The sequence below is a fragment of the Plectropomus leopardus genome, chromosome 12, assembly GCF_026936395.1.
Source record: "Plectropomus leopardus strain MGB_pleo_1.0 chromosome 12, ASM2693639v1, whole genome shotgun sequence".
NCBI lineage: Eukaryota > Metazoa > Chordata > Actinopteri > Perciformes > Serranidae > Plectropomus > Plectropomus leopardus.
In genome coordinates this window covers 32308102-32452280 of record NC_142187.1, presented here as the reverse complement: position 1 = coordinate 32452280, position 144179 = coordinate 32308102, and the positions used below count along the sequence as shown (strand labels likewise).

Genomic DNA, 144179 nt, shown 5'->3' with positions numbered 1-144179 from the left:
ATGATGTTTTTGGTCAAATTATCAAATTATGACTTTATTGGCATTTTTTGGCCTTTGTTTCCACTTTGTATAGTATGACACACCTCTATAAGCTTTTATATGTCATTTTCAGGCATTTTTGGGACGGGTCAAAATTTGACATTTTTCGCCATAGTATAGTATGCGATTTTTGGCCATTTTTTCAACGTGCTAAATTATAACATTTTTGGCCTTTTTTGGCCTTTGTTTCCACTTTGTATTCTATGACCCGTCTCTACAAGCTATAATAAGTCATATTCAGCCATTTTGGGTTATGTCAAAATTTGACATTTTCCACCATATTATAGTAGCTATGCGGTTTTGGCCAATTTTTCAACATTGTAAATTATCACGTTTTTGCACTTTTTTGGTCTTTGTTTCCACTTTGTATACCATGATGCGGCCCTTAAAGCTATAATATTTCATTTTAAGCCATTTTTGGGAGGGGTTAAAAATTTGACATTTTTCGCCATAGTATAGTATGCAATTTTTGTCCATTTTTTCAACATTTTTAATTATGACATTTTTGGTCTTTTTTGGCCTTTGTTTCCACTTTTTATACTATTTCAAATCTCTGCAAGCTATAATATGTCATTTTCGGCCATTTTTGGAAGGGGGCAAAATGTGACATTTTTCGCCATAGTATAGTATAGTATGCGATTGTTGGCCTTTTTTTTGACATGCCACAGTCAAAAGTCGAAGTCAAGTCAAAGTATGCTTTATTGTTATTTCTTCCATTTGTGCAGCACATACAGACAATTGAAATTGCATTTCTCAAAGACCAACAGAGCAGCCAGTGAAATACAAACATCAAACAAGTGTAAAAAAAAAAAAAAAAGGCAGAAAGGGCATGCGAAATAAAAAAAGAAAAAAATTCAAAGAAGGAAACAGTCAACAAGTGATCAAGTGTTCAGGTGTTCTTTAGTGAAAGGGGGAGTAGTCCAATGCTGCATAAAGTGACTGGTGCAGCCCCTGAGTTCAGTGGAACAGTTTCTTGGGATGACAGAGTTCATTTGTTGAAGGGGCAGCTGGGGGGTCAAGGTCCAGAGTTTATGTGTCCAGGGGGCAGAAGGAGGAGAGGGGGGCAGAGCAGGGAGAGAGTTCAGCTTCCTTACAGCCTGGTGGAAGAAGCTGTCGTTGAGTATGTTGGTCCTGGCCCAAAGACTCTGCAGTCTCCTCCCCGATGGCAGTAGACTGAAGAAGAGGCAGTACAGAGGGCTTTGTGGGTGAGGCGGGTGCTGTAAATGTCTTGAAGGGAGGGGAGAGAGGCACTGACAATCTTCTCAGCTGTTCTCACGATGCGCTGGAGGGTCTTGCAGCAGGACCCGGCACAGGCACCGTACCACACTGTGATGAAGCTGGCCAGGATGCTCTCAATGGTGGCTCTGTAGAAGGTGCACATGATGTGGGCCAGGGCTCTGGCTCTTCTCAGTTTCTGGAGGAAGTAAGATGCTGTTGGGCTTTCTTAGCCAGTGATGTGGTGTTGTTGGTCCAGGAGAGGTCAACAGATCAAATCAGGTGATGACAGATGACAGGTCAGAATTTGACATTTTTTGACCATAGCGATTGTTGGCCACATTTTTCAATATGCTATGTTATGACATTTTAGGCCTTTTTTGGCCTTTTTTCCCCACTTTGTATATTATAACAAGTCTCTAGAACATATAAAATGTCATTTGCAGCCATTTTAAGGACATGTTAAAATTTGACAGTTTTCCTTTTGGCTTGTTTTGTGTCTTTTTTTTCGACATGCCATATTATGGTGTTTGTGGATGTTTTTTCAAGATGTTTCCAACATTTTATGCCATGACATGTCTCTGCACACTATTTTGTGCAGTTTTTGGGGCATGCCATTTTTTTAACATTTTTACCATACTATAGCCTTGCTTTTTGCGTCATTTTTACAACATGTGAAATTGTTGTGTTTTATGCATTTTTTGCAACTTTCTATGCCATGGTGTGTCTCCGTACACTGTTTTATGCAGTTTTCAGCTGTTTCCAACTGTTTTTGAGACATGTCATTTTTGGACATTTTCGCCATACTATAGCCTTGCTTTTTTCGTCATTTTTTCAACATGACAAACTATGGTGTTTTTCGTTATTTTTGCAACAGTTTTTGCTATGGTGTGTCTCAACACACTATTTTATGCAGTTTTCAGCTGTTTCTAACTGTTTTTGAGACATGTCATTTTTGGACACTTTTGCCATACTATAGCCTTGCTTTTTGGGTCATTTTTCCAACATGTGTAATTGTTGTGTTTTATGCATTTTTTGCAACTTTCTATGCCATGGTGTGTCTCGGCACACTATTTTATGCAGTTTTCAGCTGTTTCCAACTGTTTTTGGGAAATGTCATTTTTGGACACTTTTGCCATACTATAGCCTTGCTTTTTGGGTCATTTTTTCAACATGTGAAATTGTTGTGTTTTATGCATTTATTGCAACTTTCTATGCTATTGCATGTCTCGGCACACTATTTTATGCAGTTTTCAGCTGTTTCTAACTGTTTTTGGGAAATGTCATTTTTGGACATTTTGCTCCATACTATAGCCTTGCTTTTTGGGTCATTTTTCCAACATGTGTAATTGTTGTGTTTTATGCATTTTTTGCAACTTTCTATGTTATGGTGTGTCTCCGCACACTATTTTATGCAGTTTTCAGCTGTTTCTAACTGTTTTTGGGAAATGTCATTTTTGGACACTTTTGCCATACTATAGCCTTGCTTTTTGGGTCATTTTTTCAACATGTGAAATTGTTGTGTTTTATGCATTTATTGCAACTTTCTATGCTATTGCATGTCTTGGCACACTATTTTATGCAGTTTTCAGCTGTTTCTAACTGTTTTTGGGAAATGTCATTTTTGGACACTTTTGCCATACTATAGCCTTGCTTTTTGGGTCATTTTTCCAACATGTGAAATTGTTGTGTTTTATGCATTGTTTGAAACTTTCTATGCCATGGTGTGTCTCAACACACTATTTTATGCAGTTTTCAGCTGTTTCTAACTGTTTTTGAGACATGTCATTTTTGGACATTTTCGCCATACTATAGCCTTGCTTTTTGGGTCATTTTTTCAACATGACAAATTATGGTCTTTTTCGTTATTTTTGCAACAGTTTTTGCCATGGTGTGTCTCGGCACACTATTTTATGCAGTTTTCAGCTGTTTCCAACTGTTTTTGAGACATGTCATTTTTGAACATTTTGCCATACTATAGCCTTGCTTTTTGGGTCATTTTTCCGACGTGTAATTGTTGTGTTTTATGCATTTATTGCAACTTTCTATGCTATGGTGTGTCTCAACACACTATTTTATGCAGTTTTCAGCTGTTTCTAACTGTTTTTGGGAAATGTCATTTTTGGACATTTTCGCCATACTATAGCCTTGCTTTTTGTGTCATTTTTCCAACATGCGAAATTGTTGTGTTTTATGCATTTATTGCAACTTTCTATGCTATTGCGTGTCTCAGCACACTATTTTATGCAGTTTTCAGCTATTTCCAACTGTTTTTGGGAAATGTCATTTTTGGACATTTTCGCCATACTATAGCCTTGCTTTTTGGGTCATTTTTCCAACATGTGTAATTGTTGTGTTTTATACATTTTTTGCAACTTTCTATGCTATTGCGTGTCTCGGCACACTATTTTATGCAGTTTTCAGCTGTTTCCAACTGTTTTTGAGACATGTCATTTTTGGACACTTTTGCCATACTATAGCCTTGCTTTTTGGGTCATTTTTCCGACATGTGTAATTGTTGTGTTTTATGCATTTATTGCAACTTTCTATGCTATGGTGTGTCTCCGCACACTATTTTATGCAGTTTTCAGCTGTTTCTAACTGTTTTTTTGGAAATGTCATTTTTGGACACTTTTGCCATACTATAGCCTTGCTTTTTGCGTCATTTTTCCAACATGTGTAATTGTTGTGTTTTATGCATTTTTTGCAACTTTCTATGCTATTGCGTGTCTCGGCACACTATTTTATGCAGTTTTCAGCTGTTTCCAACTGTTTTTGAGACATGTCATTTTTGGACATTTTCGCCATACTATAGCCTTGCTTTTTGTGTCATTTTTCCAACATGTGTAATTGTTGTGTTTTATGCATTTTTTGCAACTTTCTATGCTATGGTGTGTCTCAACACACTATTTTATGCAGTTTTCAGCTGTTTCTAACTGTTTTTGAGACATGTCATTTTTGGACATTTTCGCCATACTATAGCCTTGCTTTTTGGGTCATTTTTCCAACATGTGTAATTGTTGTGTTTTATGCATTTTTTGCAACTTTCTATGCTATGGTGTGTCTCAACACACTATTTTATGCAGTTTTCAGCTGTTTCCAACTGTTTTTGAGACATGTCATTTTTGGACATTTTCGCCATACTATAGCCTTGCTTTTTGGGTCATTTTTCCAACATGTGTAATTGTTGTGTTTTATGCATTTATTGCAACTTTCTATGCTGTTGCGTGTCTCGGCACACTATTTTATGCAGTTTTCAGTTGTTTCCAACTGTTTTTGAGACATGTCATTTTTGGACATTTCGCCATACTATAGCCTTGCTTTTTGGGTCATTTTTCCAACATGTGTAATTGTTGTGTTTTATGCATTTAGTGCAACTTTCTATGCTATGGTGTGTCTCAACACACTATTTTATGCAGTTTTCAGCTGTTTCCAACTGTTTTTGAGACATGTCATTTTTGGACACTTTTGCCATACTATAGCCTTGCTTTTTTCGTCATTTTTCCAACATGTGAAATTATTGTGTTTTATGCATTTATTGCAACTTTCTATGCTATGGTGTGTCTCCGCACACTATTTTATGCAGTTTTCAGCTGTTTCCAACTCTTTTTGAGACATGTCATTTTTGGACATTTTTGCCATACTATAGCCTTGCTTTTTGGGTCATTTTTCCGACATGTGTAATTGTTGTGTTTTATGCATTTATTGCAACTTTCTATGCTATTGTGTGTCTCAACACACTATTTTATGCAGTTTTCAGCTGTTTCTAACTGTTTTTGGGAAATGTCATTTTTGGACACTTTTGCCATACTATAGCCTTGCTTTTTGTGTCATTTTTCCAACATGTGTAATTGTTGTGTTTTATGCATTTTTTGCAACTTTCTATGCTATTGCGTGTCTCGGCACACTATTTTATGCAGTTTTCAGCTGTTTCCAACTGTTTTTGAGACACGTCATTTTTGGACATTTTCGCCATACTATAGCCTTGCTTTTTGGGTCATTTTTCCAACATGTGTAATTGTTGTGTTTTATGCATTTTTTGCAACTTTCTATGCTATTGGGTGTCTCGGCACACTATTTTATGCAGTTTTCAGCTGTTTCCAACTGTTTTTGAGACATGTCATTTTTGAACATTTTGCCATACTATAGCCTTGCTTTTTGTGTCATTTTTCCGACATGTGTAATTGTTGTGTTTTATGCATTTAGTGCAACTTTCTATGCTATGGTGTGTCTCAACACACTATTTTATGCAGTTTTCAGCTGTTTCTAACGGTTTTTGGGAAATGTCATTTTTGGACACTTTTGCCATACTATAGCCTTGCTTTTTGGGTCATTTTTCAACATGTTAAGTTGTTGTGTTTCATGCATTTTTTGCAACTTTCTATGCTATGGTGTGTCACAACACACTATTTTATGCAGTTTTAAGCTGTTTCTAACTGTTTTGGGGAAATGTCATTTTTGGACATTTTCGCCATACTATAGCCTTGCTTTTTGGGTCATTTTTCCAACATGTGTAATTGTTGTGTTTTATGCATTTAGTGCAACTTTCTATGCTATGGTGTGTCTCAACACACTATTTTATGCAGTTTTCAGCTGTTTCTAACGGTTTTTGGGAAATGTCATTTTTGGACACTTTTGCCATACTATAGCCTTGCTTTTTGGGTCATTTTTCAACATGTTAAGTTGTTGTGTTTCATGCATTTTTTGCAACTTTCTATGCTATGGTGTGTCACAACACACTATTTTATGCAGTTTTAAGCTGTTTCTAACTGTTTTGGGGAAATGTCATTTTTGGACATTTTCGCCATACTATAGCCTTGCTTTTTGGGTCATTTTTCCGACATGTGTAATTGTTGTGTTTTATGCATTTAGTGCAACTTTCTATGCTATGGTGTGTCTCAACACACTATTTTATGCAGTTTTCAGCTGTTTCTAACTGTTTTTGGGAAATGTCATTTTTGGACACTTTTGCCATACTATAGCCTTGCTTTTTGGGTCATTTTTCAACATGTTAAGTTGTTGTGTTTCATGCATTTTTTGCAACTTTCTATGCTATGGTGTGTCACAACACACTATTTTATGCAGTTTTCAGCTGTTTCTAACTGTTTTGGGGAAATGTCATTTTTGGACATTTTCGCCATACTATAGCCTTGCTTTTTGGGTCATTTTTCCAACATGTGTAATTGTTGTGTTTTATGCATTTTTTGCAACTTTCTATGCTATTGCGTGTCTTGGCACACTATTTCATGCAGTTTTCAGCTTTTTCTAACTGTTTTTGAGACATGTCATTTTTGGACATTTCGCCATACTATAGCCTTGCTTTTTGGGTCATTTTTCCAACATGTGTAATTGTTGTGTTTTATGCATTTTTTGCAACTTTCTATGCTATTGCGTGTCTTGGCACACTATTTTATGCAGTTTTCAGCTGTTTCCAACTCTTTTTGAGACATGTCATTTTTGGACATTTCGCCATACTATAGCCTTGCTTTTTGGGTCATTTTTCCGACATGTGAAATCGTTGTGTTTTATGCATTTATTGCAACTTTCTATGCTATGGTGTGTCTCGGCACACTATTTTATGCAGTTTTCAGCTGTTTCTAACTGTTTTTTTGGAAATGTCATTTTTGGACACTTTTGCCATACTATAGCCTTGCTTTTTGCGTCATTTTTCCAACATGTGTAATTGTTGTGTTTTATGCATTTTTTGCAACTTTCTATGCTATTGCGTGTCTCGGCACACTATTTTATGCAGTTTTCAGCTGTTTCCAACTGTTTTTGAGACATGTCATTTTTGGACATTTTCGCCATACTATAGCCTTGCTTTTTGTGTCATTTTTCCAACATGTGTAATTGTTGTGTTTTATGCATTTTTTGCAACTTTCTATGCTATGGTGTGTCTCAACACACTATTTTATGCAGTTTTCAGCTGTTTCTAACTGTTTTTGAGACATGTCATTTTTGGACATTTTCGCCATACTATAGCCTTGCTTTTTGGGTCATTTTTCCAACATGTGTAATTGTTGTGTTTTATGCATTTTTTGCAACTTTCTATGCTATGGTGTGTCTCAACACACTATTTTATGCAGTTTTCAGCTGTTTCCAACTGTTTTTGAGACATGTCATTTTTGGACATTTTCGCCATACTATAGCCTTGCTTTTTGGGTCATTTTTCCAACATGTGTAATTGTTGTGTTTTATGCATTTATTGCAACTTTCTATGCTGTTGCGTGTCTCGGCACACTATTTTATGCAGTTTTCAGTTGTTTCCAACTGTTTTTGAGACATGTCATTTTTGGACATTTCGCCATACTATAGCCTTGCTTTTTGTGTCATTTTTCCAACATGTGTAATTGTTGTGTTTTATGCATTTAGTGCAACTTTCTATGCTATGGTGTGTCTCAACACACTATTTTATGCAGTTCTCAGCTGTTTCTAACTGTTTTTGGGAAATGTCATTTTTGGACACTTTTGCCATACTATAGCCTTGCTTTTTGTGTCATTTTTCCAACATGTGTAATTGTTGTGTTTTATGCATTTTTTGCAACTTTCTATGCTATTGCGTGTCTCGGCACACTATTTTATGCAGTTTTCAGCTGTTTCCAACTGTTTTTGAGACATGTCATTTTTGGACATTTTCGCCATACTATAGCCTTGCTTTTTGGGTCATTTTTCCGACATGTGTAATTGTTGTGTTTTATGCATTTAGTGCAACTTTCTATGCTATGGTGTGTCTCAACACACTATTTTATGCAGTTTTCAGCTGTTTCTAACGGTTTTTGGGAAATGTCATTTTTGGACACTTTTGCCATACTATAGCCTTGCTTTTTGGGTCATTTTTCCGACATGTGTAATTGTTGTGTTTTATGCATTTAGTGCAACTTTCTATGCTATGGTGTGTCTCAACACACTATTTTATGCAGTTTTCAGCTGTTTCTAACGGTTTTTGGGAAATGTCATTTTTGGACACTTTTGCCATACTATAGCCTTGCTTTTTGGGTCATTTTTCAACATGTTAAGTTGTTGTGTTTCATGCATTTTTTGCAACTTTCTATGCTATGGTGTGTCACAACACACTATTTTATGCAGTTTTCAGCTGTTTCTAACTGTTTTGGGGAAATGTCATTTTTGGACATTTTCGCCATACTATAGCCTTGCTTTTTGGGTCATTTTTCCGACATGTGTAATTGTTGTGTTTTATGCATTTATTGCAACTTTCTATGCTATGGTGTGTCTCAACACACTATTTTATGCAGTTTTCAGCTGTTTCTAACTGTTTTTGGGAAATGTCATTTTTGGACACTTTTGCCATACTATAGCCTTGCTTTTTGGGTCATTTTTCAACATGTTAAGTTGTTGTGTTTCATGCATTTTTTGCAACTTTCTATGCTATGGTGTGTCTCAACACACTATTTTATGCAGTTTTCAGCTGTTTCTAACTGTTTTTGAGACATGTCATTTTTGGACATTTTCGCCATACTATAGCCTTGCTTTTTGGGTCATTTTTCCAACATGTGTAATTGTTGTGTTTTATGCATTTTTTGCAACTTTCTATGCTATGGTGTGTCTCAACACACTATTTTATGCAGTTTTCAGCTGTTTCCAACTGTTTTTGAGACATGTCATTTTTGGACATTTTCGCCATACTATAGCCTTGCTTTTTGGGTCATTTTTCCAACATGTGTAATTGTTGTGTTTTATGCATTTATTGCAACTTTCTATGCTGTTGCGTGTCTCGGCACACTATTTTATGCAGTTTTCAGTTGTTTCCAACTGTTTTTGGGAAATGTCATTTTTGGACATTTCGCCATACTATAGCCTTGCTTTTTGGGTCATTTTTCCAACATGTGTAATTGTTGTGTTTTATGCATTTAGTGCAACTTTCTATGCTATGGTGTGTCTCAACACACTATTTTATGCAGTTTTCAGCTGTTTCCAACTGTTTTTGAGACATGTCATTTTTGGACACTTTTGCCATACTATAGCCTTGCTTTTTGTGTCATTTTTCCAACATGTGTAATTGTTGTGTTTTATGCATTTTTTGCAACTTTCTATGCTATTATGTGTCTCGCACACTATTTTATGCAGCTTTCAGCTGCTTCCATCTGTTTTTGAGACATGTCATTTTTGGACATTTTCGCCATACTATAGCCTTGCTTTTTGGGTCATTTTTCCAACATGTGTAATTGTTGTGTTTTATGCATTTTTTGCAACTTTCTATGCTATTGTGTGTCTCGGCACACTATTTTATGCAGTTTTCAGCTGTTTCCAACTGTTTTTGAGACATGTCATTTTTGGACATTTTCGCCATACTATAGCCTTGCTTTTTGGGTCATTTTTCCGACATGTGTAATTGTTGTGTTTTATGCATTTAGTGCAACTTTCTATGCTATGGTGTGTCTCAACACACTATTTTATGCAGTTTTCAGCTGTTTCTAACGGTTTTTGGGAAATGTCATTTTTGGACACTTTTGCCATACTATAGCCTTGCTTTTTGGGTCATTTTTCAACATGTTAAGTTGTTGTGTTTCATGCATTTTTTGCAACTTTCTATGCTATGGTGTGTCACAACACACTATTTTATGCAGTTTTAAGCTGTTTCTAACTGTTTTGGGGAAATGTCATTTTTGGACATTTTCGCCATACTATAGCCTTGCTTTTTGGGTCATTTTTCCAACATGTGTAATTGTTGTGTTTTATGCATTTAGTGCAACTTTCTATGCTATGGTGTGTCTCAACACACTATTTTATGCAGTTTTCAGCTGTTTCTAACGGTTTTTGGGAAATGTCATTTTTGGACACTTTTGCCATACTATAGCCTTGCTTTTTGGGTCATTTTTCAACATGTTAAGTTGTTGTGTTTCATGCATTTTTTGCAACTTTCTATGCTATGGTGTGTCACAACACACTATTTTATGCAGTTTTAAGCTGTTTCTAACTGTTTTGGGGAAATGTCATTTTTGGACATTTTCGCCATACTATAGCCTTGCTTTTTGGGTCATTTTTCCGACATGTGTAATTGTTGTGTTTTATGCATTTAGTGCAACTTTCTATGCTATGGTGTGTCTCAACACACTATTTTATGCAGTTTTCAGCTGTTTCTAACTGTTTTTGGGAAATGTCATTTTTGGACACTTTTGCCATACTATAGCCTTGCTTTTTGGGTCATTTTTCCACAAGTTAAATTGTTGTGTTTTATGCATTTTTGCAACTTTCTATGCTATGGTGTGTCAACACACTATTTTATGCAGTTTTCAGCTGTTTCTAACTGTTTTGGGAAATGTCATTTTGGACATTTTCGCCATACTATAGCCTTTGCTTTTTGGGTCATTTTTCCAACATGTGTAATTGTTGTGTTTTATGCATTTTTGCAACTTTCTATGCTATTATGTCTTGGCACACTATTTCATGCAGTTTTCAGCTTTTTCTAACTGTTTTTGAGACATGTCATTTTTGGACATTTCGCCATACTATAGCCTTGCTTTTTGGGTCATTTTTCCAACATGTGTAATTGTTGTGTTTTATGCATTTTTTGCAACTTTCTATGCTATTGCGTGTCTTGGCACACTATTTTATGCAGTTTTCAGCTGTTTCCAACTGTTTTTGAGACATGTCATTTTTGGACATTTTCGCCATACTATAGCCTTGCTTTTTGGGTCATTTTTCCAACTTGTGAAATTGTTGTGTTTTATGCATTTATTGCAACTTTCTATGCTATTGCATGTCTCGGCACACTATTTCATTCAGTTTTCAGCTGTTTCCAACTGTTTTTGAGACATGTCATTTTTGGACACTTTTGCCATACTATAGCCTTGCTTTTTGGGTCATTTTTCCAACATGTGAAATTGTTGTGTTTTATGCATTTATTGCAACTTTCTATGCTATGGTGTGTCTCGGCACACTATTTCATTCAGTTTTCAGCTGTTTCCAACTGTTTTTGAGACATGTCATTTTTGGACATTTTCGCCATACTATAGCCTTGCTTTTTGCGTCATTTTTTCAACATGTGAAATTGTTGTGTTTTATGCATTTATTGCAACTTTCTATGCTATTGCATGTCTTGGCACACTATTTTATGCAGTTTTTAGCTGTTTCCAACTGTTTTTGAGACATGTCATTTTTTGACATTTTCGCCATACTATAGCCTTGCTTTTTGGGTCATTTTTTCAACATGACAAATTATGGTGTTTTTCGTTATTTTTGCAACAGTTTTTGCCATGGTGTGTCTCGGCACACTATTTTATGCAGTTTTCAGCTGTTTCTAACTGTTTTTGGGATATGTCACTTTTGGACACTTTTGCCATACTTTTGCCTTGCTTTTTGGGTCATTTTTCCGACGTGTAATCAGAATCAGAATCAGAATCAGAATCAGGAAAAGATTTATTGCCAGGTATAGTTAACACAATACGAGGAATTTGTTCTGGTGGGTTGGTGCAACATAAATATAGAAAAAAAGAGATAAAATAGAAGATACAAATATAAAATATAAAATATAAAAAGTACGAGTCTAGCAGTGCAAAACAAAACAAGTAACACAAGTAACAGTGTAACAGTGCAAAAAACAGAACCATGGAATTAAAGTTATATACAAGAATGTTTGGAGTGCAAGATGTATATTGATATTTACAGTGAAATTCACATTTATACAGGTTTGAGTGCAACTTTATGGTGTGGATGTGCCACATGACCAGCAGCAGTGCCGGTGATGTGCACTAATGAACACGTTAATGTAACGTACAGTCTATGAGGAGAGTGCGTCAGTGGGGGACCTGGGCCTTGTTTATGAGGCCGGTGGCAGATGGGAAGAAACTGTTCTTGTGGCGTGAGGTTCTGGTCTTGATGGACCGAAGCCTCCTGCCAGAGGGGAGTGATTGAAAGAGTTTGTGTCCAGGGTGGGAGGGATCGGCCACAATCTTACCTGCACGCCTCAGAGTCCTGGAGGCGTACAGGTCCTGGAGGGAAGGCAGACTGCAGCCGATGACCTTCTCAGCAGAGCGGATGATACGCTGCAGCCTGCGCTTGTCCTTGGCGGTACCTGCAGCGTACCAGATGGTGATGGAGGAGGTGAGGATGGACTCTTGGACACTCCAACATGTTAAATTGTTGTGTTTTATGCATTTATTGCAACTTTCTATGCTATGGTGTGTCTCAACACACTATTTTATGCAGTTTTCAGCTGTTTCCAACTGTTTTTGACACATGTAATTTTTGGACATTTTCGCCATACTATAGCCTTGCTTTTTGGGTCATTTTTTTTCAACATGACAAATTATGGTGTTTTTCGTTATTTTTGCAAGAGTTTTTGCCATGGTGTGTCTCGGCACACTATTTTATGCAGTTTTCAGCTGTTTCTAACTGTTTTTGGGAAATGTCATTTTTGGACACTTTCGCCATACTATAGCCTTGCTTTTTGGGTCATTTTTTCAACATGACAAATTATGGTGTTTTTATTTTGCAATAGTTTTTGCCATGGTGTGTCTCGCCACTATTTTATGCAGTTTTCTAGCTGTTTTAACTGTTTTGGGAAATGTCATTTTTGGACATTTTCGCCATACTATAGCCTTGTTTTTGGGTCATTTTTCCACATGTGTAATTGTTGTGTTTTATGCATTTATTGTAACTTTCTATGCTATTATGGTCTCACACACTATTTTATGCAGTTTTCAGCTGTTTCTAACTGTTTTGGAAATGTCATTTTGGACATTTTCGCCATACTATAGCCTTTGCTTTTTGTGTCATTTTTCCAACATGTGTAATTGTTGTGTTTTAATGCATTTTTGTAACTTTCTATGCTAGCGGTCTCAACACACTATTTTATGCAGTTTTCAGTTATTTCTAACTGTTTTTGGGAAATGTCATTTTTGGACATTTTCGCCATACTATAGCCTTGCTTTTTGCATCATTTTTCCAACATGTGTAATTGTTGTGTTTTATGCATTTTTTGCAACTTTCTATGCCATGGTGTGTCTCGGCACACTATTTTATGCAGTTTTCAGCTGTTTCTAACTGTTTTTGGGAAATGTCATTTTTGGACATTTTCGCCATACTATAGCCTTGCTTTTTGGGTCATTTTTTCAACATGTGAAATTGTTGTGTTTTATGCATTTATTGCAACTTTCTATGCTATGGTGTGTCTCACCACACTATTTTATGCAGTTTTCAGCTGTTTCTAACTGTTTTTTGGGAAATGTCATTTTGGACATTTTACCATACTATAGCCTTTGCTTTTTGGGTCATTTTTCCAACATGTGTAATTGTTGTGTTTTATGCATTTTTGCAACTTTCTATGCCATGGTGTGTCTCGCACACTATTTTATGCAGTTTTCAGTTGTTTCTAACTGTTTTTGGGAAATGTCATTTTGGACATTTTCGCCATACTATAGCCTTGCTTTTTGGGTCATTTTTTCCAACATGTGTAATTGTTGTGTTTTATGCATTTATTGCAACTTTCTATGCTAAGTGGTGTGTCTCGCACACTATTTTATGCAGTTTTCAGCTGTTTCTAACTGTTTTTGGGAAATGTCATTTTTGGACATTTTCGCCATACTATAGCCTTGCTTTTTGGGTCATTTTTTCAACATGTGAAATTGTTGTGTTTTATGCATTTATTGCAACTTTCTATGCTATGGTGTGTCTCACCACACTATTTTATGCAGTTTTCAGCTGTTTCTAACTGTTTTTGGGAAATGTCATTTTGGACACTTTTTGCCATACTATAGCCTTTGCTTTTTGGGTCATTTTTTCCAACATGACAAATGATGGTGTTTTGTGTTTTATGCATTTTGCAAATAGTTTTTGCTATGGTGTGTCTCGGCACACTATTTTATGCAGTTTTCAGCTGTTTCTAACTGTTTTTGGAAATGTAATTTTTGGACATTTTGCCATATATATATAGCCTTGCTTTTTGGGTCATTTTTCCAACATGTGAAATTGTTGTGTTTTATGCATTTTTGCAACTTTCTATGCTATGGTGTCTCAACACACTATTTTATGCAGTTTTCAGCTGTTTCTAACTGTTTTGGGAAATGTCATTTTGGACATTTTGCCATACTATAGCCTTTGCTTTTTGGGTCATTTTTTCAACATGTGAAATTGTTGTGTTTTATGCATTTATTGTAACTTTCTATGCTATGGTGTGTCTCAATTACACTATTTTATGCAGTTTTCAAGCTGTTTCTAACTGTTTTTGGGAAATGTCATTTTTGGACACTTTTGCCATACTATAGCCTTGCTTTTTTGCTTTTCATTTTTCCAACATGCAAAATTGTTGTGTTTTATGCATTTTTGCAACTTCTTTCTATGCTATGGTGTCTCAACACACTATTTTATGCAGTTTTCAGCTGTTTCTAACTGTTTTTGGGAAATGTCATTTTTGGACATTTTCACATATACTATAGCCTTGCTTTTTGGGTCATTTTTCCAACATGTGTAATTGTTGTGTTTTATGCATTTTTTTGCAACTTTCTATGCCATGGTGTGTCTCGGCACACTATTTTATGCAGTTTTCAGCTGTTTCTAACTGTTTTTGGGAAATGTCATTTTTGGACATTTTCGCCATACTATAGCCTTGCTTTTTGGGTCATTTTTTCAACATGACTAATTGTGGTGTTTTCGTGCATTTTTGCAATAGTTTTTGTCATGGTGTGTCTCAACACTATTTTATGCAGTTTTCAGTTGTTTCTAACTGTTTTTGGGAAATGTCATTTTTGGACACTTTTGCCATACTATAGCCTTTGCTTTTTTGGGTCATTTTTCCAACATGTGTAATTGTTGTGTTTTATGCATTTTTTGCAACTTTCTATGCCATGGTGTGTCTCAACACTATTTTATGCAGTTTTCAGCTGTTTCTAACTGTTTTGGAAATGTCATTTTTGGACATTTTCGCCATACTATAGCCTTGCTTTTTGGGTCATTTTTCCAACATGCAAAATTGTTGTGTTTTATGCATTTTTGCAACTTTCTATGCTATTAAGTGTGTCTCAACACACTATTTTATGCAGTTTTCAGCTGTTTCTAACTGTTTTTGGGAAATGTCATTTTGGACATTTTCGCCATACTATAGCCTTGCTTTTTGGGTCATTTTTTCGACATGTGTAATTGTTGTGTTTTATGCATTTATTGCAACTTTCTATGCTATGGTGTGTCTCACCACACTATTTTATGCAGTTTTCAGCTGTTTCTAACTGTTTTTGGGAAATGTCATTTTTGGACATTTTCGCCATACTATAGCCTTGCTTTTTGTGTCATTTTTCCAACATGTGTAATTGTTGTGTTTAATGCATTTTTTGCAACTTTCTATGCTATTGCGTGTCTCAACACACTATTTTATGCAGTTTTCAGTTATTTCTAACTGTTTTTGGGAAATGTCATTTTTGGACATTTTCGCCATACTATAGCCTTTGCTTTTTTGCATCATTTTTCCAACATGTGTAATTGTTGTGTTTTATGCATTTTTGCAACTTTCTATGCTATTATGTGTCTCACACTATTTTATGCAGTTTTCAGCTGTTTCTAACTGTTTTTGGAAAATGTCATTTTTGGACATTTTCGCCATACTATAGCCTTGCTTTTTGGGTCATTTTTCCAACATGCAAAATTGTTGTGTTTTATGCATTTTTGTAACTTTCTATGCTATTATGGTCTCAACACACTATGTTATGCAGTTTTCAGCTGTTTCAACTGTTTTGGAAATGTCATTTTGGACATTTTCGCCATACTATAGCCTTGCTTTTTGGGGTCATTTTTCCAACATATGTAAATTGTTGTGTTTTATGCATTTTATTGCAACTTTCTATGCCATGGTGTGTCTCACCACACTATTTTATGCAGTTTTCAGCTGTTTCTAACTGTTTTTGGAAATGTCATTTTTGGACATTTTCGCCATACTATAGCCTTGCTTTTGGGTCATTTTTCCAACATACAAATTGTTGTGTTTTATACATTTTTTGCAACTTTCTATGCTATTATGTCTCAACACACTATTTTATGCAGTTTTCAGCTGTTTCTAACTGTTTTGGAAATGTCATTTTTGGACATTTTTGCCATACTATAGCCTTTGCTTTTTGGGTCATTTTTTCCAACATGACAAATTATGGTGTTTTCGTTATTTATTGCAACTTTTATGCTATGGTGTGTCTCACCACACTATTTTATGCAGTTTTCAGCTGTTTCTAACTGTTTTGGAAATGTCATTTTTGGACACTTTTGCCATACTATAGCCTTGCTTTTTGGGCCATTTTTCCAACATGCAAAATTGTTGTGTTTTATGCATTTTTGCAACTTTCTATGCTATTATTGCGTGTCTCGCACACTATTTTATGCAGTTTTCAGCTGTTTCTAACTGTTTTTGGAAATGTCATTTTGGACATTTTCGCCATACTATAGCCTTTGCTTTTGGGTCATTTTTCCAACATGTGTAAAATTGTTGTGTTTTATGCATTTTTGCAACTTTGCTATGCCATGCGTGTGTCTCAACACACTATTTTATGCAGTTTTCAGCTGTTTCTAACTGTTTTTGGGAAATGTCATATTTGGACACTTTTGCCATACTATAGCCTTGCTTTTTGCGTCATTTTTCCAACATGCAAAATTGTTGTGTTTTATGCATTTTTTGCAACTTTCTATGCCATGGTGTGTCTCGGCACACTATTTTATGCAGTTTTCAGCTGTTTCTAACTGTTTTTGGAAAATGTCATTTTGGACATTTTCGCATACTATAGCCTTGCTTTTTGGGCCATTTTTCCAACATGCAAAATTGTTGTGTTTTATGCATTTTTTGCAACTTTCTATGCTATTGCGTGTCTCAACACACTATTTTATGCAGTTTTCAGCTGTTTCTAACTGTTTTTGGGAAATGTCATTTTTGGACATTTTCGCCATACTATAGCCTTGCTTTTTGGCGTCATTTTTCCAACATGCAAATTACAGTTTTTATGCATTTTTTTGCAACTTTCTATGCTATTATGGTGTCTCAACACACTATTTTATGCAGTTTTCAGCTGTTTTAACTGTTTTTGGAAATGTCATTTTTGGACATTTTCTGCCATACTATAGCCTTGCTTTTGGGTCATTTTTCCAACATGTGTAATTGTGTTTTATGCATTTTTTGCAACTTTCTATGCTATTGCGTGTCTCAACACACTAGTTTATGCAGTTTTCAGCTGTTTCTAACTGTTTTTGAGACACGTCATTTTTGGACACTTTTGCCATACTATAGCCTTGCTTTTTGCGTCATTTTTCCAACATGTGTAATTGTTGTGTTTTATGCATTTTTGCAACTTTCTATGCTATTGCGTGTCTCACACTATTTTATGCAGTTTTCAGCTGTTTCTAACTGTTTTTGGGAAATGTCATTTTGGACATTTTCGCCATACTATAGCCTTTGCTTTTTGGTCATTTTTCCAACATGCAAAATTGTTGTGTTTTATGCATTTTTTGCAACTTTCTATGCTATTGCGTGTCTCAACACACTATGTTATGCAGTTTTCAGCTGTTTCTAACTGTTTTTGGGAAATGTCATTTTTGGACATTTTCGCCATACTATAGCCTTGCTTTTTGGGTCATTTTTTCAACATGTGAAATTGTTGTGTTTTATGCATTTATTGCAACTTTCTATGCTATGGTGTGTCTCACCACACTATTTTATGCAGTTTTCAGCTGTTTCTAACTGTTTTTGAGACATGTCATTTTTGGACATTTTCGCCATACTATAGCCTTGCTTTTTGGCTAATTTTTTCAACATGCGATATTGTGGTGTTTTATGCAATTTTTGCAACTTTCTATGCTATTGCGTGTCTCAACACACTATTTTATGCAGTTTTCAGCTGTTTCTAACTGTTTTTGGGAAATGTCATTTTTGGACATTTTCGCCATACTATAGCCTTGCTTTTTGTGTAATTTTTCCAACATGTGTAATTGTTGTGTTTTATGCATTTTTTGCAACTTTCTATGCTATTGCGTGTCTCAACACACTATTTTATGCAGTTTTCAGTTGTTTCTAACTGTTTTTGGGAAATGTCATTTTTGGACACTTTTGCCATACTATAGCCTTGCTTTTTGGGTCATTTTTTCAACATGACAAATTATGGTGTTTTTCTTTATTTTTGCAACAGTTTTTGCCATGGTGTGTCTCGGCACACTATTTTATGCAGTTTTCAGCTGTTTCTAACTGTTTTTGGGAAATGTCATTTTTGGACACTTTTGCCATACTATAGCCTTGCTTTTTGCGTCATTTTTCCAACATGCAAAATTGTTGTGTTTTATGCATTTTTTGCAACTTTCTATGCTATTGCGTGTCTCAACACACTATTTTATGCAGTTTTCAGCTGTTTCTAACTGTTTTTGGGAAATGTCATTTTTGGACATTTTCGCCATACTATAGCCTTGCTTTTTGGGTCATTTTTCCAACATGTGTAATTGTTGTGTTTTATGCATTTTTTGCAACTTTCTATGCTATTGCGTGTCTCAACACACTATTTTATGCAGTTTTCAGCTGTTTCTAACTGTTTTTGGGAAATGTCATTTTTGGACACTTTTGCCATACTATAGCCTTGCTTTTTGGGTCATTTTTCCAACATGCTAAATTGTTGTGTTTTATGCATTTTTTGCAACTTTCTATGCTATTGCGTGTCTCAACACACTATTTTATGCAGTTTTCAGCTGTTTCTAACTGTTTTTGGGAAATGTCATTTTTGGACATTTTCGCCATACTATAGCCTTGCTTTTTGGGTCATTTTTCCAACATGTGTAATTGTTGTGTTTTATGCATTTTTTGCAACTTTCTATGCTATTGCGTGTCTCAACACACTATTTTATGCAGTTTTCAGCTGTTTCTAACTGTTTTTGGGAAATGTCATTTTTGGACATTTTTGCCATACTATAGCCTTGCTTTTTGGGTCATTTTTCAACATGTTAAATTGTTGTGTTTTATGCATTTATTGCAACTTTCTATGCTATGGTGTGTCTCAACACACTATTTTATGCAGTTTTCAGCTGTTTCTAACTGTTTTTGGGAAATGTCATTTTTGGACACTTTTGCCATACTATAGCCTTGCTTTTTGGGTCATTTTTTCAACATGACAAATTATGGTGTTTTTCGTTATTTTTGCAACAGTTTTTGTCATGGTGTGTCTTGGCACACTATTTTATGCAGTTTTCAGCTGTTTCTAACTGTTTTTGGGAAATGTCATTTTTGGACACTTTTGCCATACTATAGCCTTGCTCTTTGGGGCATTTTTCCAACATGTGTAATTGTTGTGTTTTATGCATTTTTTGAAACTTTCTATGCCATGGTGTGTCTCGGCACACTATTTTATGCAGTTTTCAGCTGTTTCTAACTGTTTTTGGGAAATGTCATTTTTGGACATTTTCGCCATACTATAGCCTTGCTCTTTGGGGCATTTTTCCAACATGTGTAATTGTTGTGTTTTATGCATTTTTTGAAACTTTCTATGCCATGGTGTGTCTCGGCACACTATTTTATGCAGTTTTCAGCTTTTTTTAACTGTTTTTGGGAAATGTCATTTTTGGACATTTTTGCCATACTATAGCCTTGCTGTTTGAGTCATTTTTCCAACATGTGTAATTGTTGTGTTTTATGCATTTATTGCAACTTTCTATGCTATGGTGTGTCTCACCACACTATTTTATGCAGTTTTCAGCTGTTTCTAACTGTTTTTGGGAAATGTCATTTTTGGACACTTTTGCCATACTATAGCCTTGCTTTTTGCGTCATTTTTCCAACATGCGAAATTGTTGTGTTTTATGCATTTTTTGCAACTTTCTATGCTATTGCGTGTCTCAACACACTATTTTATGCAGTTTTCAGCTGTTTCTAACTGTTTTTGGGAAATGTCATTTTTGGACATTTTCGCCATACTATAGCCTTGCTTTTTGGGTCATTTTTCCAACATGTGTAATTGTTGTGTTTTATGCATTTTTTGCAACTTTCTATGCTATTGCGTGTCTCAACACACTATTTTATGCAGTTTTCAGCTGTTTCTAACTGTTTTTGGGAAATGTCATTTTTGGACACTTTTGCCATACTATAGCCTTGCTTTTTGGGTCATTTTTCCAACATGCGAAATTGTTGTTTTATGCATTTTTTGCAAATTTCTATGCTATGGTGTGTCTCAACACACTATTTTATGAAGTTTTCAGCTGTTTCTAACTGTTTTTGGGAAATGTCATTTTTGGACATTTTCGCCATACTATAGCCTTGCTTTTTGGGTCATTTTTCCAACATGTGTAATTGTTGTGTTTTATGCATTTTTTGCAACTTTCTATGCTATTGCGTGTCTCACCACACTATTTTATGCAGTTTTCAGCTGTTTCTAACTGTTTTGGGAAATGTCATTTTGGACACTTTTGCCATACTATAGCCTTGCTTTTTGGGTCATTTTTCCAACATGCAAAATTGTTGTGTTTTATGCATTTTTTGCAACTTTCTATGCTATTGCGTGTCTCAACACACTATTTTATGCAGTTTTCAGTTATTTCTAACTGTTTTTGGGAAATGTCATTTTTGGACATTTTCGCCATACTATAGCCTTGCTTTTTGGGTCATTTTTCCAACATGTGTAATTGTTGTGTTTTATGCATTTTTTGCAACTTTCTATGCTATTGCGTGTCTCACCACACTATTTTATGCAGTTTTCAGCTGTTTCTAACTGTTTTTGGGAAATGTCATTTTTGGACACTTTTGCCATACTATAGCCTTGCTTTTTGGGTCATTTTTTCAACATGACAAATTATGGTGTTTTTCGTTATTTTTGCAACAGTTTTTGTCATGGTGTGTCTTGGCACACTATTTTATGCAGTTTTCAGCTGTTTCTAACTGTTTTTGGGAAATGTCATTTTTGGACACTTTTGCCATACTATAGCCTTGCTTTTTGGGTCATTTTTCCAACATGCGAAATTGTTGTGTTTTATGCATTTTTTGCAACTTTCTATGCTATTGCGTGTCTCAACACACTATTTTATGCAGTTTTCAGCTGTTTCTAACTGTTTTTGGGAAATGTCATTTTTGGACATTTTCGCCATACTATAGCCTTGCTCTTTGGGTCATTTTTCCAACATGTGTAATTGTTGTGTTTTATGCATTTTTTGCAACTTTCTATGCTATTGCGTGTCTCAACACACTATTTTATGCAGTTTTCAGCTGTTTCTAACTGTTTTTGGGAAATGTCATTTTTGGACATTTTCGCCATACTATAGCCTTGCTTTTTGGGTCATTTTTCCAACATGTGTAATTGTTGTGTTTTATGCATTTTTTGCAACTTTCTATGCCATGGTGTGTCTCGGCACACTATTTTATGCAGTTTTCAGCTGTTTCTAACTGTTTTTGGGAAATGTCATTTTTGGACATTTTCGCCATACTATAGCCTTGCTGTTTGAGTCATTTTTCCAACATGTGTAATTGTTGTGTTTTATGCATTTATTGCAACTTTCTATGCTATGGTGTGTCTCACCACACTATTTTATGCAGTTTTCAGCTGTTTCTAACTGTTTTTGGGAAATGTCATTTTTGGACACTTTTGCCATACTATAGCCTTGCTTTTTGCGTCATTTTTCCAACATGCGAAATTGTTGTGTTTTATGCATTTTTTGCAACTTTCTATGCTATTGCGTGTCTCAACACACTATTTTATGCAGTTTTCAGCTGTTTCTAACTGTTTTTGGGAAATGTCATTTTTGGACACTTTTGCCATACTATAGCCTTGCTTTTTGGGTCATTTTTTCAACATGACAAATTATGGTGTTTTTCTTTATTTTTGCAACAGTTTTTGCCATGGTGTGTCTCGGCACACTATTTTATGCAGTTTTAAGCTGTTTCTAACTGTTTTTGGGAAATGTCATTTTTGGACACTTTTGCCATACTATAGCCTTGCTTTTTGCGTCATTTTTCCAACATGCAAAATTGTTGTGTTTTATGCATTTTTTGCAACTTTCTATGCTATTGCGTGTCTCAACACACTATTTTATGCAGTTTTCAGTTATTTCTAACTGTTTTTGGGAAATGTCATTTTTGGACATTTTCGCCATACTATAGCCTTGCTTTTTGGGTCATTTTTCCAACATGTGTAATTGTTGTGTTTTATGCATTTTTTGCAACTTTCTATGCTATGGTGTGTCTCAACACACTATTTTATGCAGTTTTCAGCTGTTTCTAACTGTTTTTGGGAAATGTCATTTTTGGACATTTTCGCCATACTATAGCCTTGCTTTTTGGGTCATTTTTCCAACATGTGAAATTGTTGTGTTTTATGCATTTATTGCAACTTTCTATGCTATGGTGTGTCTCAACACACTATTTTATGCAGTTTTCAGCTGTTTCTAACTGTTTTTGGGAAATGTCATTTTTGGACACTTTTGCCATACTATAGCCTTGCTTTTTGGGTCATTTTTTCAACATGACAAATTATGGTGTTTTTCGTTATTTTTGCAACAGTTTTTGTCATGGTCTGTCTTGGCACACTATTTTATGCAGTTTTCAGCTGTTTCTAACTGTTTTTGGGAAATGTCATTTTTGGACACTTTTGCCATACTATAGCCTTGCTTTTTGGGTCATTTTTCCAACATGCTAAATTGTTGTGTTTTATGCATTTTTTGCAACTTTCTATGCTATTGCGTGTCTCAACACACTATTTTATGCAGTTTTCAGCTGTTTCTAACTGTTTTTGGCAAAAGTCATTTTTGGACATTTTCGCCATACTATAGCCTTGCTCTTTGGGGCATTTTTCCAACATGTGTAATTGTTGTGTTTTATGCATTTTTTGCAACTTTCTATGCTATTGCGTGTCTCAACACACTATTTTATGCAGTTTTCAGCTGTTTCTAACTGTTTTTGGGAAATGTCATTTTTGGACATTTTCGCCATACTATAGCCTTGCTTTTTGGGTCATTTTTCCAACATGTGTAATTGTTGTGTTTTATGCATTTTTTGCAACTTTCTATGCCATGGTGTGTCTCGGCACACTATTTTATGCAGTTTTCAGCTGTTTCTAACTGTTTTTGGGAAATGTCATTTTTGGACATTTTCGCCATACTATAGCCTTGCTGTTTGAGTCATTTTTCCAACATGTGTAATTGTTGTGTTTTATGCATTTATTGCAACTTTCTATGCTATGGTGTGTCTCACCACACTATTTTATGCAGTTTTCAGCTGTTTCTAACTGTTTTTCGGAAATGTCATTTTTGGACACTTTTGCCATACTATAGCCTTGCTTTTTGGGTCATTTTTCCAACATGCAAAATTGTTGTGTTTTATGCATTTTTTGCAACTTTCTATGCTATTGCGTGTCTCAACACACTATGTTATGCAGTTTTCAGCTGTTTCTAACTGTTTTTGGGAAATGTCATTTTTGGACACTTTTGCCATACTATAGCCTTGCTTTTTTCGTCATTTTGTCAACATGACAAACTATGGTCTTTTTCGTTATTTTTGCAACAGTTTTTGCCATGGTGTGTCTCGGCACACTATTTTATGCAGTTTTCAGCTGTTTCTAACTGTTTTTGGGAAATGTCATTTTTGGACATTTTCGCCATACTATAGCCTTGCTTTTTGGGTCATTTTTCCAACATGTGTAATTGTTGTGTTTTATGCATTTTTTGCAACTTTCTATGCTATTGCGTGTCTCAACACACCATTTTATGCAGTTTTCAGCTGTTTCTAACTGTTTTTGGGAAATGTCATTTTTGGACACTTTTGCCATACTATAGCCTTGCTTTTTGCGTCATTTTTCCAACATGCAAAATTGTTGTGTTTTATGCATTTTTTGCAACTTTCTATGCTATTGCGTGTCTCAACACACTATTTTATGCAGTTTTCAGTTATTTCTAACTGTTTTTGGGAAATGTCATTTTTGGACATTTTCGCCATACTATAGCCTTGCTTTTTGCGTCATTTTTCCAACATGCAAAATTGTTGTGTTTTATGCATTTTTTGCAACTTTCTATGCTATTGCGTGTCTCAACACACTATTTTATGCAGTTTTCAGTTATTTCTAACTGTTTTTGGGAAATGTCATTTTTGGACATTTTCGCCATACTATAGCCTTGCTTTTTGGGTCATTTTTCCAACATGTGTAATTGTTGTGTTTTATGCATTTATTGCAACTTTCTATGCTATGGTGTGTCTCAACACACTATTTTATGCAGTTTTCAGCTGTTTCTAACTGTTTTTGGGAAATGTCATTTTTGGACACTTTTGCCATACTATAGCCTTGCTTTTTGGGTCATTTTTTCAACATGACAAATTATGGTGTTTTTCGTTATTTTTGCAACAGTTTTTGTCATGGTCTGTCTTGGCACACTATTTTATGCAGTTTTCAGCTGTTTCTAACTGTTTTTGGGAAATGTCATTTTTGGACACTTTTGCCATACTATAGCCTTGCTTTTTGGGTCATTTTTCCAACATGCGAAATTGTTGTGTTTTATGCATTTTCTGCAACTTTCTATGCTATTGCGTGTCTCAACACACTATTTTATGCAGTTTTCAGCTGTTTCTAACTGTTTTTGGGAAATGTCATTTTTGGACATTTTCGCCATACTATAGCCTTGCTTTTTGGGTCATTTTTTCAACATGACAAATTATGGTGTTTTTCGTTATTTTTGCAACAGTTTTTGCCATGGTGTGTCTCGGCACACTATTTTAGGCAGTTTTCAGCTGTTTCTAACTGTTTTTGAGACATGTCATTTTTGAACATTTCGCCATACTATAGCCTTGCTTTTTGGGTCATTTTTCCAACATGTGTAATTGTTGTGTTTTATGCATTTATTGCAACTTTCTATGCTATGGTGTGTCTCCGCACACTATTTTATGCAGTTTTCAGCTGTTTCTAACTGTTTTTGGGAAATGTCATTTTTGGACACTTTCGCCATACTATAGCCTTGCTTTTTGGGTCATTTTTCCAACATGCGAAATTGTTGTGTTTTATGCATTTTTTGCAACTTTCTATGCTATGGTGTGTCTCCGCACACTATTTTATGCAGTTTTCAGCTGTTTCTAACTGTTTTTGGGAAATGTCATTTTTGGACACTTTTGCCATACTATAGCCTTGCTTTTTGGGTCATTTTTCCAACATGCGAAATTGTTGTGTTTTATGCATTTTTTGCAACTTTCTATGCCATGGTGTGTCTCGGCACACTATTTTATGCAGTTTTCAGCTGTTTCTAACTGTTTTTGGGAAATGTCATTTTTGGACACTTTTGCCATACTATAGCCTTGCTTTTTGGGTCATTTTTTCAACATGACAAATTATGGTGTTTTTCGTTATTTTTGCAACAGTTTTTGCCATGGTGTGTCTCGGCACACTATTTTAGGCAGTTTTCAGCTGTTTCTAACTGTTTTTGAGACATGTCATTTTTGAACATTTCGCCATACTATAGCCTTGCTTTTTGGGTCATTTTTCCAACATGTGTAATTGTTGTGTTTTATGCATTTATTGCAACTTTCTATGCTATGGTGTGTCTCCGCACACTATTTTATGCAGTTTTCAGCTGTTTCTAACTGTTTTTGGGAAATGTCATTTTTGGACATTTTCGCCATACTATAGCCTTGCTTTTTGGGTCATTTTTCCAACATGCAAAATTGTTGTGTTTTATGCATTTTTTGCAACTTTCTATGCTATTGCGTGTCTCAACACACTATTTTATGCAGTTTTCAGCTGTTTCTAACTGTTTTTGGGAAATGTCATTTTTGGACACTTTTGCCATACTATAGCCTTGCTTTTTGCGTCATTTTTCCAACATGCGAAATTGTTGTGTTTTATGCATTTTTTGCAACTTTCTATGCTATTGCGTGTCTCAACACACTATTTTATGCAGTTTTCAGCTGTTTCTAACTGTTTTTGGGAAATGTCATTTTTGGACACTTTTGCCATACTATAGCCTTGCTTTTTGGGTCATTTTTCCAACATGCGAAATTGTTGTGTTTTATGCATTTTTTGCAACTTTCTATGCTATGGTGTGTCTCCGCACACTATTTTATGCAGTTTTCAGCTGTTTCTAACTGTTTTTGGGAAATGTCATTTTTGGACATTTTCGCCATACTATAGCCTTGCTTTTTGGGTCATTTTTCCAACATGTGTAATTGTTGTGTTTTATGCATTTTTTGCAACTTTCTATGCTATTGCGTGTCTCAACACACTATTTTATGCAGTTTTCAGCTGTTTCCAACTGTTTTTGAGACATGTCATTTTTTGACATTTTCGCCATACTATAGCCTTGCTTTTTGCGTCATTTTTCCAACATGTTAAATTGTTGTGTTTTATGCATTTATTGTAACTTTCTATGCTATGGTGTGTCTCAACACACTATTTTATGCAGTTTTCAGCTGTTTCTAACTGTTTTTGGGAAATGTCATTTTTGGACATTTTCGCCATACTATAGCCTTGCTTTTTGGGTCATTTTTCCAACATGTGTAATTGTAGTGTTTTATGCATTGTTTGAAACTTGCTATGCCATGGTGTGTCTCAACACACTATTTTATGCAGTTTTCAGCTGTTTCTAACTGTTTTTGAGACATGTCATTTTTGGACATTTTCGCCATACTATAGCCTTGCTCTTTGGGTCATTTTTCCAACATGTGTAATTGTTGTGTTTTATGCATTTATTGCAACTTTCTATGCTATGGTGTGTCTCCGCACACTATTTTATGCAGTTTTCAGCTGTTTCTAACTGTTTTTGGGAAATGTCATTTTTGGACACTTTTGCCATACTATAGCCTTGCTTTTTGGGTCATTTTTCCAACATGCGAAATTGTTGTGTTTTATGCATTTTTTGCAACTTTCTATGCTATGGTGTGTCTCCGCACACTATTTTATGCAGTTTTCAGCTGTTTCTAACTGTTTTTGGGAAATGTCATTTTTGGACACTTTTGCCATACTATAGCCTTGCTTTTTGGGTCATTTTTTCAACATGACAAATTATGGTGTTTTTCGTTATTTTTGCAACAGTTTTTGCCATGGTGTGTCTCGGCACACTATTTTAGGCAGTTTTCAGCTGTTTCTAACTGTTTTTGAGACATGTCATTTTTGAACATTTCGCCATACTATAGCCTTGCTTTTTGGGTCATTTTTCCAACATGTGTAATTGTTGTGTTTTATGCATTTATTGCAACTTTCTATGCTATGGTGTGTCTCCGCACACTATTTTATGCAGTTTTCAGCTGTTTCTAACTGTTTTGGGAAATGTCATTTTGGACACTTTGCCATACTATAGCCTTGCTTTTTGGGTCATTTTTCCAACATGCGAAATTGTTGTGTTTTATGCATTTTTGCAACTTTCTATGCTATGGTGTGTCTCAACACACTATTTTATGCAGTTTTCAGCTGTTTCTAACTGTTTTTGGGAAATGTCATTTTTGGACACTTTTGCCATACTATAGCCTTGCTTTTTGGGTCATTTTTCCAACATGCGAAATTGTTGTGTTTTATGCATTTTTTGCAACTTTCTATGCTATGGTGTGTCTCCGCACACTATTTTATGCAGTTTTCAGCTGTTTCTAACTGTTTTTGGGAAATGTCATTTTTGGACATTTTCGCCATACTATAGCCTTGCTTTTTGGGTCATTTTTCCAACATGTGTAATTGTTGTGTTTTATGCATTTTTTGCAATTTTCTATGCTATTGCGTGTCTTGGCACACTATTTTATGCAGTTTTCAGCTGTTTCCAACTGTTTTTGAGACATGTCATTTTTTGACATTTTCGCCATACTATAGCCTTGCTTTTTGCGTCATTTTTCCAACATGTTAAATTGTTGTGTTTTATGCATTTATTGTAACTTTCTATGCTATGGTGTGTCTCAACACACTATTTTATGCAGTTTTCAGCTGTTTCTAACTGTTTTTGGAAATGTCATTTTGGACATTTTCGCCATACTATAGCCTTGCTTTTTGGGTCATTTTTCCAACATGTGTAATTGTAGTGTTTTATGCATTGTTTGCAAACTTTTTATGCCATTGCGTGTCTCAACACACTATTTTATGCAGTTTTCAGCTGTTTCTAACTGTTTTTGAGACATGTCATTTTTGGACATTTTCGCCATACTATAGCCTTGCTTTTTGGGTCATTTTTCCAACATGTGTAATTGTTGTGTTTTATGCATTTATTGCAACTTTCTATGCTATGGTGTGTCTCACCACACTATTTTATGCAGTTTTCAGCTGTTTCTAACTGTTTTTGGGAAATGTCATTTTTGGACACTTTTGCCATACTATAGCCTTGCTTTTTGGGTCATTTTTCCAACATGCGAAATTGTTGTGTTTTATGCATTTTTTGCAACTTTCTATGCCATGGTGTGTCTCGGCACACTATTTTATGCAGTTTTCAGCTGTTTCTAACTGTTTTTGGGAAATGTCATTTTTGGACACTTTTGCCATACTATAGCCTTGCTTTTTGGGTCATTTTTTCAACATGACAAATTATGGTGTTTTTCGTTATTTTTGCAACAGTTTTTGCCATTGCGTGTCTCAACACACTATTTTCTGCAGTTTTCAGCTGTTTCTAACTGTTTTTGAGACATGTCATTTTTGGACATTTTCGCCATACTATAGCCTTGCTTTTTGGGTCATTTTTCCAACATGTGTAATTGTTGTGTTTTATGCATTTATTGCAACTTTCTATGCTATGGTGTGTCTCCGCACACTATTTTATGCAGTTTTCAGCTGTTTCTAACTGTTTTTGGGAAATGTCATTTTTGGACACTTTTGCCATACTATAGCCTTGCTTTTTGGGTCATTTTTCCAACATGCGAAATTGTTGTGTTTTATGCATTTTTGCAACTTTCTATGCTATGGTGTGTCTCAACACACTATTTTATGCAGTTTTCAGCTGTTTCTAACTGTTTTTGGGAAATGTCATTTTTGGACACTTTTGCCATACTATAGCCTTGCTTTTTGGGTCATTTTTCCAACATGCGAAATTGTTGTGTTTTATGCATTTTTTGCAACTTTCTATGCTATTGCGTGTCTCAACACACTATTTTATGCAGTTTTCAGCTGTTTCTAACTGTTTTTGGGAAATGTCATTTTTGGACACTTTTGCCATACTATAGCCTTGCTTTTTGGGTCATTTTTCCAACATGCGAAATTGTTGTGTTTTATGCATTTTTTGCAACTTTCTATGCTATTGCGTGTCTCAACACACTATTTTATGCAGTTTTCAGCTGTTTCCAACTGTTTTTGAGACATGTCATTTTTGGACATTTTCGCCATACTATAGCCTTGCTTTTTGGGTCATTTTTTCAACATGACAAATTATGGTGTTTTATGCATTTTTTGCAACTTTCTATGCTATTGCGTGTCTCAACACACTATTTTATGCAGTTTTCAGCTGTTTCTAACTGTTTTTGGGAAATGTCATTTTTGGACACTTTTGCCATACTATAGCCTTGCTTTTTGGGTCATTTTTCCGACATGTGTAATTGTTGTGTTTTATGCATTTTTTTGCAATTTTCTATGCTATTGCGTGTCTTGGCACACTATTTTATGCAGTTTTCAGCTGTTTCCATCTGTTTTTGAGACATGTCATTTTTGGACATTTTCGCCATACTATAGCCTTGCTTTTTGGGTCATTTTTTCAACATGACAAATTATGGTGTTTTTCGTTATTTTTGCAACAGTTTTTGCCATGGTGTGTCTTGGCACACTATTTTATGCAATTTTCAGCTGTTTCTAACTGTTTTGGGGAAATGTCATTTTTGGACACTTTTGCCATACTATAGCCTTGCTTTTTGCGTCATTTTTCCAACATGCGAAATTGTTGTGTTTTATGCATTTTTTGCAACTTTCTATGCTATGACATGTCTTGGTACACTATTTTATGCAGTTTTCAGCTGTTTCTAACTGTTTTTGAGAAATGTCATTTTTGGACACTTTTGCCATACTATAGCCTTGCTTTTTGGGTCATTTTTCCAACATGCGAAATTGTTGTGTTTTATGCATTTTTTGCAACTTTCTATGCCATGGTGTGTCTCCGCACACTATTTTATGCAGTTTTCAGCTGTTTCTAACTGTTTTTGGGAAATGTCATTTTTGGACACTTTTGCCATACTATAGCCTTGCTTTTTGCGTCATTTTTCCAACATGCGAAATTGTTGTGTTTTATGCATTTTTTGCAACTTTCTATGCTATGGTGTGTCTCAACACACTATTTTATGAAGTTTTCAGCTGTTTCTAACTGTTTTTGGGAAATGTCATTTTTGGACACTTTTGCCATACTATAGCCTTGCTTTTTGCGTCATTTTTCCAACATGCAAAATTGTTGTGTTTTATGCATTTTTTGCAACTTTCTATGCCATGGTGTGTCCTGGTACACTATTTTATGCAGTTTTCAGCTGTTTCTAACTGTTTTGAGAAATGTCATTTTGGACATTTTCGCCATACTATAGCCTTGCTTTTTGGGTCATTTTTCCAACATGCAAAATTGTTGTGTTTTATGCATTTTTTGCAACTTTCTATGCTATTGCGTGTCTCAACACACTATGTTATGCAGTTTTCAGCTGTTTCTAACTGTTTTTGAGACATGTCATTTTTTGACATTTTCACCATACTATAGCCTTGCTTTTTGCGTCATTTTTCCAACATGTTAAATTGTTGTGTTTTATGCATTTATTGTAACTTTCTATGCTATGGTGTGTCTCAACACACTATTTTATGCAGTTTTCAGCTGTTTCTAACTGTTTTTGGGAAATGTCATTTTTGGACATTTTCGCCATACTATAGCCTTGCTTTTTGGGTCATTTTTCCAACATGTGTAATTGTAGTGTTTTATGCATTGTTTGAAACTTGCTATGCCATGGTGTGTCTCAACACACTATTTTATGCAGTTTTCAGCTGTTTCTAACTGTTTTTGAGACATGTCATTTTTGGACATTTTTGCCATACTATAGCCTTGCTTTTTGGGTCATTTTTTTAACATGAATAATTATGGTGTTTTTCGTTATTTTCGCAACAGTTTTTGCCATGGTGTGTCTCGGCACACTATTTTATGAAGTTTTCAGCTGTTTCTAACTGTTTTTGAGACATGTCATTTTTGGACACTTTTGCCATACTATAGCCTTGCTTTTTGCGTCATTTTTCCAACATGCGAAATTGTTGTGTTTTATGCATTTTTTGCAACTTTCTATGCTATTGCGTGTCTCAACACACTATTTTATGCAGTTTTCAGCTGTTTCCAACTGTTTTTGAGACATGTCATTTTTTGGACATTTTTGCCATACTATAGCCTTGCTTTTTGAGTCATTTTTCCCACATGATAAATTATGGTGTTTTTCGTTATTTTTGCAACAGTTTTTGCCATGGTGTGTCTTGGCACACTATTTTATGCAGTTTTCAGCTGTTTCCAACTGTTTTTGAGACATGTCATTTTTTGACATTTTCGCCATACTATAGCCTTGCTTTTTGCGTCATTTTTCCAACATGTTAAATTGTTGTGTTTTATGCATTTATTGTAACTTTCTATGCTATGGTGTGTCTCAACACACTATTTTATGCAGTTTTCAGCTGTTTCTAACTGTTTTTGGGAAATGTCATTTTTGGACATTTTCGCCATACTATAGCCTTGCTTTTTGGGTCATTTTTCCAACATGCAAAATTTTAGTGTTTTATGCATTTTTTTGCAACTTTCTATGCTATGACATGTCTTGGTACACTATTTTATGCAGTTTTCAGCTGTTTCCAACTGTTTTTGAGACATGTCATTTTTGGACATTTTCGCCATACTATAGCCTTGCTTTTTGGGTCATTTTTCAATATGACAAATTATGGTGTTTTTCGTTATTTTTGCAACAGTTTTTGCCATGGTGTGTCTTGGCACACTATTTTATGCAGTTTTCAGCTGTTTCCAACTGTTTTTGAGACATGTCATTTTTTGACATTTTCGCCATACTATAGCCTTGCTGTTTGAGTCATTTTTTCAACATGCAAAATTTTAGTGTTTTATGCATTTTTTTGCAACTTAATAACTGTTTTTGGGAAAAAAATGTCCAAAAATAATGTGTGGCATCAGAAGCAATTTGGGGTTTAGTATCTTGCCCAAGGATACTTCAACATGTTGCTCGAAGGAGCCGAGGAACGAACCGCTGACCTTCCCATTAGAGGACGACCCGCTCACCCAAACTCGCACTAAAAATGTCACTGAGTATACTTTGTTATCCAAAATCGCACCAAAAAATTCATACTATAGCATTTGATGTTAAAACCTGATGAGCATCGTGTAAACACAGATTTCTGTTCTGGAGGCTTGCTGTGTTTTTTGTCAATTAACAGTGAAGGGACAAAAACACCTCAGCATTTGTTTCATCCGAATAGTTAGCTCTTATTCCTCTTAGGGTTGTTGGAACATGTTAACAAAGATACCTAAGGAGACAGAAAGAAAGATACAATGAACAAGAGGAAAAAGAGAGATAAAAAATAATTAATTCTTTAATAAAAAATACATCTATAAATTCGGCAGCATGAACTTTTCTCAAACAGTTCCATCAACCCAGGATGAGAGAAACAATGAAAACCAACTGTACAGTGGGCATTGAAAATAAAACACATTCTGGGAAGCAAATACATACAAACAGAACTGAACAGAGATCTCTAACATCAGAGTTTCAACACCACAACAGGAGAACGTTGTTTCGGGTTGAACATAACACCACTAGGTTCACTTCAGTCTTTCGATACATCTACAGCAGCTTGGTATAAAAACAAACAACACATGAACAGACCGTGGAGGCAGCCCTCACATCGAGTCCGCCTTTTGCACTGGTTAACAATCAGCTCCACCACAACACAGATAAGAGGGGAAAACTGACTCTGGATCAGTGTTAAAGGATAACTTCATCCTACTGTGGAGTCACCAAACACTTACACTGAAAACAGTGAATCCTTTGCATTCACTTACTGGGATATATAATGACAGCGATGAAAGCTGGTGATGGACAGACTGGGAGGTTATTAGTTCTACAGCAGCCTTATTGCACACAGGAGAAAGAGTTTGCCGAAGGTTGTCATCCAAAATCAGTCCTGTACATCTTTTAGAAATATATTCCAAACATGCTTTTTTTTTCTCCTCAAAGACTTTTTTACACAGCCAGATAGCTTTCATATTAGCTTTCGCAGAGGCCGTTTGAAGTTTTTGCACAAGCAGACTGAGCTCAGACCTGTCGCATATTAGGCTTTTCAAAGACACAGAGGGGCTGGTGAGAGCAAAGCCAGTGTGTGAAAATGGACAATCTGATTTGTGATTTAAGTTTAAGTGTTCAACATAACTGTAAAGTTTTGTTTTTCTGACATTTGGTTCACCACAGAAAAGTGAATTTTAGAAGTCAAAGTTATTTCTCCTTCTTTTAGAGTCGACATACTTCATCAGGGGCCAAATGTACATAAACGATGCATACGCACGAAAACACGTGTATGCCCTTTATCACACACAATATTCATAAAGGAAGTGCGCACTAGGCTCGGGAGGTATCACGCTATACCAGGATATTAACTTTTTTATATTTTAGTATGTTTTTTAATAACGGCATAAATACAGGCGCTCCTCTTTCTTTTCTTTTTTACATCTCACTTTGGCGAATTAAGGATTTATTTGGTGATTGTCAGAACAGTGGACTTACTAACTAGATTACTAAAAAGAGTAACCAAGACAGTTTGGATGAGTTTTATTTCGTTTCTGTCGAGTTTGAATTAAGCCTCATCTGTCTTCCTTGTCTGAGAGAAAGTTGAATTTAAAAGATGTAAATTTATATTTCTGTATTTAGGAAAAATAGGTGTAAGAATATAATATTTTGTGGCTTTCTATTGTGTATTTTCTTTTACCGCACACAAACTCCTATTTTTAAAGGAGGAATGTGCTTTACACGTACTTCAGACCATATTTACATGCAGTTTTAGCTGTGGTTGACATGATCAGAAGGAGACTGAGTGCGTTTTAAGGTTGCTCGCCAATGTCTCTGATTGTGTGATTATTTTTGCGGCTGCACGGCTATAAAATGTCAAAGGCACATTTATGAAGTTCGTTTTTAAATTGTTTATGATTAATCTTTTTGATCATTTACATTTGCGTCATATTAATGATAATTTGATCCTGAATCGTGAAGCACTTTGTAAAGTCGGCTTCATCACGAGTGCTCCATGAGTTAACAATCGATCATGATTTGGATGTTTGATAATCACAATGATTGAGATTTAACAGCAACGATTGTTTACAAACATGATGAATTATTAATATTAATACGCTACAAATATCCATAACCGTATGTAGCAACAGCTGTTTTTACACTGTCCAGGAACTACGGAGCCCCTGAGGGGACAAAGGGAAGAAAAAATTATAGAAAGGTAAGAAAAATAGATTGGGGAGAAAAATATAATAAATGGGTAAAAAAAACAAAAACATAGATTTAGGGGAAAAAAATAGATGGGTGGCAAAAATGCATGTTGCACTGCTACAGGAAGTAGGCATGAAAACTCAAAATATTTCTCAGGGGAACGCAAACGTTTTGTGAGAAAATGCAAAAAAAAAAAATTGGGGAGGAAAATTTCACCTATCTGTTTTTCATCAATGTCCATTTAGGGTCTCCATAGAAACCAGAGTTAATTGCAGTTTTGCACATATTTGTCATTGACAGGTCTAATGAGTGACGGAGTATTGATATCGAAACGATTGTTTTAGGTCATTTCTGCAACCATTTATCGCCAACTGAGGGATTGGAAATCCAGCTTAAGTCATCTTCCACAATCATCGAGATTTATAAATGAGAAACATGCGACTAAATCTAACGAAGAGAATCCGTGCGTACGCGCATGTCTTTGTGAGTACACACAGTTTAAGTCCGAAATCAACAAAAGTTTATGCATCTGGCCCCTGATATAAAACGGGGAGAATAAAAGGCCCAAAAGTTTTCCGTGTTCACTGGCGAGGGCTCTGCTGTGACAATACCGAGTCAGAAAGTGTACTATCACGTCCGGCAGTGAGTCCACGCAGAGCTGACACGTCCTCCCAGTTTTAAATTATCGCCCCCAAAGCTGCTGACCGAAACATCACAGTTGTGGTTTTAAGTGATGATTATGGGACAGGATCTGTGCCTTGGGGTGAATTTTACTACGTTGCTGTTATTAGCTGCCAACGTAGTCTGCAGAAAATACCCAGCTGGCAGGAGTTTTCCGCTGATGCGCAGGAGTTATGTTTGGGCAAAGTGCTTAGAGGGAAGGAATGAGGAAAGACTGTATCTGGGCTGCAGGAAGTTTCCACTGCGAGGCCCTTTTTGTTCTGGAGCTACATGTGGCGACAGTCACAGATCAGCGTTTAACGCTTTTTGCTTCTTGCCCAGTAATGGCCATAACAGTCTTCATTTGTCTCTTTGTCTCATTGTGACTCTAATATATTATAATAATAGTATTTCTTAAACATTTTTATAAACTGTATGTTTATACCCTTTGAATATATATTAGACAGTTTTGTGGGTTTTTAAAAGAACTTCTGCTTCCCAGATCATCTGTTTCAATTAATTTTCTCGTGTCAGGTCAACATTGGGTGTCACCTTTAATTAGCAGAGTGCAGCACTCTCGTCCCTCACCAAACTATAAACCGTATTACATAAATGGAGAATATGATTGTTTTTTTTTCTTGTAGAGAAGTGTTTCTTTTGCAACATTATTTTTTGCATGCTTTTCCTCGACTCCACAGTTTTTCAGCAGCAAACAATTTTCATCATCATATCCACATTTGTCTTTATGACTGTTAAAGGGCCAAATTGTCTCCTGTGCAAAACGGCCTGGACAGCCAATTAGGTATTAGCTTTGTGTAGGGATGCACCTATTTACTGTTGGTCAACAAAGCGAATACAGGCTGATACGGACGTTCAAACATTGGACTGTCTGCCGAGAAGATTGCATTTACCTAACGACAGTGGCCGGTGTTTTTTAATAATAACAATAGCAAACATGTTTAAAACAAAGAGATCTTTTCCGGGACAATGTCAGGACGAAAAAGGGCGCAGTAAGACTATCAAATCTTATTCATTTCCTGATAATGCTACAATATGAAAAACATATGAAATCGGCAGGAGAGCTAGTTAACATTAGCTGTAAACACCCGGTAGCTGAAATTAACAGCTGTTAGGGTTACACTGAGTTACACTGTGATGCGTTCAAGCTTCGTTCAGTAAAAATAAGTTTTGGGCGAAGGTATATTATGTTTTCACGATGTGTACAAACGTAAGCTTGTGAATGTTCGTTTTCTAGGGCGAGAAACCTGAATAAATACAGCTGTTTGGAGGAAGAATCTGTTAACAATATAAAATAGACATTAGAGATTGATTTATATTATATTATATATAGTAAAGACTTTAAATTATTAAAAAAAAATCACAGGAAAGGTTATATCAAAGGTTGTGTAATAAATCTGTAAAAATAAATTCGAGCTTGTTCAAAAAGTGTAATGAGTAGCTGAGTGCGTCTTAAATCGTTTTTTTGGAGCGTAGATGTTTCCTTGGCGCAAATGGAAGAATAAATAACAACAAAAACATCGGTATTGGCTCAGATTTTCACAATCGGTGCATCCCTACTTTTGTGTTTTGTTGTGCTTTTATGTGGTAGATGTGAAATCTGTGCGTGCTACAGTATTTACGTTGTTGGCATAAACTAACAAAATACGTTGACCTCGTGGTAAAGTATAAACGTATTGTTTATACTGTGCTATTTAACTTATTTTGGCCTCTTCAGACTCACTTTGAAACTGGCTTTTTTAAATAACGTTAACAAAGGTTCAGGTTAAAGATTCTCTCTGCAGTTGGTAAACAGTGTAATTGTGGCAGTGAGGATATAAGTTAATCCATCGGAGACAGTATGGTAGCACCCAGACCCTGTGGCTCTGTAGAGAACCTGCTAAAGTGACACATTTCAGGCATTGTGTCTTTTTTTTGGTCTCTGAACAACTTAGAAAAGGTGTTATATGACAGTCTGCTATGTCTTAATGCGTGCAAAAACATCTTACAGTCAAAATATTTTTTGCTGACAGGACCGTGTTAATTATGAGTGGGGTTTATGATAAAGTTTGGGATTTTGTGCCGGTTCAGTTAAAATGTGCTTGGTTCTTCTATGGTTAAATAACAGTCTTTTGATTGGAGGCGTGTTTGAGGCGTGTGTGTGAAAGGTCGGGAGCAGATTCACCTCCTCTGATGACGTTTTACTGAGTATGAAGTTCCACGAAGAGCTCAGCAGCTTCAGACTTCTGTCACCGTCTGCAAATATAACGAAGATTAGAGAAAATCATGAGATGAATGCTTAGTTATATTTTCATAAAGGGACAGTTAACCCCAAAATACATATTTTTTCTCTTATCTTTAGTGCCAAAATATGACTTTTTATTAGTTTTAAGATGTCCAAATTACATTCTATATTACATTTTGACTTATTAAAACTGATTTACAGATATCTTTAAATAAAATTAACTTTTCATCTAGTAGAAAAGTATTTGCTGATATCAAGAATTAACATTTTGACAAGTGAGAAATGAAATGTAAATATATTTGATTTGAACTGCTACTTGTCAAAATTACATTTTAGATATATATTGGCTTGGAATTGTAACTTGGGCGGAAAAGCAGCTATTAATATCTACAATTGTTATTAAGCCGAGTGCCATATGATTCCAGTGTGTTGGAGGGATGGCAGACATCTCTACGGCCGATATCTCCACCATTCAACGAATCACACTGAAACAATCTGATAGATTAAAGAAAAAGGATTTTTATAAATATAATTCTATAGAAAAGATCAAAAAGCAGAAAACTTTCTCAGGCTAGCAGCCAAATATAAGTCTTAACATCATTAACGGAGCTCACCATCATTGCATCATACTGCCGCCTGTCTCTCTGCTGTTTACTTTTTTCAGTCAACTTGCAGTCATTCATATTTGGAGGACGGAAAATCTGCAGCAGTTAGGCTAAACTGGGAAGAAGATATTTTAATGATGTGTTGTCCTAAGACGGATGTGACAGCGTTGACCTTGTGCCCTTATGTGTAGAAAAAACTACAAGAGACTCAATTTCCGGAGACAACGTCCAAACTTGTTATAAAAGACAAAATGTCACAGATTAAATATCCGGACCAAGTCTTAAAGAAATACTTCAACCCCCAAATGACCGTTTGTATTTCACTCACTCCGTCCGTCCGTCCATTTGTTTGTGTTATTGTTTGACTTTGTTTAATCTGAACTAACACTTCTAACACCAATGTCCCACAATAACTCAAACTAATTAACCAAACGAAGCAGACCAGCAGCTCTGTTGAGTTTGGCTTTGGAGAGAACAAAGACAAGTTTCACTTTCCATTCAGTCCCCCGTCTGTTTGGGAGGTACTGAGCATATGAGGATATATGAGACTTGGATTATACTGCACAAGCTGTGTTAAGAGTCTGAAACTGATGCTTTGTTATTTCGTTTTTCTGCTCTTAAATGTGGACTTTAATTTATTGCGAATTGTCTGTTGTTTAATTCTTTGTGGCAGCACGTCAGAAAAACAAAGTTTTCTTCAGTAATTCAACAAAACAATTGGTGAGTAAGTGATAATCAAAGAGTTTTTTAGGGAGTTATCTCTTGGTGCTATGTGAAGTGACAGTATTTAATAAGTTGGATGGATAGATAATCATTGCTTGCCAGGAACAAGAGGGTTCGGTCATCAGCCCTTTGAAACCTGGAGCAACATCACTTTTATGTGATGCTTTGCAGAAGTTTTTAAACCTAAATATAAATATAAATTCTAATATTTTTTTAAAAAGCTATGTTAAATATTAAGGGGAAAATGGGAAAAGCTGGGAAAAACTATATTTAAAATGATGATTAGAACATATTTAAAATTATGTTACAAAATTATTTTAATTTTCCATTTCTGTATTTTTTTTTCTTGAACCTTTTCTTTATATATATATATATATATATGTATGTATGTATATATATATATATATATATAAATATATATATATTATAAGCACATCTGTATCCAATTAACAGGTGTATTAAAGTAAAGCCCCTCAAATACTTAATAATTTTTCTTACATAAAATAATCATATTATTAATGTAAATACATACGTTGTGCTACATAAATATTTTAAATCAATGCATTGATTGACCAGTAATTACCCAGAAATCTGAGGTTTGTCTCTCTGAAGGCTACGTGAGTCACATGACACTCGTGCATTTTGAGCGTCCGTTGTCAGTACTCTGTCTGTTGTAGTGCATTAGTTTAAAGTTATAAATACTTTTTGGGAAGTCATGATTCAAAGCTGTGCAGTGGAGTACCTCTGTCTTGTTGTGGATCCATAGTTGTCTAACATCTGAGTGCTGGCCACCTCCAGGTTCCAGTCACACATCTCCAGCAGCTTTAGACACTCTGACCTGCTCCTCAGACCCAAACAGAACAACTGCTCCACCTGCAGAGAGACGGACAACAAACAAAGATGAAAAACAAGCGTTCAAAGAAGCCAGCAGGAGGGAGGGATGAGATGGGACAGTAAAGCAGGGTCACACTGTCAGGTACCGTTACAGAAAAGAACTGCATCTTTTTTTTTTTCCTTCATGTGAGCGCAGGCAAGCACATTGTAAAATAATCTCAGTCCTAATATGAGCTCAGCGTCTTGTTAAAACACACTTCTGTATCGTCTAAACTTTGCTGCTGCTATTAAGGAGCATTCAAGCGTTCCCTTGTGCCCACTGCCATCCAAACACATCTTCCCTGCTGCCACAGTGGTCCCAAACGCAGGCGGCTAACAGGGTGCTGAATACTGCAGGAGACACATCGGTGAATCTAAAAGTTTTTATCTATTTATTTATTTATTTACAGCCGGCTCATCGCACCAGTAATGACCTGATTCTCCCTTAAGGTTCAACAAAGTTGCTCTCATCATTTCATGATGCGAACCAATAAAAAAAACATTCAGCAACTTTAAATGACCACCTGTAATTACAGGAAAGGACTGAAGGTCTGAACTGAGACGCAGCGATGTGGATCTCTGAGGACGCTGCTCCTCTTTTAGTAATAACAAAGCTGCGACATAAACGTCCACTTCAGAAAGTCTTTATTTTGATGGACAAGAATTATTAAATGTTTGTGGCCCTTACTTGGTATAAAGTCTCCTGTGATGGCTTACTTTTTTCAACAGTGTGAGACTAATATTGTTTTTTATTTGCTTCTGACTTTGTAGGTAATTTTTCATATGATATCCCTTAATAAGATAAGAATTTGATGTAATTAACTAATTTTCTAACTAATTTAGTTTTTCTGTTTTTTTACAAACTGATTGAAGCTTTATGAAAAGAGTTTTCTATTTCTTTTTACGCCTCACCTTCAGTTGCATTTTTGTCTTGTCCGATGGCTTTTTACTACACTTTGACAGTTTTTTGGGCTCCATACAAATCCTTTCTAAAAATGTTCAATATTGTGATCACTATGGATCACAGTGCAAGTGACAGATACAGGGAACCTGCTTCTTCAGTGACTGGCTGCAGTGCAGGAAGGTTTTTTTTTTGCATACTAATACAGTAAATGTTCTCACCTTCAGATAATAAACAGCTTTCTGGACATTCCAGTTGTGGTTCTGAAGGGCGGCCTGGCACTCCTCTATTGTGACACCGTGAACTGCCTCCTGCACCTGAAACAATCACACAACATCGACGGTGTAAGTACCCGCAACATCCAACACCACTCGTACTCCCCTGGCTCCGATTCCTCAGCGGCGTTTTCAACATTTACATCAGGAGCACCTGCGCACGTGTTTTTTTTTTTTTTACTTTTATTTGGCACTTATCCAAGCTATGTTGTTTACTTTTAGCTTCACCTGATAAAAGTTGAATAGAATCCGACGCAGAGATTTAAGCATCGCTGTGTTTGAATTTTGAACATCTCTTCACAAACTAAATCATGTTGTACTTATTATATGTATGCAAATGCATAACCCCAAATACTTCATACTAGACTAGACTTGACTAGATACTTCACCCTCAAATGACCATTTGTATATCAGTTACTCACCCGGTGTAATGTTGAATCTGTTGAGTAAACTTAACTAAACTCGCGTGCCTCCCAACGAACGAGGAATCGAAAAACTGACATAATTTCTGATAAACTGAAGTAAAGGGGTTCCACATTTAACAACAGCAAAACTATATCAAAACATCAGTTTACGAACTCTCCAACAATTTATCCAGTTGTATGTTCTGTACAATCCAAACACAACACAATATATTTTTGCTAAGACCTTAGTATTTCAAGCTGAACTAAAAAAAAAAACGTATTAATGAACTTTTCAAAGCCAGACTCCGCTGACAAAAACAGTAATTTTACCTGACTGAACTCAGGGGTTCTTGGTCTACTGCTGCCTCAGTCAGTTAGTTTCTTTATGTTATTGAGTGACGTTGGGGTTTTTAAGGGTTAGTTCAGATTTACCAAAGTCACACAGTGACGCAAACAAACTAACTTTTCGAGGCAGCCTTAGACCAGCAGCTCCTGTGTTCAGTGAGGTAAAATTACTGTTTTTGTCAGTGGAGTCTGGCTTTGAAAAGAGCACTGATAAGTTTCACTTTGAGTTTAGTTTCCCGTTGGAAAGGACTGTCTGTTTGGATAATACTGAACATACGACTGGATAAACGAGACTTGGATTATACTGCATGAGTTGTGTAAGTGTTTGTCAACAGATGTTTTGATAAAGTTTTGCTGTTGTTAAATGCGGCCCCCCCCCGACTTCAGTTCATGAAGAACTGGCTGAGTACTTGATTACAGATGATCACTTTGAGTGGCGAGGTATTCCTTTAAGCTCAAACCATAAATACCTTACATAAACTTTGATATTCTTCACATTCAGTAGCAATGAAGGTAGTGAATAAGTCGTGCATGTCTGCTTCTTGCATTGAACTCTTTGCAGTACAGTTTATTAGTGATGCCACGTTACTCTCTGCACCTCGTGCAGCCACAGATCTCAGTATCCACTACCAAATGCCAAGTGCCTAATCGATGCGCAGTGTTTGGTGTTTCGCAGTGATTCTGACTCCAGCTCAATCAGGTTCAATCTGTGTCCGAATCAATTGGCCGGAAAAAAAAACAAAACAATCAAACTCTAGTAGCACGTCCTTTAAATTCAATTCCTAGCAAATATTAATATGGCCTTTGTCTCCAGAGTACACTGGAATATTTTTAAATAAGTTATGAGGATCTATAACAGTATTGTACTTTTGCATTGTGAAAGGAATCAAGAAAAAAGTGTTTTTATACTGCAAAGTTTTGTACTGAAAGAATATTCGAATTGAACTTTGTTTAATTAGTCTGATTCTTTGGCCTTTATAAGTTCAGCTTTGATTTCAAAACGTTTTTGTGCTGTTACACATCAAGCATAATTAAGTTCCCATTATGACTTGAAGTTGAAAAGGGAGGTAATCTGTTCAATTATGACAGATTTCAGCTGTTAAATTTAACCAGAAATTGCTCTCTCTCAGTCTCTAACAGACACTCAACACACAAACTCACACAGACACATACACACTCAATTTCGAGCTGTGGCCTGAGTAGACGACTAATAAAAATGACCTTCTGTTGCCCCCTTGTGGTCAGAGTGTGAGCAAATGTAAAATCCTGTACACCACAGTGTTAATATTTAACTTCACATTCACCAGCTACATTAACTGTGAGAAAACACAAGTTTGAGCTGAGAGTATCAAATATGCAGCCAATCTGAACATTGAGCTGATATTCTCGCTCTTAGCTATCCCACCACAATGTAGCCATACTCTCTTATTCTGGTAATAGTGCTTTACAAAAGACAGTCAAAGCAGCATTTAAGGGAAACATATTCTTTTTTTAAACTTTGATCCTATTTCCCACGTTTTTCTGTCCAAATAGAGATAACTTTTTTGAAATTGGTCCAGTATTGAAGAAAACAGGCTGCAATGTAACCACTGAGGACATGTGGCACCGTCAATGTACGTCCACTGAAGTGTTTTCTTTTGCCACTGACAGGCTCAGATTATTAGTGTAATGTAAATGTCTGACAACATTAGAAAAGAGATGCCTACAAAAAAGAAATAAAGTCAAAGAAAATTGAAACCTCTAATTATCACTAGGATAAACTCAGCACGACACACTTTTACTAGCACTTTCTCTCAGATTTTCACTGTTGTTTTCCCCAATTCACCCCATGTGAGATTTCAGAACAAGATTTCTCCTTGAGCGACACTTGGTTACAAATAGGATTTGGTACTGATCTCACCGCTTTAACCAAAAACTTCATTACTACTGATCTGCGTTCTCACTCTGTTGGCTTCCCAGTGAGCCAAAACTATAGTGCAGATATGTTGTGGTTGTCTCGGCCTCTGGTCGGCTTTTTTTCTGTATTATTTTAGAAATAGCATAAAATTGCTGCTAGATGAGCAGATACACACATGCAAGCGGACAAAGACAGAAGATTAGCTCTATTCGTCTCTTTTTTTATCACACACAGACTCTATGTGTGATAAGAAAAAAGACAAACTTGCAACTTGCAACTTGTTAAAAAATTCAATTTTTGTTGTTACACAGAAAGTACTGAAAAAAGGTACCCTGCCATTAGGTAAATATTTGATTTATCTGTAGGGATCTTTTACATTAATTTTCTGTCTGAGCCTGTCAGTGGCAAAACAAGCACTTTAAAGGTCGTAGATTGATAATACCGAATGCCCAGAGTGGTTAAATTGCAGCCTGTTTTACTGCTGTAAGCTGCAGAGCTCTCTCTCCATACTGGATTTAAAAAAACTGTCTCCATTAGTCACTTAGACACAAAAACACAGGAAAATATGGTCCAGGTTGAAGTTTCCCCTTTAAGGAGGACATGAGGTCATCCAAGTATTGCAGCTGAACGATCCATCATGAGAGAAAGCGAGCAACTTTAATTACGGCAGCGATAAATAAAACCTTTCAGAAGGTGATTTAAATTAAAAAAATATACAAACTGTATTTCAAATGTTGCAAAAAGCAATCCAAATATCTTTGACCTTACCATTTTGACCCTGTCAGCTGAGCTCCCTCCTCCGTCTGTCCTGATGCAGGAAGCAGTGACCGCCGCCGCCGTCAGCCCGTCTGAACACACGCGAGGGAGACTAACTGATGTCTTCATCCCTGACCGCGGCCCACCCAGACTGCTGTTATTGTTGGAGGAGAAATTAGCCTTCAGCTCTCCAGGCTGGACGAGACCCTGTCCCTGGGTGTGTCCCTGGAGAGTCTGGCTGCTGACCACCATGGGTCTGACGGTGGCGGTGTTAGCTTGCCGTAAAGGCCTCTCGTCCACGCCACCGGCAGGAAGGCTCTCCGCCTCCCTGAAGAAGCGGTCGTAGCGGTCGAGGTACGGGGGCCTCTCTGGCAGAAGGTAATAGTGGGTGTTACTGACTTTACGTCCGTCGCGGACGATGGGGAGGATACAGGGGCCCTTGCTGGCGGCGTCCTTCCCCTGCGCCTGGATGACTTTGGGTGCAGCATATTTAGGATCTGAGGCGAAGCTGTGTGTGGTCGGCATGAGTTTACCTGGAGAGGTGGAGAGGTAGGAGCCGTAGGTGTGTGTGGCGGGGCAGGAGGTGAGGGGCGCCTGCATGGCGGAGGGGCTGACGGAGTAGACTCTCTGCTGGGGGGAGCCCACCACCAGCGCCATGGGGCTGGGAGTCCTGGATCCTGGCTGGGACAAAGGGTCCCTGGGGGGGATTTGAGGTGGTCGCTCCTGTCCTGGAACTGAAATGTCCTCCGTGGTGTCAGCCGGCGTCGGCGACAGCGAGAGATCCCTTGACCAGCGGGCAGATGTGTAGTCGCCTCTCTTTATGGGGCGAGGGGGAATGGGGACACGAGGGGGGATCTGGGGTCTGTCCTCAGTGGAGGAGAAGACACTCTGAGCCTCATGAGTCTGTGGAGTCTGAGGACACGACACTGAGCTCTGAGACGGCGAGTTTGACTGTGCAGCACTTCCAGTCGGTACATTGAGCCTCCTCATGCACTCCTGCTGGAGCTCCTGGAAGATCTCCGCTGACTGGGAGAAGGAGGTGGACAGAGACTGGCCCTGCTTGCTGGGGAGAAAGAGGTTGTCCTCAAAGCCTGATCTGTCCGTCCCCCTGGAAACGAATGCCTCACCCTCCACCCTCTGTCCAGAGACGAGAGCCTCGTCTGGGTTTTGGACATCACTCTGCTCCTCTTCGTGCTGCTGCTCCGAGCTGTTGATGGAGCTCACCTTAATGAGGACAGAAGATTTACAACTTTATTACATTTTACTGTTCATCTAGTTAATATCAGAGCAGAAGACAAACTGACCTTTTCAGTCAAATGAAGTAAAAATGTGCTGTGTCACTTAAGATTCAACGATCTCAGTCTGGGTCAATGTATTGATTCACTGATAAACGATCCAATAATGTCGATGCAAAGTAAAGATATCGATCCATTTCATCATCTTTAAGAAACTCCTTCATTTTAAATTCCCTAAAATTGTCGGTGTCTCCGTCAAACAATGTCAGGTAAAAAATGGCAACTAGCTAAGAAAAAGACAGTCCCTGCTCGAGGAAATAAATGCAGCAGTGAGGGAATATTTAAATATATTAATATTTAAATGTTTTGATAATTAGCGATTACTTCTGATAGCCATACTTTTAACAAATGGTGACCTTTTTTTTACCTTGTAAACTAAGATGACATTAAGTAAATTAAGTAAAAGTATTTAATATTATTCATAATATATTCATAATATTTTAAATAATGATTATTAATTATGTCTGATTGTTATACTTTTAACAATTGGGGACCCTTTATTTAATTATTTAAAATAAGATGATTTTAAGTAAAAATATTTAACATAATTCATGATTATTTTAAATAATGAATATTTATGTATGATAGCTATACTTTTAACAACTGGTGACCCTTTACATGACAGAGTTCCAACAAACATAATCTCATATCATGAAGAAACTAGTGATTTACACCCCTGATGTGTGACCTCCTCACGTACCTCCATATCGTCTTCGTCTTGAGCTACATCGTCATAGGCCGGGGGCGGAGGTAACGGCCGGGCGTCCCAGTCCACCACTGGTGTCGGGTGAAGGGGGCGGGGCAGCGATCTAGACGGACTCTGAGGCGGAGTCCGGTCCAGGATGTTCTCTGCTTCCAGCGCCAGCTTTGCCAGCGAGGGAATCTGGATTTCGACCACAGGGGAGGGGGACGGTGTGGGCGGAGGGAACTCCTCCCCAAAGTCAATGAGGGACACTTCGCTGTTGGGGTTGTGGCCTGACCCTGAAGTCCGGCCAGCGCTCTGTTTGGAGGCAGAGACCCACGCAGCAGGTTTCAGTTTCAAGCCTTTGACAGAACCCGTTTTCCGAAGCGATAATCTCTTTAATCCTGTGGAAGTCAGATCCTCGTCGTCGTTTACGGGATCATAGCAAGGCTCTGGAGACACAAACAACAACAGTTGTTACTTTACTGAAAAAAACATTTAGAGAGTAATGACACTGATCACACCACAAAACACTCCAAAAAAGTCTCCAGGTTCAAAGTTAGTCCTGTTGTGCACAGCAAGGACACTGCACACCTGTTAGAGGGACACAAAGGTGGAAAGATGGAGAATAATGACGTTAGGAGGGAAATTAAAAGTAGATCACTGCAAAGACAAGCAAAGGAAGAGACAAAAAAATATGGGATGTACCTTTAAGGAGTGGAGCTAGGAGGGAACAGAGAGGGCAGGAGCAATGGGTGAGGAGCTGCTGAGAGAAACCAGACTTACTCTTGATTAACACTGCTGGCTGAGGAGGGCGGGGAGGAGGCTCCTCTGGAGGAATAAAAGCAAATACCGCCAGTGCAAAAGGAGAAACAGAAAAAAAACGACAGCAGGAAATATTAGGGGGAAAAAGAAAGAAGCAAATGTCAGATTGCATATTAATGTTTTATCAACAAGGGTTAAAGAAAAGTGAAAAAAAAAAAAAATTTGGTGGCAATTTTTCCAAAATAAGATCTGCACCAGCACACATTTAAAATTTAAACTCACAATTTATCATGTGAATGTTAACAAAACAACAATAAATATATAAATAAATAAACAGCCTAACCTTTTAATGTGGAATCTGATCATTCTGAGGTGACAGATGTGTTTACACCACTTCCCTGATATCCTATCACCCTGTCACCCATTCTTTTATCCTGTCACCCAAAAGTGATGCCGCTCTGTATTTGTGTCAATAATATTGATTTTTTTTTCTATAACATAATTTTAAAAATAAAATTATAGTAATTAGTAATACTATAGTAATTAAAGTAATAAACACAGTTAAGTAATTAGTATAGTTTTCCAGATTTTTTAATTATTTAAAAAAAAAAAGGTTTTCTAACTCCATTTTTTCAAAATAATTTTGAGGTCATTCTCGTGTCACCTTTCACTTATTTCTTGAAATTTGTAGGATATTTCTTCCCTTTTCCCATGTTTTTTCAATAAAATCAAACCAGTTTCTTCTGGTTACAAACACAAACGAGTCTGGATGAGTGACGCCAACTAAAGACTTTGAACCAGAGATGGAGCGTGCTGACGGAGAGGGTTTTTAACGTTAAAATAGTCATCATTATAGCGTGGTTCACGTGTTTACAGTTTGCTTTTTTTTTTACTCACTTCTAGCTCGTCCCGGTAGCTGTGTGGGCCGAGCACCGCTGAGGTCCACACTCAGGACATCAGGAGGGTCCATGGGATTACCGAGGTACAAACTGGAGGAAAGAGGGACACGCTTAATAACTGTAAATATCAAACACTGAATCAAAAAACTTTGGTGTTGGCAAATAAATTTAGTTAGATGTTTGTATTGCTGTGCTACTGCCATCTGTTGGTGAGAGTTTTTTATTACAACTCAGGTGACATTAATAAACAGAAGCTGCTCCTCACTCGTCGATCCTGTCAGGGAAGCCCCAGCAGCGATGAGGGTTGCTGTCTCCGTGTCCTGTGTGGATGAAGCTGTTTTTGAGCGGCCGACTGATGTCATGAGCCGACAAACCCGCTACTGATGTCACCACGTTTCTGGGGAACGGGCCGACCTTCAAGGTGCGCTTGTTTTGACCTCGCCACCAGTAGTTCTCTGCCCTGAAAGAGACGTAAAAATACGGAGGATGAAACATGGAGAGTCATCTGAGGGGCATTACCACAACATGCAATTCAGTATTTAACATTTTAATATTTAAGGGTTAAGTTTAACCCTTTGAAACTTGAAGCAAATTGTTTTTACTTATAAAAAAAGCTACATAAAACTAAAACATGCCCAAAAAATAGGGGGAAAAAAGTTTTAAAAAGTTACAAGAAAATTACCTGGAAATAAGCAAGATAGAAGTTAAAATCAAATAAGAAAATTACCTAGAAAAAGTTCTAAAAATATATATTTTTTAAATATGTGTTTATTTAAAATATTTTTCTATGTATCAGAATTTTAAATATGAAATTATTATAGTTCTAAATATTGTTTCCTAGACATTGTTTCACATTTTTTGATTATTTTCTTTTGACCTTTTTTTTTTACCTTTTTTTTTTTAAAAAGGTAAAATGTCTTGCAATTCATGGGATGTTATGGGACATCCCCCATGTTTTCAAAAGAAATTCAACTAATTTGCTCAGTTTTCTAAAGGGTCAAATAGCTTGTAAACGGCATCTGAACGCAGCACAACAAAACTAATGTTGATCCAAGTTTCTAAGGTTTAATAGACTTTAAAAATATTTCAATAATGCACATAGATGAGCTCAGCAACTGGAAAAAAAACTATTTAGGGAAAAGAGGTGCATTTTATTTCTTTCACAGTATTTTTGAGTAATGAGGTTTGCAGGAAGGTGTGTTGGGTTACAGTTACAGATCTAAAGGTCTAAAACACCTCCTCACACCTACCTCCCCTCTATGATGGTGATGACATCATTGACCTGGATCTGGAGTTTGTCGGGCTCGTCAAAGTCCTGCAGAGCGCACATGTCTGTGGGCATGGTCTGAAAAACACACATCCAAAGACACAAAAGATAAAACACACACGAGACACCAAAGTAAAACGTAAAAACTGAAAACATTTCAGAGTGAGCCATGTTGTAGCTCGTCTACTCTGCAGTAAATCCACCAGGTGGAGCTAAAAGTCCATTGATGCAATGAAACACTGCAGAGGGAGCACTGAACAATTCTTATTTATTCAATATTTTTAAAACATATTCCACTACAGATTTCAGAATATATGCACTAAACGTAATTTGTAATGTATTAAATTATATTTTAAACAAGTTGGATTAAGCTTGGAACACTGAAAACATTTTCAGGGTAATTTATTAAACACTTGCTTTTTAAAAAGAAATGCAAGCACACAAAACACAAATGATCTGTCCTGGAGCAGATTATGTGTTGTTTTTTTAAATTGCATCCACCAGAGAACACCCACTCTTTAATTTCCACATTTTCAATAAACCGCAGTATCTTTTCATGCAGAAAGCAGTTTGCACTGCGAAATCATTTTTTCTTGACCAAATGTGATTATTGAATGTTTTTTTTATAATTCAAACGCTTTCCAGACAGCGTCCTGGATGTATATGTCCCGTCTTTCTATAGTTGTGGTGGCAGATGCACAACTTTTACACAAACTGTTCCTTTTTATCTGTTTCTGAAAGAAAGTGTGCTTAAATTGATTTTTAAAGCAAATAAAACAATACACTTACTATATTCAGTACACTACAAGTTTAAACTGTATCAAAATACTCGTATGTGTATTTTATATATGTCTCGCCTTTACTTGTTTTCTGATTACCATCAAGTGTCTTCTGCTAAACAATATTGAACACCTTGTATAGACAACATTTGGTGACCCAAAGTCTGCTCTCCTACCTCCAGCAGGAACTCTCGCAGGGCGACAAAAGTCGGTCTGTCGTCTGGTTTCTGAGCCCAGCACTGCAGCACCACATTATAGATGTCCTGCGGACAGTCTTCAGGCTTCGGGAGGCGTTCACCTTCTTTATCAATCTTATGTAGGATCTGGGGGTTTTCATTTGACAAAGGAAAGAAAATTAAAGAGGACAAATGAAGAATACAGAATTACAAGCCAGCATCGCCTCACATAACTTCTAGTGTAGTTGATAAAAAGCCTCTGAATAAGCGTGTGAATAGATGTGATTTGTTTTCTGGGTCTGCCTTTGTTACTTCAGCTGTAAGCTGGTTTCGTATACATGTAGTATATTTTTGTCTGTGTCTGTTTACCTGGCTCCCGTTGAGGCCCAGCCACGGCTCCTGGCCATGTGTGAACATCTCCCAGAGAGTGACTCCAAACATCCACGTGTCCGTAGCGTGAGAGAACGTTCTGGTCTTCAGACTCTCCGGAGCGCACCTGCAGCAAGATGGAAAAAAAAAAAAAACATTAAATCAAATATATGTTGAGTTTGGTTTAATTTATTAGGATTCTCATTAGCTACAGCATACTTCCTGAGGTCCACAAGAGTTTCTGTTCAGATTAATTCTTGTTCTTGTTTTTGTCTGAACTCTTGTTTGATTAGATCAAGGCTTGTATGATGAATACTGGGACATAAATTGGGAATATTTATGTTAAAAATTAACATTTTTTGCACGTATATATTTTTTTTAAAAAGGGGTTAGTATTAGCAGTGGTACTAATTTTTTCACTTCCAACTACTCCTAGTTGTTAGTTTGTTTACTGAATATGTGATGTGGTGATGTTTTTCTTACTTATATTTTAATTTGTTCTTCTATTTGATTTGGCATGTTCAAAATAAAGATCTCACTACTAATACTATTACCACCACTAATACAGTAGTACAGGCTACAGTAGAAAAATAGCCAGATGGCTAACACTGGCGCATTTACAGAAATTCTGATTTATGCAAGTTGTCTTTGTAAATAAAAATGAATGAAAAAAAGGAATTAAATCATTAATGTGAAAAATAATCAGATTTACTTCGGTATTCAATAATCACCAACATTAATCGACGTACATGAAAAGACTGTTTATGTCATTATTAGTATACCAATATATGTATGTATATATACAAGCCAAAAGGTACTTTAATTAGTATTTCAGGGTGGCTACACAAACATTAAAAGCATATTTCAAGGCTACACTGTGTCTGGAAACTTAAAACTAAAACTGATAATTAATATGAATGAAAAGAATAAAAAGAAAGATGGATTGTTCACTCCTTGCGTGACAGAATTCGACAGAGACCAAAAGAAAAACAGCCAGCATTGTTTTGTAAGATTGATCATCACGGCAGGAATGCAGCTGTGATCGGTCAGAATTTTCTGTGGAAACTTTCTGCAGTAACATAAATCACGTTCACGCCCTAACCACTAAAACCACTCATATCCATCCCTGAGGAGCATCCAAGCACAGCGCTGCTTACTGCGCTGCTCTCTCTGTCCACCCACCATGCAAAGGGGACCTTTCGATGCTCCTGCATGACGTAGTGCTCGTGGTTGTTGGGCAGCGCCCTCATCAGGCCGAAGTCACCGATCTTCACTCTGTGAGCCGAGGCCAGCAGGATGTTCCTGAGAAGGGAGGGTCTTTTAAGTACGGTCAAGAAGTACCAACTAGAAAGTGGGTTTCCATTACAGATTTGTGGAAAACTTAAGAGATATTTTCGAAATGTCAATTAAACACAATTATAAGATGATTGTGCTTCCGCTGAGTGATGTTATGCGACTTCTCCTAGAAGCCTGGCGATGGATGTTCAAAAAATTAGCAGGTTTATTTCTATTGCAGCCACCGTACCAGCCGTCATTATTTCCAGTTGAAGGCGACGTAGCCGTATGATGCGAGCAATAATGGAAAGGCGAGCCCCTTATACGTGGGAGCGGCCACGAATAAGGGATTAGCAATAGCATCACGTGACCTAGGAAAGACTAAAAAGTGTTTCCATGGCAGTTTAGCGAAATGTAGCTTTTTAAAATCGCCTAAAATACCATCCCATGCCAGCATAAACTCTTTTTTTTTTTTGCAATAAATGTTTGTTTTTTTCTGAAAGTGACGTGTTTCCAGTACGCATACTTAATGGAAACCCGCCTAGTGGTTCACTTTTAAACTTAAGGGCCGACTGTCAGACTGACAGAGAATAGAATAGAAATCAAATCAAATCAAAAAAGTACCGAAGTCATTGTCTATCATACGCCCCTCTTTTTTAATACTGTGTGACCTACTCCCTTTTTCATCAAGTATTTGGGGATTTTGGTGTGCAGCTGTTTTCATCATATAACCTTTTGGCTACAATTTAAAATAAGTGGCATATGATTTAACTCTAAAGTTTTACTCAGGTTGCACACCACTAATGCCATTAACATACACACACACTGCACAGATGCTCACAAAGCCGCGGAAATACGGCAAAAAAAGAAGAGTATATCTGTGAAGGTTTTCTTGTTTTAGACTTTTTTTCTTTTTTTTTTTTTAAATAAAGACTTGTTTGGCCATTTGTTGAGGAGAGAAAGAATCATTAAACTGAACATGACATAAAGCATGAAATTTAAATCCCATTATGGTTTCGGTGAATGGTTTCAACCTCAGTGGAAGATGAGCAAAACAGATTTATTTAATGGTCAATTTCTGAGCAACGTTCAGAATGTGATCCAATTTTATAAAATATAGTCCATGTGCAGAACAGTTACAGTTCGCTTAGCATGACCTACTGCAGACTTTAAATTTACAGCTTCAAATAAACCTGAGATGTATTACGAACACAATTAAAACCGCAGCTTGACAAATCCTCTTAGTGTTTGGCGTACTGTGACAGCGGCGTGAAGTCATTACCATTTTATCACAGCTGTAACTGTGAAAATGACTCATTTCTACCAGCCAGACTTCTACTTAGACTTCTCTCAAGCATCATCGTCGTGTCAACAGTTAAGTGAAAGTGACTAATTTGGGCAAAACCAAGAACTTAGACCACCCTGTGCAGCCGGCCAACGGCTGACTCATTTTACTTGTGGGCCAAGTCTCCCTGTAATGGCCTGTAAATTTCTGGGTGGAGGGGAAAGAGAAGCAATATAAATAATTCACCAATAAAAAATAAAAAAATCCCAGAAAGAAAAATAGGTTTTACAGAGACTGTGAAAGTATGTTTTGACCTTTTTACAGCTGCTAAAACGTATTAAGTCCACCTTAAAAAGTCGTCTGCCCCCCCTACCTGGCTGCCAGGTCCCTGTGGATGAACCTCCTCTGCTCCAGATAGGCCATGCCACAGGCCACCTGTACGGCATACTGACACAGAGTGTGGATCAACACGGGGCCCTGTGGACGAACACAACGCAGACGCTCCAGCAGAGAACCCAGAGGAGCCAGCTCGGTCACCTTCAGGACACAGAGAGGGGAAAAGAGAGACAGAGTGGGTGAAAAGAGGAACTTTTAAGTAAAAAGAAAAAGGAATTTTGATTTGTTGTGTATTTTGGGAAACGGTATGTAAGGAGCTACAGCATATACTTGGATATGAGGCCCCTGATAGCTGTTTGTTGCTTTTTCTTTGTAAATTCTCTGAAGAAAATGTTATAGCAAGTGATAGATATTTGGACAAAATACTGCTAGTAGCAAGCAAGAAAGCTATTAAAAACCAACAAAGGACCAACGGTTAACAATTGTGGAAGAAATCTTTTCAATGGAAAAATGGACAAACATAAGGAGACTACAAAAAAGCACTTGAAAAATGGACTGGACTGGACTGAAACAATAATCAATAGATACACTAATCTTCAAGGATGCAAAAATATATTGTCAGCTTTTGTCTTTGACTTTGTTTTTCTTTTGTAACTGAAATGTCAATGTCATGAATATTTGTGTTAATGATTTAAGCGAAAAAAGCAAAAGGAAAGATTTATTTGAGGTCGAGAGTAAGAAAAGGAGAAAGAAAAATGAAGAAGAAAGTGACAGACAGTAAGGAGAAAGACATTGGCAATTGGTAATCACAACTTTGTCCAAAAACTATTTGGCAAAATGAATCAAAAATACGTCAGACGAAATAACTAGAATATAATAACATGATGAAAACAACAAGATTGAAATGTCAGCCCTTATTTTAGTCCACTTGCTCCCCTCCCTTCCTGTCTCCCCTCTTTTCTCCACTTATGATAAAGGCATTAAAGGGTAACTATTATTACTTTAAATTAGTATTGTTTTAACCTTGGTCCTTTTTTTTCATGTTTTTGTGTCTAAGCGAACAACATTTTTTGAAACTGAGCGAGAAAGGCTGCAATGTAACCACTTGGGGCATGTTCGCTTTGTCAGTGTACGTCCGAAGGCTCAGATTATTATTCCAAGCATCTGACAACAATTATGAAAAGGATATCTACAGACACAGACCTTTTAAAGAGTGAGGATCCTGTTTCTGTAACCAGAAACAGCCCAAATATCACCATCGCCAAACCCACCAGACTCCATTAAAATAACCAGCAATTTTAGCATGTATAGAGCATATTTCCACATCGAAGTGGTTGAATTATGGGTTTATTTCAACCAAATCAGAGTGGATGATTGCTTGAACAGTGGAAATATGAAGCAAAATGTTTTTTGTGAGCTTTATTTTGTTTCTGTCGACTTTGAATAAAGAGTGATAAAATCACTGTTAATTTAAAAGGAGTCTGGTCGGTTTTGTGATATTGATTTCACTGCTGTTTCCGGTTAAACAAAAAGGATCTTACTCTTTAACAAAGAGGTGTATCTCTGTAAGAATGTGTTTTTAGACACTTCAAATTTTAATTTGAGCCTGTCAGCTGCAAAAAACAAGTGCTTCTAGTGGACCATTTTCAGAAATCAGTTAGACACAAACACATGGAAAAATAGGGTCCAGGCTGAAAAATACCAAACTTGCCCTTTAATATGCTTGACCTGATTCCAACAGACTATAACATCATGAAGCCGGCTGAGAGGGACATCTGCGTTAAGTGTGTGTGGGTGTAAGTGAGAGTACAGGCTGACTGATGTGTGTGTATATTCCTCCCTGTGTGTGTGCGTTTTTTCTGTGGGTCCACTACCATCTTCATTGGGTGTGTGAGCACCACACCGTAGAGGCGAATGAGGTTCTGGTGGTCCAGGGAGTGCATGGCGTTGACCTCACAGATGAAGTCCTCCAGAGCGTCGGGCTGGCTGAGCACATCTGTCTTCAGACACTTCACAGCTACGTTCAGCTGGAAACACGGACACAGACTAGGTTTAAAATGTATTCTGAGTATCCAGATTTTTTTTTTCCAACCGGAGAATAATGCTTTTACCTCAGAAAAAAACAATTATTTGCCCTGTTTTTTTTCTGAATAAATAAGATTATTGTCTCAGAATTTAAAAAAAAAAAATAATTAAAAAAATTTTTAGTTTTTTGGGGGGGAACATTATTATCTCAGAATTCTGGATACGTTTTCATAAAAAATGCTGCTTATTTTTTCTGAATCAATGAGAACATAATCTCAGTATTATGACAAAAATGTCCTTTTTCTTAATAAACAGGAATTTTATCTCAAAATCAGATCAAAGAAAAAAATTTTTTAACGTCTTGTTTTTCTGAATTGACAAGATTGTTTTCTCAGAATTCGCAGAAAAGTCCTCATTTAAATACTGCCCTTTTTTTTTAACTGATGAGATTATTATCTCAACATTATGACAAAAAATGCCTCGTTTTTACAAATTAAGAAAATTACATTTTCAGGATTATTAAAAGCGTTTTTATTTTTTTAAAAATCATTATCTCAGTATTATGACAAAGTCTTTCAAGAAAAAATATTTGCCCTGTTTTTATTAATGAACAAGATTATATGCTCAGTATTGTGACAAATGCCTTTATGAAGAAAAGTGTTTTTTAATAAGATAATAGTCTTGTAAATTTTGTATTTCTGAATCAATGAAATTATCTCATTTATTTAGAAAAATAAGAACATTTTTTTCTCCCATGAAAACTTTTCTCAGAATTTTGAGATAACCATGTTGTTATTCTTGTTTATTAAAAAAGGCATTTTTCTTTAAATGAATGCCGAGTGCTTTCAAATTCTTTCAAGCACTATCACAATTTTTTTGACAGTTTGAGTACACAGATTCATGCACCTGCTCTGATTAATTCCTACATCAGCGCAAAATGCAAATAAGCTGCATGTTCTATGCAAAAAACACACATTATTTAACACATCATAAATTTAATTTGTGTCTCCTCACCACCTTCCCAGCAGGCGTCAGCCACTCTCCTCTCTTCACTACACCAAAGGAGCCGTCCCCCAGCTTCTCAAACAGCGTCAGGTCCTTCTCTGGGATGAGGCACGTCAGAGCCTGCTGCTGCCCGTCGAGAGGAGCACCACCACCGGGCTGTGTGGACAGGACTCCCTCCCCCAGGCCCAGTGGAGGTGTGGGAGACAGCTTACGAAAGGAGGAGGCCGGCTGGCCCTGCTGGGGGAAGTCTCCTCCGTCTGGACGCTTACCGCTGAACACCTACAGACGAAGAGAAGACAGAGAACAAATGGAGCTGGTTTTAGGGTGAGTAAACCAAAAGTGGAAAATTGACAACTACAAAGAGAATAAGAGAAAGAAAAATTGGGAAAGAAAGTGTGTTTTTAAACTATAAAATAGGAGAGAAAAGGTCCAATAATAAGGACAGACATGAACGAGTTGTGGGCTACGCTCAAGAAGATAAAAGCAATAATTAAGCATTCAGTGTGTTTGCTTAATAATCTATTATTTTGACTTTTTTTTATAAAGTTATTCTACATTATATAATAGTGACCATGCTTCTATGCTTCCTTGTACATAAATGTTAAGATAATCTTTAAAAAAAAAAAAAGATGAATGGAGCTGCTTTAAAAACACAGTATGAAGTGTCTACAGCTGCTCGAGTTGTAGACGTCTCGTCATTATGAAGGCCACGTTTGTGTTTTATCCTTCACCTTTATTAGTCATTGAGCTTTCTGCCTGGTCACATCTCACTCAGGAGACACTGGGCCGTGGGTGGAGAATCAATTATAAACTCTATCTCCCACTCTTTTCCATCTCTGTCCGCCCTGAGGAAATATTTTTTTTCCTACTTTATCTCCCTCTCTCTCCCTCAACTGCCCTCCCCCTACTCGCCTCACACACACACACACACACACACACACACACACACACACACACACACACACACACACACACACACAGGATTGACCCACTCACCCTCCGCCGTCGGCCTGCAGCAGCACTAGATTAAAGTGACCTGTGAGATCAGGATGCTTTGTGTTGTAAGCAGCTATAGCTGCATTTCCATTGAAAAGTAGCACAAATATTTTCAACATGTTTTCATAAAATTTTCAAAGATTTTTGCAGGTTTCCATTAACTACTGTTGGGCAAATATTGGGAGTGGTTCAGTGAGATAAGCGGCGTGTGGCGTTAATTCTCCAGTCAGGTGCCACTGCAGGAGAAGAGGGCGCAACGAGAGGAAAGAGCGCCACTGCTTTCCTTTAACTACTTAAACAGCTCTATGCTCTTGGACGAGTTCTGCCAGCAGCTGTGCACATACATGAGCAAGTAAAAAGCCTCCAGAGATGACAAAAAGAGCTGGTTAGAGAGTTGCCTATGATTATCAAACACGTTATCATTTATCAATAAGTATGGTATTCTTCCACTTAGTCGACTATAATTTGTATAAATAAACCAATTTTCCCACCTTGCCCAAGCGTTAAACCTTTTTTGTGTGTGTGTGTGTGTGTGTGTGTGTGTGTGTGTGTGTGTGTATGTATTTATTAAACTCTCTAGATGTGCATGTTTTTGAAGGTCCGTGAACGGAGCAAAACTTGTAATAAGTTTTGTTTTCCCTCAGCAGCAGTTTGAGTCCCAGGATGGATAACTGATCTATTTATCTGGTCTGAGCTGATCAGAATAATGGATGAGATGAGCCGCTGCTGCTAAAAGCAAACTTTTAGACCCAATAACAATTACGTTTCACTTTCATTGCACCCTGCATTCTACTGCTCTGTCTGTGCCCAGAGTACGCTCTGCACCCTGGAAGTGTAGTGCAATCAATGACCAAACAGTATAAATATATATTTCAATATATTCCAACGCTCCAAATGAACAGCCCAGATCCAAAAATATAAAATCATAATGTGGTGTTAGATTTTTTAATTGTGGTGGGCTGTCACAAATAAATGAATGCGTGGGAAACCCTGTTACACTACCATCCAGTGCTACTGGCACCAGATACAGGTGAGAGAAAATTTAAGGCAGCACAAGGAGACCAATAACAGAATACAGTGTCAATGTAGCCCTCCTGTGTGGCTGCAATATTTATGAAATTGTAAGCCGGCTTTGGTGGATTGCATACCTACAGATGCACTAAATCCACTGTAGCTGCTGAAACTTCAAAAAAGGAATACAGCTCATCATCAAACAGTGAGCCTCGTCATCCTAAATTCTTCCTCATTTCCTGTTGCAAATGCACGTCTGGCCATGTGTTTCACATGTGGCTTGTGAGGTTGTGTGTCAGGAGAGAGTGGTCGGAAATCAGAGTCAAGTTATGGCCGGCATCCAGCAGTCAGACGAGTGGAATCACCGCCATCAAACAGTAAACTCTGGGCTCTTATCTGGACCTGAGGACTCTACCCTCAACACACATACACACACTAAAAACAACAGTGTAACTGCAGGCACAGGCCTTTATGAACACTGAGGTAAATGTAATATCTGTATATGTGTTAAATAATATCTGCACATTAACACATATGGTGTAATGTGTTCAGCAAAAACTAATTGATATACTGTGTTAGTAAGAAACTGAGAACAAAACACACACACACACACACACACACACACACACACACACACACACACACACACACAGACTCTTATCAATTCAAGAGAGAGAAACATTTCCTGCCTCTTGGCTTAATCGCTGACAACACAGCAGGAATGACTTAGCTGTTAGGAAGTGCTCATTAGGAAGCACTATTAGATTAGGTGATCTGAATATAACTGTGTGCATATTTGTGTGTGTGTTAATGTGGGTTTTCCATTTCCCTAAATCTGAACCAGTACAATGTGTGTGTTGTGCAGAGCCATTAAGAGAAACCTTTGTTTAGAGGCCCTAAATAAGACTGTTTACCAAAATAGGAATGCACAGGAACTGGTGCTGCTGTCAGATGCAGCGGAAAACGATTGGGACTAGCGACGTCCCCATCACGTTTTTTTGTTTCCTTAGAGTAGGCGGAGAAACACCGCAAAAAAGGCAACACACGAGACTCTCTGACTGAACCGTAATGACATACATACTCATAACTGCGGTAAATAACGTAAATAAATAGCATCATAGTGTGTTTATGGTGTGTGGTGTTTCGCGGCGGGAGGGGCTCAGACACTGTTCTTAAGTTCAACAGAGAGGAGAGACAGAAAGCTTAGTGGAGCAGACGTGACAAAGGCTGCGCTCCGTGTTGCTCTGCATGAAAGTAAAAATAATATTTGAGTAACAGCTGACATAAAACAAAGGGTCGGATGATGTATAAGCTAAATATTCCCAATCAGTCAAAAAATGCCTTGATCAGCCCCCCTACTGAGTGTTGAGATCAGATCAGGACATCCCTAATTAAGGGATAGGGTTACTGTAAGCTTACCCTGTACTGAATAAAGTTGACTTTCAAATTCTAAATCAAAATTTGAATGCTGTTAAGCTTTTTTATTTTTTGCATAAAGTGAATGAGACCAATGCGAACACCTTATTGGCTGATAAACAAAGGTCAGCGCTCAGAAACGGTCCATGTCAGTGAAAAAGAGGTGTCAATGAATCCCCGGTGCCAAACATATTTGACTGGCCAGATATAAACAGTAGCGAGCGGTGTGTGGTTTCACATTCACACCGGACCAGACATGACATAATGCTGCAGACCTTTTTAAAAACACCACATCTCTGCGGTCGCTGTGTGGTAAGTGGGTTTCAAATAGGAGGCTCAGCATTCGAAAGATTCAGAGTATGGGAACACACATACACACATGCTAACACACACATATACACACACAGGGGGCTGAGGAAGCAGATAACTTAAGCTGAAGATGGTGCCAGAGGCGGAAACAGACAGGTGTAATTATAGAAGTCAAGCAGCGTCCTCTGGGCACCGCGACTTCCACTGAGAACAGCGCGTGCGCACATGCACACGCACATGCACACGCACGCACACACACACACACACACACACACACACACACACACACACACACACACACATACACACACACACACACAGACACAGACACAGACACACAGACACACACACACACACACACACACACACAGACAGACACACACACACACACACACACACACACACACACACACACACACACACACACACACACACACAGATCACTGGTTCGGTATTCCTTCACACACGTCATTCCTCAGAGCCTTGCGTGTGAGTAGGTGTATCATAAATGGTATGAGCTTGTGTATATGGCAGCTTTTAATTTTCCATCTTTATCTTTAATTCTTTATCAAATGGGATTCCTGACCCCATAAAATGATCATTTTTAAGTCCATTACACACCTTGTGTCAAGTTGAATTCAGAAAGAAAAGTTGTTTTTTCTCGTATGACTCCACAGTGAATGCATAATACAGAAAAAGAAAGGATTCTTACTGAAATTGAGTCAAAGAGGGTTTAACAGTGTGATTAACAACAAATCATGCAGTATAATCCAAGTCTCATTTATTCAGCTGTGTGTTCTGTACTACAAACAGACAACCCTTTTTCCAACAGGGAACTGAACTCAAAATAAAACTTATCTATGCTCTCTTCAAAGCCAGACTCCATTGAGAAAAACAGTAATTTTACCTCGCTGAACACAGGAGCTGCTGGTCTACAGCTGCTCCAGTTAGTTTGTTTGTGTTATTGTTTGACTGTGGTGAACTATCTGAACTAACCATTTCAAACACCAGTCATGCAATAACACACATTTTACTGCTTTTTTTTCTGGCTTTTTTTTTCTGGCTTTGAGGAGACAAAAGCTAAGTTTCACTTTAGTTCAGAAAGTCTGTTTGGGAAGTACTGAACATACGGCTGGATAAATCAGACTTGGACTATACTGTGTGATAGTTTGTAAATGGATGTTTTTGACACAGTTGCTGTTAAACATTGACTCCAATTACATAAATTCATCAAGTAAGTTTGCCTTTTTTGGCTTTTTTGTCTACCGTGAAGGAAAGTGTTCTTGCTGCATTCAACACTGAGTGTGTATTTAATATACAAAAGGTCATTTTGTGGGTTAAATATTTGCTTTAAGAAAGTGAGTATGCGACAGTCATGCAGTTGTGTCTCTTTAAGGGGGAAACTTTATGCTTCATGAGGCAACATCTCTGTGAATGCAGCACGCTCTGAATCTCTGTGTCACCGACTCTTGTGACTTGATTTATGTGTGTGTGAATGTGGACGTGCTCATCCTCGTGTAAAGGGTCAAGCTGTCTTTTCTCCGGAGGGATTCCCCCTGTAGATACGGAGGCATCTGTGTGGGAACGTGTTTTTCTTTTATGAAGAAGCCATCAAGTTATTCAGGGAATTCCTGATAACTCCTCCATAATCATCAAAGATCTGATGCATAAATAATTCATCATTTTAAAAATTCTTGCTTTCTAATTCTTGTTTTTGTTGAAAATTCAAGAATATTTCTATGTTTTCAGTTGTAATTACTATTTGGATTAACTTATCTTTTATGTCACCCACCCTGCTTTAAACAAGATATGAACTTTGCATGAATTTTTGGTTTAGAAAAAATAAAATGTTTTTTTATAAATGCTCTTATAGTTTAATGAAAAGTGATCTTAACTGCTGTAAGGAGTGTTTGGAAATACTGAAACCAACCTGTCAATTATGCATGACAGTTAATTCAAGTTCAACCATGACACTGCACTTCATAATCCCCAGAGTGCCAAACAAATATTATTTTCTTCCCCCATCTTTGTTAGTACACTTACAAGCACATAAAAAAATGTATAATGCAAATATTAATTTGTAAAGATGTTGCTAAACGTGATCATATCATCTGTACAGGGGGAAACTGGAGCTGAAGTGTTGTTTCTAGCATGTATTGTTCATGTGTTTGAACGTGTCCACACTCAGACAGACAGACAGACGCCACCATGGCGACATAATGTCAAGCATACCATGTACCATAATAAATGAGTCCTGTGTGTATGCACGTGTTGTGTCTGACTGTGTCTGTCACCTTGCTCATCCAGGACTTGCGCTTGCACATAGCTTTCCTCCTTTTCACAGCCTCCCACAGTCGTCTCTGTCCTTTATGTAAAGAATAAAAGAAAAACAGAGAGAGATACATTGTTGGTCAGTGGTAACACAAAACAATGAAGACTGCAGCTCCTGCTTCTCCAGATGCAAGACAACCGATATGATCAGGTAAGACTTTAGTTACAGAAGTTACATTATATTAATTTTCATTAGTCCGGGAAGAAAACTGAGAGCAGAACAAAACAAACTAAACACAAAACACCTAGATTTGATATGAAAGAGGATAAAAAGGAGGACACACATAATATATGTGAGAAGAGATTGGAAATTAAGCAAATACAAGAAAGAAGAAAAGACTGAGCACACAGAGAACAGTGAGCTGAGCGGAGAAAAAAAGATGTAAAGAATATATGAACAGGAGAAGCGGGTGTAATTAGTTTTCAGCGGCTCGGTAGCCGAGGCCCTGAGGGCCTCAATAACAGGATTTAGAACATTACTGCTGCCTCTTCTCACACAACACACACACAAGACTTGGCACTTAAGTGTCCCTTTCTATTGTGCCTAATTGCCAGTTGTGGCTTTAAAATGATATTAAGGGTGTTAGTGACGGAGGATTTGCTCCAGCTACGCTGAGGGTGAGCCAAATGACACACTGCCATTACTGCAGACAAAAGTCGTATTTCAGGCTAAATATAGAAGCAGAATATCGCCTATTATTGTCATACAAAAGCACAGAGATAATTGGATAAGACACTTATCATAAAAAATTAGCTTTTAATCCATCTGTAGTGTATAATTAATGAGTCAAAACGACACAAATTGGACAAAGAGTGCGCCACTCTCGAGATAAACTTAACGACATCTAATGAGAGAAAAACGCGGGCGAGATAAACACTGCTTGGATTATTCAAGAAGGGAGGAGAAGAGCAAACAGAAAAAAAGAGCCAGGCAGTTGGACACTTGCATGTGGCAGCTTCTGAAAGTCACTCTCCGATTTGATTTGGATTTTTACCACCAAATGATATTTTTATTATCCTCCAAACTGACTGCTGAAGATTTGTAGTGTCAGTCTGTTTATTTCAAATCTTGAAAAAGATGATAAATAAAAACAAGACAAAGAGTATACAGCCGCATGCTGGCAGCCATGCAATCTCAAAACCCAGCGACTATTGACTGATGATGATGAAGCAAAAGGCCAATATTTCAGGCTGATTCAGTGAAGCCAGCGAAAATAGACTTCGTCTTCTGTGTGCTGGTCTTTTCAGCAAATCTCTATAAACTGCTTGTGTATATGTTTTCTGCATCATATTCAAATATCTGGTATCCCCTTGCTATATTCTTACAAATACCTGGATTTTTTGTTTTATGACTCCCTTGATTTAAAACCAAATGTGTTGTACCTGGCAAGAAGCTGAGGCTAAAATTTTTATTTTTGAAACAAGTTTCTTTTAATGTGAAAAACACATCTTGTTGCTGCAACTTTTTTCCTGTGTTGGACGACAGTGATCTTTTGTACATGCACGCCTCTGCTCAGTGTCTCCATATGGAATTTGTCTTTCATTACCTTAGAGTATGAAAGGCTGTGATGTGGTGAGTACAGATGCATTTAATTTTTGCATTTCCATTAAGAAAAACATTTTTCTTCATATATTTTTTGGGGGCATTTTCGCCTTTAATTGATAGGACAGTGTGAAAGGGGGAGAGAGAGAGGGGGCTACATGCAGCAAAGCACCGAGAATTGAACTGCGAGGACAAAGCCTCTACATGGGATTCGTGCTCTATCTACTGCTTGTTGTTGGCAGAGAAGAGAGCGGAGCGGACATTCAGAGACACTGGCGGAGACACCGACGGAGAATGAGACCGAGCAGACATTCGGAGACACCAGCAGAGACACCGACAGAGAAAGAGAGCCAGCGCACATTCAGAGACACCAGTGGCGAATATTGGCCCTCTCCCCCAGAGGTCGATTAGATTCGGGGATTGACCAGAGAGTTTTTAAGATGTGTCAGGTCACTGAAATCAACAGCTGCCACCTGCTCACGTTAACTTTGTTCAGTCTAATGTGATTCTTAAAATAACTTATTTTTCATATTAACTACGACAATTTCCAGGATTTCAGCGGAACTGAACTAGAACTCGGTGTTTTAGTAGAATGAAATAGATAATAATAGCTATTATTGTTAAAAAACACTCAAACAAACACTCTTTTTAGTACATTACCCACAAACACACACAAAGTTTCTCACCAGGTCGACCCATGCCAATCTTCTCCAGGTCTTCATTCTTGACGTAGTCGAAGTGTGACAGCCGCGTGACGTTAAGGTCATCTCGAATCCGCAGGAAGTACTGCTGCAGCTGCACCTCCATCAGCAGCTCTAGCAGCCATTCTGTGCCCTCCTCACACTGCATGCTACTGCCCAGTTTCTGCAAACACACACACACACACACACACACACACACACACACACACACACACACACACACACACACACACACACAAAGAATACAGGAAACTGAGTTCAATATTCTTTCAGCGGTTTTCTCAATGCTTGGCTACAAAATAGAGCGTGAAAGAAAGTCATTTAGCAACAATCAAACCATTCTTTTCTGCAGAAAAAGAGAGGAAATCGTTTACAGCCCACTGAAATACCTGCTCAGGCGCTCAGACATTTACATCAGAGTCCACGAATAGTCAGAAACATACACACACACATATGGGCACACACATGCTGCAGAATGGGTTGCCCAAATTTACATCACATAAACAAGGACATGGAGAGCAGCGGGAGGGGGTGAACATAGCATTCGCTGCACAGCGTACACTAATTTTACTTTGAAAGTTTTAAGTAGTCTTTGATTACACAGATCCTGTGTCATTGTGGTGTTAATATACTACTTAGTCAACAATTCAACAGCATGTAAATAGGTTAATAACTACTCTGAAACCAGAAGGTGGCATTTTTAGGCAGAAAATCAGTCATGCAACAGACAGAGATACATGATGTACATCTGGTGTTCATAAGTGTAAGTGAAGACAAACGGGAGGGCCCTAAACAATCTAACCACAACATATATACTGTACTACGTCCCGCCTCAAGACACTGAGTCAGACCATCAATCTTCAACGTCAAAACACAACACCCGAGCTTAAAACACCATCCATCACTGTCTACTTAACATAACAAGCTGAAGCTAGCACATGTAGACCAAAGTCATCTTAAATCCGAGATAAGCTTCTTCATAACCCTTGAGGATATACCTGAATGTGAATACGTTAATTCAGATAAGCTGAAATAACATGATGAAAACGTATTTATTCTACCAGAAGTTGCTCATTATTATTTGGGGGGAAAAACGCCATGATTGACATGTTGGTTTCATCAAATCAATTCATATACTGTGAGTCCCCACGAGATAAAGATGCCCTTTCTGTCTGCAATACAGGTCTTTTTTTACTAATTAGTTTAGTTTAATTTAGCACACATTATTGAAAATTGTCTGTCACTCTCTCGCATCAAGAAATAGGACTTGTTTTGCGCTCCAGTAGCAAGAGAAAAGCCAGGTTATTAAGTTGGACTTATTTCAAAGCCCCTAAATTATACATCGAAATGAAGCTTAGAACCTGTAGTTTTTTGCTGTGCGTATACAGCTGTATGTATTTGCTGTATTAATATTAGGATAGAAACAGAAAAACATTTTCTCAACAATAAATAACGTCAACAAGGCTACTAATCAAGATAATAGCATTAAATAGAGAGTAAAATCAAGAGAGAACTTTGAAAATGAAACACTGCAAAAGCTCGTCTACTCCTCCAATCCACCTGTTCATACTGGTCCACTGTGTTAATCCCAGTCTCAGCGGGGACGAGAAGCAAGCTAATCAACTCAAAAAATGACGAACATCCCTAATCCGCAGAGATTGACAGGGAGACCTTTCGGGTGGATGCTCGGGGGCGGAGGGGTCGCACCACTGAGTTGTAATTACACTCCGTGAATGAGGAACTTCCTGTGCTGGCTGCGACGAGGTTGCAAGGTCCGGAGAAAAGTGTCAGAGGTCACAGCTTCCTTTCTGTCATTTAAACTTCTTAATGGGCTTGGTTAGAGGTCGCTTCCTCGTCCTTAATGACTGTGATTTTTTTCTTTCTCACACATACCTAACGCTGGTCCGTAAAAATAAAGTTGACAGATGACCGGTGCCAAATCGCTAAAAAAAAATGGAAAGTGAGTGGTCCTGTATTTTCCATGAATTATTGATGTGAGGTCGGACCTGGGAGGGCTCAATCCCCAATGGTTATGCCAGATGTCATGATACAAATCCATTGCAACGTACATAAAAGTGGGTCAGGTGATATCTCTTTAGCGAAGTCCAAACATGCAGCTTCGGCTCTCCGAAGTCCACTTAATCAGGTCAAAACAAAGTATTTGTAGCTTTTTTTCTGTTAAAATGCACACTTTGAGATTCTTTGATGTATGTCTGAAGACAAATCCTCTGGTTTGAGGCTGCTATTAACCTGTAAGATCCACTTTATAGAGATGCAGGCTGCACCGAATGCTTGCGGTGCCTGTGGCTTTAGGATCAACTACAGCTGCAGTCATTTGAATCCGTCTCCATATTTTGCATTTTGCTGCATCATGCCTGACCCGTACCCTGAGAAAGACGATACAGCGGTCTGTTTGGCTGGTTCACTACCTCGCTAAGCTGAGCCAAATGCTCTCCTAACATGTGACATGTTTATTTGGTTTGCAGTTCATGCAATCAAGACTTTAAAGTTTTCCACAACAATATTTAAACAAACGTTCTTATGCATCCACCAAAGTAACATTTCTCTGTAAAGCTCAACATATTCTATGGAGCATACACCATGAACTATTAGACCTCTTATTTTCCACAGCGCAGCCCCGAGAGTAATCTCCCCTGGCAGTCAACATGTATGTGTTATTTCACTGAGCCAAGCCAAAGACGCAAGTCAGCTTCCTCTTGGGCCTCTTTCCATGACAGTGTCACATCTAAGGCATGAGGGGTCAAAATCAAGGTGCTTAAGCCCTTCGGTCTTATTTCTCTGTCAACTTGTTAACCAATTTACAAAACTCATTGAACAAGAGATTAAGTTTTACCCTTTTTGGAGACAGGTGCTGTACAGAAATTGGTTGCCATTCATTCATTTATAGAGGTGGTTAAGATGGGTTGTCTTCAGTCTGACAAAGAAAAATTGTCACAAATTACACTTAAATAACGTTGTGGGAGGAAACAAAGATTGAGCTGTTCTTTCTTCTCGTCATGTTGTCATAAACAATATCAAAAGAGTTACTTCATCCCTCCAAAAGACCATTTGCATATCAATTACTCACCCTGTGTTACACTGAATTAGTGAAATGAAACTTGATTTTCTCACATCATTCACAAAAAAAATAAAGAACCCAAAAACTAAGAAAATCCTTTTTAAGTGTTGCACGTGACTCAGAATAATGCCACTCCAATCAGATTTGGCTGTTCAATACTAATTTCTTATTTTCTTTTTTTCTCATGTAAAGTTTTTAAGTTTGAACAGGGTACAGCGAGATGTTGTGTGACAAAGAAATTCATGTTGTAATCTAGTAATAAAGCATACTGCCCAACAGAAGATTTTGGCTGACACTAGATATCAAACAAAAGCCAGTATTAAGTTGCTGTGAGCTGTAAATTCATCACTTCTAAACAGAAAGCAGAAGACAATGCTATCTAGGAGCCTTGCAGTGCAAAACGTCTCCTCTTCCAAGCCAATGCATCTTGTCCGCATCCGCCTGTACGAAAGAGCAGCGTAAAAGTAAAGAGCGCTCACTCTGTAGCAAAATCTGGAGACCAAAATCTTTGTATTAGCTCATTGAACACAGGAGCTACTTGTCTATCACCTCAATCAGTTTCTTAGTTTGTCCTATTTTGTGACTTTGTTTAGTCTGGCCTAACCCTTTAAAACACCAAAGTTCGCACAATAAGACAAAAACACAAAGCTAGACTCCATTTAAAAAAGCTGTAATTTTACCTCACTGAACACAGGTGCTGCTGGTCTCTTGCTGCCTCGATCTGTAGTTTGTTTGTGTAACTGCATGACTTTGGTGTTTCAAAGGTTTAGTTCGGATTCACCAAAGTCACACAATAACAAACAAACTAATAATCGAGGCAGTGGTAGACCAGCGAGGTAAAATTGCTGTTTTTGTCAGGGGAGTTTGGCTTTAAAGAGAGCATAGATAAGTCTGACTTACCATTCAGTTCCACATCAGAAAGGGCTGTTTGCTTTACACTGAGCATACAGCTGGATAAAATGAGAATATACTGCACAAGATGTGTCAGAGCTTGTAAACATATGTTTTGTTAACCACAACCCCCTAACACTGCAATTCATTAAGAATTTTTTTCTGTTTTGGCATCTTCGTTCTCTGTGGAGGCACGCAAGAAAAACAAAGTTTTCCTCATTAATTTAATCTAACATGGGGGGAGTAAATGGTGGTTCGGGGTGTGAAGTAGTCGTTTCAAAATGCTTATCTTGACTGCTTCTATAACAGGATGAGGAGGAAGATTCACATTGAGGAGGTGTGAGGTCAGCAGGAGAATCTCTACGTTCAAACTTCATTAAGTGTGACATGTGGCAGGACCCTGAGGAATCCAACCAGGGCCAGAAGTCCCGCATAAGGGCTCTAAATAGTGTCATTTCCCCACATGTGCAGATTTCTTTTCTTTCAGGAACATAAAATGTTACAACATCAGGAGCACAGACCAACTGGTTTTCAGTTTCAAATGAAAAGTAAAGAGAACCAGACAGAAAGTATGACACAGAGAGCGGAGAGAGGGATGCAGGAATTCAGATGCAGAGAAACAACATGATGTCCCTGCTGAGAAATGCCTCTGGCCTGAACTCATTCCTCATGGTGGTGGAGAAATGCACACGCACACACACACATGCTATCACGCACACACACACAACTCCTGGCCAAAGCCATGTCCTGTATTAGATCTGTTCTGCTCTAACATCCTGCTGCAATAACAACAACCCTCCCAGAGGACAGCCCCAGTCCAGCTGGAGAGCACACACACACACACACACACAGAGTCAGACCACTGACCTCCACCATATTCATGATATAAACACTACATTCAAACATCTGGATAGACCACATGATCCTGACTGTAGTTACTAATATCACATATTATATTTCCAAATGATAAAAATCGCTCAGTGGAGAGCAGACATCAGACAGACACCAGACTTACTCGATATACGTGAAAGTGTGCCAGGAAGGGGAATGACTTTTTCAGCTTGTCAAAACGCCGCATCCTGAATTCCTTTCGTCTGGATGAGTGTAGGTGCAAAAAAATATGTATATTTTTTTAAATGTGCGTTTAAATGGCCAGAGGTGGCTGTTTGTCTCTTAGATCACTACCAGAGCCACAGTCCTCCCAGTTTGACGTTACCAGTCTCTGAGGGAATTCAAAGAAGCGCAGGCGCTCCTCGGATCCAGACCAGCAGCCCCAAAACCGAGAGGGGGAAGAAAAACTTCCTAAGATCCTGTACGCAAATCTACAACATTCCATGGCGGGGTAATCGTCCAGTAAGCCCCTTCTTCAGCTGCAGCTCCCCGGGGACGGCGAAGAGGCATCCATGTAGCACTTCAACGTGCAAAGGAGAACATAAACTGTGTTTTAATATGTGGAAAAAAAGTCTGTGGAGTGATTAAGAGCTCGCAGAGAAAGCCTCTCAGCTCGGCCCTGTGCCCAGTCTAGCCATGTGTGCTCCTCAAACAGCAGTGAGCCAGTGATCCAAAGTTGCAGAACTTCACAAATAAGTCACTCCTCCTTCCTCCCTTCCTCTCTCTCGCTCTCTCTCTCTCTCACACACACAGACTCCCTCTCTCTCTCTTTCTGTCTTTGCGCGTGCAGCTACTGTCTGTTTGCTTTTCCATCCCTCCATCGAGCGTGGGGCTAAAAATAGGAGCGACTTCTCCCCGATTCAATCACTTGCCAGTCGGGCAGCCAGCAGGGCGAGAGACTGAGTGACTGTCTCTGGTTTCACATTTTAGGGTGCAACAAGATGTGTGTCTGGTCGCTTTCACAGAACAGCGATGCGTTTATATCATCTTTCTTATGACTTGATCTCCCACTTTCTCCCCCCGTAGCCCTTTTCCTATCCCCCTGCACTACTTTACCCCTGCTCCACTCCTCACCCTATCTTTCTGTCCCTCTTGCCCTCCTCCTCTCCCTCCTGCAGGCAGTCAGACGGTCCGTGCAGTGCAGAGCAGTGCGTGGTGCAGAGGACAGAGGCTTCATGGTATTCAGCCCGGAGGAGCATTTGATCCAGGGCCAAAGGGTCACATTCAACTGCAGGATGGAGAGCTTGTTTCCTGTGATGCAACCCCCCAAACACACACACACACTCACACTCACACACATACACACACACTCACACGCACACACGCAAAACCACGACCACTTCTTCCCCCTCTCCACTACTCAATCTCTTCTCATTATCCCAGCTTGTTCTAAAATTCACCACAGTGGAGAAGTTCCACTTTTGGGGTTTTTGGTTTGACTATCACTGACACCACTTTTGAGCGACACTCTTGTGGTATAAACTCCAGGGACAAGGACAGGTCAAAAAACCTATAACAGCAGTCGCATAGTGAAATTCACATCCCAAATTTCTGATGCTGTCAGGATTTTATCCCTGGTTGTCTTCAATTGCACAAGCCATCCTTAAACCTCTTTTTCTTTGCAGCGTAGCAACACCATTTTAGAGCCACAACCAAAGATATCACCAGGTTTCTGTCACGATGGTCATCTTTCGTCCGAGACAGCCCAAAATCGCAGCGTGCATAGTGAGCTTAAAGCAGTGGTCCCCCGCCAGTGGGTCGCAGTCCTGGGTGCAATGGGTGAAACTGCACCGTTTGCTCAGAGTTCATAGGTTTAAATACTTGTCATTTTTCAACCTAAAAAGCATGTTTGAAAGACAGCAGTAGCATCATGACGCAGAAACACTTCTAGCGTATAAACAATCACACATCTACAACACTGAATCATTCTGCAATAGTACAAATAGAGAAGACAAAGAGGCAGCAGATGTCGATCTCTGGTTAACACGTAAATTTACAGCTCAAAATAAAAAAACAATTATCTTAACAAGACCTGCCCTCGCCTACTCCTCCTCCTCCTCTCTGACGTCTTTTCTGTCTTTTACCACTGCAGCATAAAAAGTCCTAACCTCACCCTTTTTTCTCCCTTTCCCTCACTCCGTCATTAATCCCCTCTCTCAGCCTCCCTCCCTCCCTCCCCAGGGTCTGGCCAACCCGTTGCATTTTCTTCTTTATTTGGTGCTGCCTTTTATTTCCTGCCTCTAATCCTCCAAAAATGTTATCTCTCTCCTCTTCTGCTGACTATAAACAAACCCTTACCAGCTGCTTTTCAGACCCTCAGCAGCAGAAAGCCCCCGATCGCTCCGTTTCTCACCAGAGCCGATTAATAAAAGCTATTGCTTTTGTCATATCGCAGGTTTTTTGTTCTCCCCGCTTTTTGTTCTTCTTGGCTTTTTAATAAACCTATTCAGTGTTTGACTTTTTGCCTCTGACTGGATATTTCGCTCTCCATTTTCCTCATTCACCGCCACTCTCCTCTGCTTTTAATTAGGATGTCTTGTGTTTACTAGGAAGGAAGGGAGGTGAGCAGACGGTGGAGTCACACAGAGCAGGGAAAGCCAAAACAACAACAAAATACGGATGTTGTCATAAAAGTTCAGGCTTTAATTGAAAACAGGACAGCAGATATGTCTGAAGAGCATCTGGTGCTGTGTGCTATGATTTTGGTATGTTGGTTTGTGACTACATGTCTCCATTTGCAACAAGGCGAGCAGTATTTCTCGTCTTATCTGATTTGCTGTGACGTAAGCTGACGCAGGAACGGTCATTCAGAAAAGAGCTTCGGTGTGCATTAAGACTTTAGGCTAAATATTTCTCTGAATATCTGTTGGAACATCGTAAGCAATTCGTACCTATAATTGAAGAACATTTAATACATTTAATCTATTTGTCTTACTGACACTCTTCATCAAAATATCATTAAAAACATGAAAGAAAAAGTCAATAACAGGATTTCTCTCTTTTGCCCTCACTCATAACTGTCTAAACTAACCACATCAATGATGGAAAGCGAGAGAAGAAAATGTAGCAACAATAGAAAAAAAGGACAAGCACTTTGTGTCCAAGTCATTGCACATGGGCTCGATATCAACACTGTTTTCTCTTGGTCACATATGGCGAGTTACGGAGATGCTTTCTTAAATGAAGACAGTATTTAACCAAATAAAAAATAAAAAATACAAAGTTCTTACACACAACAAAGTCATATTTTTGATCATTTGTGCTCCCTGTATTGTATTTAACAATCAAATCGAGTTTCTAATCAAGCCTGCAAGTTTTCCACAACAAAATCAGAAAAACACTCTCCTCATCACACATACTGCTTCAGAGCTCCAACTCTCCCTCACACACAGTACAGGATGCTGCAAACCTCCTAAAGGTCCACAGTCTCGAGAGTACCTTTTATTTTTCATGCGCTCTCACAAATGTTTTATGAGTGGGGCTAGCTGGCTCCACTGTCCATCATTTTAAGAGTTTAGGTGTGGATTCCTCCTGGACTCGTTCAGCCATCAGTTGTCTCATTCACACAGTCACTCAGCGGCAGAGGTGACGTCAAGAATCTGGCTCTAAATCAACGAGCACACAGGATGTGACAGGACAGGAGGAGGAAAAAAAAAAGCCCTCTCCTCCTCTTTCAAACCACACACACACACACACACACACACACACACACACACACACACACACACACACACACACACACACACACACACACACACACACACACACACACACACACACACACACACACACACACACACACACACACACACACAGAGTCTGGAAACACATCTCCCTGAAGTGAGTTATGCCATTAATGGCACACAAATTCCCTGAAGTCCACGCGTTTTCTGCTGAGAACTCTTTTTAACTGTAAGTTGGCGAATGTGCTTCAGCCGCAGTAAAGTCAGTTTTACTGCGATGACAAATAGGAAAATAATGTTTGCTTTAGTATAGGAACAGTTATGTAATTCTCAGATGATGAAAATAGCCTGCATTCTTTACAATTAGCCTCTTTACAAAAAGCCTGTAACAGCCTCTTCTGCACAGCTGATAGTGTTATTAGTCAATTAGCAGATTAAAAGAAAATTAATTAACAAATATTAAAGAAAGAAAGAAAGAAAGAAAGAATGCCTCTTTAACCTTTAGACCCTATTTCGACACCAGTTTTCTTGTGCTACGTTCAGACATGACTTACAAGCTATTTAACCCTTAGAAACTTGTGCAAATTGGTTTGATTTCTTTCAGAAACATGGGGATTCAGGCAATGATGAACTTGGCGAGAAATGTCTCACTAATTGCGAGAAATTAGTAAAAGGTGACAAAGAAAATGAGGATCAAAATTAGTTTTAGTTTAAAAAATATATGTATATATGTGTGTGTATGTATATATATATATATATATATACATACATACATACACACAAACATTATTTAAAAAGATATTTTAAAAATAGTTTCTTTCTTTCTTTCTTTCAATTTTTTTTGCTAATTTTCTGGTACTTTTCTTCTAACTTTTTGCTAATTTCTTGCTATTTTTGGGGCCATGTATTGCTGAATTGCTCATTGCCTCCAAATATGAGAATCTGATGCTTCTCTTAGTCATACATGATAATAACCTGGATTCTGGACTGCTGGTCAGATAAAACAAGCTATTTGATGATGTCACCTTGGGCTCAGTGAAATCGCACAGGGCATGTTTCACTATTTTCTAAAATTTGATTGACAATAATCAAGGAACTACTGGGCAGATAAATCAATAAGAAAATTATCGCTAGTTGCAGCCCTAACTGCTGGGTTTAAAATCTCAACAAAAATAAAGATTTTTTGGAGAAAAAGTCTAATAAAAAAAAGAGCTGATTCTCAGAAACACTGACATAAACATGATGCGAAAGAAGTGGACAGTACAGTACATTTAGTTATTTAGGGGACTGAATGTGTGATGCTGCAGTGTTTACTGAGCAGTGTATGCAGAGCATCACATATCCCAAAATTTACTCTGATGTAAATCAGTGGAAGGAATGTGTCACGGTGCCGTCAGCTGCTCTCTCACTAAGCAGATTAGACCAATACGATTAATGGTCAGTAAGTGGACCTGCAGCTCCACCGTGACACCACTAGGTAGCACCAACTCTGTGATGGAGTATTCAGTGAGGTGGATGGATCTTTTTTGCATTAGGTCACTTTATGCTGATTGCTTTGTATATTGCACTGTATTCATAGTGACATGAAGAGAATCAGGATTTAACGAGTCAGCTGAGAAACGGAACAAACTTAAAACTGCCTCAGTGACATTAACTGTTGGATGGCACAAAAATTTCAACTTAAAATTAGAAATCATACTGTCGAGTTTCCCTAAACTTATCAGCCCCATAGCAAATGCCCTCAGTCCTCTATCAGATAATATTAAGCCTGCCGCCAGAAATCTAGGAGAAATATTCCACTCTGACCTAACCCTCCAACCACATATCAATAAAGTTGTCCGGTCCTGTTTAATGCATATTAGAACCATCTCCAGAATCAAATCGATACTCTCCCATTCAGACCTAGAAAAAGATAATTCATGCACTAATTGTAGACTATTGTAACTCCCTCCTCTCTGGCATAAATCAAAAATCACTTTCCCACCTCCAACTAGTTCAGAATGCAGCAGCTCGGCTTCTCGCTGGTTTTAACAAATTATATCACATCACCCCGATCCTCCCTGTTCGTTTTCGAATTGATTTTTACTGATTTTACTGATCAGTTTTAAAGCTCATCTGGGTCTGGCCCCAAGCTACATAATAGAAATGATAACCTCTTATGAGCCAGTTTGCAGCCTTAGATCCTCAGGGGCCCTTCTGGCTGTTTCAGAGTTGAGCCTTAAAACTAAAGGTGACCGTGCTTTTGCCATGAGGGCCCATCAGCTTTGGAAAGTGCAATGCTCTTTCAGACCATATTTGAAATCTCATTCATACATCCACCTTCTAATGTGGACCTCAGTCTGTACAAAGCTAGAAACAACTACATTATTTGTCTTGTTAATTTGTTAAATATGTTCACAGACAAGTGATTTCTCTCTTACAGAAACTGAAATGAGAGTAAATAAAACTCTCCAGTTGTGACTGACTTGTTTGTTCCCTCACACTCACAAAGAAGCGGCGACTGTCGGCCTCTCCGGCTGCTCCTATCTGGCCTCCATCTCTTTCTTCTGTGTACACAAACACACACAGTAGTATGACTCAACGGCTGCTCAGCTGGAATATGAAAGGATGCTAAGCCCCAGTTAAACATCTGACCGTGTAGACTTTATTATCATGAATAGACATCAAATTAGAGGCTCACCGGCTAATGAGATTATGAAGAACAAAGCGCTGTGTGAGGTCTGCATTTTGTCCGAGCTCTTCAACACACACACACACACACACACACATTATGCTTGATTCTGTAATATGATGCTCACTGTACACAGACACAGGCACGCAGAGGCATGCACTCACATCGGCTGAATTCACACTGACGTACAGTGTTGGGAATTAAGATGGCTTAGTGGATACGGGTGGACACGCTGCCAGTGCATTTCTAAAATAAGTCGCAACCTTTTGGTGGCAAAGCATCAATCTGTGGTTTGGTGGCTGGTGCCAAAAACCGGCAGAGCAGAGTGAAGGAGTAGTTGAACAAACATCATTAATCCTTTTTTACAACTGTGCAAGAAAAATATCTACACACAAGCCGACGCCTCTGACGGAGGCCTGCGTGCACAGACACAGAGGTGCGTCACTCTTGATCTCACAGATTGTAACCCTCTGTCAAAGTCTGGCTTTTTACGCTCTCCTTAAATCCCCCCACCCCACGCCACCTCATCATTCACAGAGTCAGGAGAGGAGAGGCAGCGAGTGGTGGTGGGCGAGAAGAACAGACTGTGGGAATGAAAAAAGTTTAGGACACAAACAGGCTGCTTCCAGGCGAACACACGACATATGTGTCCCCTTTTGGTAGCCTGGACTAATATGCATAATGCCAGAATGCCAAAACAACCCCCACTAATGCTTCCTAACATCCCCTCCGCCCTGAAAAAACACCCATCCTAAGTGATCTCGTCTCTGATCCCCTAAAGCTGGTTAAGAGGGGAAAGGAGGGCGTTTGTGAAAAATGTCGGTCAATGATGGTTGACCTCCTGCAGACACTCAACGGCGTGTGAACAACATATGTAGCACGAAATGTTCTGCAGTGACATACAGGGTTCCCACACATTTCCACTGATAAAACTTCAAAACTTCTCCGTGACTTTTAAAGGTACCATAATGAAATCAGAAAGAGAGAGAATGCAGGGAGAAAATTAACTAACAAACATGAAACAGATACAGCAAATAAATGTTGTTACGTTACGTTGAATGTCATTCACGAAAGATTACTGTAACCATCTCATTAAAAAAAACAAAATCCCATGACTTTTCCAAAACTTTCAATCATTTTTTACCCTTTAAAACCTGTATCGACAACAATTTATGACATTGTGTCAGACGCCACAAGTGATCTGCTTGTTGCGTGTTGCCTTTTCCCATGTTTTTGAAAGAAGTCAATTATTTTTTAAATGGAAAGGGAAAAATGTTAAAAAAAACTATATTTATAATCATAATTGTATATAGTTATACAGTATATATATATTTAACCATTATTATTATTTTTTAGGTAATTTCCTTGATTGTTTTTGTGTTCCCTTTTGCTCTATTTTTTTTTGACAATTTTCAGGTAATTTTCTCGTCCTTTTCACTAATTTCTTGATATTTTCGGCCTTATAAGATGCTCATTTTTGAATGAAATCTAGCCAATTTAGGGTTAATAATTCTGAGACTTTTCCAAAACTCTCAATGATTTTTGCTAATTCTATACCTTTTCCAGGCCATAAAAATGTGCTTGTGAAATGCCCTGATTTTCCATGACTGTGGGAATCCTGGAGATAGGCAGAGAATATTTATGATACTTGATTTATAAAAAAAAAAATACAGCTGATGCTCAACAATGTAGTGATGCTGGAAGCTCACTAATCCACTCATCCCCCAGAACATGGGACTGAATCTGTATTAAGCAAAAAGGACTGCTGTGATAAACAATGTGCATTTGAAGGGAGTCAGCCGACTCTAACATCTATCTGTTTTTGTCTGCCTTTGAACTGCTCTTCTCTCTCTTTGTTTCTGTGTACGTCTGTTTAATTCTAACATTTCTGTGGGTTTCTGACAGAGATGGGTGCATGCAGTCTGTTAAAGTTTGTGTGTTAAAATCAGCAAACCGCTGTGTTCAGCACAAAGCTGCAGCTGTAGAGAGAGAGTGATCTGATTCAGCCCACAGAAGCCAGGACAGCTGCAGGGTCCACCGGCTTAACTCTGCTGAACTAGCACACAGACCCTAAACACCCGCACACAGTCCACATTCATGATATTTAAACTGTTGCACAGATCTACACATTCATCCACCCATCCATTTTTTAATACTTGCTTATCCTCCACAAGGTCGGAGAGGCCTGGAGTCAATCCCAGTGCACACTGGGTGTCGTTTCAAATCTTTTAATACTAGTAGCGGTAGAAAAACTTGCACGATAAAGAGAGGCAAAGTCCCCTTTCTGTCAGGCAGCCCAAGTGCCAGAAGAAACTTTTCCCAACTGACATAGTATAAAAGTTGATTTTGTCATCTGAAGATGGAGGGAAAGGTGGATGGCATGACACCTAAGCGAGACGCCGACCAAGCTGCAGACTGCTGTTTGAGACCAACTCATTGCTTTGTTTTTGGGATGTAGTGCCATAAAAAGTGACTATTTTTTTAAAGAGACATCACTGCTTTTGTCATATTAACTACAAATGTAATGTTTCAAAGTATGCACAACAAAACATACAAATGTCAGGTATTCATGATTTGTAGCAAGGTGCAATACCAGCATTTATTCTGCCGACTGGGTTGCAGCAAAACAGATTTTTTTTTATTAGAGTATCTCCTTCTTCTATTATTATTGGGGTAGGAATAAAGAAAATAATCATTTCTGGACCTGTGATATTAAAGTTTAAATGGCCTGATTATTTTTTTTTGTTTTTGTTTATTGCACTTGGCTGTAAGGCTTGTTTGCTTTTTTTGCGTGTTTTGTTCTGTTCACTTTGTTTTTTTTCTACATGTTCAAAATAAATATTCATTCATTCATTCATTCATTCATTCATTCTTTCATTTTGCAAGAAAATGTTCAGAGAAATCTGATAATGAAATCAAATTAAAATTAATTCACTACCACTTGTTGGTACTTCAAAAATGATCTAGTCAGCGAGAGACACATTGTGTTTGAAATATACTGTGAATGACACATTTTTGTCAGTTTAAAAGATAGATTTCTTGCAAGTCAAGAAAGTTGCAGTATGTCATAAAACTGTTGAAGAAAATACTGAAAATACACAGTTAGAAAGACTACATGTCAAAAATTCAAAGGATGTCACAACTTTCTGTCACAAATGTTAACTAGAAAAACAAGTGCTGTCACTTTTTCAGAATTTTGGCATCAATTAAGTCCCTAAGTATCAGTACTCGTGACATCCTTAGTGGTTCAGTAATTCAGGATTCAAAACACACCTGTCATAACTTCTCTCGCTGAAGCGATGATGCCCTTTTGTTTTGAACCAGGATGTGCTCACAAGCAACAGATCTTGCTCGTTCTTTAGCTTTGTGGCAGAAAAAACACCAGTAGTCACACATAAAAAAACCTCAGGTAAGACACATTACATTTGTGGATGGAACATTGCCTGGTTACGTAAGCGTTGGTGACGTATATTTAAATAAATTTGAGAATTTTCACACGAAACTACAACTACTGCAACTTTCTTGACTTGTAGAATTAGCTTTTAAACTGAAATACATCATGTGTGTAATTTATGGCACAAGTGAGACAATCAAAAACTTTTTTGTCTCTTGCTGTTGACTACCGTACATATTTTTTTCCACAGGGGACACTTAGCCTCTCTCCCACAAGCCAATATCAACACAAGCAAATTCACTGCAGTGATAAACACTTTTTAAATCCAGACGAGAACTTTTCTGTATGTCCTCCCCCCTCTCTCGCTCTCTCTCTCTTTGCCACATTTCCGATCAGCCTCCCAACAGTTTGTTACCAATAAAGATTTTAAAAAGGTAAGAACACTGACAGCAAAGTGGAAAAGGCGCTGCTGGCCCCAAACGAGCCAAAAGAACAGCAAAGCCTGTCTGTACATCACAGGGTTTGTGAAAGGACGTGGGGGTTTGCGGAAGAGGTGGGAGGCTATAAAATGTCATAGTTTGCCTGTCACCGAGCTCATTCAGCAGCACCTCATCAATGACCTCATGGTTCTGCATTCAAGAACTCGCACACACAGCGGCCGGCCTTGTGTGTGGGCGAGAAGTGCTGCTGTGTGGTGAGTGTGAGTATGTGGTGGCTGAGGGGAGTGATGGTGACATACGGGTGTAAAAGAGCTGGATCTGTGCGACAGAAAAAGGAGCGCTTACAGAGATAAACAGATGTATATTCTATATATTAAGTATTTTTTCACAGCACACATTTTGTTCTGGTCGCAGTAGGAAAAGCACAGGCGTGACTCAGGTAGGTGATGACAGTGTGACAGTGAGCCAGCGTGCACAGTACCAGGGCCATGAAACTGAAGCCGCAAAGTGGAATACAGCCAACATTAATTTTATTGAAATTTCATACTGCGACATGTCAAAATGTCTCCTGTGAAAGGACTTATCTTGACACAAATTAGCGAAAATAATGCTGTATGTCCTTGCTTGCCACTTCGTCAAGAGCAAATGCACCACCAACAATACACAAATTGACCTTAACCATTTCTTGTGCTGCATTGAGAGACCTTTCACATTTCTTTCACAAGCATTTAGACTTCTGAAATGTAAGCAAATTGGTTTGATTTCTTTCAAAAACATGGGGGGGAAAGGCATTCAGCAATCTGACAAAAATGTCCCCCAAAATTCAAGACATTTTTTTAAAAAATTGAAAAAAGAGACAGAGGAGGAAACCATTAAGATTTTTAACGAGGGGAAACTATAAGTTATAATAATCATTATTATCCATTTAAAAATTATGCTACAGAAAGCTAATATTTTTTTGTTTACTTTCCTCCAGGCCACTTCCTTATTTTTGTTTTTTACCATTGTTTTTTTGTTGAAATTTTATTGTAACCTTTTACTAATTTCTTGCTCATTTTTGGGTTATTTCCTGTTAAGCTGCTCATTGCATTTTTTTCAGGTTTCAAAGAGTTGATGAAAACACACTAAAATGTCATTACAATGACTGTCTTTGAATATTGACTAACATTCATGGCCCATATGGGGCCAGTGTTTCACACAGAGGGCCAATAAGCTCTCAGTGACTTTTTTTCCTCTGGGTGGATATTTAATCTGTCGATCCATTCACAGCTGATCAAATCACATCAACAGATGAGAGAAGCTGTTTGCAGATGTTTGTGAGTGCAAACTTTTGGACCCAGCAGGACGAACAGTTAAGTTCCACTGCGTCAAATGTGCCCCAAGTGTACTGTAAATAACCAAACTACAAATATTCCCAATAAACAGTTCAGCTCCATAAATGCAGTTGTGGCGGCAGATGTTTACGTTGTGGCAGGCTGCCACAGATAAATTAATGTGTGAGAAAACCCTGCAGACTTTAGAAGATAATGGATGTAAACGCCGTGACTTCACCCATGTGGTACGACCATTTTGGACTTTTGGAAGCAGAGGTGACCATTTTTTGATGAGAGAGTGGAGATAACCCTAAGGCTAGCTGCTAGCTTGGTTTACATGGTTAGACAACCAAAACATTAATTAACTTTCATGAACTGAAAACATACAGAAACAATGGCTGCTACGGCTACACCTATTCTCCATGAATCTGAGGTTACGCTAAGCATTACATCACCTAACCAACTTGCAACCACGACAGTGACTTGTCAAAAGACGGTATCCATCTGCCACACAAAGTGGCCACACCCTTAATTATGCACAACTTTAAGACTTATTATGTTGACAGTTGAGCTAAATTAAAATTCAACTCCATAGAGTCATGAATGTTGAAATTGGCTTTAAAGACCAAAACTGTTTTTTGTACCAGGCTGTAAACACGTTTGTTTCTGCTGTAAAGTTGGGTATTTTCACACAGACATCTATGGAGAATGACTGAAGCGGCATCGGAGAAACTGTCACTTTTGGCACTTCCATGTTCGCTTCAGTTTTCAGCCCTGTAGATTGCTGCATGCCACAAACACACACACACAAATGTTGCCCATCCAAATCCACATCTGTACACACAATAAAGATGCAACACTGTTGCTTAAGTTACTGCCAAAAAAGATTTGCACTTTTAACAGGAATAAAGCCTTCATATAAGTGCTGAGAACCGTAATCTGCTGTTAACCTGACTGCTGTTGTTTCAACCTAAAATTCTGTTGCGTGAGAAATACCCCTCCCTCTGAAAACACCACAACAAAGCCTTTCATCCTCTCACACCCTCTCATTTTCCTCTGACAGGCTCCATAATACCTGCTGAAATTGCCCATTGTTTATCCATGTATACTATAATCAAACTGTGGAGGTCTACCTCTTCGTCATCGCTGGGCAGCCGCTGGTAGTCAGACTCTGACGTCTCCTGCAGCCTCTGGTACTCTGCCGTCTCCCCCATGGTGGGGCTCCGACGCCCGGCCGGTACCTGCCCGGGGCTACGTGTCCTCAAATACCTCAAACAGCCACCGCTCCAGCCAGTGAGCAACCCACGCGCTTAGTCAGTCAGTCGGTCAGTCAGCGTGCTTTGAGGTCTGTGCTGTCATTAGGAAGATGAGTTCAGTTCTCTGTGTGTCACTCACAGCACAGTTCTGCATTATTTCATTCGAACGCTGCCGCTAAACACCTCCAAAACCTTCATTGTCTTCCTCATTTAGGTTGAGTCAGCGTTCCTTGAAAATGGCCGGACAATGAGTTCCTCATGTTCACGCAGAGATAGCAGGGCTGTGTTCACCGACTGTAAAAACACAGGTGCTTATCTTTATGGAAAGAGCTTCATTCCTCTGGCAAGCTGCAGACAGTAATTCTTGATGCAGAATGAACATAAATCCCTATTTTTGCATCGTTGTGGGCGGGCAGGGATTCTTCCTCTTGTGAAGAAAAGCAGAAATGACAGTGCGGTTTGTCCTTTTCACACGACAGTGGCGTAATCTTCAGAGGTGTCAAAATGCTTGTTCCAAATTGATCTATAGTCGTTATTGTCCTCCCAGACAAGGAAATCCCACGTGTTGAAGCTGCTGCAGCCAGGATGGTGCACTGGTGGTGATGCAGCCAAGGTGTGGCACTGGAGGTGACAAATCCAGCCGGCTCTATTTCTGTCGTCCCATCTCACGCCACGGCAATAACCTCTACCCTCAATCTGTCTGTCGCTGTACCTCGCTCTCCACCTAGCTCATCTCTGCTGTTCGTCCTGCCTTAGTGCTGACGCATGCTCTTCATATCCAGCAGTGTCCCGCTCTCTCTCTCTCTCTGTTTCTATTCCTGTGCCCACGGCATCACAGCGGCCAGCTCACCTCCTCGCACTCACCGCCAGCAGAGAAATATCACAGACAGGAGCTGTTTTTCATTTTTCACCTGTCTTTTATTTACTTCATCCTTCCTTTGTGTCCTTCTATTATCCCCCCCCTCCACAGATTTTGAGCAGCTGTCCAATCGGACTGGCAGCTCAGCTCTGACGATCAAGTCTGGGAGGATTTTTAACGCTGCTTTGTCCTAAATGGACTTCCTGATTGCTCGGCCGATGCCTAATCCCTCGCTGTTGTTGTTATTGTTTTTCCCCTCCTCTCTCACCCTCTAACCCGCTTCCCCTACACTTGATTTTTTTTCTTTTTTTTTCCATTTCAGCCCCAGCTCGATGATTCGGTGAGTGGTCGCCTCCTCTATTACCGTGGCAACATCAACCCATCCCACCTCCTCCCAGCTCCCCTGTGTCCTGTAGTCACGGCGATCCAGTCAGCGGTGGTCCTGATAGAAGGAGCCAATGACGGCGAGGCAAGCCAACAGGGGAGGGAGGGGGAGGAGAGACCACGGCGAGGGGCGGGGGAGCGCTAATGAGGAGAGTTAATCCTCCCTCAGAGAGAGAAAAACACGGCCATGCTGCTCTGTGTGTTTGTGTGTGTGTGTGTGTGTATGTGTATGTGTGTGTGTGTTTGTGCGCGCGTGCGTGCGTGCGTCAAAAAGCACCTCTCCACTATAGGGAGGGTATCCAGGCCATCTGGATCCTTGCTGAGTGGACATCTGGATGGAGGGTGAAATAGAATAAAAGAACAATGTGTGTGTGTGTGTGTGTGTGTGTGTGTGTGTGTGTGTGTGTGTGTGTGTGTGTGTGTGTGTGTGTGTGTGTGTGTGTGACTACCTCCTGGTCTTTCCCAAGTTGTAGTGTGACAACGTTGCAGTCCGAGCACTGATGTCAAACCTTTAACACATCTAAATGACAGCAGTATTCGTTGACTCATACGTCTTTTTTTTCCAGCTCTCAGTCCATGTCACTCGTTATTTTTCTCTCTTTCCATCCTAAACAATTGCTGTCTTCCCTTTTCCCTCCTCTCATCCTATTTGTGCCTCTCCTCTCTCCCCCCTCTCTCTTTCTCTCTCTGACTCCATTCCAGCCCTGTTGATGTCCTCAGGCCGGTTATTCGCAGCCCGCTGAGCAACACTGGCCTTTTGCTCTCATTCCTCCTCCTCTCCTCTGCTCTGTTGTTGAATCTGCCCCTCTGAGGCCCGGCTGTCACACATGTGAGCGGCACGCAATATCGCACAATATGTACACAAACAGCACGCACCTCCACACAAAGGCACATGCACACACGTCAACAAACAAATATCTACGAAACGGAAACACAGAAACACTGTGCATGCATGCAAGCATGATACAGAGAAGCCTGCATTTATCACAGGACACAATGCTGATTACATCTATTTGTTTCTGTTCTCTGGGGTGAGCTTTCCCACAACTAAAGCCAAGTTAAAGATCCTTATTGGTCAGTCTTGCCGCTGGAGCAGCCTATCAGATCTCTATGTAGATCTCTAGTATGTGACTTCATTATGCTAATTTTATCGACACAGGCCTCCCTAAAATTTAGTCTTTTTTTTTAACTGTGGACGTTGTTTTATGTCCTGCATCCTACAGTGATGTGTGCCTGATGTACATTTTTCTTGTCTCACATTCGGTCATCTCATCGCTTTTGGAAAAACTAGCAAAATAGTAACCTTAAATGTTGTTTATTAATCTAATCTTTGCCATAAACCCAAGATTAAATCTACAGTAGACCTCACACCAACCGTAACTTTAAACAGAGATTTTGGATTTTCAAATAAACACTACCATTAGCTGGCACAGCTGTGACTAAAGTCACAGACTAAAGACTTTTGCTTGACTGCTCAAATAATAAATTCTCAAACCGACTTTCACATTTTTTTACTGGAAAATATGTACAACTAAATGTTGGTGATATATACTGACTTGACATAAAATAAATGACAAAGAAATAACTCAAAACAAGTTTTTCTTTGATTTTAGCAATAAGAATTAACAAAAGCTAACTGAAAAATGTAGTAAGATGACATCCCCTCCAGCTCTCTAGTAATCTTTTCACATGTTCAGTAACGGGTCCTTTTCCTGTCCTATGGGACGCATTGGGAAAATGATTCCACTAATGTTGGCTGTTTTTCACCGGGTGTTTGTGGGAGATTCAGTCTTGTGAATCTCAGAGTGAGACACATTTCTCCCACAAAGAGGGGCAAAGAGAGTAGCGGAGGAAGTTAAAAAGAGAAAATGTAGATTTTCATTTTAAAAATCATCCTAAACCACAAATTTGCATCAATCAATAAAATCAATGTATTGCCCATCGCTACCTACTACTACACATCGACTCTGACATTTTCTGCATATTCAATAAATGCATCCTTTATCTTTTTTCATCAATCTTTTCACTCTGGTCGTAACTGAAGGAACAACATCAACAAACTCATCACACCCGCATGTCTCAGGTTAACTGAGAGTTCCTTATTCAATCAAAGCTTTCATCCCACATAGTGCCAATGCATTTATTTGATACAAATACAGAAAAAGTGCAGCTACGCATCCAGGGTTGGAAATGAGCACCAGCTACAAGTCAAATGCTGGTAAAATATGTCAGTGAATGCTTCACTCACCCGCCAAAAAAAACAATGGTAATCTATTGAGTGACTAGTAGATTTTGTAATCCACCAGCAACGCGGCAGCTGGAAAGAAAAGCTCATTTCAAACCCTGTGCACATCTTTTTCACATTACCTCAACTGCTGCACATGCACAGGGGAGGACACAATACAAAGCTGCAGCTGTACGATATAAGACAGCACAACACAACCCTGAGTTTTTGATAATGTGAGGTGGTTTGGTCACTTCATGCAGAATGTGCAAAGGGGGACATAATAAGCAACATCACAAACTATCACCTCAGTACTGAACACAGTTACACACAAACAGCTGTACACTCAATCTAACTGTGGTGTTAAATGTAACTGTCCAAGACAGCGGAGCAAAGAAACACAGAGACAGATAGTAGAGAAGAAGAGCAGTAGGGGAGAGACAAGAAGACAGCCAAGGGAGCTCTGGGCCAAATGAGGCTGTGATAAATGGAGCAGGGCTGAACTGTGGTGTCATGTGGGGTTACTGCTACCCACCGCCTCCCGCTGATGAACTTAACACGCTCCATTACAGACTCTATGGCAGTTTGGAAAGACTAAAGGGCAATGCTAAATAGTATAAAATCATGTGCCCATACACAAATTTTCACAAATGATGTTGTTGTACGAGTCAGATGCTCTTTTCTGAAATATTACGAAAGAGGAAATGCTGAATATGACAACTATGGATTTACAAGAAGTATGTCGACATGTTCCGGTGAGCTTCCTTATTCTGTTTATTATGCATAACTGTCTTACATACTTTGCATGAAGTCATCTGCGCTATATTTCTGCCTAGATAGGCACTACAGCTGCAATGTGTATCAATCAATTAGGCAATAAAAAGAAAATTAATCACAGACTATTTTGATTATTGATCATTTTTTTAAGCGAAAATTGTCAAACATTTGCTGTTTTTTTTTAATATTTGAATGGCTGCTTTACTTTTTCCTTGATAATGAATGAATAGTATTTGGGTTTTTGACTGTTGGTTGAATAAAAGAAGCAAACTGAACACGTTGGGTTCTGGGAAATTGTTTTTTATATTTCTTACATTTTATGGACTAATAAATTGATTTATTAATCATGAAAATTATCTCTGTTGTAGCCCTAATAGGCACAGATGAGAGTAAACTCATTAAAACTCAAATTAAAGGCCAAATTTTGCTTCAGTGGAAATATCCTCTACTTTTTTTGGTTAGAAATTCAGATTTTTTTTCTACATGTATTTTGTTTTCCTTTTCCTTTTTTATTATTTAAATTCTATTTATTTATGCACTCACACCACGGGGTGGAGGCTGGTTGCAGAGGCCAAGGCTTGTGTGAGCACAGCTGCACTCAGCTTTATAATGAACTTTCTCTGTGAATCTAAATAAAACACACAAAAAAGGGATTATAAATTCTGTATCAATGCATTAATCCAATCTTGAATCCAAGTGTAAAATATTGAAGTTAAAGTGTCAAATGTCAAATGTCAAAATTAATCATATTTTGGACAGAAAAATGTGCATCTTTATGTTATTACCTTCTAGTTTAAAAGTAGATTTTTTTGTTGATTAATGAGAAAGCTAAAGACTAAAAAATGAATAAAAATGTGCAATTATTATTATTTTTCAGCTATTTGATTATTGCTTATTTTTTATTTGGAGACCTTATTTTTAAGATACAAGCATTTTATATTCATGCATGTTGTATTTTGGTAATTTTTTAGAGGTCTTAAAATACAGCATCACATTTCCCTGTGATATCAATTACTCAGAAAGCACCACGCACCACAGTATCCGCCACATTTTTAAAAACTCTCAACCAGAGACCTGGAAAACATTTAATGACCAAACGCTGTGGCCTCAACCTTTGACCCCAGATGCTTCACTTGCCCGCCATCTTGTCTCAGGGGTAAGGTAAAGCCGAGTCTGTTAAAACACGTGAACGCCTTCTTCACCCCATGATGGAGAGCGAGGAGAAGCAGAGCAGACATGTTGTGGGTGTAACGGTTCAGTGTTCCCAGCCCGAACATCGCAGGCCGTCTAAACTCTCCCTGTAGGAGACCGTTTAGAGTCTTTAAAGACTTAAAGGACTGCGAGTCCCGGGTCCCTCCTGTCTCTTTACGACTGTTGGTGGGCAGACCGCAGGCTCTGGGGGCAGCAGTAAGCTTTTGACCAGGAGCTGGATGAAACCCCCAATGTCTACTGCTGATGTGGGGCGAGCAGGGTGGAAATATAATCAGGGTCAGAGCTGGACATACAGCAGCAGAGGTATGTGTGTTCGTGAGGGCCCGGCCGATATGAGACTGATACAGATTTTATAGTAGAGAAATTCAACAATTACTGATATACTACTAACTTTTGAGCTGGAATGAAAATACATCATTTCTATGTGGATTGTGCACTGATTTTGCACCGATATGACTATGCAAAAGTACTACGAAGGCTGCTTTTTAAAACAACTTTTATTTAACAATTTACCTACTGAACATTACACACAAACAAATATAAAGAATAAATAAAAATAAAATAAACATCAGTACTGCATGTGTTCAGCATCAGTCTTTGCTGACCATTAAAGTAAAGAAAATAAAAATAAAATACACATCAGTACTGTTCAGCATCAGTCAATTGGTGACCATTTCTAAACCACCTCAGCATCGTTTTCTGCATTTTATGGTCTGTAATAAAATTTTCTTACCGGCGCATATCGGAAAAAATAGTAGTAAAAAAAGTAGGCCGATGCCAAAAGTATAATATTTCAACCAAGATTATCTGTCGGGCTCTAGTTCACACACGTGAGTGTCACCTCAGCAAAAAGTAGTTCTAATGAACATCACAGCATTATCAACTTACTGAAGTTTGCAAAAAAGTTAAAAATGTTTTACTTACTAAGAATTTTTTCCAGTGTCTTAATATCCTCAGGAATTAAAAGTTTCTCTTTTAAAGTGTGTACTTGCATCATTATGCTATTGTATTATTTATATATATTTGACATAAAAAGGTGTCAAAATGACTATAATATTGTTTATTGCAATAATTTCTGGGGCAATGTATAGTCCAACATAACTGTTTTATTATGACAGGCCTACACATATATAAACGTATTTTAAGTAAGATTATACTGTTAAGGGACAAATGAATGCAATTTAATCTGTTGAGGAAGTTTTTTATTGACAAATTAATGATTTAGTCTGCCACTACATGATTGGATATTTAGCAAAATCAATGCATTAATTGTGAAAACAAGTATTAGTCAGCTTTAGTACTTATGCTATATTCAGTAGGGCTGCCAGCAACTGTGTCAGTTATTATTTTCTCAAGTAATAGATGAGATTTTTTGTTCTAGAAAATATCCTTTAATTTTTAAAAATGTCTATCAGTGTTTCCCAAAACCAAAGTTGACATCCACAAATATCTTGTTTGTTCAGAACTCAAAGAAATCCTTTTTACTGTCACAGAGGAGTAAAGTAACCAGAAGATATTCACATTTCAGGATCTTTTCTTAAAAAAATTACTCAAACCAATTTATTGATTATCAAATTAGTTTGCATTTAATTTAATAGATGATAGCTAATAGATTTCCTTCCAGCTCTAATACTGAACATCATTCAATTGTATTTTAAATCAATTTAGTGATAGTGGATAGGAAAATACTATACTATTTTTCAAATGAGGAAATCAAAGACATTTGAAAAAAAAATCCTAATCATCATACAAAATGTAATGATTTCCAAATGTTTGATGTCATTTAGGATTTTAATGGCACTTATACTAATGTGTTTCATACACTGTATTAGATATATATTACATATATTTCAAGCTATTTAAAGTTCCCTAATTTCCAGAAAATTGGGGGACTCAAGCGACACATTTCAGAGAAAAAAATGATTCACAATGATTCACGATTCCTCGTTGCATTGCCAATCAGCATAAAATTATTCCGCAACTGTTTTGATAAAATTGTAATAATTGTAAGTAATTTCTTAAGCAAAAATGTCATTCTTTGGTTCCTGTCTCTTTTATGTCACTGTGAGCTGAAACGCCTTCCTTTTTGGACTGTCGAACAAAAAACAAAAAGATATGTCAAAATATCTTTAACTCCAGAAACTGTGACGGATACATTTCTACTTACAATTTATAAGCACAATAATTGATTAATTAAATCGATGGATTAGAAAACAAATTGCAGATCAACTGACTACAAAAATCATTGGTTTCAGCCCTTAAAGAGTGGTCACAGTCAATGTGTCAGAGGGTAGATATTGTATGCTTACTAAGTGTGGATAAAGCTCCAAAAATACTGTAACCAGCACTTCCTGCAATTCATAACACTGACAACATCATCAGTTACTTTCTCATATTTAACAGAGCCCCTTTAGAGCAACAGGAAACATTACACAACTGTTTTCACAAGCTCCCAGTACTCCCAGTTTCTGATATTTAAATATTCAGTTGGTGGAGTTCCCCTTAAATTCTGCAGTTGATTCATAACATAAACACTGACTCATGTCCACTTTATACACACAATTGTGTAATTCTGCCAAATGATTTTTCTATCTGGAAAAGGAAAAAAATAAAATATAGATTTAAAAAAGACTTACACAGCAGTCAACTTTCTAATCCATAAAAAGTCTGTTTCTCGAGCTATAGATGAACTTAAAATGTTTAACAGACCTGTTTCTGGTGGGACTCCAAATGAATCCTTTTGACAAACAGTTTGGGCCCTCGACACTTAAAAGCACCAATGTGCATGAAATATTTCTCCTTACAGGTCATGGCAGCAACGCCCACCCACAACTCCTGGTCTGAGATCAAATCTTGTTGACTTAGGCGATGACTTCACCTCAGTTAAGAGAAAAAGACGCCACACATGCTGCCGGGTGATTCACGACTCTACGATATGAAAAGAGACGTTAAGATTGACCAGCGACTCTGCTACTGTGCTGAGGTCAGTGCTCCTGGGAAAATGTTTACACAGTGAAAACGTCACTCCCACAGCGAGGGAGCTGATGAAGCTGTAGTCGGGGTGTGGACTGCGGAGGAATGACAGAATAGCCTTTTTGTTCTGCTCATATTTTCGGCTTTATCTTCAACACGGGAGCTAAAACCTGACTGTTGATCCACGTGTTGTCAGCCAAAACTAAACCTCTTTTCTCTGTGTAAATCCTCACCATATGCTGGAATACCTTCAAGAGAATTTCAATTACAAATGTGATGTTGCTGAAGAAACTGTATATCCAAAAAGCTCTATTGTCATAGTGGAGAAAAATAAACAGTAGGTGGGTTTCCATTAACCCTCAATTTGTGGAAATTGAAATAGGAATTATACAATACACCTAATGGAAACACATCTATTTAAAAAAAACTCCACGTTACAGATTTGCAACAGAAACACTATTTTTTGGCTTTTATAGGTCACATGCTGCTATGGCGATGAGTTTGTCAGTAGAAACTGGCTCCCTCAAGATGCAGCAGGAGCTACAAGAGCTGCTATTGCATCGCATAACTCTTCAAAAGTTAAGCGGATCATCTGGAAGTTTTGAATCCAAAATTCGTCTTTGAAATTGTGGACTATCAGCTCCCAGATATCCCTCATACATGGCCGCACCCACGTTTAAGGGGCTCACCTTTTCATTATCTCTTGCACAACACGTCGCCTTCATTGGAAAAAATTACGGCTAGTACGGTGGCAGCAATAGAAATAAACCTGCTAATGTTTTACATCCATCGCCATGCTTCTTTGAATGTTATCACCAGAGGAGAATTCTCAGAACATCACTAAGTAGAAACGCAGTAATCCCGCAATTGTGTTTTATCAACATTTTAAAAATATCACTTAAGCTTTGCGCAGATTTGTAATGGAAACTCGCCCAGTGGTCAAATACCAAAATGTTTTGTCCATATTTATGACACTTCAATCCATAACTAGGAATATCTCAGAACACATGTTCCCAAAACTTTAAGCCGAATCTATAAATTACGGCTGCAAATAACATGTGAATTAATTTGCTATTAGTCCATCATCATGATACTTCATCATGATACTTGGGCATCGATTCAATATGTATCGCAATTCCATAGTAGAAATTATTGGGATTTGTGTTTACTTTTTTGGCACTAGGTCAAAAGATGTAATCATATACTTCTGGAGTCAGATTTCAAAATATCAAGATATGTATCGCGTATCCCAATACAGCCTATAAATATTGTGATACTATTTAAAAGCCATAACACCCCTACCTAATACTAACTACACATTAACCACAGCATTGTTGAATTGTTAAGTTTGAACGTATCGATCAGATAATAATGTACGAATGTGGTTTGCCAACATTTTTCTGGCCACTGGGTTGGAAAAGACTGTGACTAAAGGTGGCTTTTCTCCCAGCAGCTCAGTTCAGATCAATCATGATACGGCACCAACACCCTAATGACTTCCATTCACTGTAGACAACACAAAATTTCATACCGAGTTGTCAGGTGAAATATTATCCTAAACAAATCCTCTCTCATCACTGTTCCCAGAAAGATTTCCACTTCGGCCGAATCGTAGGCGCACAGGCACGCTGAACAAATCCAGTGTGGACAGAGGCATGTGTGAGGGGGATGACGGAGAAGATACATGTGTGTGTTTGTGTGAATGTGACAGCGTGATAGACCTCCATGCTACATAATCCTCCGCTCTCATGCTGTCTTTCTAGGAAGTGTCAAAGGGGCACGTGCTCGTGTGTGGTGTTGGCTTTCCCATGTCCCTCCAGGCTAAACAGGTGGGATTTAAGAGGGTGATCTAAAGCCTGCGGGGCAACACCGGGCCATGCAGGCAAGCCGAGCACAGGATTAGGGGACAGGAGGCCGGGAAGAGGGTCCCGCTGTCTCACATAATCTGCGTGTGTGTTCGTCGGTGCCAAGGTCACAGGTGATGAGATATGCAAATCATCAGAAGCTAAAGCTCTCGGTGTTTCACTGCCATCTGGGTGCCTGGTCATGCATCATGCCAGGGGCTTTGTGTGTGTGTGTGTGTGTGTGTGTGTGTGTGTGTGTGTGTGTGTGTGTGTGTGTGTGTGTGTGTGTGTGTGTGTGTGTGTGTGTGTGTGTGTGGTGACATTGAAGTGACATGGAACATACTGACTCATTCACACCCTCAGCTCACATGCTAACCCTGCTGTCCTAGAATCAGAGCACCTCCATCAGTTTAGACGTTATGCAGGGCTGCAACCAAAAATAACTTTAATTGTCATTAATCTGCTGATTATTTTCACAGTTTATTGATTGTTTAGTCTTTACAATGCCACAATATGGTGAAAAATGTCACTCAGTGATTCCCAAAACTCAAGATTATGTGCTTAACCTTTAGGGTCTGTTTGGCGCATTTTACACACTTTCCATTCTTTTTTTTTTTTTTGTTATCATTTTGGCTGTGTTCATGCATATAGCATAAATTTTGGCAGAACTGTGTATTTTTGTTTAATCTTTGAATTTCCATCTCAGCTCCTACAATTAGTCTAAAATACATTGTGTAAACAAAACTGTTACATTCATAGTGTTAAGTGCAAAGAATTCTCCATTTAAAACCATTCAAACTGCTTTTTGACCCCACAGCCATCAAAGTATAAAAACATGCATTATATTATTCATTTTCATTGTCATTCTAGGTTTTTACCACGGAATTTGAAATTTTTACAATTTTACACTTGATGACATTATTTTTACCATATTTGACATAAGGAGAAAATACAGGCTAAACTGTCACAATCAATTTTGCTGCTAATCATTGAACTCTTTCGTAGTTGACAATTCCCACCTGCAATATACAAAACAGGATAAAAAATAATAATTCTGGCTGAATGAGAAAAGTGAAACCGATAAAACTCTGTTTCTGACGTATCTGAACTATTAGCTCTTATCATTTCTGCATCTGGCCACATGGGGGCAGCCTCCGGCAGCAAGAAGACAAAGTTAAAAATCAGTTTTCATTCATGTTTATTTTTAGGGCAGGTGCAACAAATGAAGCCCAAATCAATTGATTTTTTTTAAGGACACTTTTTAAATGATGACTTTGCCTTATTTCACAGTATCTGATCCTAAAAGTGTCCGAGGAGACTGACTTGTGTACTTGTTGTGTACTAAAATGTGCAATGTTCATAATGCACAAAACAAAGTGCCACACATTTCAGCCGCATTTAAAACACAATTTAGTTATTGAAAATTTTGATTAAAAAATTCAAATGACTCTTATAATATAATGCAATATTTATTTCAGATATTATTTAGCCTTATAGATAAAATCAGGTTAAATCAGGTTAATTAGGTTCTTGACTGTTAAAGTGTTTTCTTTCTTTTGGACTAGTCCACTAAGTTTAAGCTATAGTTTCAAAGAAGCACAAACATATTGGACTTTTAGCATTTTTAGAATATTTAAGTAAATAGGCATAGATAGTAAATAAATAAAGTTATTGAGCAGAGCTGTGAAAAGGCTGCAGATTGCTGCTCAAACTGACGGCAGGTTCGATGTTAATAATTGGCTGTAATGTCTGTCTCTGACTTCCAAGGATGTAATCGCTGCTATTTTTGGAAAAAAAACAGCCATCCCTCCCTCAGACTGATATCTGTATGCAGAAGTGGTTTGTTTATCCTTCAGCTTGGCAGTGAGAAAAAGTGAAATGCCAGCTTAATGATTGATATCCACACACTCATCAGTGCCTCAGAAAGGCAATGTTAAGAACATAAGGCCCATGACATGTGAATGGCAACTGCGTCACAGGTGAATTAAAAATCCAAAGTAATTTTTCACTTTTAAAACTTCCAGTCCAATCGCAAAACTTTGCAAATACTTAAAATATACAAATCAAACTAAAGCATGACTAAAACATGTCACCATGAAATGTAGGGGCATTCAAACTTTAAATGCATCAACCTAGAACTGAAAAACAGTTTTGTCTTTTCTTTGTATGTACAGAAAGAAGTTTTTTAGCAGGTAGGCTCTGTCGCAGACCTGCAAGAAAGACTGCAGAATTGCATCATCACTGTCTACACCAATGAACAGGTATGTCTTTATGTCTGCATACGTTTGCATACGTGTGTGTGTGTGTGTGCGCGCCTGGTCAATGTGTAAGCTGCTCTTCCGGTCCCTTCAACCCAGGAGGAGTGAGTGATTGAGCAGAGTAACAACAGATAAGAGTGACAACAATACACACTTTACCCTGTGGCCCTGAGTGTGCATGAGTGTGTGAAACAGAGAAAGAGAGACTAAAAAAGATAAGGAATGAAACAACAGCTTGTCAACAAACTGAAGCAAACTTTTACGACCCAAAAAAACACGCACATACTAGATTATCAAGAAAAAAAAAACAACAAACTGAACTGAAAGCATTTTTTTCCCTCAGACACACACAGGAACTCGTTGCTCAAACAACCTTGATACACAGCAGCTATCAGTGAGACTCATCTGTCTCCATCATGGTTTGTTTCTCAACATTATCAAGCAAACACAGCCTGTATACCCAGAAATGCAACTGTGCAGCATTGTGTTAAACTGTACGTGAACCCTGAACTTTTGTGAAAGGCCGCTCATCATTTATCATTTGTACCATGCATGCACAAAAGACAAATTCTGGTGTTTGTCAGCCTGGGTGTTATGCTCATATTTCTGTCCATTATTATATGACAAGAAGTGCGAGCCTCTTAAAGCGTTCAAAAAAGCTCAATAGAAAAGTCGAACATGGATAAAGAGAGACTCATTCACAAGTTTCAGAAAATGATTAAAACTTAAGAAAATTACATTTTTTCATAATTACATTATGAATAAATAACTTAAGTCATTTGCAGCAGGAGAATTCACAATGGCAGTGTGAGAAAAATGTCATCCCCTTCTGACGCTGTGACACTGCTCATGCAACTTTCACACAACTTTTCATCCAACACAGTTTTCTCTCTCGCTGTTTGTGAGTAAGAGGTGTTAGACGTGTTCAACAGGTAAAAGTAATAATACACGACTGTGCCAACAAGACTAACCCCATGTGAGAATGGTCATCACTTTATCTTTCAGAAGTAAAAGCACAGCTTGAAATTAAAACTTTGGAAAAAGCTAGTCTTCTAGCCTGTGGCTGTTTGTTGCCAGTGTCGCAAGGTGATCTATTACAGGGTCAGTTAATCAGGAAATCTGACGCGTTAACAACACGATGAACATACAATACACCAGGAAGGGACAAACGGCGTGCCAGTCCTCAGGGGGGCTGGTAATGCAATACCTGGGTATCTGTGTGGAGGAATACAATAAAGAGAAAGGATTACTGAGAAAAACCAGCAGCTGAAGGTGAGAGGAGCTGGAGAGGAAGTGAAAACGACAGCGAGGCCGCCGACAACTGCAGGTGGACTGATTGAGGAGTCGGCAGACTGGAGTAGCAGGGGGTGGAGGAGGTGACAGCCGGATGTAAGATCAGGGTTAAAATAACACTGTCCTCGCTCACTCACACCCACACACACTCATACACGTTAACTCCCAGAGGCTCCCTTTCCTCCGACTTCTCCTCTGTCAGTCTGGGCCCCCGAGGCCCTCCAAGCATTCAGAGACACTCTCCACAAAAAGCACACTCACTGCTCGCTGCTGCTATTCTGGGAGCTTCCTCTCCACTTTCTTTTTAGTCTCTCAATCCTCATACTTCAGTCTTCCCCTTTTTCACGTTTTTATTCAAATCCAGAGTAACAAGTAACTCAAATTCACCGTTGGAGCACACACGCTATAATGGAAGTTCCCCTTTTCAGTATTTTTGACAAATGCAGGGACACAAACCTTCAGGCCACATAATAAACAGTGAGACCTAAACTTCTCTTTACTGTTTTACCAGTCATTACGATTTCCAGGAACTGCATCTTAAAAAACTTCCAGTGTGAATGGCGGATTAGTAAACCTTACAGGACTCATTCACTTGATTTTCACACTTTAACTCGTCATAATTTTCCACTCTGCAAAAACACCACCTATTGTCAATTTCCGAAAAGTTATTCTATGTCAACTCAAATTTAATGATGTGCCACAAAGTATTCTCATACAACAGTACGTTAGATATTTTATGAAAAGTTATGCAAAGGGTTTGTATGATGTCTCACAAATTTGCAGCCCTACTGGCGTATGACAGCAGATAGCCTGCAGCACAATCACAGCCTGGTCTCATAATTATGTTGGTTATATAATTATAATTATAGTCCATTACTTTTAGTAGGTATGAGTGGTATGTGGTTTAGGTACGAACACTGAATGAAAACATATTGTTTATAAACACAGTGTTTGGAATTAATCAAACAAATCAAAGGTGCCAACACAAAGCTACAATATGTGATTGAAAGCATAAAGATTTTGCAACTGCATTTTGCACTTTGGATTAAATCTGTCAAACAAGCATGTGCTGCATGGTGTTTGCAGTGGATCACACCACACACAAGAAAGCATAACAGTGATGTTATCATTTCAGGTTATGCAAACAAAAAATAGATCACATCCTGTGCAGCACGCTACCTTATAAAAATTCATAAAAACGTCCGGGACAGAAAAAAATTCTGAAAAATAATGAATATTTGACAGTTGTGATTAGGACTGATGTTGGTTAAATGTAAATCATACATTATTTTCTATGAAAGTAAAAAATAATATAAATGTATGATATTTTTAAAACTTGATTTTGAAAAGTGAATTTTGTGCGCAGAGTGTGTGTAATATTAAAGCGGGCCCTAAGGGCTAACAAATCTTTTATTGGTGAAACTACAAATGCAATGTCGTAGTCACACATCAGACCTTTGTGAAGTAGCGTATCCCCTCTGGCAGAGGAAGGAGGCCTGACCTTAACAGCACTGTGAGATAAGCATCTCTAACAGGCCTGCCACTCCACCTGCTCCAATTATAGAGCCATTTACAGACCTCAACACTGATGGTCTGCCTCTGATAAGTGAACAAGTGGGCTGGCAGCAGCATTCGCTCATTCGCGTGGTGTTTCACAAACAAAAGCATATACAAAGTGTCACTGAGTGCACCCACTCACACACAAAGGCATGTTGGCTCAGTTCCTACATCCACAGGCATGCATACTGTACACACTCACATCATCTGCTCCTCTCACTTTGCCTCATTCTCTCAAACACGATTATTATTTCTCTTTGTACTCAGGGTCACGGACGACACCTGTTTGGGAGTGTCTGGCTGGACGGCATCCTGTGCGTGGGTCTGTTTGTGCCTGAGCAACAGAGTGGTTTCTATCAAAAGCCAGCCAGTGTGACTTCCTCCTACTCTACACCATTAGCTAAGAATTGTTTTTCTGTGACTGTGTCCCACAAATAGAAAGTAAACAGATCAGGGACGTGACAGATCGTCCCTCAGAAACACAAACACAAGCCTGATGAAACAGGAAATGGTTAACCACATCCACCTTGCAAGATGTAAAAAAAAACATCTTATTTTCTCCATCATCCTGCCATAATATCTTTAACTCAAACACACAAAAAACAAACAGTCTGGCCCCAAAATGACATCATCCTCGGTATTTGCTCCTCAGCATTACAGAAAAGGTGAATAGCTCCCATTCAGACACACTGAGCTTGTCCCCCCACTCTGAGGAAAGCACAGTCACTGTTTGGCATGATCTCATGTCTGCATAACTCACACACACCGAGACAGAACAGCAAACCAAACTGTGTTTAAACAGCGTACACGACGGCAAAAACATGCACACAGTCACACCCTGCTGCAGCAAAGTCAGAAAACAGCTCAGCGTTGATAAAATCTTCTTACCTGCAATATTTGAGTCATAGAATCGTGGTTTTTCCTTCCTGGTCTGAGTGCAGCCTCTGACACAGTAGAGTCTCCCCTCAGGTTGATGACAGAAGGTCAAACACGTGCAGACGAGGCCCCCAGTCCATTGAGGTGAGATTTTGCCCAGCTACAAGTCCATGGCACGGCGAGGCACACTCACATGATTTCATCCTCATCCATTGGTCAACACAAACCCAGGAGTATGTGGCCTGAAAAAAACAACAAAAACTGTCACTGTATAGTCAGGTGAGGTCTACATGTCATCATTTTTCCTTTCATAAAGGAGAGCTCGCCTCATCACCTCTAAGTGCACATCTGCTGTATTTCCTGTGCAAACATCATGAGGCAGATAAACACCTCTGGAGCACTGAGTCTCCCCTGCCTTTCATGACTGAAAGTGAGCACCCATGGGCCTTTGTGCACCCACAGAGACCTAATACTGTGATGAGAGGATGAGTCAGGACCCCTGGGGAGGTTTACAGGGTTTCAACAGAGAAGGACTTGACTGCCCTGCAGGGCCCCATGCAGACACACACTCAGTTTGAAGACACTCATAATAAGCACACTTTGCTCTCTGGAGATACAGTTTAAACTAGAGAAAACGTATAAGACAAAACAAATAAATTAGGCTTTCGACAACAGCTCTGTTGGATGACATTAATTCAGTACCCTGTTTTACCCTTAACAGGGACTGTTGACACAATTAGTGACGATCTTTAATAACTAGGGGTGTTGAAATTAATCGTTTCTAAGATGCATCGCTATGTGAATGATTCTGCGTTGATACAGTGACAGCACATAACTGATTATAGCCACATAACACAGCTTGTTGATTTTCCAGCTGCAGCTGGACAATGAAGTTCAAATGAACTTCCTGGTAGCAATGATTAATATATTGTTTAAACACATATTTTAACATTAAAATATTTTCTTTTATGAAGCTGTACACTGCACTATATAAACTACTTAAAAGGTTGATGCCATTTTAGTATTTACTGTTGTAAAAACTCCCGTTGACTGCTGTGTTTAGACTCAAGTCATATTTGTGATGTTTACCTCATTCAGGGACTTTCAGTTTCCTTTGTCAGAGCAGAAGACAGTTGCCAGAAGCAGCAACTCTGAAGGACGCAGAAGCATTCGTTTTGATTTTGGAATTGTAATAATTTATTTTGATTTGTAAATAAAATAAAAAGGGAAATTCATACTTATCAGACTGCTTGTACTATTGATGAAAAAGAAGTCACTTACATTAATATAGAAAACTGAGGATGCTATGTGTACCAGAATCAAATCATTGACATGATAATCATAATCAAATAAAAACGTGAGATCAGTGAGGACGCACAGCCCTATAAATTATCTTTTTTTAAACATATATATACATATATATATATATGTATTACTTAATTACTCACCCCCTAATTAAAATTGTGACAATATCTTATTATTTTGCATTCTTTCATGTTTTCAAAGAAATCAAACCAATTTTCTCAGGTTTCGGAGGTTTAAATACTACTGAAGGTGTCTGAACACAGCACAAAAAAAGAGATGTTGAGCCAGGTTTCAATGGGTTAAGATGAAACAGAAGACAAGCTTTGAGCAACAACCATCCACCCACTCACACTTAACACGACCAAACACACCTGAACCGAGTGAACCACAGAGATGAGTAATTTTCTCACACTGTAAAACCTAAAGTGAAACCATTCTGATCAGATGACATCTTTGGATTATTCTACCTCTGAGAAAAATTCAGGATCATACAGATTTTGATATAAAACGTGAAGTTAACACAAAACGGTATTTAACTGCCGCCTGCCGAATCAATACCTTACAGAAGGCTACAACCGGAAGCAACTTCCAGTGCTCGATGTGAATCGACTTGACTTTGTTCCAACCAGGTCTGGGGGCTGTGGTAGGAATGCCTGAGGGGCCCTGTGCAGGAGAGGGCAGTATGAATGAATCAATGCAATTCTCACGGACACACGAGGACACGGTCCACCCACCACCTAGTGAAGTAGCTGACTGGAGCCTACAGTGTCAGAGGAGAGGCTCACAACAAGGAGAAACACCAAGCTATTCTTCCTCCCTGCACACGCTACACAAATGCGTCCTTTGTCTGCGAGAAAAGAAAGACAACGTATGTAACTGTGCGTGGAGAAACACGAGCACGCTGGACAGTAACACACACCAATCACATACCAGCTTGTGAGCTGTCTGGCAGCTTTAAAGTGACAAATCGCCACTGGGATGTCATTCATTATCGACACATGCACTATTCACGCATTAGTGGCTCAGCCTAAAACAGCGAGCTGCATCTTTTTCTATTGACAACAATCTGCAACATGCCAGAGGGCGACATCACACGACACCAGCAGATTTTTTATTTCTGTTTCACAACGCTGTCAGTGGTCAGGACGGGAAGGGGAAGGTAGTTTGTGGTTGCAGCCCCCACCCTTGCGTATAAAACTCACTAACGCCACCCAGTCCCTTGAGAGTGAAAGAAAGGCCCAAAATAAACTGCACAAACATGGTCAAGCGCAGAGGCCACTTAAAACGAGTGTACAAGAAAAGCAGCTCTGTTAACCCACGGAGGTAAAATAAACAACCACAGTGACTACAAGTGTTTACCGTTTATTCACGAGCACGCACTCCAACTGAATTGAGTCCACCACTTTTTGGTCACAATGAAATATCTCAACAATTGTTGGATGGATTGCCATGAAATTTGTGCAAATGTTCATAGTCCTCAGAGGACGGATCCTAATGACTTTAATGATCCCCTGAAATTTCCTCTTTCACCACCAGAAGGTTAACATTTGTGGTTTTGAGTGAAATGTTTGGACAAATGTTGGATGGACATTTATCTTCGGGAAGCTATGAAAATAACATTTTTGTGACATTTGCTTAGTTTCCAGCGTTTGGGCTTTCTCTCTCTCCTACGGCTCTCTGCCTCTCACAGACACAAACAAAACAAGGTTTTTGCAGAGCTCCAATCATGAGTATTTAGTCCAATTTTGTGACCATGGAGCTCCAGTGTGACTTGCAAACATTAGTAATATTTAACCTGGAGAGCTGTTGGTCTGTTGCCTGCTCACAGTGAAAGAATCCTCACGATTTAAAGTGTTACAGCATCTGTCAAACCGTCTCCTGCATTCAGCATTTACATATCAAGCTAACGTGACATAAATTCACTCTGAAACAAAGCTAAATTAGATCCCGCAGTCCGACTGTATGAAACTTGTGAGTCAAAGTGATAACAGTTTACCACACAATTAAACAAGATCCGCTGTACATGTTACAGCATCACTAAAACAATATTAGTGCACAAAGCTCTTCATCCTGTCTCCTGTTTCTTTGTAAATACGCTTAGAATTAAGCAGGATTGGTGCAGCTGAATAGAAAGCCTGCCTCTCCTGTCTTTTCCATTGCAGAGTCACTGCTGATTCATGCACTCCACCGTCAACAGAAAAGCCTTTCATTCATGCTGCTCCCCCCACTGATGAAGTCAACATGGCACCACTCACCAAAAAAAGTGTTTTCAATTGCATCATCTTCAGTTTACCAGGAGCTCTTCAACACTGACAATGGCCTTTGTCTTCAACTGTACCAGCAACAGATCAGACACTAGCTTAACCAAGGAATTAGAATTAAATATACATGCATACCTGTACCGATTGGTCAAATAATTTAGAAACTATTTTGATAATCAGTTATACATTTAAGACATTTTTCATGTAAAAATGTGATATTTAAAGATTCTTAATGTGCAGATTTGCTGCTTTCTTTAGTTTGGGGCGCTGGAATATTGTAACAGGCCTTTGTCACTTTCTTCTAATGTTTGTTAGGTTGATACCGATACCAATTATTAGTAATTAATGAGACCGATAACCAACATTTAGAACCGATATCCATTTACATTCAAAATAAAAATATTTCTGTCAATACTTAGAATTTGGAATACAAATAATCTCTTTAGCAAACAATTAATAAAAACTGAGACTTTAAACATCATATACAGCATGGTTCGGTGCAAAAAAATGCACATTATTGAAATTAAGGGGATAAATCTGGTACATCTCTTCTCTGTGAATAAAAATGATGACGTTTGTACATGTTCTTAAATGAGTCAAGCAGTCCAAAATCTTCATATCATATGATTTATAACATTCTGCAGCACTGGAAACCTGCACGCTGACATTGTACGCCCTGGCTGTCGTTCTTAATTATTGATTTGGACGTGCAGTATAAACTACAGCCTGAATCGCTCTGAGTCATGGGGTGTTAAAAGTCGCACAGGAAGGTGGTGTAATACTGCTGCAAACAGTGACATCCTGTTGGGGAGTTGCCCTCATTTGACACTACTGTTTGTAACTGCTCGCCGGGCACCAAGCCAACACTGACAGACAGTTTCCTCTCGATCCATCTTACACGTCCGATCACCTGTAATCACACTGTCTCAGAGCGATAATAATAGTTTTAATGGTAACATCTTTAAAGTTCTGCGTTTAAACATGTCGGTGACTGGTTCATTTTCAAAGACCCTTATTAGGAATTACAACGCAGGAGGAAGCAGCTCGACATCCACTTCGATAGATAGATAGATGGATATAGGAGAGGTGGCCACATGGGATTTAGCTCCTTTATCTTTACAATGGGATACTATAATTAAATATTAACAAAATGCACAACAGCCAATTTGGTTAATCTGATTATGATCAAGTCGCTTTCTTTCTAATTCTTCATATGTCTCATATCAGACCTTGAAAGTTGGTAACTGTTCCTCAAACCTACATTTTTTTTGTTTAAATAGTAGTAAAACTTTATGAATTAAAGCTCATCAAATAGCTCAAAAGGACAATCTAACTGTTGGTAAATTGTAAAATTGTGGATTTAAAAAGATTGGAAATACTTTTTCGAGTTGTAAACGATAGCTTTCCAGTCTGTATTTTATTGATTTATTTTTTAAATTGAGCAAAGGATATCAGAATTTAAGAGGGTTGTTCATTTCTGAAACATGTAAAGTGAAAACAAATGCAAAATACAAATGTATTTCAGTTTTGGGAATCAAATTATGGAATTGACTCAGTGATGAGTTGAAATAATGTTGTTCTCTGTTGAGAAAGGTTTAAAATGTATTTATAATGTAAATTTATTATCTATATAATAGAGGATTACAAATTAGAGTATTTTTTAATCATTCATTCATTTGTCTTGTTTCTTTGGTGTTTCTGTTATTGAGGGTTATCCTTTGGCTGATTCAGGATAGACAAAAATAAGCCTCGAACTTCAGCCTATTAGTTTTGCAGTTACTGATTGAGAAAATTTGTGTGAAATAATCTGTTTCTCATGATGCATGTAACCGAAATAAATTTTTCATTCAGTCATTCATTCATAAAATCAGTACCGGCAGTATAATCGCAGCCTGTCTGTCTGCCCGTAACTCAGTCTTAATTGAGGAGAGCATGACCGACATCGTGTCAGTAAATGTGTTTAACTGCATTTATGTCATATGACTGTCAGCCTCATCCTGCTAGTTTAGACACTAATGGAACATCTTGTAAGTAATAAGATCAGAGCTGGATTTTGAGCAGCAATCACAAACAGAATAGATTACAATATAATAGAAAACTAAGAAGTTTTCCGAAAAGATTCATGTATTGCCTATTTTAGAAATGTTTAAGACTATAGCCTCACCTGACCTCACTTCACTGACTGCATTAAAGGGACAGTTTAGATTTTTTGGAGTGGGGTAGTATGAGGCAAATCATTATATTACCAACAGTGGATGATGCAAGAGGAATATTTAAATCTCAGGAGATACATTTTTTTGATCAAGCTAAAATCTTTTAAAACATACTTTTTTAAATGACGCCTTGTGGTGCTACAGAGATGCTCTGGCCTACAAATCATTTTCAAAATGTAAGGTAACATGCATGTCAGTTACAGACCCAAGCTAAAATCACATCATTATCATTTAAAAGTAAAGTAAAATGTAAAAATTACTTTTCCCACTAAAATCATAACTCATATCGCAATAGCAAAAGCTGTCATGCTGATTGCATGATGATTTTGTGCGTGTGTGTGTGCGTGCATGTGCATGCATGTGCGTGCGTGCGTGCATCATGCAGCCCATGGCATGTCCCCAATTTGGAAAAGCAGACATGAACAGTGTCCACAGCTGTAGACAGGGGCAGCAGCAAAACATATTTTAGCCTCTTAAAAAAATTAATATCAGCTTATGTGTTTGCTATTTTTAGAATATTTTCACCGATTTTTGCCATCAGACAGTCCTTTCTGATGGTGAACTGGAGCCACTGCTTTTATCTGACACGCTCTTAAAAGCCGCCAGACTCCATTGACAAATCAGTCATTTTAAAATGCTGAACACAGAAGCTGCTGGTCTATCGCTGCATCATTTAGTTAGTTGGAGTCACTGTGTGACTTTGGTGTTAAAAAAGGCAAGTTCGGGTTCACCAAATTCACACAATAACACAAACTATGAATGAATAAATGTTGTTAATTTAAACCAAAAATTAAAACTTAAGCTTACTAACCACCCAATTAAATACAAATTACTGTTTTTGTCAGTGGCGTCTGGTGACAAAAGCATAGATGGATATTATGGTTTAAGCTCCCAGTCAAAAAGGGCTGTCTGACGGCAAGGTAAAGTGGTGAAAATATTCTAAATATAGCGTATATTTAAACTGATATTTATGTTTTTAGGTGTCCAAAACATATTTTGCCCCTGTAGACAGCAGTACATAGCTGAAGGGACAATACCCGTACCGGGCACAATCTGCAGGTAAACACAGACTGTGGACGAGTACTTCAAGCAAACCCACATCAAAAAAATCCAGCGTATCTTGTAAGGTGACTCTGTTATCCAGAATCATTCCCAAAAGAAGTAATCAACAGCTTACTCAAGCGCTTTAATAGTAGAGGACACACGAGCTGCACAGCATGAAGCTTCTCTGACTACTAAACAACATCAACAATATCACCTCACAGGAAGTCTGGAGATACGTCGTCCCTCAACAAGAAACATTTAGTTTTCTCCAGAATCTACTGATTCCACGGAGCTCTTGACAATCCATCACTGCCATGCTGTGTACATAAGCAAGCACTCCCATTTTCACCGCAGACCGACGGCGGTTTCGACTGTCATTTTCAGTCGAAAACTGGATTGTATCCACTCCAAACACAGAGTGATCCTACCAAGACGTTTACAAGCTACAGCATGTTAAAAAGTGGAAGTCGTTAGCGCCAAAAAGTCTGTGATGATGTGAGGGGTCAAAATAGGGGCAGGAGATACAGGAAGTCAGATTTTTCCCTATTGATAACAGCATGCAACCACAGATAGAAACCAAGAACAGACATCATGGTTCACCTGCAGATTTACACCTACTGAAACAGCTGAGACAATCACAAAAACAAATGAGGAAAGAGGTGACCTGTGCAGGAAAAACATATCCCGTTCATTTATTTAACACTCAAAGGATAATTTGGAGAATCTTCATGTAAACAGAAAAACTGTACTCAAATACAATAAAATATACGTTTTATGTTTAATCAATTATGCTTTTCTGCTTTTGTACGATGTCTCTTGCCATTTCTAGTTTGTGCCAAAACTTAAGCATCCAAAAATCATCAAGAAACCTTTTCAAACAATTATGTTAGCATCAACAGGACTTTCTCCAGTTTCAAGTTGTAATGATGGATGTGGGATGAAGGCAATGAAACGATTTCTTTTTCTATTGAGAGCAGATCAGTGCACCTTTGCTAATAATTTTACACTCCAAAACAGTTATTTTATTTTTTCAGGAGCATTCACATCTAATGAAATCGCACAACTTCCTTCCACAATACCAGACACAAAGTGTGCTATGAAGCCATGCAGCTTGTCTGATAAAGATTTTTGTTTCCTAACAACCTTTGCACGACACCGTGATTTAGAGGACAGTCGTACGACAGGCTGTCTGACACTCAAACCACATCAAAGCGTCAACACGGTGACAGAAAAATCACATCCCGCATGTCCTCTAGCATTATCTACTGTCTTTGTCTATTGTGTGAGCGTGCAGCAGACTGATGCACACAAGGGTGCTCATACACACCAACTTATTCAGCAGGTTAAATAAAAACACAGAGAAAACAGAATAATAAACATGTTTATAATATCCTGCATTTCAGGAGCACGTTAAATTTCAGAACTGCATTAGCTTTTAATGCCAAGACCTTTACACTCTTAACAGACAGCCTATTACATTATTAAAAAAAATAAATTTATTTAATTCTCCTCTCATTTTTATTTATATTACCAGGATTGTTTTTACTTTCACTTCTTCTCCACTTATTTTTATTTTATATTTTAATTTCACTTATGTATGTCAACACCTGCTTGAATATTTTATCATCTCTTTATTGACTATAGTTTTTATCTTTGTTGTAAAGCACTTTGAAATTAATCTTTTTTGAAAAGTGCTTGATAAATCAAATTTATTTTTATTGAAAGTGATTAAAGATTGATTCTATCAAACTAAAAGCATATAGAAAACAATGAACTTCAGGTTTTTAAAGTCAGACACTCGGATGTGATGCATTTCAGATGCAAGTTAGAGGAAACATTAAAACAGAATAAATTAAGCCATGAGGCGTTTAGCAACGACTACCTGATTTATCAACAGTCTACTGTACAAGAGTAACCTGGACTTTACCCCGTCGAAAGACAGTGGGTCAATCTGATTTTACTGTCAAACACTCGCAACCATTACAGTTAATAGTACCAATAAAAAATCAGTTATGTGCAAATGGCTTACATAATGTTAAGCATAAAACTAAGAGCATTACTCATAGATCTGCAGATAATGACAGCTGTTATCACGGCAAGTGTGTGTATGATAAGTGTGTGTGTGTGTGTGCAGCAGAAAGAGAGAAGGATAGAGAGCAATCACTCTGCTTGTTGTAACTTCTCTATTAGGTGTGTGTTTGTGTGTGTGTGAGTGTGTTTTGTGGGATTTAGAGAGGCTGGGCCCAGCAGTGGTGGTTAATCTACAGAGTAGGAGTAGAAACTTTGTTCTGCTGCCCTCAGGCTCCGTATCTGACACCAGGTGTGTCAGGTGTGTGTGTGTGGGTGTGAAGGAGCGAGAGCGAGAAACAGAAAGAAGAAGAAAAGAAGGAAATAACACCCAACAAGTGGAAACAAGAAAAAACCCTATGGAGATAAATTGCATATTTTGTCTTTCTGTAGTCCGAAATGTCTTTTCTGGCAGGTATTTTATTCATCCTGAGTGACTGGACTGAGAACTTTTATACTGCAGCTTCACAAAGTTTTATAGGGCTACACTTTATGAAAAAAAACTAAAAATGTGACTGTTTTTTTTTTTGTTTTTTTTTACAAATATTACCATACAAGTTGTTATTTTAGTGGAAATGCTCATTTTTGAATTTGTTTTTTACTGTAAAAAAAATACAAAAAAATGTGATAATGGGATTTTACTCGGGGTTTGTACCAAACAAGCATCTTCCCTCACATCTGGATATGATTTTGTATCTCTGTGATACCACAAATTTTCACTTGTAATGGCATGTTGTAACATATTTTTTACCTTAATTACAAAAACTGCAACTGAACGTTGCGTCGCTGAAACTGCGATTTGGATATTGAACTTAGCCATATTGCAGATTAAATATTTATACTTCATATTTAGATGAATTGTGTCGCCCTAATGTTTTAACACATAACACAGTGAGGTTAAAACTCAAGAACCAGAAGATGCTTGTTAATCTTATTCAACTAATTACATTTAGTGGGGAAAAAATGCCCAGGCTTACAAGTTTTGTCATGATGACACTCATTATTTCATATTCTTACAAATACCCATATTTGTTTCTTTTCTTCACCTTCTCTTGATTTTAATTACTGTACTTACTGTCATTTTTTATTATTGTTATTTTTATTATTATTACTAGAAGTATTAGTAGTAGTAATAGCAATGGTATTAGTGTTAGTATTATTATTATTATTTTCTCTGTGTTTTACATCAGCGACTGTTGCAATTATCAATTTCCCCCTGGGGATCAATAAAGTATACATTTATCATTCTGATTGCTCTGTTCTGACAGGAAGCAGCAATACGTGGAATTCATTAATCTGTGAAATTAATGGATAATACAAATATTTTCATTTTATAGTTTTACAAATGCTCATTTTTTGTTATTTATCCTTCATTTTTTCTTTATTTTAATTACTGCAACTAATGACATTTATTTATCTATTACTAGTAGCATTAGTAGTATTAGTATTATTATGATTTTCTCTGTGCTTTACATCAGAGACTGTAGCGATTATCAATTTCCCCCTGGCGATCACTAAAGTATTTATGATAGATAATGCGAATATTTTTATTATATATTTTTACAAATGCTATTTTTTCCTCCATTTTCTCTTTATTCTGATTTTTGTAATTATTTTCATTTATTATTATTATTACTATTATTATTATTATTATCGCTATGCTTTACATCAGCGACTGTAGCAAATATCAATTTCCCCCAGGGGATCAATAAAGTATTTCTGATTCTGAGTGCTCTGCAGGACCTACCTCTGCTTTTCTTACTGTCATATCATGTAAATAATGTCCTCGTGAAAAAGGCAAATTAATTAATTAGAGGCTAAAGCTCAATATTTTGCTACTTTGGGGTCTGTGTCTGCTTCCGGTTAGCTAGCTAGCTGTTTAGCTAACATTAGCAACTCACAGCTACATGTTCGGTTATATCAGGTTTATTAAATTTATCACAGCACCGTCAGAGATTATAGTTGTGTAAAGAAAAATCTTGAGGTAGCTCTCACCTGTTTGCTCATTTCCGTCAGCGAATTATCCTTTCATATCCATGATGCGAAACTCAAGCAGCGTTTCCGGCTAGCATCGTCCCCCCCGCCGCCGCCTGTCTCCGGTTCGGTCCATTAGATCAAATAACCGACGTTACAGCTCAAATTCGGTCCTCACTCCTGATCACTTAAACTAAACTCTTTTGAAATATCTAATTCGGCGACCCAGAGTGCTTCGGCGACCCAAGATTACCGCTGCAATTACTGTTAAAACCAAATAAATTCAAACTGCGACCGGGATTTACGAAAACACCGCCTGAACTGTAAATCGGCACCCGATTGGTTGTTTCTTTGACGTACACGTGAAACCTGATTGGTCGATTAAACTAAAGGAAACGCCCACGACGAACGTGATTGGACAAACATGTAGTTCACCTTGTTTACAGAAGTGTCACCTTAAGGTTAAAAAATAAAGCTACAGGGACCTCTCAAGTAATTTGTAAATTTATATTTAATAAAAAGAAAAAAGGGTGTATACATTTTGGTTTATTTATTATTTATTAATTGACCTATTTATTTTGGTGTCTGTTTATTTGTCTGCTTCATTTATATTCATTCAAACCTTTATTTCAGACTCGAGAAATCGATTGAGACCCACATTCCCAATGATAATGAGTATCAAAAGTATACAGCTTTTTAACTTGAATCTTTCAGATAGTTTTTTTTTTTTTTTTAACTTATGCTGTACCTTTTACCTGGTGTTTCTTATATGTTCGGTTTGTCAATTTTAAAAAACTACTGACCTTTTTTTTTTAAATGTTCATATGTTAATTTGTTTTGGTCTAATATTTACAACTGCTTGTCACTAAAATTAAATAATAAAAATAGATCATAAATAATAAAAATAGATTGAAAATGGATAATAATATAAAAAATATAAAATATTGTTTGCATGCTGCTATTTAACTTGAATCTTTCAAAAAAACTGTTATTGTTTGGGTTTTGGGTTATTTTTCGGGGGTTTAACCTGTGCAGTACATTTTACCAGAAGGTTTGTATATATTTGGTACTTTGGTAATATAATTAAGAAAAAAAAGAATAAAAATAAACAACTGACCATCTGTTTATGAAACGTCCATATGCTTATTTGTTTTGGTCAGATATTTACAAGTAGTCATCACTAAAAATAAAAATAGATAATAAAAATACATATTATTAATGTTTCATTTAATATTGTAATTATAGTTTTATTCATATTTATTTTTTTGTTATATTTTATTAATTTATATATTTATTTAAAGAAATACTTGACAGAGCACTACAAAAAAGTTTTTTTTTTCCTGCATCATATTAGCAATTTTATAATCATTAAGTTTTGATCAAATCTTTCTTTTTTCGTTATTTCTGGTTTTTAGTGGAATCACATTGTCCGCATGTAGCATTTTAACATAAAAACATAATTTTGACAAACATGAGCCAAACTTTACCCACAGTTAAACCACCAGAAATTCCAAAAATATCAGCAACCGGACAGATATGACTTGCCTCGTGACATTAAACGACTCTGACAGGTGTGTGTACCGCAAATAAGCATCTTCTGTCAAAGTTTTAAATTGCAAAGTAAAACAGATAAATAAAGGTGTAGTTTTGTCGCTGCACGCTGCCTCTCAGTCGCAGCGCCTACCTGTCAATCTCAGCTCCTGTCACCTGCTGTCACCTCCTGTTCCGGTCACTTTTCGGCTACAGGTTCAGCAGTCCCGGCATGTGGAGCGCGTCAGAGGACCTCGGTCAGAGCCTGAAGGAGACTCGGTAAAGTTTGCAGCGGTCCGTGTTGACTGGTTCACTTTGCACCGCAGCGCTGTCCGAAAACACAGTCCGGGTCTGAGTCTGAGGCTGCTGACGTCACTTCTGCGCTGTCTTTGTACCACACGAAGATCCTCTGTGAGGGTGAAGATGGATCACTACAGGAGAGGGGAAAAAGACAGACTCCTGTTTGTGCACCTGTTTCTGTCTGCAGATGCAGTCTTAGTTAGTCACTTAGTTAGCCTTCAGAGTTATATTTATACATATGTATCAGTGATGCACGATAATGATTATTTCAACCGATAGGCCTACTGATAAACTGATCATTTCCAGCTTCTTGTGGCAGATAAGATTCGCTACCAAAAAACGATAGTATTTGTTTTTGTTTGTTTATCATTGCCTGAGGGTATGAAAGGCTGAGGTGTGGTGAGTACAGTTTAATTTGTGCATTTTCAGCAATAAACGACATTTCAGACAAAAAACGAGGAAAATCGCATTTTTGTGAAAGAACGTTGTTTTCAAGGGCAGAATCAGTTTCATGTTCATATTTTTGGGGGGGGGGTCACTGGTGGAGACACTGGTGGAGACACCGGTGGGGACACCGGCGGAGAATGAGAGTGGAGTGGACACTGGCGGAGACACTGGTGGAGACACCGGCGGCAACACCGGCGGAGAATGAGAGCGTACACTGGCGGAGACACCAGCAGAGACTATAGCGGTGACACTGACAGCAGAGCGGACACCGGCGGTAGAAACACTGGCAGAGACACCCACGTAGAGTGAGAGCAGAGCAGAGACACTGGTGGAGACACCCACGTAGAGTGAGAGCAGAGCAGAGACTGGTGGAGAATGAGAGCAGAGTGGATCAGTCAGCATCAATTATTCATACCCGGATTTCTCTTTCCCCTAAATAGCAATAAAGTCTGCAGTTAGTAGTCCTCTCCTCCCGTCACCCTGGGACCTTAGATTGTCTTGTTCATTTGTTTTTGGACGTGAAATGTTGTTTTATTGCATAACATGAGTTCTACGTAAATTCTGCATGTTGCTTTTTTGTTCCTGCTGCACCAGGAATCGAAACCAAAGTGAGAGCTCTTTATTTCTGTCCTATCTCTGACACACATTCAGGCTGTCAGCCCACTCTTAAAGGGACATGATACAATTTTGCAATATTGCTCCACTTTGTTGATGCAACTTCTGTAAACATGTTTTGTGCTGTGGTTTTGAAATGTATTCAGACATTTAATTTCCTATCATGGTTGCTGTTTCAACCAAAAGCGGTAAAAACTTGAGTTTAAAATAGACAAAATGTGTAAGGTTGTTAACGCGACTGCAATTCAAGCTGAAGTGCATCAAGTTATATCATTCTTAATAATTCCTCTCACAAAAAGGGTTTCCAACTTCCCAATGTCCAACTCCTGTTTAAATGCACATGTTCACTTCATTAACAATCACATTATAGGTACCAGCTAAAAGCAGTTGAAAAAAAAACATGTTTTACTTTGTCTCCATCATCTGGTCAAATACTGTTACATCAGCTATTTTGTCTGGATTTTGTGGACTGTCTGTCAGGTCTGCAATACAAGGGTCTCTAATTTAATTTAATTCTTCCTTCCTCATTAAAAAAAATCAAGAAACTGTTTAATTATTCTTTATTTCATTGGTTTAACTGCCGGATACAAGATGATTCCTGCTTTATTAAGGTTAATTTTTCGGAGTGCAACATTCACTGGAGACTTCATGTTTCCTCATCACACTTGTGTTAAGTTTCATATTGGACCATGACGTGCTTCCAAAGCTTTTTTTGTGCACAAACATTTTTATTGTGAATTAAGACAAGCACAGAGAAACTTTTCCCCTCTCTGTAGCTGAATACTGCGACTACTTGAATATTACTACTTTGTAGTTTAAAAGCCTCTAAATTTAAATTCTGCTCATCCATCATCCTGCAGAGTGAAGTCCAAACATCGGGGTAAAAAAACGATCATTGCTGAGTGGATTTTATGCAGCAGTGGGGCCACAATGGAGAGAAAGCAATGGAGTTCAGAATTGCCTTTATTACTATTTTTATTATTATTGTGTATTTTTCCTCTTACCTGTAGTGCCATTAATCAGTCAAGACAGTTTTGGTGTGAGTTTCTGAGTGTTGGAGATATCAGCCATATTATTATTATTATTATTATTATGTCATTTTATTGTTATTAGTTTTATTGTATTTAATTTTTTTTTATTTTTTTGTTTTTATTTCTATATATTTTGTGTGTCCTTATCTTCTATTTTGTTTTTTGGGGTCTTTGAGCAGCACAAGCCAAGAACCATCTAGTTCCATCATATTGTCCCTTTAAGGAGATACCCGTATCTAGAGTCTTATGACAAAGCAATGCATACTGATTTTTTCTTTTTTTACAAAAAATAAAATAAAATAATTCCCATACATATTTCATGATCAGTCTGTTATTTTGTAATTATTAAGTGTCACCGTCCCCCGAGCTTAACATCACAGGAGTGTCACTGTAGACAGGTACGAAAAACCGAGTCCAATAATCAAACCAGCACTAAACAGTTGTGATGTGATTGTTTATTGCAGCGACAAAAATGTGAAGCTAGGCAAATCTGAGCACAGAAAAAAGCATTGTTATTTTAACAATTTCCAAACACATTCTTTATCCACGTCAAGAATTTTTTGAAATCCCACCTAAGACAAATGTTACACACCAATTCTTATGTTTGCATCTACAAATGTAACTTCCAGAATATGCCGCATTATTGATCAGTAGATCAGTTTAATCACTCAAAGCACGAACGTATGAATGATTCACATCATTTTAAAACCCTTGCAGATTCAGGGTTTTTCAACGAGAATGTTGCTTTTCAGAAAATAAAATAAACAGAAAATAAGTGACCAAATTAGCAGATTAGCTAAAGGAGGAACACGTTAACTACTGTAACATTCACTGTGTAAAGTTTAAATCCCATTAACATTGATTTCATTACTCACATTTTTCATTCTTCTGGTAACTTTATCTAAACGGTGTTGTAGCATAACAGATCTTTTAACCAGTAACTCCCGATTCTAGCAGACAACGGAAAAAAAAGTCAAAACTAAACAAAACAAGCCGAGTACACATCCTTCAGCACCTCTGTAAGTCATGAAACAAAGAAAGGCACAAAGAAATCTCTTAACAACAATGAATGAACACATCAAAAATAGCAGGTAAGAGTGTACTTTCACAAATCTGCTGAGCTGTGCTCTTTTCTGGACCACAGCGCTGTAACCAGCAGTCCCACACACGTCTAACGTTTTCTGCTTTAAAGCAGAAACACCTTCATGAAGCCCAAAGAAGCACATTATCAGCGTTTGATTAAAATGAGCTCGAGAAAGAAAACCCAGAAATATGTAAAGACAGCTTCTTTACGACTGAGATGGATGGCCAATGTTTTCATAAGCGCTGATGTTCAAACTACACAAGCATGGAAACATCGTAGAGGGAATCTAAAGATGCGAACATGAAGCAATGTATATCGTATATTTACACATTATGGGAAACACTGTTCCCGATAATAAAAACATCCACTCCTACAGTGAAATATGGAGGGCACTGCCTCCGATACGGACACACACTGGTAGGCAAAAACTACCTTCTTCTTTTTCACATTATGGAAGACACTGCTCCCGATAATGTCGTCGGACGAGACGCGTACGTGCACCAAGGGACGGCGCTGACACCCAGAGGTGATCAGTGAATACCTCTGAAGGTGCGATATGTGAGCCGGCCTAAAAGACCAAACCAGTGTCAGTTTGTTAGAAACGACCTCGAGTTGTGCGGTGAGCGTTGGATGTTCAGTGCCGGCCGTCGGTCGACACGTACGCGTCTTTTAGCAGATGCTGCTTTTGTCATTTCGACAGTATAACTGTCATAATTATGGAAGGCACTGCTCCCGATAATTATACACTATTATTTGTTTTTTATAAAAGGCAATAAAAAAACTATTTATAGTGAACCCTGCCACTGATAAATAAATAACACAATAAATAGACGTACGGTTTCTGTTTCAGTGCCACATGTTTGGAGACGTTCTCCCTCTGTTTTTTTTAAAAGGCCAACAGAGATTTCATGTCAGGAGGCGGACGATTGAGGTAATTAAATTCAGATTTCTTTTTCTGTAATTGTTGCATGCAGTTAGAGTTTTCTTAAAGAAAGACTTCACCGCTAAATGATTGTTTGGTTTTCCATTTCTCACCCCGTGTTACATTCAATTTGTGTAAAAAGTCTGTTTTTCTCACATGCCTCCACAGTGAACAAAGAATCCAAAAATTGTGCAAATTCTTGATGAACTGAAGGAGTCCATCTTTAAAAAAAACAAAACTTTATCAAAACATTTGTTTACAAACTCTAAATCATCTTGTGCAGTATAATTTAAGTCTCATTTGTCCAGTCGTGAGCTCAGTACTTTCTACACGTGTATTTATTACAAAAACATTACAATTTCAAACACACCAGTACAGCCTCCTGTAGGGCCGAATAGTTATAGAAACTCGGAAAAGGTTTTTGGTTAAATGTCCTAAAAAAGGTCTGTGGTTAAACAAGCTCAAGAGACTTTCACATTTTGTTCTACAACATAAAATATGTTGTAGATCTTATTTTTTGCAATAATACGAATGGAAAAATCCCACAGGCTTTTTTAAGAGGGAACCAGGGTGACGCTAACTTTGTCCTAAAAAAAGCACTCTTGTAATATTTTAGTAAAAATGCATGTGTTTGGGAAGTACTGGGCGTACGACCGGATGACTGACACTTGAATTACACTGCAGGAGCTGTGTGAGAGTGTAAACAGATGTTTTGATATGGTTTTGCTGCTGTTAAAGGTGGACCCCTATGACTTCAGTTAAACAACAATTGTCTCAATTTTTGGATTCTTTTTTTACCGTGAAGGCTTGCAAGAAAAATTAAGTTTTCCTCACAAATTCAGCATAACACAGGTTGAGAAACTGATATGCAAAGGGTCATTTTGCAGGTGAAGTATCCCTTTAAGTGTAAAACGGTGCCAAGTAACAACAGCTGATTGTCCAAAATCTACTTCTAGTTGTGTTCTGTTTGACACTGCTGCGTTATTCTTAATTAATCTCTCCTTTTCAGCAACTTGTAAATCTCTAACATTGACTTGAGTTGCAGGTTTCAGCACAGTATGAAATTATAGCTACCAATAGAAAACCAGCTCAGTTTGAACACGAGGCTCCAGCAGCAGACGGAAAACCAGCAGTTTCGATTTGTAATAATTGTGGTAAACAGATGGAAGATCATTAGCTTGTAATAATATCATACTGGCCGTTTGTGTTTCGTGCATCTCTGAGCTGGAAAACACAGCTGTGATTATGACCTGATACTGTGCTGAAAAAAACCTTAATTTCACTACATTCAGCTCATTGGTAAGGTAACACCAATTAAAGTAGCACTGCCACATGACATGGCCATCTGAAGGTAGACCTTACTAGCACCAAAGTATTCAGATTGCGGTAATTATTATTAATTATTGGAAAATTTTTCTTTCCAAAGTGGGAGAAGAAAAGAAAATGACCCTCTAAAGTTTCTTTGTGTTAAGGCGTAAAGGCTTAAGTACATTTTTATCTGTAATGTTTGGCTTTATGGAGAAAGAGGAGCTTATCCCTCAAGTGTGACATTAACGAAGCAAAAGTGATGAATGATTTTTAGTAGCAGCTCTACTCTGATCATTTCCTGTCTTAAATTTAAAACGCTGTGCATCTGTGAGTTAATGATCACAGCGTACTTTCACCGTCGGTTGTAATAAGAGGGTCAAATCATGAACAAGGGACAAAGAGGGGGGGCTACTCTTTTAGATCTCATTATTCAAAGACCAGATGTCCCCTGCCAGTGAGTTGGCACAGCCCTGGATGGTCCAGGTCGCCAGGGCGAACTGGTTGCGGAACAGGTCGGCGTCCGAGTCGGGGTGGTCGATCCTGAGGGCCTCCAGGTGGGTGGACAGCGCCTTGAGAGTGTGAGGTCCGGAGCCCAGCAGGATGTGGCGGAAAGGACTGTCTCTGGGGGACACGTAGGGGGACAGGAAGTTCCTTTCCACCTACAGATACAGGAGGAGAATTTCTTGGATGAATTTAATTTTATTTGGAAAAAGTTTGTCTTTAACCCTTTAAAACTTGTTTGACATCAGTATTCTTGTGCTGTGTGTGTCCGAACGCCTTTCACAAGCTGTTTAACCGGAGCAACCGGGGGGGGCAATGACCAACTTGACAAAAAAAAGTTCCACAAATTTTAAGAAATTAGTAAAAGGTTACAAAAATCATTATAATTATATATTAAAATTTATGTTACAGAAAAAAACATTTTCTTGTGTGGTTTTGCGTTTCATTTTTCCTTTTTGTTTTTTGCTTATTTTCAGGTAATTTCATGTAACTTAACTAGTTTCTGCTATTTTTTGTCCATGTGTTTTTAAGTTGCTTTTTCCCTTCTCCCTGTCTTTTTGAAAGAAATCAAACCAATTAGCTCAGGTTTGAAAGGGTTGATTAAAATTTTAAATATTCACCAGTGCCCTTCTTTGGTACTGCGTAAAATAAAGGACGTGTTCATTTTTACAGCCAAGAAATACACTTTCAGTGTTTCCAATATTACGGCACTCGGCTTGTGGAGCTCAAAGCACCAAAAAATACATTTGAAAAACACAACAGAAATTTCTCTTTTACAGAAATCATGAGCCGCTTACTAAAGATAATCCACAGAACTTGTTGTGAGCAGTTTCATTTAGGAGCTTTTTTTTCCTTTCCACCCAACTACACCCGCAAACCGTATCACTGCACAGACGGTGTTGCTGCTGCTGGCAAAATAAGCAACCAAGCTCACAAATTTATTCCTACTTTGATGCAGATGTTGCTAATTTCTGATTGGTGAAAGGAAATAGGTGACATCACCTTTTTTTCGACTGCCCCGCCCAGATTAAACCAGTGAGAAAACACAGAAACATCTCATGTAAAAAACTATTTCAACTTTGCCTCTCTCAGATTAGTGAGTGTCCCACATGAACAAACTTTTTCTACCAGCAAAACAGTAAAGGACATAAAAGTGGGATTTTTTCACCAGATACTCTGAATTTACGGAGGTTTAGAGCTGAATGTGAATAAATAGCCACAGAATAAGTCATAGTCTAAATCTAGGTCTTACCGCCATGATGCGGTCATTAATGACACGGCACATCTCAATGTCGTCCAGGTCACTGTTCTGGATGTCTGACGCCAGGTTGCGAGAGGCTCGGCTGTAGGAGCCAGAGGCAGAGATCAACCACTGCATCGTCAGGGCCTTGGGCAACAGCTGGGGCTGCATCTGGAAGCACACAAAGGGTTTGTTTAGAGTTCTGAATTAACAAAACTAAACGGATGTGCAACTCGAGGGAATATTTGGGTTACAAACGGTCATTTTGTGGGTGAAGTATTCAGTTAAGGCAAAAAACTGCAACAAAATCAACTGAAAAATAACCAAAAACAGGCAAACTGGCTACTTTACAAAGCTTGAATTTCAATTAGGAGTCATATATAAAAAAATCACTGATGATTTATCTTCATACATACAGACGTGGCACGAACACGAACACTCGATGAGGGAACAACCCTAACTGTGGAGTCATATGCTGGAAAAGTTGGATCCAAGTCAGTAAAAAAAGGAACAACGGGACACTCACCCTCTGCACAGCCTTGACTTTGGAGTTGATGTGAACCATGTGAGTACGAATGACCTTGTCGTACTTAGTCAGGTCCATCCGCAGCAGATGATCGTGGACCAGCCTCAGTGCAATTTGTCCTGCGAACTTAGTCGAGATTTCGGCAAGCTGAGGAACCTGGTTGCCCGTGGCGCTGTTCAGTCTCTCCCGGGTGTCCAGGTTTGTGCCAGAGTACTGGTAGTCCTGAGAGGGAAAAGCAACACATGTTGAGAGTTTAAGTTGGAAAAAATAAACTAGGATGAAACAAACTTTAACGTAATGGCTCAAAAAACAAGGTTGTTCTGGGCTGTGTCTATCGGCTAAAATGTATTTATTTACAGGGTCATTTCAGCATTTTTCGAACTGGACCATTTTTCCCATTTTTGTTGAAAGTGGTGCAGTATAAACTGAGAGAGCTGCTGCTCGTAGCCGAAAAAAAGGCTGCAACGTAAACGCTCGGAGCATTTGTGCGCTAAAAGTGTTTTTGTCACTGATGGGCTCAGATTGTTATTGTGAGTGTGCAACAACAATTTTTCAACCAACACAGAGGTGGTGTTTTTTGGAACAGTGGAAGCCGAACCGAGAAACTTTAATGGGTTTCATTTAGTTTCTGTAGACTTCATAATAATTCAGAATTATTACATATATTTAGAATTATATCAAACAAAAAGATGTATACTTTTTTTCCAATTTCCAGGACTTCCTTTGGCTCATTTCATTCTGATTGTTTTTAGTTAATTTTTTGCTAATTTCTGGGCCAAGTGTCGTTAAGTTGCATACTGCCTTCTCTCCTTGTTTTTGCAAGAAATCAAACCGATTGGCTCAGGTTTCAAAGGGTTAAATGGAGCCTGGTGGGTTTCGATCTAGAGATTTCAGGGCTGTTTCTGGTTGAACAAAAAGGACGTAACACTTTAAAAAAAGGTCAGTCTCAGTAGGGCAGCCTGTTTTGTTTTTGTTCGATACTGGACCAGTTTAAAAAAAACTTAAGTCACTTGGACACAAAAACATGGAACAACAGAGTCCAGGGTGAAAAATACCAAAGTCACCCTTTAACCAACAGTTCGTAAGGATGACTTACTGAGCTCCCGGAGGTGAATCCAAACGACACTGAGGGAATGCCAGAAAAGGCAAGGAAAGGATACGCAGCATTGTCCACCTTCAGAGGCTCCAACCTGGAAAATAAACACGCAGAGCGACGCTTTAGCTGAGCTTCTCCCAGTTAAGCTCAATATTTGGAAAAAGAAGATTAGGCAGTGAACGTTTGCCAAACTGGAGAATGACAGCTATTCTACACATTCCAGCTGTGGACGTGATACTGGTGAGACCGCGCAGTGTCAGGGTGACGTATAAACACTGTGGAGGTGACTGGAAACATCAGACTGGTCACACTTACACGTTTGATTCCCAGTTTCCCTTTGCATATTGAGAAAACAGAGACCCACTCCGGAAGTGCACCTGAGGAGAAGACGGTTGTATATGAAGGTTTGATGATTTAAGTAATGACATCACTGCAGGCTTGTATCGAACGTGCTTCAGCCCTCCAGCTGCGGATTTACCTCGTTCAGAGCGCTCTCGATCAGGCCGTGCAGCAGAGGACTGGCTCCCACTTTAAATCCTTTCTGACCTGGAAAACAAAATTTATGATTCAGTCATTCTGAAAATTACATATGCAGTCATGTTCTACGTATAGACCGAATCACAGCGATGTCGCACTAATAACAAAAATCCTGTTTTTAAAAATATAATTAGCATTTTTTTAAGTAAAATAAATAAATATAAACCAATAACATACAAAAAATGGTTAGTAAAGGCAATATATACCGTCTAAATTAAATCGAGATAAAGACAAAAAAATAGAAAAAATAAACAAATGAATAAATAAATAAATATGCATAATAATAAACCATTCAGGAGAGTTCATAAACCATTCACAGTTCACAAATCCTTCAAAATTCAGAGTAATTTCATGTTACTGGATAACCTTATTTCATATACTTTTCCACGTTAAATATGAGTTAGCAGGTGAGACAAGTGGAGAAGAGAAAAATGTAAGTTATGTTATATTTTTAATCCTTTTCTTACATCTTTCTTCAAATATATGCATTTTATTTTTAATTCTTGTTGTAATCTTCTCCATTTTGTACATTTCATTCACAAGATCTTTCCATTTATGATTATTTAAGTTATCTGTTTATTCATGGATACCCTTATCATTAAAAAAAAACTCATTTTTTTCTGGTATTTTCCCTGGCAGTAAACACACTGGATTTTTGCTAGTGAAGATGCCAAAGATTTTAGTAATTTCTAATACTGAATTTTCCCACAGAACATTTTTAAAATTACATGACCAGAATTCATTACTGTGATTCACTTTCTCTTCACCAAATTCTCTCCAACAATTAGAGTTTGATACATTTTTATATTTACTTAGAATTTGTGGCATTTTTGAAATATTTCACTTAAAAAAAAAATGAGAATGCCCTTGAGTAACAAAAGTCATTTTTGGGTATGAAACTGGCCACTATTTTAAATTGCAGACGTGTAAATTCAGCAAACTTTTTTATTCGTTCGTTTCTAACGTGCTGTGTTGCTTTGCTAACATCTTTTGAACATCTTTGACCTAGAAGTTTCAGTGAATAAAAATTGTGATTCAGTCGCTGTCAGATATTTAATAGTCTAAAAACCTGAAGTACGTACCTTTCACAACTGCATCCAGGTTGATGTAGGCGAAGGCTTTCATGCTCAGAGAGGAAAGATAACCCTGGATACACACACAAAAACACAATGACACAATTTAGGAAAAAGTACCAACAAGAGTTAGAATTATTACAGCGTAAAAGCTCCTGATTGAGAAAAATGAGTTTTTATTACACTGCCACAGAAAACAACACAAGTTTCTTTTGCTAGTAAAATGAAAGGAAATCTTAAAATGCAAGCGTATAACATGTATAGTTTTTTTTCATTTTTTTGATGATACTGCATCCTTAATAAGTGAAGGCCACTTAAATGCAGCACAAAAAAGTGATGTGGCCCCAGGTTTCAAAGGGTTAATTTTATTTTTAACATTATTAAATGTAATGTTATCTTTTATGTTTAAAAAAGTTTAAAAAAAATAAATAAATAATGCTTGGATCTATCTCACTAAAATGAGAAAAAAAAACAGATGGAAAAACTTTCGGCATAAACTTCATGATGTAATTCTCACCTCCAGCCACTCGGTGGCGCCGACACTCCCATATTCACCTGCACTCCAGCTGGCAAACACGATGCTTCTCCTCGGTTTGAATCCGTCTGTCAAGGAGATAAAAAAGGCACATGAATAAAAAGAGCGGTGCCATCGCTAAAAAGGAAACTCTCGTTTTATTTTAGCATCTCTTCAGTGGCTCCTGTGGGATCCGATACAAAGTTTAGCTCCATCCATCAGTTTTAGTTAAGTCAAATCCAGCCGTGTTTCACATTAAAAGCTTAACATCAGCTGCCATGAGACTCACCGTTCTTCACCATGTCTGAGATGGAACGCGCCAGCTCAAGCAGGACGCTGGTACCGACTGTCGAAGTGGCAAAACCTGGACCCCATGCGTCCCTCTGGGCGCCGATAACCACATAACGATCTACGATAAAAAGACAAAGACACAATAATCACACATGCTGTCATGTTCTACGTATATACCGAATCACAGTGATGTTTGTGCTGATAACAAAAGTCACTTTTTTAAAAAATATCATTAGCATTTTTTAAGTAAAATAAACAAATATAAACCAATAACACACAAAAACGGTTATTTAATGGCTTGTGTTTATTTAACAGCACAGAGATGCTACGATCTGTGTACATACCTGCATCCACGAACCCTTTGATGACCCCAAAGACATTATTGATCTTTTTCTCTTTGAGGACGTTGTTGACCTCCACAGTGATGAGATCGTTCTCGCCTCCCAGTCTGTTGAGGCCCCCCCAGCTTTCCGGCTCATTCTGACCCCCCAGGGCTCTGTAGGATGCAGACAGTAAGCGTTAAGCGTTAAGTTAGCTGTAGAAGACAATCACAGCGGAAGAAGAATATTTTAGCTGACTGTTTCTGCGTATGAGAGTCTGACCTCAGGATTTTGGTAGCCATGCCGGCTGTGATGGTCTGAGCCAAGATTTTCGGCAGGCCTGAAGACTGGACAGGTGGAAACTGGGTGTGGTTGAAGGAGGGGAAGCCTGGAGTGTAGGGGTCCCCTGAACCCATGTGGACCTGTGGGAAACAGACCGAATATGCTTAAATGTAAAGAAAGACATTTTACCAGTTTGCCAACAGCTATGATTTAACAGTAATATTTTCAGTTATTTTGTGTTTGTGACTAATTTAAAACAGAAAATTACATGAAAAAACTCTACAGGCAATTTCAACATTGCCTTCTAAACTCTTACACCCAAACTACTCTCATAAGAAATCAAATGATCCTATTTAAGTATCAGGTTTAAGGATTGCTCCTGTACGGACTGGTAAATGAAAACTAAACAGGAAATCGCTCGTCAATAAACTACTCCATGGCACCGAGAGAAGCCTTTAAAATATTTTGATGTCTCTAAAATCATCAGTAGGGTCGCAACAGTATGAGATTTACACATACGATAAGAAAATATTGTGGCTTCACGGTATAACTGTATCACAAAATTAATATTATTATCAGTTAAGGTGGCTTAAATAAATGAAAACATGTATTTTATTACTATAACTGAAACTTAAAACCATTTGAAAAATTTTGATGTGTGTAAAAGTATTCCTTTTGGACGATAGCTAAAATAAAGATGAGACTCTGTCAAGTTGTTTTTTTTAAAAAAAATAAATACCGTATAAAAGTACATGTACACGGTATGATAATTATCAGTTTATATGGCGCAATATACCTTAAAACTATTATACTGCAACAATCCAAATCATCAGTAAACACAACAATCTAAATATTTACGTCTCTCTGAAGTGTCCACACTCACATGTCCAAAGAGCGGTGTTGCGGTGTCTCCGATAGCGTAATCATCCGGGTCGGGGTAGATCAAAACAGCAGCAGCACCCATTTTGGCAGCATTGGCAACCTGTAAGATAAAAATTAAGACAGGTTATGGAAATTATTATTGTCAAAAGAATTTGGACTAAATGACATACTTTAGTGGAGTGAAAGGGTGAAAAAGAAGAAAGTTTACAGAATTATAAAAAGTCATATTGTATTTTTGACTAAAACCGCCCACCTTCTCAGCAAAGCTGATGCGACCAGCTCTGACCAGCATGACTCTGCCGGTCTGGTTGATGCCTTTATCCCGCAGCACCCTCAAGTCGCTTTCCTGCCCGTAATATGTGTACAAGACAGCACCCTGGAACAAAAACAAATACATTTACTGTCTTTACATGTTTCTGTTCTTAATTTTCAAATATTATCTTCACTTCATTTAGCTCAAAGATTACCGTCACTGTTCCCGTGGCACTGTAGGACAGGAATCCCTCCAGATTCTTACTGGTCTCGTTCTTGAATTTAATTCTGTTAAATCCAGAAGCCGGGGCGTCCTGAACCTTGACATAATGCTCATCGGTCCAGGTTGACATGCCGTAGTCGTTAAACTTCTTCATCACCTTGTTCGCCAAAGTCTCGTCTCCAGGAGAGCCCGCCCGATGGTCGACACGGGACAACTCTCTAAGAGAGGAGGAAACAGTAAGTCAGATCTGAAACTGTTATACAAATAAAGACATTTTGCCTCGTTGCAGGGTGGGGTTCATATTTACTTGAAGACAGGTTCAAATTTGGCTGCGCTGAGTTTCTCAGTGAGGAGATTTTTGAGATCGTCCCAGTCCATCAGCGGGGCAGCACCTGTCTCGTGGGCAACAGGTTCATCGTAACGGGCAATGGAGGCTGCACAGGTGGGAGCAATGTCCTTCTTCCGATGAACCAGGTAGCCAATCAAATACCCTGTAAGTAACAATGGTCTCAAGTGAACAACCAGGGACAGAGAGGAACAACTGCACCGCCACAGAGAAGGCATACACATTCAAGGACAAAGTAAAGGCATCGAGTTACAGCTGAACCACACAGTCAGCATTTTGAAACGTTATACCGCTGACCAACTATGACATTACTGTGCATTATGTGCAACTGACACCACCTGAGAAACTTCCTCTGCACACATCCAGTCAGTTACATTTCACTGAATCAACTACACGATATAAAAGCTTCCCTCAGTCTCTCCGTGTTGTTCAGAAACAGACAACGTCGCGCTCGGCTCTGGTTTTCAGTTGAATTACCACCTCGCGTTTTATGCCTCCACGCACCCGTCAAGTTTACATCCATGTCTCTGAAAACATAAATGCTTTACAAACATCTTCCGCCCGTCAGCACAGAAGATCTAAATAATCAGCACAGTTTCAAGATTAAGTGTCAACAATTCAGTATCTGACCACATGTCCGCCCTTCTTTTCCTGACTTATGACGTAATGGCCAGAAAAGTGTTTTTGTAAACCACAGTTTGCACAGTAAAGTTGACCTTATTGATTAAAAAAATGTCACCAAAATGTAACTTGTTCATCATTGAGTCAAAGAGGATGTTTGAGCAAAATTGAAAGAATTTCTCTCTAGGCGATCTTGAGATATCACATTTACAAAAATGGAACGGACATTCAGACAGAAAACCGGAATACATAAAGCTACCGGCCTCAGATGTCGCCAGCGCAGAGGCCAAAAAAAAATTATATATATATATATATATATATATATATATATATATATATATATATATATATATATATATATATATTTCTATAATTATTTAGTTTTTATCCTCGTTGTGTTTTAACTAAAATGCAGCTCAAAACACAAAGCTATGTGTCACCAATATGGGTAAAGACAGGCAATGTTTCCTTGTCACAGCATCAACACAAACTATAATTAGTGGCCCTGAGATTGATCCTTGAGGAACACCAAGCCATTTTAGAGTGATGCAAAGTTAATACTAATCACAGCATCTTCATTAACGCCCTCCTCTTACCGATGATAAAGATGAGGAGGGTGGCAGCCGCCATGAAGCAGAGGTTCTTCGGTGTGCGTCCAAGCTTCTGAGCCACGTAGGGTTTGCGGTTAGAGTTGTGATTGAGGTGGTCTCCCACTCCATTTACCCCGACCTCCTCATCCATGTCGGACGACAGCTTCATCTCCACCTGGCTGTTATCGCCTTCCATGTTCTGGGTCAAGTTGAAACGTGTGTAGGAGTGGGGCTCCCCGTTAAACTGTAATGACAGAATTACGCAAATATGAGGAAAAATAAAGGTTTATGATTTAGCTAAGAACATATTTTTCTGAAACCTTTCTAAAATTTACAATAGGGCTGGCTGGATTATTGTAGTGAAGGAAACCTTTGTTAAAAATCTAAATACCTGTAATACATAATCTGCTTGTGCAAACTAGAGTTTTATTTGCATCTTTTAAAAGTGACATCAGCAGTAAAATACCAACAAAAATTTAAGAACAAGAGGAGCTCAGTTTCTGTTTCATTTCAGTTTTGTGATCGCCCACTCTTTCCAGCTCTATTTTTCTTTCTCTGTCAATGTTTTTGACAAAGTATGACATTTAACTCATCCTTTAGTCAGTGTTCACTAACGTGATCAGAACGCTGTCTAAGAACGGCGAATGAGCTATAGTTTCTGACAAATCACGGTTAGGCTTTCAGGCCTGAGCACATGGCTGACGATCCTCAAAAGCACAACCTCATCATGTGCAAATAACAACATAAAAAATAACGTCAATTAAAAATATGCATAGACAGAAATTGTCTAACAAGTGTATAACAAAATAAACTTACAGCAGTTGTTTTCTGAAAGCTTTAAAAGAAGGATGAAAGCTGACTGAAAATGAGCTCAGCAGATCTTCCACCTCGATGATCCGTCGAAAGCAAATGGAGAACCACTCCCTGCTTCCGTTAAATGTCTACTTTTTATTTGAATGTATATGTAATTTTAAAAATTAAATTAATCTAAATTAAAAGAAATAATACAAATGGCTTGTGCTTGTATGGGTACTTGTAAAATAAATAAAGAAAGAAAGAAATTCAATTAAAATCTTTATTTTTCCACTTGTGTTTAAGTCTGACAGGAAGTAGTTCAACACTGGCAGAAGGGCTGCTTGTTTCTCATTTTTCAGTCTTCACTTTTCTCTTACAGCTGTCAGAGCAATGGCTTTATTAACTTTGTTGTACACTTGTTTCACATTCTTTATTGATGCACGTTACTGAACATATTGCAGGTATATTTTTGAGTTGACTCTTGGCCAATGAAGTTGTGCTATTTTTTTGAGTCTTTAAAAAAGCTTAAACTAATGATTTAATAACATAATTTTAACATATAAATCAATTTAAAGCACCTAAATAATGTATTCAACATTAACTGTACTGAAAATATTTTCAAGTCACTCTGCCTAATAATCATTCAGCAGGGTGCTGATAAAATGTAATGTAATAATTATTTATCCCCAAGATGAAAAACAAAACAAAACATCCAATTATGCAGAAAATGCAGGTATAATAACATTCATTTCATACGTGGTAATAAGAGGAGGATAATTCCTTGAGCCAGAGTTTGTTATTTTAGGATCTAGGTTGTAATACTCACAATTTTGGATATCGTCGACCTTGCCTGGTCCATTGCTGCTTCAATCTAAAAAGGAAAACAAAGAAAGTCTATTTGTGAAGCGTCAAGCTGAAAGATACATTTCTGTTGTCGTCTTTCTCACGGTTTGATGTTTTAAAAAGTGACTCAGTTATCCCCTGCAGACTTGATGGCTATAAATACTTTTTAGCAGCCACTTTTCAAGTCTACAAAAGAGAAGTCTTTTTGACCCATTTCCTTGATTTTGGGTGGAAAAGTTTGTTCTTATGGTTTTATTTCTGTACAGTGTGTCACTGTTTCACTTCTAGGAAATAATGGGGTGTCCAAAGAATACGTCCCACCTCTTGTCCAAACATCCATGGGGTTTCCTTTGCTGCTAACTTGAAAGGCAGCACTGTTCCTGGGCACAAAAGACCAGTGTCCAGCACAGGTCAACACAGACTCCATGCCTCCATGTGAACTCCATCGCCAGAAGAATACAATAACACAATAACTCGCTTCCCACTAGCTCCAATTCAGAAAAAAGGGCCAAACAAAGCAAGGTTTCAAATTTAGCAGAGGAACAAGACGTGAAATGCAAGTCTTTTGTATATTTTTTTTAAATATTGTAATGCATTATGAGTGGAACAGGAGCTTTGCATGTGATCGCCCTCAGCAGAGAGGCTTATTGTGTAAGATGTCTCAGCTATGGAAGGTCAGATGGGTCGAGTGCTGAAACAGGGTTTCTGAAATGGGGGTATGTTAAGGGTGTACATGAGATTGTTTTTAAATATTAATTTAAAGAATATTAGTCAAGCATAACAAAATACTTGCTATAATATATTAAATAAAAAATTTAAATGTAAATTTGATAAACCTCTTTTTATATTCATTATTCCTACTTTCAATGCAAAGATTAATTGGTGTAAACTGCCACAATGGGAGCAAACATAAAACCCTTTAGCAGGGAGAAATAAAAAAATAAAAAATGCAAACGTCATGAAGAGCCTGTCAAAATAAATGCAGGTGTGCGTGGGGGTGTTTGATGCTACGGTACAGCAAGAAGAGTGGAGGAGAAATAGCAGTGTGCACAGGTCCAGGTGGAAACATTTTATGCAGTTTCTTTCAGAAACATTGTGGGGGGAAAGGCAATGAGCAGCTGGTAAGAAATCAGTTGATTTACCAATTTATTAATTTCTTGCCAATTTTTGTGTAATTTTTTTCTTTCCATGTTTTTTAAAGAAATCAAGCCAATTTGCTCTGGTTTCAAATGTTGATGATGATATTATTTTATTTATTATTTATTATTACTGCACATTACGGTAAGAGAGAAACAGTTTCAAAGTATAGAATTTCTGACCACTCAGTGAGATTTCTATTGATTCACTGATATTTGACACTTCACAGTCACTCCGTGCTCTTCTGCAGCTGCATTTCTTTTGACAAACAATGGTGATAATCCAACTGACTACACAGCCTGATCCACAACATCAGCCAATACATACGGTAACCAAAATTATTCAAATCCAAATCATGCAATTATTCAAACCTTAAAAGTTGACATAGGTAAGTAATGCAAGTAAGATTGACAGAATTTACCTGGCATTCAGCAGAAGATGGTGTATGTAAGTGCAATGATCAACCAGTCTAAAAACGATTTTATCGTGCCTATAAACACACCCTTTTACGTTGATAAAATTCACACGAATACTGTACAAGTAGCAACACATTATTCAGAATCAGAAATATTTAATTGATCCCTGGGGGTAAACTGTGGCTTGTTATGATTCAATGCTCATTGTCAAAGGTGTGAGAAAAGGAAAGTGTCAACACGCTCAGGCTCGTCACAAAAGCTGAACTTTCTTTACTCCAAACATACCTGTTTGGTGACAAGTCTGCAAAAACAACAATGAAACTTTCTATGGACATTTTGCGCTCTTTCAGGAAGTTATCAAATGAACACATACTACACAACAATAACGGCAGTTTCATTTCCTCATTCACCGTAAAAGCACAATGGTTAGACAATGGTGGGTGTTTTTCCTTTCAATATGACTCGTACTGAAGGGATTTTTTAACAACAGAAGCAGCACAAAGTTACGCCACGTTTCTACAACAAAACATACCAGACAACAATGTAGATGTTCAAAACTTAGATGGGGTCGGAGGAAAGCTGTCTGCCCGTTAAAAAGGCATCATTTTAGACAACAAAAGGGCATACAGGCGGGTTAGAGTTGTCTCTTTTGTCTTCATCTCTTAGCTTCAGGGGGCTTTACACCTGCTTTGAAATGCTTTCTTATATACATCAGAGAGGGGACACCAATGACTGCTGCATAACAACATTATTTTTTTATATCCAAACTCTTGCCTGCGGCAACTAACTATTATTAAAATGAGTACAAACCAATGAAACCTACACATTCAGTGCATATGCAAAATACTTTTGTAAGTGGCGTGATATATGAGGGCCCTGACACACCAAGCTGACAGTCAACTGTCTGTCAGTGTCGGGCTGTTGCCAAGCGTCTGTTGCACTACTTTTTGCGCCACACCGCTGGCACTAGAAGGTCCTTGTCAACTGTTTTTCAGCAGATTCAGCATGTTGAATTGATGTTGCACGCCACAGGGTCCATCGGTTAGGGATGCATGCTAATATCGGCACGTTGCTGCTATTGGCAGATATTGGTTTTAAATTTGAATATCGAATCAGAATGAGGCACAGGCGACATCAGGTGACGCAACAGTTGATATTCGTTGCCACTAATTCTTTGACATCAGTTGTGTCTGGGCTTTGACGTTAAAAACCCTCCAAAAAAAGGCATTTCAATGAAGAGCTCGCAGTATTTCACATATTTCCACCTTAAACCAACCAACCAAACTCTTCAGCCCCAAGCAAAGTAACTCCTACCCAACTCTGATCTCAGTAACAGTATGCATACATGATGTTTAGACTAAAAGAGCGCTCATGTCCTCTCGTATGCTGTCTGACCTTCAGAAGAACAAAACAGACCAAAATGTCTCACACAACCTTGGTCTTATCAATCTCTGAAGTAGGTTAATCAACAGCTCTTAACAATCAACTCACATGAGAGAATAATATGGAGACAGGGGTTAAACCATTTCAACACTTACTAACCTTTGGACTGAATGAAACACTGTTTTGTTGACAGTAGGCTCAAGCAAAACCACATATTCCAAACATGTTGGAGCATGGCTTACAACTTTATCCATGCACCATCTTTTATTCCGACCAGAAAGGAGAGCTAAAACCGAAAATGACAGACAAAAAGACGCTGGGCTTGCCTGCACTGATAATGATGTGTGCTGAGCAGCCAAACTGCAAAGAAAGAAACTCCTAATGATCCCTTCAGTCCAATTTACAAGCTCCACTGTCCAGACTGGACATTGCGTGAGGAGAGCTGGCATGGGCAAATGCCAAGGGGACACAAACGGCCAGGCAAGGCTGCCCTAATTTGCAGCACCAAAGCATGGCCTTGCTCAGCTCCAACAGCATGCCTCCATGATGGCATAGATAAAAAGCCTAACCTTGCACTCTAAAGTGCATTTCACTCGAGCAAACGAGGGTGCAGTCATGTTGGAAACAAGCCATACAGTAACTCAGGAAACACTTTGGCTATGAGAGGCATTATGAAGTTCAGCTAACTTTAGAACCGCTTGGCCTCAGACAACCCCAGGACTCGACTTCTACAACCTTGAGGACTGACACAACCAAATGCATTATAGACTTAAAGGTTACAAACTGAATAGAACGAGTGACCTCTTAAAAGACACTTGAGCAACGTGGACTTATAAAAAGGTATCAGACCGTGCTTAGCTGCTTTGTAACGCTAATTGCTCTCTAAGGTGGGCAGAGCCATGTCTATAATCTTACATACCAAACATACCGGGCTTTAATACTTTAATCAGATTAGCTACCCTTTCAGTTGAAAGACCTATGGATAGTTGGAACATAAAACAGAACTCAAATAAGTAATTAATAGCTACAAATGGCAAACACAAACAATTTTAACACTGCTCTAACAACTACAACATGATAGCATGAGCTTCATGTCCTTCACGGGGCCATTCTGCTTGTTGCTGCCTCTGAACCACAACTACGAGGCACAACTTGTATCTCCATTGAATAATTTTTAGCCAAGTGTGTGCAGAAGAGAGATAGTAAGAGTAAACTTGAGTCACGCCCTTCTTGCATGCATAAACCAGTTAGACAGTCGTGCTAAATGAGGGAAGATAGCACGGTCCCCTAAGCTTGAACAAAATGTGATGTTGAACAAAGTTCATCTGCACTGTTGAGTGCTTGTAGTCAAGGCCAAAAAATTCAGAGATATGGAACAGGCTGCCATTTTCACCTCTTATAAAGGACTTGTTTTCCTCAAAATAATGCAGAATAAATCAAAGAAAACATCACAGAAACATGCGAGACACTGAAAATAGTTTCCAATTAAGAAATCAAACCTAAACATTTGTTTTCAACTTGAAGGACTGCACAGACTTGCAGACGGCTAATAAATTACTCGCCAGCTAGGGCTGCAATGGTTTGAGACTGTCACGATGACTACATCAGAAAATATTACGGTATCACAACATACATTATTACACAATTACTATTAGTAACAATAACCCTTAAAAGAATGAAAACAAACGTTAGTTTTCTTTTGATTGAACGAACAATTTAGTATGATTGAAATTTAAACATTTTTTATGCAAGTATATGTAAAAAGTCTCCCTTTTGAAAATAAAATGAAGGTGAGATTCTCTGGTTGTTTTGTTTTTTTTTAGGGAAAAAGGTAACGACTGCACACTTACTCCATGCCACACAGGTTTATTAAAGACAACATTTTGATCCTGCTTGGATCTTCGTCAGATCAAACGTTTGAAAAGATGAAACCACACCTATATTTATACATAATGCACACCAACAAGCTCGATGGTTGCAGGTGTGGTTAATCATCTGAACCACACCATAAATAAGCAAATGTATACAGTATGATGTGAAACCAGTGTGTTACTGCAACCCTATCGGCAACTAATTTGATAATTGATTAACAAGTTTGAGTCATTTTTTAGGAGAAAGAACAGTCACAAAATTCACTGATTCTACCTCCTTAAATGTCAATATTATGTTTTTTTAACCTCCTTCCATTGAGAGGAGATGCACTGAATTTCACTTGTACATTTCTGTAATGACAATATTCTATTTTATTCTAAACTGATTATTCTCTGTGTTTGAAATGTAAATTCCTCTCTGGTTTTAAAAAGGTCGAACATGTTGCAAAAGTAGCTTCCTCATGGCATTCTTAGTAACTCAACAAATCCCTTTGAAAAAGCATTGCTTCATAAATAGGTTATTGACGCTGTGGCAAGAGGACTATTGTTCTAATATTACAACACAACTATTGTGAAGTCAGTTGAGGGTCGTCGAGAGGAGGCGAAGAAGTCGGAGATGAGAACTGCATCAATCACACTCATTCACTGCATTAACTAGCAGACAGTCCAATGCTGACATGATCATTACATTCAAAAACAACTAGAGTTATACCTTACATTGCATAATTATTACTGCTAGTCAGTGCAACCATACATTTGCTACACTGCTGAAAACATATCATTATAGCATTAAAAGCCAAGCCAATTTGTCTGCAGGGCTCTGCCATCAGCAAAAGGTCAGGCTCTTAATGCACCGAATTTATGGGTACCGTCAGGTGGTGCTGCATTAGATAAAACTGCCTACTACTTGTGGAAGCACTTAAACTCATGCAAGAACATTCTGTCGTCACATTTCATAAAATGGTATGACCTGATTTTATCAGATGCCCTCGTGACCGAAAGCATCACTCTAAGAAAAGCCTTGTAGTCTTCCTGTTACGGTAAAAGCTTCGAGACGTTCCCGGAACCACATATCCAAATGCCATGCAATTTAGAGAAAACCCTGCCTAACCAGTCGTTAAGCCTTGACTCGAAACATGCACAAAGCTTCAGGAAATACTGGAATTGTTGTGGAGAAGCACTTGTCTTAATTGTTTATATCAAAGATATTTTGAGCATTGTGTGTTTGAGAAATTGTAGGTGTAACGAAAAAGCAATCACGACTACATGGTAATGTATATATCTGTATGTAGCGGTGCAGAAATAAGTCCTTAACCCTGGAACTGAGATAGCAACGTGAGTGTGTTTTTTGAATGGGTTTTTGGTTAGATGCCTGAGGTAAGGCCTGTGGTTAACACAAGCTCAAGAGACTTTTACATTTTGTTCTACAACATAGGGTCTTAAAAAAGACGGTTGCTGGCGAGTGGCTAAAAGGGACTACAGAACGCCATCACACCAAAAACAGCTTTATGGCTTCGATTTGGTGGCCACACATAAGGCATGCACCTGTGGTGTACATTTTTTATAGCCTGACGTTAGCTTTTTACTTGTGGCATTTGTATTAACGCTTCAAAAATGATTTTGATTTAAGTGGTGATCATTTGTAAAGATTATTTTGCTGAACAAAACATTTAAGGTATCATAAACTTGTCTGCCACACAGTTTATTTTCTGCAGTAATACAAAATCCAATGGAAAAATTCCAAACGCTTTTTGACTAGGGAACCAGCGACGCTGCCTATAAATAAATATCATCCCTGCAGTTCTCTTAATGTAGAGACAGAAATAAAAAATAATTACTACTTTACTTCAATAAAATCATTATCACGGTGTACCAATACCTAACAGTCATCATAGACAATACAACGACCTGCAGCTGACAGACTGAGCTTTGATTAAACCTCACTGAACTTGCAAAAACACGTTAAGTCCATCGTACAACCAGCTCCTTTACGTTGAAGAATAGACGCTTGACAAATGGACGATTATACTGCTCAACACAAGTAAGTATAGCCTTGTAAAAACCAGCTTAAGCTATATTTATGGACTTTATTATTATTATTATTTTAAAGATTATCATTTTGCCATTTTTCCCTTTGTTACATAGGACAGAGTGATAGCGTGAACAGGGGAGAGAGAGGGGATGACATGCAGCAAATGACTGTGAGCTGGAATCGAACCCACGGCCACTGCAGCAAGAACACCACCTTCATATATGGGGACGCCTGCTTTATCCACTGAGCCACTGGCCACCCCAGGACTTTATTAATTTGATAATTCCCTTTAGCAAGGAATTAAATGTCAAATGTTTTTCTCATTACGCTCACCAATGATCAATGATCAAAGCAAAAACTTTTATTCAAGAATTCTTGAAGATTAAATTGCAAATTCATCACACATTCATCTCTTCTTGCAACGACTATTTCCACCCAACTTTGCAAAGTGAAAAACCAAGCTGAGACATACAGATGTAGGAAACTTAGTCGCGGGAGGAAAAACTGAGGTGTGGGAGACAAAAACGCTGGTGAGAAAAAGGGAACAAAGATAGGGGGCAGCAGGAGAGGCGAGAGGGGAGAGGGGAGAGGGGAGAGGGGTCAGGGGTGCGGAGGAGTCATTGTGCGGTGGGGGAATCATGTGAGAGTCACACTGGGGAAAAGTAGCTCATGGGAAAAAAAATGAGAGCGAGAAGTAGAACAGTGAGGCAGCTAAATCCCATTTATTAAGGGCTGCACCAGTAAAACAGCAGCACATTCTGAATTTAAGACAAGAGCTGCAACAAAGGACGCAGCTGTGTCCTCTGCAGAGGAGACAATGACGACTTGTCAGCTTTAAGTATTTTTGCTTTAATGCAGCTTCGGGTGGTCCTATTTCTATATGCAGGGGACCCACCAGGTGGCACTGCACTGAGCACATGTCTATCAGGAACACAACCTTGGAGGCTGAGGCTTATCAAGATTAGAAGCACTAGAAGACATGTTCAAATGACTAATACTACTGCAGATTAGGGCTGCATGCTGCAAAAATTGCCCAAATGATAATCAAGATTATTTTTTCATCAGTATTGAGATTCATATAAGCTATATTCCTGCTAAATTACACATATTTGTGTCAAACAAGACTTAAAAATGTTATTTTTAAACTAAATCCAGATAAACTAAATATAAATTCTATCCCAAAATAGAAGCTAATTAAAAATATATACCATCACAGAGTGCAACCCTATTGAAACAATATGTATAAGTGAAGTAAGTGTAACCATTAATAAATGTTTACCAATAAGATGATTGCAATATCATATTATCCCATTTTCAACTGCAAATTATGTTCCCAGCATGAAAACTTTGCAAACAATTAGCCAGAAGGCTAAAAGCAATAAAACAAAAGCGCTTTTAGTTGGGAAAACATATCAATTGTAGGTTGAGATCATTTTTTTCACTGAGGCATGTGCAAAAAGACAGTCAAGAGGAAAAGGAGACGTGCCTGTGCAAGTGATTCACCTACTGATTGCATTTTTTTCTCAATATCGTAGAAAAGTAAAATTTTCATAACATGTTATAACTTGAAACCAATGTATCACTACAACCCTACTGCCGATGGAGTCAGGGTTGGAAATAAACTTTTTTTTGTCTGCCTGCCTTTGTGGCTGGTGGATTCTAAAATCAACGGCCACTCAATAAATTACTAATGGGGATTTTTTTTGGCTGGTAAGTAGGGCTGGGAAATATAAAGACATGATATTGCATCAAGATATGAAACTGTGTATTGTCTTAGATATTGTCTTATCATGATGTGGAATAAAGGGTGTTTTTTCCTAATTTTCAAGGCTGCATTACAGTAAACTGAGGTACTTTTCTCAACTTATCAGACAGTTTTACTTGTTTTGATACTTGCCCTTTCCCACTTAGTCATTACATCTACATTACTATTTTTTCAAAGTACTACTTCTAGTATTAATTAGGTGTTTTTGAGGAGATTTATAAATATTGATATATATGTCATCTATGGAATATAATTTTTAACCCATATCACCCAGCCCTACTGGTGAGCTTCACAAATCTAGCAACCACTTGCATTTTTCCCAGCATTTGGATGCAATTTTAACTGCAAGCAGACCTTTTTTTCTTATTACATTAAGAAACCAGTTTTACTGTGTGGTGACCTGCTCTTTTCAAGACAAAGGAAGTCAATGGCTTGTCAAATTCATCTGCTGCTAGTCTGAACAGTGTGCAACCATGACTAACCCACACTGCACCGCCTCAGGGACAACTCATCCATAACCAAATATAGCCACCATATGTTAAAGCAACGTGTCTGAGGAGGATTTGGAGCATCAGATCACTTTTTTTTAGCTGCCCCTATACATGCACAATCAGTTTATTTAAAAAAAACTGTCTAGACTTGAGGATGAAGCTATTGTTATAAAGATAGCTTATCTGAGCAGCAGCCTGTCAAGGTCAGTTAACAGTGTCATGTTTGACACAGTTACCAGGAAGGGTCATCCAGGGAGGCTAGCTGTATTTAACATCAGGTCTCTCAGCTCTGCGGGACCTGCTAACGTGACTACTCGCTACTTTCATTATGGCGCCGGTGTTTCACTGGCAACGTGACAATAAAAACTGCAAAAACCAGATTCATGTCTACAGCAATGGACATGTTTTAAAACAAATGACAGGTGGCGTGACAGCGACATGCTAGGGCACGTTAGCATACAACTTACAGCTACTTAAATAGAGTAAATTAAATATGTATTTTTAATTCGTTAACAAGCCGTATTAAGAAAAAACATGCAGTAGAGCAGTTTTTAATCGCTGTTATGGACATTTTTTGTATCTTTAACTCCCCTTCGGCTCCAGTCTGAACTATTTTAGCTAAGCTAGCTGAGTTAGCCGTTGTTAAAGATAAAACGCTCACCTTAATTTCGGCTCAAACAGACTGACTTCTTCTCTCTCTGCCTCTTGACACGAGGTTTTCTCTGCCTGCTGCTTCCTCACTATCTGCTCTGCCTCAGCCGGTGTCCTTGAACCATGCTGCTTCCAGTTATACCTATCGGCGTACTACCGAGGCTCACACGTCACTTCCTTAGGGGTAGTTCATCCGCGCCAAAGTAAACATCGCGAGATCTCGTGTGTGTTTAGGGGGGCTCCACGTGCTTTTTTGACACTGTCAAAGGGGGTTTTGAATGTATCAAGCACATGCACGAGGGGCAATCTTTCTCTTAACACGTGTTTGCACTCACTGTATGGAAGACCATTTATGCCAATGTGATGAAAAAAAAAGATACTGTAAGTTATTAGAATGAGACATTTTCTCAAAAATAATGACTAACACACTGAGCTGATATCTCAACTTAATGACATTATACCTCAAAATAATGCGTTGCCTACTTTCAGAGAAATAATGACTTAGTGTTTCGAATGAATGAATTACTATCTCAAAATACTCAGTTAATATTTTCAAATAATGAGTTACTCTTTCAAAATAGGCCTATTTCAAAGCTCCTTTCTTAAAATGATAAGTATGCCCAAATAATGAGAAAGTTTATCAAAATAATGACTAAAATACTAAGTGTATATCAACATAATGACGTTATACCTCAAAATAATGCGCAGCCTACTTTCAGCAAAATAATGACTTAGTGTTTCAAATTAATTAATTACTATCTCAAAATACTTAATATCTTCAAATGATGAGTTAGTCTCTCAAAATAGGCCTATTTCAAAGCTTTCTCAAAAATAATTACTATTTCTTAAAATAATAAGTATGCTCAAATAATGACAAAGTTTCTCAAAATAATAACTAGGTGTATTCTTTTCTTTTTGTGGAAAATAATAACTTCGTCTCTAAAAAAAACATTCACTTATTATGTCAAAATGCTGAGTTAGTATTTCAAAAATAATGACTAGATATATTAAAATATGCTTGTTGCAAAGCTTTCTCAAAATAATGACTATATCTTAAAATAATAAGCAGGCTATGCCAAAATAATGACAATTTCTCTTAAAATATTGACTTAGTATATTCAAATAGTGTAAAAAAAAAAAAGAGAAAAAATACTTTTTTTCATAATAATGACTAATTATTTAAAAATGCTGAATTAGTATCTCAAAATAGACCTATTGCAAAGCTTTCTGAAAATAACGACAATATCTTAAAATAATAAGTGTTCCAAAATAATGACTCAGTATCAATAATGTGTTATCATCTCAAAATAGTGAGTATTCATAAAGCAACCTATTAACTTTTAAGAATAATGACAGTGTGTCTCAAAATCAAAATAATCAAAATAATGTCTTAGTATCATTTTTTGTTTTTGTAATTACTCATTATTTTGAGATACCAAATAAGTATTTTGAGATATTATTTTTGTAGCTTTTATAAATAATACTCTAGTCCAGTCTACTGTAGATAGATAGATAGATGGATAGATAGATAGATAGATAGATAGATATACAATTAAAGCAAAAAGCAAATGTAATAAGACTTTAAAAGTATTATAACACACAGGTCTTTTACTTTGGGAGGAAGCCACCTCTGTCATGGACGACCTCTGTTGACCCTCAGTGTATCACAGACACAGCGGCGACTTCCATCCTCGGCTCACCTCGAAATGACAACAAAAACGACACCAGAGTGCAGAGGCCTGTACACTTTTCAGACTCCGCAGTTCATGTGTTCTTTGTGCTGCAGCTGTGAAAATATCAGCTCTGGGGAGAGGAAAGTGAGTGCCGGCCTATTTAGTTTGGTCATCAGTGTGCTGACTAAGTCAGACAGATTTTTTCCAGTTAAGTTGTCTGGGGCCATTAATGCAGTATTTTACAATTTAAGTTCCATGTGCAAGATTTGCTGAAGGGGACTTTCTAAATTCTTTGTCCAAAGACAGAAGTTAAATTTGTCTTTACTGAACAGACAAACACGGCATTTCTATTACAACATTTCAAAATTGAGACAATATCGATAATTGGGTTGTTTAATCACCCACTTTTGAGTCCATCCAGACAGGGCTGACACACGGACAGCTCCTGGGATTGGGTGTTTGTGGTGGGCAGCAGCAGAGCAGTCGCCAGTGGAAGTAAATTATTAGTAAATCTTTGTAAACAGGTGGTTCTTTTTATTTTTTTTATAGCTTGTTTTGCAATCCCATTTGTTTACCGTCATGCTTAATTATTGATTCTTGAACAAAAACAGCCTCTGTAAGGTCATGTTACTGTCCCTAATTGCTCTTTTGGGTATCCTCAGTAATTACATGTTTATGCCCAGTGTCAGGCTGCTAATGTGTATTTTGTGCAAACCAGTCTTTGGGAGGTCTGAGCTCAGGTTTTAATAATTTTCCCACAGCGTATTATTCCCACATTTGGGTCACTGTCCATCATTGCTTTGAAATTTCAAGAAGACATTAAATTAAATTATAATAGGCTAATATATATCAAGGCTAAGAAGCCAACTGTGTTGCAAACAAAAAATAAAACAATATTTTAATAATGGATTTCTACTCTAAAATCACTAATAAATCATTAGAAAACAAATAAATAAATATAATTTTAAGGATACTTTATGTATTTTTTCCTGTCTATTCCATAGACTGTATAAATAAAAATAATAATAAAAAGCTATCCATTGGTTCGTTGAATCCCATTTTGAAGTCTTAAGTTCCACATTTTGGCCATTAGTTTTTTGGAGCCAGAATTGACTATTATTTGGACGTTAGGATGTTTATTTCAGATGTAAAGTAAACCCATGGAGGAGAAAAATGGATGCAGACAGACAGAAAGATGGACATACAGATATTTCTCCATTTCATAGTAAGATTTTTACATGTATAAGTTATATATTATACTCATAAATATATGATTTACATGATTTAAAAAAGATGAAAACGTGCCCTGTGGCTTCTCCTTGCCTTACGGTCGGCCATGCTTGTTTAAAAAAAAGGGGATGTGGCTCTGCTGCAGTCCACTTTCGATGATGTAGAACTCTGTGACTGGCTTTTTAGACGTCCCGTCAAAAATGTGCATTTGTGGGAGTCAGATGACAGGAATCATAGAGTTAGACATCCAAGAAAAGCTACGTGTTTTGGAACAGACGGGGATCTGAATGTGTTTACGCTGGATGGTTTAACCGTCATGCACTGTTTTAATTTTCTGACTAATTACACATTTGGTACAAAAAAATGAACCCTGTTAAATGCCAGTTAGTTTACATGATGTCACTGTTTTTTAAATATAAAAAATACTAAAATTTTCCATATACTTAATATTTTTTGTTGTTCTCGGATAGGTGCATTAATGTTTTTTGTGTTATGTCAGTTTAAAAAAAAACTTGTTTGTAACACAAAGAAAATGCACCCTTTCAAAAAGTGCAATAAAAACACTAAATATAAATATTTTTTTCAACTGTCACTGCATTACTTTTGTCAACCAACAGCTCTGATAATAACAATGAAATGTTCATTAATTTTTAAGATTTTAAAAAATTCAATCTGGTAAAAAAAAAAAATAGTAAAATTTACAAAAACTCATCCAAGACCACAGAATGAAAGCCTGATATTATGGGATGTACGTTTTAATGGGTTTCAATGGTACAAAAAAATGTACCAATAGTGTTAAGAGGGGGTTTTTCATTTATACAGTGTATTATAGACATATTATATAAACTGAGGCTGAAATCTAAAGGAGAAAAATAAAACTAATAAGTTTGCAAAAATATATGCAATATGCACTGACACAGCCAAAATGATCCAAAAATGAAAGTTAAAAAAACAAAAAATGACCAATAGTTGCATGAGAGTTAAGACACTAAAAGCTGCTGTATATCTCTAAACAAAACAGTGGACTCATTGTGAATTTATTTCTGTCCTCTCCTCGGTCGGGTCTCACGGTCAAAGATTTAGAGCTCTAAAAGTTCAACTGCATTTTTCACGGCGAGTCGTCGTTGTAGTTTCATGCAGTCGCAGGCCAAGAATGTAAAGTCACTATAGAGACCGTCTGCAGATTGAATTCTGTGTAATCATTATGTGAAACTCTAATGTTGCTTTTGTCAAGCAACAGGCAATAACGCCGGAGCCCGTGTTGTCTGGTTGAATTTTTAACTCGGAGGGAAATATGTTAACAGTGAACAGCACAGCAAGCTCTCCGCAATGTCTGAAGCTGCCACCGCTCAGAATAAATATTAATGGTAGGTGGAGGTGGTTCTGCACTTTCAGTGGAAATATCTTTTTTTTAAAGTTACTAATAAACACATGTAGGCTACTACACACACACACACACACACACACACAGACTCAGGAGGTGGCAAGACTAAACCGCTGTGGTGAAATAATTCAGAAACACTTTCTTGCGACAACTTAGTTTCCTTCCTACATGTGAAAACATCCTCTTTGGTGAATTCATGGAATTTCAAGTATATTTTTTTAACATAATAATTTAACTGTTGGTTGTCATTTTATAAATATTAACAGGTAACCAACTAAGGAGGCTTATCAAGGAGACGTTCGATAAGAGATTATGTACAATAAATGTTAACAATTAAAATCACAGATGAACTTAAGATGAGTTCATGACTTCCTCCTGAGTCGTAAAATATCTGCAAATAAAAGAGGTTTCAGGGTAAATTTATTCCACACTCAGTTTCCTGTTTGCACACCTATAAAATCTAATGCATCCAATATAATATCTTTATAAAAACTCATGATATTTGTGTTAAAATGTTCAAATTCACTTGATCATATGTATATTACTGAATAGTCATAGTTAAAGGTAGTGTTGTACTGGACTTCATTACATACAGGAGGGGTGCAGGATATTAGAAACAACTATAAATATAATGCCGTCCGGTACAACACCACCACTAACTACAACCTAAATAGTAAAACATGTAATGTAACATGTATGTAACATTATGACAATGTTGGCAAAAAATGACAACAGGCAGCATAAAAGTACAATGAAGGCGCTTAGAAAATTATTCATTAAAAAAAAAACAAAAAAGGGAAAAAAAATATCCAGTCAATTATTTTTGTTATTATTATTAGACTAATTATGTATTTAAAAAGATGTTATGTAACAAAAATGTGTTGATTTTTTGATATTCTTTCTTATTTTCAGGTCGTTTTTTTGTAACTTCTCGCTCATATATTGTTAATTTTTTTGGCCATTTCTCTTTGACTTGCTCACTCCATGTTTCTGGAAGACATCAAACCAGTCTGCTAAGGTTTCAGATTGTTTGATTTTTACTAAAAAGGATATGTTTGCTAAAAATAAAGATGACAACTGCACTGCTGCCAATGATCTGATCTTAGAGAAAGCTTTAGTTTCTTGGAGGAGCTCAGACCTGTATGAGAAGTAAACATCTTCCGTTTCCTATAATGCTGCTAAATCTCCTTAAAACCCTCCTTGGTGTCCTCTTCAGGTACAATGATCGCTCTGATCCGTGTGTTTCGGTCTGATGAGACCAGGATCAGGATGTAAACTCAGTGACGGTGATCCTTTCTTTGAAAAGAGCACATGAGGGTGGTCTCACAGCTGCCGCAGCTGGACTGAAAATCCTTTACATATCAACTATTGTGTTGAAGGATCTGACAAAAGAGGCCTGTTAATGATACCTTAGGCTGTTTTAAGTTCACGTAATGACATGATTCCCAAAAGCCAGGGGAAAGAGATTGTTTTTATTCATTGTCTTCCTCAAGTAAACGTTTCTTCTCAGTTTGCAAGTAAACATTTGAAACGGCAGGTGATTTACTGTGCTGATGACAGAGGAAGTGTAAATACATAAACACCTGCGTTCTGGTTATGCAAAATCACAATACAGAGGGGAAGGAGTCAGCGAAATCTGGCCTAAACTTGTTTCTATTTCTGCTTTTTGTGTTTTCTTCTTTGTGACATTTACTGAATAAAATTCAAAACAGGGTAGATATTCATGGAGAAATCACCTACATGGTTGGATTCAGAGAGGTTTAAAATAAGCGTCCACCCTCTGCTTCATTGGTAGCACGGAAAATGGACGTTTTAAGTAATCAGATCTGGTTTTTGGCCTCCAAAGTGGTTCTTTTTTTTTCCTTCAGGAAACCATGCTGCTGACACAGACAGTCCTATGCAACCACAGCGCACACCTGCAAGGGGGAAGCGGACCAACTCAAACCAAGAAACCCATCCTGACTATTTATAACGGTGCACAGACGAAACCAGCTCTGGACAGCATGTTTGGTGTCATGCACCGGCAAACCAATTATTTAAATATAGGATAAATAATCAAGCAGTATATGCAGGGGAGGACCAAATGAGGAACTGAGCTTTGTTCACACGAGAGCTGCAACGATTATTCAGTTAGTTCCAACTATTGAATTAACTCCTTGAAACCCTTGCAAATTGGCTTAATTTCTTTCAAAAACACAAAGAGAAAGCAATGAGCGACTTAATAAGAAATGACAAAAAATGAATTAAAAAAAAAAACAAACGTACCTAGAGATTAGCACAAAAAAATAAAACAAAAATAAATTTAAAAAAAATAAAGGAATAATTTTGGGAAAAAATTAAAAGAAAATACATACATTTATTTTGTAACATATTGTTAAATATATAATGTTAATAATCATAAATATTGTTTTCTGGACATTTTCCTTTTTTATGTTCATAATATAATTTCTCTCTGCAGCTCTCTTTTTAAAAACTAACTTTCAGGTTTTCTTTTCATGCTTTACTATTTTCTTGCTTGT

General features: G+C 38.0%; 2 protein-coding genes across 8 annotated transcripts; both read right to left on the bottom strand.

Moving 5' to 3' along the window:
* Positions 1 to 32657: 32657 nt before the first annotated feature.
* On the bottom strand, positions 32658 to 111358 carry tnk2b (tyrosine kinase, non-receptor, 2b). 7 transcript variants are annotated; one of them, XM_088085847.1, is made up of 19 exons: positions 111143 to 111358; positions 98607 to 98836; positions 64705 to 64882; positions 62439 to 62509; positions 56422 to 56691; positions 55257 to 55409; positions 53420 to 53583; positions 51669 to 51788; positions 50487 to 50613; positions 50118 to 50264; positions 49146 to 49240; positions 48161 to 48355; positions 47894 to 47985; positions 46940 to 47062; positions 46250 to 46683; positions 44267 to 45478; positions 40799 to 40894; positions 39546 to 39676; positions 32658 to 37486 (listed from the first exon to the last, which is right to left on the bottom strand). In XM_088085847.1, exons 2-19 carry the CDS (start codon positions 98622 to 98624, stop codon positions 37480 to 37482), a joined length of 3633 nt encoding a protein of 1210 aa, XP_087941973.1. In that variant the 5' UTR covers positions 98625 to 98836; positions 111143 to 111358; the 3' UTR covers positions 32658 to 37479. The 7 variants fall into 7 exon arrangements, with proteins under 7 accessions (XP_087941973.1, XP_087941971.1, XP_087941974.1 ...); XM_088085845.1 differs by lacking the exons at positions 98607 to 98836; positions 111143 to 111358 and adding an exon at positions 82215 to 83778; XM_088085848.1 differs by lacking the exons at positions 98607 to 98836; positions 111143 to 111358 and adding an exon at positions 82215 to 83777 and having other exon boundaries at positions 47018 to 47062.
* Positions 111359 to 113821: 2463 nt separating this feature from the next.
* Positions 113822 to 137541, bottom strand: LOC121951222 (transferrin receptor protein 1-like). Its single transcript, XM_042497473.2, has 18 exons — positions 137384 to 137541; positions 127611 to 127655; positions 125996 to 126233; positions 124740 to 124923; positions 124425 to 124650; positions 124211 to 124333; positions 123959 to 124057; positions 123076 to 123215; positions 122818 to 122969; positions 122472 to 122591; positions 122186 to 122271; positions 121678 to 121741; positions 120537 to 120604; positions 120374 to 120435; positions 120059 to 120152; positions 118963 to 119184; positions 118449 to 118607; positions 113822 to 117354 (listed from the first exon to the last, which is right to left on the bottom strand). Exons 2-18 carry the CDS (start codon positions 127641 to 127643, stop codon positions 117112 to 117114), a joined length of 2313 nt encoding a protein of 770 aa, XP_042353407.2. The 5' UTR covers positions 127644 to 127655; positions 137384 to 137541; the 3' UTR covers positions 113822 to 117111.
* Between the last annotated feature and the right edge of the window lie 6638 nt (positions 137542 to 144179).

What these genes read in the sequence shown, in the direction of transcription:
- tnk2b (XM_088085845.1), bottom strand. Translation starts at nt 82,295, where the DNA reads ATGGGGGAGACGGCAGAGTACCAGAGGCTGCAGGAGACGTCAGAGTCT. An exon ending in TGACGCCTGCTGGGAAGGTG is followed by an intron (nt 55,410 to 56,421) that starts GTGAGGAGACAC and finishes CCGTGTTTCCAG; the next exon opens with CTGAACGTAGCTGTGAAGTG. An exon ending in CAGCTGACAGGGTCAAAATG is followed by an intron (nt 40,895 to 44,266) that starts GTAAGGTCAAAG and finishes TGATTGTTTCAG; the next exon opens with GTGCAGGAGGCAGTTCACGG.
- LOC121951222 (XM_042497473.2), bottom strand. Translation starts at nt 127,643, where the DNA reads ATGGACCAGGCAAGGTCGACGATATCCAAAATT. An exon ending in ATGGCTACCAAAATCCTGAG is followed by an intron (nt 122,970 to 123,075) that starts GTCAGACTCTCA and finishes TGCATCCTACAG; the next exon opens with AGCCCTGGGGGGTCAGAATG. An exon ending in CCTGGATGCAGTTGTGAAAG is followed by an intron (nt 120,605 to 121,677) that starts GTACGTACTTCA and finishes TTTGTTTTCCAG; the next exon opens with GTCAGAAAGGATTTAAAGTG.